The sequence below is a fragment of the Diorhabda sublineata genome, chromosome 4, assembly GCF_026230105.1.
Source record: "Diorhabda sublineata isolate icDioSubl1.1 chromosome 4, icDioSubl1.1, whole genome shotgun sequence".
In the NCBI taxonomy this organism is placed as follows: domain Eukaryota; kingdom Metazoa; phylum Arthropoda; class Insecta; order Coleoptera; family Chrysomelidae; genus Diorhabda; species Diorhabda sublineata.
The window spans coordinates 31,142,863-31,245,075 of record NC_079477.1 but is presented as its reverse complement, the minus strand read 5'-3'; the positions used below and the strand labels follow the sequence as shown (position 1 = coordinate 31,245,075).

Below are 102,213 nucleotides of genomic sequence, written 5' to 3'. Positions count from 1 at the left end.
GTAAATCAGTCCATTCATGAGGATTCGAAAGCGGTCAAGAACTATGAATAAGCAAAGATCATCACATCAAATTTTGCTTGGAGATGTATAACTTCAAGTATGTATGTACAAAACTCACTTAGTATAAAAATTAAAATATCAGTATGTTGCAAAACAATGGATTTAACGAACACTCGTTCAACATTGTTTTGTTTTCAGATGAAATTCTTTTTCGCCTCAATGGATACGTTAATACGCAAAACTGCTACTACTGGGATGTGAAACATCTGAAAGACAAGGCAAATTCAGATTCTACTCTTCCGTTTTCTAAGGAGAACCATTTCTTGTGTGGAAAATATACTAGTACAAAATAAAGTACAAAAATAAAATTTGATACAATTTACTCAATATTTTAACAACAAATCTAAAATATAATTGAATTTTTTAAAGAAATTTATTCAATTGTGTTTTTGAATGAAATCTTTTATATCATTTTTCGACACTCAGTGCCTTGGCATTTTCCCAGATTTTCAATAATCGATAAATAGTGTTGTTTTGTTCCACTGTTCAATTCATTTGCCATATTTTTCAACTCAAATGGATCCTCTGTTAAATCGTATGCTTCGATGAAATGCTAAAAATTATGATGATAATTAATTAAAAAAACGATCTAACTCTATTTGAAAAAATGTGTTTTAAATGGTTATTTCAAACATTTTGTCAACCAAATTTTAAAAATTTTTCGTTCATATCTTTGATAATTAACAAAATAATGTAAATCAACAGATACATGTTAAAAACAAAACAAAATAACATATCGTTACTGCTGGAACTGTTTGATGATGACACCGTTGGTAGCGGTTTTGCAGAATTAAATATAAATGAATAACATAACTATAACATTTTGACAAATACCCAGCTATCTAATTCAGGATAGATAGAGTACTTCAAGTTACCCACGAAAAGTGCGTGACTATTTAATTGGAAAATTTTCTCATTGTTGAATAAACAATACGAAGAAGTGCATTTGGTCACTATACAAATTCTTTGTATTTTGTTTTAATGGAACCACATTAAAAGCAAAGTATTGAAAATTATCTAGTTCAATGTATGGAGATTGTTGGAAGTTCACTACTAATACTCGTATATTAGGTTTTGGATAGGAATCGATTCAATTGATTCCTTTTTGAGAAATTTCAACAGTGATAACATGCAACAACAGAATTTTTCAAAATAAAGTTTAGCAAAGTCCTTCTTAACAAGTATGGCTTAACATCTATTCCTATTTGAGATAATTTTAGAAGTTCATGAGGGTTATGATTTTTGCCTTAAATTATGTCTACCAAAGCTGATTTGTTTCAGAATTTTCTCCTCAAAATATTTTCCGGGTAGTTCTAGCTTCTAGTTTTTTTCTAGCCATCTTATTTATTTGCATCTATCTTTCTATATATATTTATATATATATATATATATATATATATATATATATATATATATATATATATATTGAATATAAAGTCTTTGGCAAGCTATATTATGTGCGGAAACGTGGCAAGGAAACACTAAAGTGGATGTTGCGATTCAACATACTGTAAATACCATAATCGTTAAGACTTTCACAATTTTATGAATTTTCAGACAATGACAAATTTCGAATGTCCTTTGTACCTTTAAACCCCTAATAAATAACTCTCTCTCTCCTCAAGAGACCAATCGTTAAATTTCTAAAGTGTCACTAATAACTTTCTCTCAAATAAACACAAAAGCAATTACTATTGAAAACTTTTGAAAACCTTCATTATTCTTTTACAAACTATTCCAAGTCCATCTGGTTAACCCTTATACAAACAAAAGAGAAATTTCAAAAAATCTGTTTGAAAAATATAGATTCTTTTTATTGCTTCACGGCAAAATATTACCACGATATTGGAATACTTTTAACCCCCATTTTAGCCCATATAAATAAAATTTAACATTCATGCACGAGACAGTAAGAGAGCAGAAAGTAACACAGTACATAACAGTGAGAAATAAGAATCCACAGTAAACAGAAACTAAACATACAGTGCGCGTTAAAACTAACGAACTATATCTAAATCAACTTAACGATTCTCTCCCACTTATCAACTCATAAAAAATCTTAACCTTACAAACGGGCAAAATTACGATTTACCTGAATAATCAAAATATCTCTCGCGTTACGACGCAACATAAAACGTGCAATTTTCTGTTACTTCGTTCAAGAATAACCGGAAAAATATACATATAAACTTCGCTATCTTTTGTAACCAACTATATATCACTGTGGACATTCTTGTTGATTTATCTTGTTGCTTATTTTGTACATCGATTTACGTGTAATATTGTCGTATTTAAGTGTTTTTATTAAACGTTACTTAAAATTACGACTGGTCCTTCATTCCGCAACCTCGTTGAAGAAAACAACACATCTACTTAGGTGCTGTAGTGAACGACAAACACGACAGTCCACTTCATCCAACTAGTTCATTACAATCCCCCAAGAGTGGACTAACTTTAAAATATTTTCCGAGCTATCGAATACTTATGTATTCATCGTCTGGGAAATAGTGGATCAAGATTTCCGGTGATTTTGATATTATTAAAGCTTGTATTTGAAATTTTTTTAAGTTCATGGAATTCAAAATTCAATATTCAAATTGACTTTGATAGAAATATCAATATAAATATTGACGTTTCGATTAATTTTAAGTCTTCATCAAAATATTTTAATATATCAAAAGGTCTAAATAAGAAATGAATGGAATTTATATAAACTTTTCAATTTCTTATTTCGTAGACCTCCTCTGTTATAAAATTAGTTCTTTTTCATAATTTTTAGAAGATAGTTAAAATTTTTGATGTTGCTTTTAGTCTTTATCAAATATTGAAACATCAAAAATTTTATCTATTTTCCAAAAATTATAAAAAAGAATTATATACATATATATATATATATATATATATATATATATATATATATATATATATACTTGTCATATGCCCATCCACCTGTAAGCACAGAATTATTTGCGAATTTTCAAGGTATTTTGCAAATTCTCGAAATCTTCAAATCAAAAATTACCTCATCGTCCTTGAAACTACAAAATTTGAATCCTTGAGACTCTGTCAGTTCAACTACACAAGTGTATGTATTATTTCTTGCGTCATTACATTTACACCAGTACTCCGGAGAACATCCCTAAAAATATAAAATATATACGGTAAAGCGGTCTACAAAATACGGAATATTTGGTGGTGGGTCTATGCCCAGCATTCCAGGAAATGCTGAATAAAATCTTTTTGCATATATTTACCTTTGTATGGAGTTTTGTGGAGTATTCGGTTTTATATATGGAGCACGGTTACTACATATTTTTGAATATTTGTGTGATTCTAGTATGAATTGATGTTCGAAAATAATATTACACAGATCATTCATTTATTTAGAAATAGTAACAAACAAAAAACAACTGCTAATAATCGAAATGTTAATCAACTCATTAAGGAAATAGCAACATTTTCCTTCTTATTTTTTCTCACCCATGCAATTGAATGAAACGATGAAATGTGAAATGTGTTTATCGATATTTGGATCATAATTATGACCAACTCCAAGTGTACATTAGTATGTTGTAGAGTTCCTTTTTTAGAGACACGTCGATAATCATAACATAATTCTATGTTATTCTGTACCCTTCAATTTGGAAATCTTCCTTGTTTATTTGAGAACCTTTCTAGAGTTTGAAAACCTGTCATGAAACAGTTTTTAGAATTTAGTTGTAGCTTCAGTCATAATCAACAACACAATAACAAATTACCCATATTTCTACAAATATAAATACCATTAAACAAAGTGATCACTTGAAATTCTAATGACAAAATGACCAGTGCTAGAAATCTGCATGGAAAGAGACTATAATCTAGGATTTTTGTGGTCATCTTCAAATAACAAAGGCATCAGTATACATATACCTTAATAAAGGTATATGTAATTTTGAGATTTCATTTCATTACATCCTAGAATTACAAAATGAGCCTAATAAATAATAAAAATATAAAATACAGTACCGAAATAACTACAACAGATTAATATTCTTCATTGTTATTTCCCGTTTTTGAAAAGTGGGAAGGAAATTTCAATGAGTAAATCCGACACTACAGATTCCATTGTTTGGTGATACCCTGCTCGTGCATAAAGCTTTTTTCTTAATAAGTAACCAAAGTCAAGTTACTTCACTATAATTTTTCTTTGTGTCTTCAATTTCATGTTTGAGGATTGAAAGCGAAATATAATGAGATGTGAAGCAAGCAGGTGAGAAATGGTGTTATGAAATCCCTCAGGACGAATTATGAAATACAAAAAGATGATAAATAACTGAAAAAAAGAAAGATGGAAAACAATTGTAGAATGTATTAATCCTCGTTTAAATTATATTATATGAAAACCCCCTTAGGAAATGGATGGAATAGAATTATAGCTTTATAATGAGTATTACCAATTTTTCTTATACTTCATAAAATCCGAACTGATTTTGATTAACCTCACAAAATTGATTTATATCAACACTGTTGTAACAAGATATATTTCTGGTGCTCTCCACATGGATCTAACGCAAATAATTGTTACATGGTACCGATTAATTTCATCAACTTATATAATGGTATCAAATCAAAATAGATTATTGAATACATATTCATTTCTCTCAATTGCATTTGTCAAATCAATCATATATCAAAATCACATACTTACACTTAAATTTGAATCATTCCAAGGACATCTATCATCATGTCTCGGAGTTGCCAGTCCCGTATATTCAATGAGTATAGTTTTATTGAAAGGACCAGATTGTTCTTCGAACAATTGTTTTTTGAAACTTGTTCCATCTATATAAGATGGTACATCGATATTCGCCAAATCTATTATAGTAGGAGCAATATCCACGGCAGATATTGGGAACGTTTCTAATGACTTGGCGGGTATATTGGGTCCACTTATGATGAAAGGTACTCGAATGTCTGTTTCATAGGGCAGTCTTTTGTCCACTGCTTGACTGAATTGTCCTAAAATTAACTAGAATAAAATAAACTGGTGATTCAGACAATAAAATAGTAATAACGTTGAATATTCTGTCGATCAATGATGCTAAAGAGGTTGTAGGAAAGAATAGAAATAATAGCGGTATATGAAAATGAATTATGATTCTGGAAATACCAAAATAATACTTACTCAAACTGATTATACAATGTAAAATATTATATATGTTTCAATAGAACTTTTTTATTCGGTCATATTTTGTCGCTATAATTGCTGTTATTTGTTATTGTTAGTTATTATACTGTTAATTATTGTAAAATTTGAACAGTTGATTGAAACAAAATTCCACTACATAATAATTCCATTGGTTTTCAAATATGTACAATATTTGCTTTGGATTTATGAACAAAAAATGTATACATGTATTTCCTCTACTTAATGATATAAAGAAATGTATCGAACCAAGTACAACCCAATCGCCAAACTTACAGATAAAATTTTTGTAGATCAAAACACGACGGTAAATTTAAACCTAAGAAACTTTTAGGAGTTGACCAGGAAGATGACATTTTATTGCAAGTTTTTAATAATCCTGGAAGAAATACTCGTCGCTTATCAGCAATGACTGGAGTAAGTCACTTTCCAATTTTTTTAGTACTTAAAAAAGAAAATCCACCACATCCCCAGTAGATGATAAATAAAAAATATATGTTGTAATTTTGACGAAAGTATTCTTTTCACTTTAGTATGTGGCAAAGTTTCAAGAAACAACCTATGATATATTGGTGGATGCTGTTACATTTAAACTTAGATGTCTGGGAGTTTAATTGAATTGAACCATTTAAACCACTTTGGGAATCACTAGTCTGGAATAATTTCCACTTAGACATATAACTGATAAGAGGTTCATGCAAATTGGAGTGCCATAAAGATATGCGTGAGAGTTTTGATTATTGGACTTGAATGCTAAAACACCCCGTAAGTATTGCGCTGAATTTGTATGGTATTCGTTAGTTGATTCATCAAATATTTGGTTAAACTCGGTATATTAAAAAAAAATTAAGTGAGTGTTTTCTAGAAGTCAAGATTGACATTCAAGCATAAACATCAAGTAGGTATTTACGAATGACTTACAAAAAGAAAATGTTTTTCCTTAAATAATATTAAGATTGATTTCTCAACTCTATCAGCTGCTTTCTCCATAGAAAAATGCTCAGCATAATGACAAAAGTATACATCTAAATGAGAAACTAGAAACATATGACTCTTTACCTATGTGGAATCCATGATCTGACGTGAAGATAATATAAGTATCCTTCAATAAATCCAATATTTCCAGTTTGGAAACGAGACCTTTTACTAATTCATCAACAGATAACAATGATTCCAATCTGTGCTGTTGTGCCTTATCAAGTACATCTACATCATCTGGTAAATATTCTGGAGGCATCCGTATCAACCAGTGTTTCTAAAAATAGGGTCATCAAATATTATATGTGAATAATTGTTACACGAACATCAAGGGTGTTAACCTAATACTCTATTTTCATCAAATGTATTTATAGAAAAATATAACTCAACATGAATTCTAGTAAACATGGTCAAAAGCCTTTTTCAATTTCAATAATTTAACGTGCTTTGACAGCGCTAACCATTGGCGCATGAAAAAAAAATATGAAAATTACATGAAGTGTTACAATATATTATATTTTGTGGTGAACTTTCCCATCTATACGAAAAACACAGTGAGTTCAATAAAATGTCTTAATATTTTCAGATAAAAAAATTGTGAGGCCTTCGACTCTGATTCTTCTCCATAAATGATTAATCCAAGATGAGGAAAATTGAATTTCATGAAACTGAAATTTAGTTCAGTTACATGAAATAGAGAAAATAAATATGCATGAAATCAAACAAGGTTCTAAGGATTATAATTTTTCATCAATCAATTTCTAATCTTTTGTTTGAAAAAAATTGCCTTATCACAATTATTTTCTTCTCATACGTACGTCTAGTCCTGAATGATTGAAAGATGGACTTCTAACAGCTTTAGTTCCCGCATACTTATCTTTATGTCGTTCTGCAGGTGTGAAAGGAGAATGCGGAGCTGGTGGTGCTATAACCATAAAAAATGGCCTATCGGTTGCCCTCTGTTCCAAAAATTTGATAGAGTGCTCTGCTAAATCGTCTGTTAAGTATTTGTCATTATAATGATGTTCTGTTCCATTAATTGATAACGTATAATCATAATAGACTGAGCTTCCTTTCAAACCTACCCACCACTCAAATCCTTCTGGAACACGTTTGGTACCTCCGACTTCTTCAGACCCATACTGAAAGTGTTATATGAGTACAAAATTACCAAATAATTAAGATGCGGACCATACAAAAATCAGTATTTCAATTATTATGGTTATTGTTGAATAATCAGGAGAAACTTCAATGTAGACAATATTATAAAATAGTTTAGAAGAAAACAAACTTACTGTAATTATGGACGAGAATCAGTTTCCTTGGAATGCATATTATGAATCCTGATTCAACAATTATCTTCTTCATTATTTTTTATCCAATTTAAAATTTACAACAAATTAAACGCATTATTAATCCAGCATATTGTTGATGATAAAAATTGGAAAGGTATGATCATTCTCAATTATTTTTCATAGGATCATTGAAAAATAAAATCTGACAGAAATAAGATTAGAGTCTTGAAAAAACCAAATGAAACAGAATTCATTTCTTCAATTGTAATTTATATTCTCCAATTAGGGGATACGCCATACGATTATTGAAGACATCAATCAACAACCTAACGATTTAGTGAACAAAGAAAAATTTTTAGGAATATTTCATCCGAATTATCAAGACAACCATTCCAACGCTTTATTTCCAACATTGGACTGAGGGCCAGTCTAAAAAATATGGATGGTGTAGAGAATCGGCCAGAATTGTTTTTAAACTAATACTCTGCATCAATGGTTTCAACATCTGGGAAATAACAAAGATCAATTCCGGAAAAATAATTTCCAACATAGAGCTTTACATTTCACACAGATAGCATAGGTCATCTTATACTGAGACAGTAAATTTAGTAAACAATCAATAGGAAAGTGAAGCAGAAGCTTCATTGATACCCTGATTTTTTCAAAAATTGGCTCTATCTTGATAGAAACCGACTTTCATTATTGCAGAAATGACTCATTTGCAATACAAACATAACTTGTATATGTCCAGAGGAATCGTTATCACCATGAAGGTAATTGAAGAGAGACATTTCCTTCTTAAAATTTCAATAAAAAGCCTTCAAAAATTCAAATGAACATTGTGAACCATCAGATAATTACTAGTATACATTAGACTACCTAAATGTGGTACAATTCATGACATACTTTTTCGTCACATGCTCTTTGGAGCCAATAAGTCTTCAGAATAAAAAAATATTCATTCATGCTTTCACAGCTTTCAGATATCCACTTTAACATACTATGAAGCAATGGCTACTACTTAAAATCATTATTTGAGAAGTAATCTATAAACTGTTTTCACTCGACTTATTTTAAACATGGACATAAATATATCCATTAACGCAACAAAAGCTATTAAAATATTCAGATTCACACTGCAGTAATGAGCAATCAGTGTAAAATTATGCACCATTCTGAATCACTACTAGAAACTCACGAGATGTTATTAAGAAAATTGATATAATTTACCATATTCAAATATTTTCCAGAATAGTATGTAACGTAGTTTTTATTCCTATTGAGAATAGCGGCGATATTATTAGGCTCATGATTTTCCTGCCATATGTGACTTGAACAGTTTCCGTTTACAGAATTATTTACAACTCCAGTGTTGTGCGCGAATTTTCCTGTCAATATGGTACTTCTACTTGGACAACAGATAGGGGTATTCGCAAACTAAAAATCAATGATAAAATAATTATTTTTATATTTTCATATCATATGATCAGATAAATATCCGAAACGTGGCTTTAATATTCAGTTTATAGTTCTCTCATGAAAACGTGCACATATTTCGTTAAGTAATAAACATATTTCACAGATTTGAGGAATAAATATGTGACTTGTAAGCCAGATGCAGTTCTGTAAAATTATTCAGTGCAATTTAATATTATCAACATACTCGTCGATTTTGTGGAAAGAATTTCATAATCTCAGAATACTCTTTATCAATTTGCTAGACAACGAAGATAATTGGACAGTGAAGTATTATCAGAATTGAGAAAAAAAGTTTAGAGCGTACATCTGTCCTATTTACATAATCAGGTGGGAACAACAAAAGTTATGAAAATACTCAAAGACATTTGTGAAGTTTGGTTAATCAAGAGTTCCTTGATTTTGGCAATCGATTGAGAAATTTTGAATATGGTATAAATTCCGAAATTCGCAAGTTTCTTATTTGAAATAATGTCACTTAAGTTATCCCATGCTTTTACTTTTATTTAATTCCAAATTGCTCATCATATCATATTCACTTTTATATGGATTCCTCGTGAAAATAGACTCACAAAAAAGATAGTTTCTAATCTGACAGATGGTTTATGTATTCAAGCCACATAGATCTAACTTTTTTCCATCATTCGATTTTTATCCCCCACTTGTTGGATTTCTATTCAAATAAGCAATAATTTGAGTTATTCCCTGCTAGGCTGACAACCAAAATAACAATTTTTAGTATTTGTTATTATTTGTATGATCGCGAATGGATAAGATTACCTTTGACTTTTGAACTGGAGAAGATCTGGGGTGAGTAAATTTCTCTTCGTCGCCGATTGTTTTTAAATTCACAGAGTACTAATCAAAACCCGATTTCAAAGATATCTTTGGCTAAATTGTACAGCTCTAGCTTAGCTCACCTCATAGAAGCTATCCTTTTCACTATGACACTACCTGACGCGCGTTTCGATAACCATTTTTTGGTGTAGTGGAAGTGGGAACGATGTATTCGGTATGCCCAACTTGTATGAGCATCATTGAACCATTACTTCTAGTTTTGATGCAAAGTACACAAAATACATAGAGGACTGTCGTAATTGCCGTAAATTTTTAGTGCGATTATATCAATATCAATATATTTAAATCAAATTTAAGGGACAAAAGTTATGTATGTACTTACAGCATTTTGAAACGTTTTTCCATTATTTCCTAATAAGTTAACGGTATTTTCCATCGCACTCTAGAAAAAACTTCATGTATTAATCAAATGTAGACATTGTTAAATAATGTTTACCATTGAGTCTAACAATAAATCTTGATCATCTGTTAGAATTAGTACAAAGTTTGGATCGCCATAAAAACATTGGTACAGTGTGGCTAGTATAAGTGTACGGAACAACAGAAATGTCATTTCCTACAAAAATAAATTAATTTATGGTAACAATATTGAAAAATATAATTAAAATATATTCCATAGCAAACTGATGTGTATATCTATAGATCAATAACTCACTGGACACAGACTCATATATATTTATATAATACTCAATTTGGAGCTCGATGGAATATAAAATGTTGATCATTTGCGGCTAATATTCTCAATCTCTTCCCAATCCAATTTTTTAAAAGATTCCCTCATTTGTCAGTTAACATATAAGAGCAAAGTTAACAAATGCATATTTAGTTCGAAACTGGAATAGAATATTTGCATCGGTAATGGTGAAGATATGGTGTTTTTTAATGTATAGTGTATTCGCCAAAATTCATTCAAAATGTGTATCTAGAGAATCTTCAATGTGCATCACAGTGTCGAAGTTATCAAATGTCAATGAATCAATTTTATATTTATATTTAGTATTCTATCGCTTTTTTCTCCATAGTTATGTCGTTTCTCTCATATGATCAAGTGTTAGTAGCGGTTGATATTTGAACTTTACTTTTACAGTTGATAACTTGGTAATAAATATTAACTTCATTGGTGATTCATTTGAAAATATTGCTCGTTGAAATAGTTGACGGTTTCATGCAGCATGATAAAAATTCTCTCTAGGTCTTAGTTATTGAATATAGAAATAGTTTAACAGGTTTAATATCATTTATTTTAGATATCGGTTCTGAACAGAAATATCATTTAGGCTAAATAGAGAAGAGGAGTTCGCTATTGGGTTTTCCACAGTAAATTGAGAATCCATTATTTTCGTTAGGGTCAAGGTCAGGGCGACGCTGCGTTCGCTAATGTCAGGCAAATGGCATCCATATGTTATTTATCAAAAGCATCTCACAAGTAATGAGTTTTAAAAGTTTAATAGTTTAATAGTTGTAGAATAATTGGATGTTGTTATAATAATTAAAAAATGCAAAATACATACAAATACAAATACATACAAATACATACATACATACAAAAATACATCATTGTTTATAGTGCCAAAGGTAAGCTAAATTAACAGAAATCTGAATGAGCGAAGTAATATGACACAAAAACACTTAAATCATTATTATTATTATTATTCATAAAAATCATCAACTATTCGAAGAATAACTTTTTGTTATTGTTTTTAGTTTTTTAAAATCAGAATTACCAAGTTGATAAATCATTTTCTAATATTTATTGTTTTATTTTTCTTTTTAATATCCTACTTCTCCTCAAATACAGCCGGATAGAGTAACACATAATATTTATGTATTGTTTCTACGCATCAATAGAAAAAATCATTTATTACAGTATATTATTTTATTACAATTAGTACGCTTAGTAAAATTTTCATTTTCAATGATAATAATGTTTTGTATTAGCAGTGTATAAATAATTATTGTTTGATTAAACCCACATGCTAATTCAAAGATACAGTATCCCAACATTCGAACACTTACTTTGCCCTTTTTATTCTTATGAAGGATAAAACAGTAACAAAATTTTTTCTTAATTTGTTGGTTGCACTAGAAATACTATTTACTTGTGATTTTTGTATATAAGTATGTGAGGAGGATGTAGTAGCTTAAAAGATGGAGAGCGTCACCTTTCCGCCATGTTAGTACGAATTTTATTCACTTTATTTATGATACACAGATACCAATTTGCGAGGGGATGTTGGAAGGCCGAGCAACCGTGATAGCTTCGTCGGGAATCAACCCACGTGGTATCACACACTCGAAATTTCAAACAGCACTAAAAGAGGTAGCATTTTGAAAAAGATTATCTTTCCTCCATCGGAAAATCGGTATAAAATTAATTGCTATATAATTTATGATGGATTTATTCCGTTGTCGGAAAGTTTTTGCGCTTGCTGAGAATATCTATAAAAGATGAATAGTTTCTGTCTAGTGAGGAAGTGAGAAATTCACAAGAACAGATAACTGAAATCATACTTAGTTTCCTCTTATCAAAAAATGGAATTATATTCGTCTACTCACTGTGTATCAAAAATGATCGGAAACAAATGAAAAATATCAATATAAAAATCCCTCTAAATATTAATATTGAGAACACTTTTATTAAACATATACTACAAACAAATTCCCCAAGATCATAGGCAACGTTTATATATGGACGAAGACTATCTAATCTTTTCTAAAATTTTGAATAACAGCTTCAAGTTGATTACATGAGAGAAATTCCTGAATAAGTTTGAATTGTTTTACACATTCAAAATGGAAAACTTCTATTTCTTTCGCTCACTTCTCTCACTAGATTCAGTATTGAACTTTTGTACAAAATAGAGTTTGTTGAGAATAAAATTATATAGGTTTTCAATGACGTAAATGAGTGAATAATTAATTCATCCATATTCCGTTTCTTAATGTTTGAATAGAAATAGTATAAAATTTTATCATTTTTATTCTGGAATATTGACAGAAAGATCACATTAAATATAATGTACCTCTAACAAAAATTTACTAAAGAGCTATGAGAAGTAAGTGCAATCAAAAGGTTATTCATATATTTTAAATATAATAGGTATCAGCCAGCATTTCAAGTTTTTTAAAATATTATCCATTAAGATCAATACATTTTTCGATGCATATGAACCAATTGTTGAAGCATTTCTTCCATTCCGAATGAGGTACCTCCATAACTTGTGATTTGAACGCGACAAATGCTTCATCAGCTTACCCTGATTTTTTCGAACACGTTTGCCAAACAAATGCAGGTATACCATTCATAATTGACCTTTCTACGTTGCTGTAATAGAACGGTGGCAACATGTCTAGTTATTCAAAAAAACAGGTGACCATTTGCTTTGAAGTGCTTTCTGCGCGAACTTTAATTGGATTTGGTTCGTCTGAAAAGACCTATACAGTCGATTGTTGTTTAGTTTCGGGTTCGTATACAGAGATTCATAATTCCTCGCTCGTCACGAACTTGGAAGCACCGCGATTGAATTGTTCCAGCATTCCTATGCACCAATCGATTGCCATATCAGTTTAAGCTTAGCTTCGATGTGTTCCAAGACAACATGCGATTTTGGATGACTTTCCTGTAGTAATGAGCGATCACGAATGATTTCGGAAACCCAGCGAAACTCGGTGGCTCGAGTCGAAGTGAGTTGATCGTCACACCGCTGTTGGTTTAATCCACATCGAAAGTCATAGAAAATCTTCGCACGAAACTATTGGCGATTTATTTCTGGTTTTTGACCAAGGTTAATGTTTGAAGTATAAGTAAACCCAAATACCACTCGTATGACAACACGTTCCGAGTACGATCATCATTAAAAATATTTTTATGATGGCGGCAATGTCAGATTTAACATATTCACATTAGTGTTGCCATATCTCAAAACTTAAGAAGCAACCCTCGTACGAGGGTCTTTTATTGGATATCGTATTCGCGTCTCATATCAAGGTCAGTTAATCTTCACTGTTTCACGTCTACGTCAATGTTGATTATATAGTTAAAGTTTCTCATTTGTTGCTATGTGAAGATCGCTTACTTGTTCAGTTTGAAAACGCAAAAAATGTTAGTCCTACTAAAATTCACGATAAAGCATATTCAAGTTTATGGTAAAGGTATAATGAATGATGGAAATGTGCGTAAATAGCATAATCTGTTATTATAGGAAGCTCAAATGCTCACGTCGAAGAATGATATGATCGGCGCTATTACATGGATAGAAACTTGACTAAAAATTTCGATTCCCGTGAATCCTCGAATTAGTTCCATTAGAATTGAATGATTCCGAAAATTTATCGATTGACAGCGCTAGGAACATGCTGATCAATTAAATAAAGCTAATAGCAACTGTTTAATTAGCCAGGCAACATCATTTTGTATCATCTAAAATGCTACGACTTGACAAACTTTTGAATGTTAATGGTGAAATGTTCATATTTTTTTGTCATACAATTGGTTGCTTCTAAATTTTCTCCTGTTCTACTACACAAAGGTTTTCGAAAAATAGCACTCGTATTAAATTCTGTAAAATAGTTAGCAAGTCACAAAAGTGGTATTAGAAATAAATAGCACTACATCATTCAATAACATATCTTAAGAATGTCAATGATCATAAAAGAAAATATTTATTCATAAGGGAGAAAAAAAGGGGGAAGCAAAAATCTATTATGATGCTATACAGTTTTAATCTATTGAGTTGCCTGTACATGAAATTATAATGCGGATATTTTTTCTCACGTTGAACCAAATATGTCACATCTCATATTATTTCAATTATACGGAATCTTATCTAATTCTTTTGCCATACTTTTGTCGTTTCTGTTAGCGTCATTACCCAATTACTTCGAATATTCAGCTTGAGGTGAAGATTTTCAGTTGAAACTCGCAATATTATCTAAAAAGGTTCAATTCAAAACATTTTTGATGGAATGTTATCTAATAGATAAAAGTAATTCACCTCGATAAATGAATAGATTTGGGAAATAGAAAAGTACCTTCTCGAAAAAGTGTGAGCTATTAAATATTTTTCCAATTAAGGCAAATGTTATCAAGACAGTTATCAACGAATTCCAAACTTAAAACTAATCATTTATTTATTATACAAAACACCAGTAAAAATGTTTCATTTTCAGCTCTCTTACATTATTGATTATAAACTACATTTGAAAATTTCGATTTATGTGTAAGTTATTTCCTTCAATAACTACTAGTCATTTGTTCTTCTTCTATTACTCGAAGAAATACATAGTTCAAGAAAAATAAATTGTAACAAACATTTGTGGATCTCATTCAACGCATCAATTGTCCAAATGAATAAAATATTTCGTTGATAAAGTATCGAATAAAAGGTTCATAGGGAGTTTAAAATATGTGCGTATATTATTGTAGACGATTTGAAAATATACAACTAGGCCGTGGTATACCAAATATGAACTGATAAACATTCTGGGAATTTTAAAAATTTTGAATTTTCATTACAAAGAGTCGAAATAACAAAGCGAATGTATCATGATCACCAAACCAATTCCGACCAAAATGAAAGCGAATCAATGATGTGTACGAATTTTGAGTTGGTAAATGCCGGAATTTGGCAAATCAAAAACATAAAAACACTTCAATGTTCCTTATAGTAAAGGTCGCCGCTTAATTTATTGCATATTGCATAAGGATTGATTGACGGTTGTCTTCGAGTCATATTTTAAAGTGGTTTCGAAACATTCAGTTCGAATATTTCTATACTTAATACACAATTATGAAGGTTCGCAAATCAAAATTTTCCAAGAAAAAAGCAATATTGTGTGTCAAGGAATTGAGGTACAATAATTAACAAACTGGGCGGATATAAATAGAACAGTAGCATATTTGAATAGAACAGAAATAAAAGAATGTTTAGGTTTCATGGAAAAGGTGAATTCAAATAAATGACGAATTCATTCAAGAAACAAACATATAAAGTATTAATGTGATGAAACGGGCGTGAGACAAATACCACCCCAATATTGACTCCCCTGTTTTTTAGTTTAATCTATAGAGTTCGATATTGATAGAACAGGAATTATTTTTATTATAATTTACATAGATTTGAAAAATAGCTGAATATTTTTGATGGATTGTTCGAACTCAATCATTGTTAAGATGATAGATCCAGTACATGTCAGGTTAAATTGAATTTCTTACTAAGGTGCTATTCAAAAGTACTTTCTCCATCTCTTGTCTTTGGAATGATTATACATGAATTAGTCAAATTTGAAAACAACATTAAGGGTTGAACAGTTTTCTACCAGTGATAATATATAATGTATTCGTTAAGTTTGATATCATATGGTCATATGGTCATTGTGATAAATACTTTCGAATGGAATATTACGAAAAAGATACTTTTATGCAGGAAGGTTAATGTATCACAGCATATTCTTGAGATGATACATATATCTTTCCTGAATAAGGTGTCCCGCGCAGATAACCAAGTGTTTCTTCTCGGATAGTTGATAAATTGCGAGAATAAATTTTGTTTTGTTTAGTATTAAGTATATTTTGATTATACGGAATTCTTATGCCATACTCGCCGTTTCTGGTAGTGTCTTTACCCAATTACTTCGAATATTCAGCTTGAGGTGAAGATTTTCAGTTGAAACCCTCAATATTATCTATACAGGTTCATCATAAAATTCAAAATATTTTTGATGGAATGTTATCTATCAGATAGAAGTAATTCACCTCGATCTATGGATAGATACTATTAAATAGGAAAGTACCTTCTCGAGAAGGTACTTTAAATATTTTTCCAATGAACTCGAATGTTATCATGGCAGTAATCAATGAGTTCCAAGTTCAAAAATGAACACTTATTTTATTTACACTGAAAATATTTAATTTTTGCTCGCTTACTTTATTGATTATAAACTACATTTGGAAATTTTGATACCTGTGAAACTTATTTCCTTGAATAGCAGTCGTTCGTTCATTTACTATCATTCCAACAAATATATATTTTCAAGAAAAATAAATTGTAGAAAACAGTTTTTTATCTGATTCATCGCATCATTTGACAAAATTAATAAGCCTTTTCGTTGAGATGTGTTCCAGATAAACTATTTGTTTAAGAATTTGAGAAAAATTCTAGAATACGTGCATAAGTTGTTGTAGATGACTTTTTGAAAAGAGGTGTAAGAATAATGTAACAAAATAAACAACTAGGCCGTAATATACCAAATACAAAATGATAAACATTCTGGGAATTTTAAAAATTTCAAATTATATTATTATATATGAATTAGTGAAATTTAGAAACATCAATAAGGATTGTACAGTTCTTTACCAGTAATAATAGATAACGTCTTTGTTAAATTTGGTGTCATATGGTTATTGTGATAAAAACTTTCGAGTGGAACCCTATAGCAAGGATACTTTTATCTAAGAAGGTCAATGTAGCACAGCATATTTTTGAGATGATACATATCTCTTTTCTGGATAAGTTATCTGCCGCCGAAAACCAAGGGTTTCTTCTCGGAGATTTGAGAAATTGCGAGTATAAATTTCGTTTTGACATCTAGCGGTTCTACCAAGGTTTGCGAGGTCGTCTTTTCTGTAATTTTCTTTAATATGAGAGTGTGCTAGGATCCAGCCATTTCTAATGTCTTTTCCTTGCTGATACAACTCATAAAGCAGTTTCCTAATGTTTCCCTAATGTGTCCCTAATTTAAGAATGGAGGGGCTTTTGAATTGGAGCTTGGACCAATAAAAAAGTTGCACCTAGCATCATAAACATAAAAATTGAGTTTTGAAACATTAATTTAAATATATGATTGCATTATGCTAGTTTCAAAAATCCCTGGGGACATTAATGTAATGCGGTATATGAAAAATACAAATGTTTAAGATTTGCGAAAAGCATATCCAAATTTCATGATTCTGTGTTTAAATACTGAAATTCTTCAATTGGTTTTCAAATTCAACATCTTCTTGAATATTATCAGCCTTACTAGGTCCTTGGCTACTAAATTGCAATATGCCAGTAGAATACAATCTAATAATATTCCCTGAAGCTCCTGCTTTTACTTCTTGGTGAATTAAAAGTCTGTTAAACGTATTTTCAAACTGACGTGCAGTAGGATTATCGTTGAATCCACCTCCACTTCTAATAGCACCAAAAAACAGTTCCAAGTGATCTTGCGAAAATTTATAAGCATGAACATATGCTTTATAAAAAGCAAAGACACTTTCTATGCATGCCAAATAACTTGTTTTTCTCCCAGAATCTAGAATGTGATGTCCATTATATTTTAATGATATATAATTTTTTATTTCATTCAATCTATTAAAAATAATGTTTCGTTGCTGGGATAAGTGGTTTTTTAAATGTATATTTTGTCAATCTATTACGAGAGTAAAAAATATCAAATAAATCATCAAAAATTCAAACAAATTCAGCTGCATTATGGAAATATGCATCAATTAGCATCGATTCATCAACTCTCAGACTTTTACTATGTCCGAAGACTGGAATTTTCTGGGAATATGAATATTAACCTCTTTCTTTTTAAATGGTAATGTGAATACACAGAATGTGATTCAAATCCTAACAGTTTCTCGAAAAGATGAATTTTTGAACAGGTATTCTGTATATGCGGAGATACTGCAAAAAGCAATACAACCGACCTTAACAACATTCCACTATTTCCGTAAAGTGAGACGATAGGCAGAGTTCATTGGTGAGCTTCACTTCTATTATCGGATTTGTTCTGTTGCTGTGAAAAGGTAAAATCTTCAATAAATAATTTCAAGAAACATCGCTCCATTTTAAGTTATGTCGCTTTTTATAGCTTCACATGTTAACATAATAAGTTTTTGTCTGTAATAATCAGGTAATTCATATTTATTCTGTCTTTTTTGATGCTTTCTTAGACAATCATCTTTGCAATAAAGAACTATTATACAACCCAGGTAAATGCTACACTTTCGAGTCCTTCCTGACTAAAAATTAACTTTTTTAGAAATATGCGTGATGATGCTGTAGCTATTTTACCTTCCAGCGAAATAATTCAAAACATACTACTCAGAAATTCGTTCAATATAAAGACAAATTTGAAATATCAATTTCAAAGCGTGCACAGATTATGTCAGTTGCAACTAGTGGATTGAACGAACACTTCTTCACGTTCAACAATGTTTTATTTTTAGATGAAGCTCATTTTCACCTTAATGGGCATGTAACGAAGAAAAACTGCCACTACTGAGGTGTGACACATCTAAAATACAAGACACATTCAGATCCTACTCTTTCGTGTTCTAAGGAGGACCAAATCGTGTTGTGAATATATAGTAAAGTACAAAAATATCATTTCATACATTTTATTAAATTAAATACAAAATATCTTGAATATAATTGAATATTTACATAATTGAATTTTTTACAAAAATGTATTTAATTGTATTATTTCATGAAACCTTTACATCATTTCTTTACATTCACTTCCTCTGCATTTTTGAAGATTTTCCAAAATCGATAAGTAGTGTTGTTTTCTTCCACTATTCAATTCATTTGCCACATTTTTCAATTCAAATGGATCCACTGTTAGATTGTATGCTTCCAAAAAGTTCTGAAAATTATGATACCAATTAAACCGATTAAAAAACGATCTAACTTTATTAAAAATTATGAATTTTGAAATATGAAAAATTTTGTTGACCTGACACTCAATCTAGAATGACAAAAATTATATTTTTGAGGTAGAGGTATTTTTTAAAATAAAGTTATGTTAAGTCCCTCGTAACAAGTATGGTTTAATCTTTATTCCTATTTTAGAAAATTTTGGGCATGCTTCTGCCATTCAGGGTTTTTTACTCGGTTTATGTTAGCAAACCAACACGATGAGACGGTCAACCATCATTGGTTAGCCCAACGATACATTACAATATCAATAATTACCTCTTCATCGTTAAATCTACAAAATTTGAAGTTCTGTGACTCTGTCAATTCAACCATACAAGTGAATGTATTATTTCTTGAGTCTTGACATTTACACCACTGGTCTGGAATACATTCCTAAAAATGTAAAAGATATACAGATAAAATATTGGATAGGATATTTGGTGAGTTCATAAAAACATTTCAAGAGCTATTCTGAATCTGTTTTTGTTTATGGATACAAGTATGGAACATGGTTACTACACACATTTGAATTTTTGTGTGATTCTAATATGAATTGATGTTTGAAAATAATTTTACATATATCACGGTATCTGTTTTTTAAGATCGCCTAAGGATTGCAATAATATAATAATATCCATATAATTCTGACCATTTCATGTAGGTTTTAGAATATGCGGGACCTGTTATATGTTTCCCAGTAACCCCTTCTCTTACGTTCGACAATTATTTTTCCTAAAAGTTTAAAAATTGACAAAATGTTTTTATGTTCATGGTTTACCAATATCAGGATTAATATTTTTCTAGATGAAACTATTTTTCTAATCCCTGTACTGTACTATATTTGTATATAATATTTTCTTAAATTAATCACCCATAAAGGTAATAAATTGCAGTAAATGTTTCCACTAAGTGTAAAGATGATTAGGGAATGATCAAAATTCATCTCCCATGCTTCTTCTATTAGTAAAAAGTTGACAGATATGTTTTGATTATAAAAAAAATAAAGTCTGGAATCTTGTTGGGATCGGTTGGCCAGTAGGTAGACTTTCCAGTAGTAATGTCAACAATCAGGAGTCTGGTGGTGAATTTTATATTTCAAAGGTAAAATTAGTGCTTGATACATATCAATCAATTCATACTCTATAAATCTTCCGTGGTAAGTATTATTGAATTGAATAAAAAAATGTCTTCAATGAGTTTCTAGATGGTTTAAATCGATCAAACACATTGTATTGCACAATCAGCCTTAATAGTAGACTACTTAATAGTATAGAAATCTAATTAGAAAAACACAATATTAAAGTCATGGTTTGGGTGCAAAAAATAGCACTTTAACTTTTATATATAAATACCAAAGGGCTTTCTATTGAAATTTACATTATTATCACCGTATTAGAAGACAAAAGTTCCTGAAGAGGCATTGGTAACATAGATTAACTTTCTTAATTGGCAATTTAAATGATGAAATAAAATTCGACAGGTACTATTTTTTGGTGATACCCTGTTCTAACTTTTCACTAAATAAGTAATCAAAGTCTACATCGCAATTTTTCTTTATATCATCAAGTTCTCGATGTATTCCAACCAAACTGATTGATGATTGAGAGTGGACTAAAGACGAAATATAAAGCAGGAAAGAAGTGTATGTTACTGAATGGAATTTCTTAGGGCGAAATAGGAAGCGGAAAGAGTTGGTAAATAACCGAAAGAAAAGAAATGAACATATAAAATAAATGCAACATGTGTTAATGTTAATTTAAAACATATAAGATAAGAATCTTTTTTAGGAAATGAATAGAATCGTGAACATCTTCTAAATTTCACGATCTTTTCTATTAAACCTTACAAAATGGACTCAAACCAATACTGTTATAGTTGATACATATTTGCTGCTCTCAGCTTAGATCCAGAGCAAATGATTGTTACATAAAACCAAATAATTCAACAAGCCTATGTGATAGTATCAAATCTAAATAAGTTATTAAATATTAAAATCACATACTTACAGTTAAATTTGGATCAGTCCATGCACATTTAGGATCTATTCTACGAGTATCCCCTTCGCCCCAATATTCAATGAGTATAGTTCTATTGAAGGAATCAGATGGTTCTGCGAACAATTGTGTTTTGAAACTTTTTCCATCTATGTAAGATGGTACATCGATATTAGCCAAATCTAATATAGTAGGAACAATATCCACCGCAGATATTGGGAAGGTTCCTGATGACTTGGCGGGTATTTTGGGTCCACTTACTATGAAAGGTACTCGAATATCGGTTTCATAGGGCTGTCTTTTATCCCATGGTTGACTGAATTGCCCTAAAATGAAGTAGAATGGAATAAACGGTGATTCAGATGATAAAATAGTGATAACGTTGAATATTCTGTTCACCAATGACACTTTAGCAATAATCCAAAAGAACAATTTATCTTCAAAAATAAAAATAAAAAAATCCACTATACCCATATGTTTGATTGTTTCGATAAATACACAGATTGTCTGCCAAGTAATCCAAAATTCAAAACATCAAAAATAAAAAAGTGGTAATAATAGCTATATATAGAAATATTTGATTTTGGTAATAAAAGATTAATAAGAGTAAAATCATATGAATTTCAACACACACACACACAACAAAACGTTCACGACACATACTTAAAACTTATTATGGCAAATCCACACTCGGACGCGAAATGCGGAAAAGATAACCAACAATCTACACTCGCAAGTTCGCGTCATGCTCACAGTATAGTTCGCGCTCTTGACGCGTATGCACGTCTTGAAATGTTCTTAATCAAAGTTTCTATGCTCGCTTTGGCAATTTATAATTATAACTGTCCATGACAATTGCTACTGAGAGACTGAGCAGCCCGCGAATGTGGAGTCTTGTCGAAGCCGCGAAGAATATATGAATCAAATCTACTCTCACTGTACCAAAGATGGTTTTTTGATGGGTTGGAACGAACCCATAAAATTCCATTACATAATAATTTCACTAATCTTAAAATGCAAAATGGATTTATGTACAAGAAAATTAAATCTATGCTGTCTCTACATAAAGATATCAAGAAATGTATCCAAGCAAAGTATTATTCTAACTTAACTAACAGAAAGAATTATTTTTGATTAAAAGATGATAATAAATTTGAACATAACAATAATATTAAGAATCAACTAGGAAGATAATACCGCCGTTTCGGGGAACAAAGACACAAACGTAATTTTGTTCAAATTTAACTTTATTGCAGAAAAATACTTGGAACACATATTCTTTTCTGGTCAATGTTTTTATTAAATCTATGACGTCACAACTGAAAACCAATGAGAATCATTTTTTTATGTAGTGCGATTATTATTTTTGCGATTTTAAATTAAATATTTAGATATTGGTTTTTTCAATTTTAATTAAATATTTTACTTTCTAACATTATTTCATATCAAGAACTTATGAAATAAACAAAAAATGATTACTTATAAAAAAATGCAAGTACCCTATTTGAGAAATAGTTTGAAAACTAAGCTACTCTTCAGTTTTTCTATTATTAAAAAAAGATAATCCACGATCTTACCACTAAGTGGATGATAAATAAAAAATATATGTCGTTATTTTAATAAAAACATGATACCACTTTAAAATTCAGTGCCCAATGTAACCAATAATATAAAAATGACTTACAAAAAGAAAAATTTTCCCCTGAAATAATATCTACATACAAAAAAACGGTTGTTTTTTCCATAGAATAAATTGAACATGAAAAATAGTCAGCCAAGGAATGGAAAAATGTAGTAGAAGAAAAAGTGTACTTCTAATTACAAAACGAGAGAAATATAACTTTTTACCTATATGAAATCCATGATCTGACGTAAAGATAATATAAGTATCCTTCAATAAATCCAACATTTCCAGTTTAGAAACGACGCCTTGTACTAATTCATCAACAGCCAACAATGATTCCAATCTGTGCTGTTGTACCTTGTCCAGTATATCAACATCATCCGGTAAATATTCTGGAGGCATCCGTATCAACCAGTGTTTCTAAAAATAGGTTTATCACATTTATTTATAAAAAAGACATAAGAATATTCAATTACATACATAGATAGATATTACAGAACTTTTCAAATATATTTTATTAAATTTTATGGTAAACATAGAAAACTTAGTGAGCTAAATAAATTGCCCCATTAAGGGTTTTGAATAGAAAAGAATAGTGTGATACTCTGTATGTATTATGTCTCAAAAATGACAAAAATTGAATTTCATTTCAGCATTCATACCAAGTAGAATCTTATAATAGTTATCATTACAAGAGAATTCAATCATTCAAACACAAAAAGCCACCTAAAATTCATTTTATTTGAAAATATCTGAAAGACATTAAAATAGGATTGAAGTTTCCTACGAAATTTTAATTTGGTTAAGATGCGGGAATTGAAGAGACCTCACTAAGCATTTTAATAAACTAAATAAAAAAAACTTCAAGAGCATGGACTAATTGTTTTAATGATGTTTCAAAATATCAAAATCTTTATAACGAAACTTGATATCTTTACCAAAATATTGGAAATTAAAGTCATGATATATTTTCCTCAATTACAATACATAGTTTTTTAAAACATACAAGAAAATGCAATAAACAATTATGATTATTTATTGCATTATAGGAAATAAAACAATCATTTGAGAACAATGGGGTTAACCAAATGTATGTGGCTACGTATCGATAATTTAAAGATAGAATTAGTTGAATTTCCAAACAGCATAGTATGGAAAACAAAATTTGAAGACTTGTATTTTGGAAGTAGAAGGGAAAATATCAGAAAGCAGCGCAGATAATATTGATACCACAGTAAAAATTGAAAATAGTATATCAAACATTTGGTAATTCATTAAACTAATGAACTCAAAATATGAACCAAATATTCAAAAGTTGACTGAAAATAAACAGCAACAAACTTCACATTAAATACTTCATAAGCAACTTTATTATTCATATACAAATTATATGTTTAGCTATTTATCATTAATAAATATTTATACAAAATATATATTGTATGTGATTTTCTTCAATCAAATACTTAGTGACCCACAAGCTAGATCTAAAAAAATTTTCTTCTTCTCAAGAAGATTCGCTATCACTGATATAATGAGTACTGATTTCAGGAAATCCTAGTTTTTTGTTACAATTTAAATTCAATTTTCCATTTTCCAATACAATAAAAATTATAATTTAATAATCTTTATGAATAATAATTTATTACATCAGTTTTGTATAACACACAATTTTTCTTATACTCACATCTGATCCTGAATGATTAAAAGATGGACTTCTAACAGCTTTAGTTCCCGCATACTTATTTTCATGTCGTTTGGCGGGTGTAAATGGAGCATGTGCAGCTGGTGGTGCTATAGTCATGAAGAACGGCCTATCAGTTGCTCTCTGTTCCAAAAATTTTATTGAGTATTCCGCCAAAGTGTCTGTTAGGTATTTGTCACTTGAAAAATATTCTGTTCCATTGATTGATAATGTGTAATTATAATAAACTGAGTTTCCTTTTAAACCTATCCACCAGTCATATCCTTCTGGAACATGTTCAATACCTCCAGCTTCTGCAAATCCATACTGAAAATATAATATGAATACAAATATACCAAATAATTAAGACGAGGAAAATTCAAAAATCCCCATTTTTATTAGCATGGTTATTGAAGAATAGTCAGGAAAAACGTCAATTAAGAACATAGTATAAAATGTTTTAGAAGGAAACCAAGTTTTTGTAGTGATAATTGGAGAGCAGTTTCCCTAGAGGAGATATAAAGATTCCTCATCCAAAAATTATCATCTCTCTATCATATATTATTTATTTATATATGTATAACCCAGTAATACTTGATTATAAAGGTTAGAAAGGAATTATGACGTTCAATTATTTTTCATAGGATCATTAAAAAATGAAATTATATGAAAGAACCAAAATAAAAGTCTCAAGGAAACATATCTGTATTAGTATTCATGGCTTAGATGTCTTCAATTATAATATATATTCTCCAATTGGAGGATAGACCATCGACATAGTTGTTAAAGACATCATGCTGTAAGACCTCGACTTGATAAACAAAAAACAAGTTTTGCAGGAAAATGTAATTTTATGTATCGATACAATCAGCTCTACAAACGCTTTTCCAACATTCGGGTATATGAGATAAATGCCTTATCTGATTTCCTTCCTCATAGTATTTTTTTAAGTATGAAAACAGCTTCATTGAATTTGGTCACTTTAAACTCTGTATAGTAGTCAATGATGGTGGATTTTCCTGGTTAAAAGTCACCATAATTCTTTCCAAGCCAATGCTTCTCCTCAATGGTTTGAACTTCTAGCTAACAAAGATCACTACTAACAACTTCTTACATAGACCTTCACATAGGCACACATTAAATTCAGTAAAAAATTAACTTGTATATAGGTGCATGCCTCGTGTTAGTAGCTTGTGATATTTGTACATTGTTCATATAAACAGGAGAGCACTAGTCTTTTATTAGAATGAAGGTCACTTCTGTCTACAAAATTCTGGAAACTGTAACTGGATTTTCATTGCTTGCTAATATGAATGTGTCGTCAGCGAAGGTGCCCATGATGGTTTTATTATTTGTTGGTAGATCTGCCGTGTATAATACATATAATAATGATTCCTAAGACAATTCCCTGTGGTACGCCTGCTTCTATTGGACGATTAGTGCTTTCATTAATTATCTATCGCTTAGGTAAGATTTTAAAAATATATTGAGGAACCATGATCACCGTGAATTTTATTAAAGACAAAGATTTCTTTGTTTGTGTTTTAATAAAAAGCATTAACAAAAAGAAAAATATACATAATGACCATCAGAGAGTTATAATTTTTGGTACTATCAGATCATTTTTGTGTTTAGAGCACGTGGTACAATTCTTGACCTCCTTTATCATTAAATATATTTTGGAGCCAATAAGTCTTCAAGACTTAAAAAAATTACTCATGTTTTAATTATATTAAAATATGTTGTTTAATATACTATGAAGGAATATATTTGATTTGACTTGTCTTATTTTAAACGTGGACATAAATATATCAATTAACTCAACAAAAACTATTAAAATATTGAGTATTATTTATATGCATAATCACATTGTAATATTAAGTAGTCAGGACAAAATTATTCACCCTTCTGCATCACTCTCGAAGTGATCTAATTAGGAAAATTGATATAATTTACCCCATTCATATATTTTCCAGAATAGAATGTAACATAGTTTTTGTTCCTCTTGAGAATAGCAGAGACACTATTGGGTTCGTGTTTTTCTTGCCACATTGGACTTGAACAGTTTCCACTTATAGAATTATTTACAACTCCAGTGTTGTGTGCGAATTTTCCTGTCAATATTGTACTTCTACTTGGGCAGCAGATAGGAGTATTCACAAACTGAAAATCAATGATAAAATTGTGGTTTTTATATTTTGATGTCATATATTTAATAAATTTTACATGGTTGAGGTATAAGCATTCTGTAAAAAATCTGCGACATGCAAGCCAAATGTTCTGTTTTCTATTTAGTAAAATTTTAGATAGTCATCGATTTGCTGGCAAAAGTTAAACAGAGCTTCAGAATCTGGAAATATTCTGTTAGAATATTTTGGCCAACAGCAAAGACAATTGGAAAGCGAATTACTATCAGAATTGAGAAAAAGGTTGAGATGTAGATCTGCCCTATTTACATAATCAAATGAAATCATAAGTCATAATAATACTCAAAGACAAATGAGAAGTTTGCTAAATCAAGAACTTCATAAAATCCTTGATTTTTGGAATGGTTTGAGAACTTCTGGATGTTTATCAAATTTGGACCAATTTAAAGCTTATTATAAATTCTAAAATCCACAAGTACCACATTTGATAAGATACCACTCAACTTATCTAATGTTTTTACTTTTATTTACTTCCAAATAGTTGTTTCTAATAAAATTAGTTTTATATGAAGTGCTCATCAAAATAATGTCATAAATTTTTATTGGAAGATAAGCAAATATATGTTGATCTAAGGTATCAAAAGATCTAGAGATACTGTGATACTGTTATTATGAATATGATTGAAAAATATTGGTGAAAGTCAATTTTGATACACGAAAATACATATTCTAAATAAAATTATTTCCAATTTTATATTTAGTAATATACCACTTCATTTGAACCATATCTATTCAATATCAAAGTAGGTATCAAACTTGGCAGAAGGTTTATGTACTCAAAATACATACATCTAATTCATTTCGATTCAATTTTAATCTCTCATTTTTCTCTATTCTACTCACCATAGACCTGGAACTGTTACATTCACAATACTGCTAATTAAATAATCTGCCAATATAAGAATGCACTTTATTTTATTCCTCAATGTAGCTCTGAATCCCTTTTTTTTTGAGTACTTTGTCATACACTCCAATTAATAATAATGCCTTAATTTTCTGTGTATAAGAAGGCTCATTGCAAAGAAATTTATCTTAATGTTTATAAATTCTTAAATGCTCATGTTAAAAAATTAAGAAGTACTATACTCATCTCTGAATAAAAAATTCAAAACTCCTTTTAATCTCAATATCATGCACTACCTCTTTTTTGTTAAGCTTTTGATATGAACAATTATTACCCTTAGGTAGGCCAAAGTCACAGGTGAATTATTTTATTCAGAAAATGTAGTTTTTAATTTTCGTCCATATTTATGAGGAAAATTAATTACATTAGATTACTCTACATGTTTTAAATCTGCACTAGATATTTTTAAATAAAAGTTTACATTCAATAAGTAAAATTTTGGGAGAATTATATTGTAATTTGAGGAAGGGAAACTGAAATAATAATAAAAACATAACCAGAAACCATATATAACCATAAGGTTATAATAATCCAGTCTGGATTATAAGTTACAATTTTGATTCTTCTTCATTATGCTCAAAAAAACGAACTTCCATTTGCACACTTTCTGAAACTCATATAGCTATTCCATTTTATTAACAAATGTTGATACACCCTTTTAAATGGGAATTTTGTTCATTATAATGTGCAGTAAAATGATTAATTCAGTGATATCTGGTGTTAAGAATTTTTATCTGCACAATTTTCATAGTTATAATTGGAACATTACTTCCATTATTAACGTAAACTACATTAAATATAAAGAGGAATTTAAGAATCTAATTGATACCACTTTTATCGTAATTGCCAACTTTCTATTGTGAATATATCGATAGCTTTGAATAAAATTTTAGGGACAAAAGTTAATATTTTTAACTGTGATGTCAAACATATGTACTTACAGCATTTTTAAAGGTTTTGCCATTATTTCCCAATAAGTTGATGGTATTCTCCATGGCAATCTGGAAACAGTTTATGTAATAATCCAATGTATACATTGTCAAATAATGTTTACCATTGAGTTTAACAATAAATCTTGATCATCTGTCAAAACTAGTACAAAATTTGGATCGCCATAAAAACATTGATACAATGTAGCTAGTATAAATATTCGAAACCACAAATATGTCATTTTCTATAAAAAAAAAATAAATTTATGATAACAATATTAAAAAATATAAAAAAAAATCTATATCACACTGATGTGTATATCTATAGATCAATAACTGACTGGGTACATACTCATATATTTTTATATAATACTTGATTAGGTGCCTGATGGGATAGAAAATGTTGATCATTCATCCTAATCTCCAGTAAATCCAAATATTTTTATAAATTCCCTAAGTCATATATTTCCTTAAGTACTTAGTATTAGACTTAGAAAAGCAAAGTTGAATGTATATTAAGTTTAATTTTAAACTGTGGGGCTTTTTACCAGTATATTTTCCAAACTCCATTAAAGGTGCTTATCTAGGATATCTTCAATGTACATCGCCACAAGCAAGTTATTAAATTTCAATGAATCAATTTTATACATAGCGTTCAATTGCTTTTCTCTCCATAACTCTATTATTTGGATATTCTCTCATATTATCAACTGTTTGTAAAGCTTGAGTTTAGATCATAACTTAGATCATAACTAATTCTAACTTAGTAATAAATAAGAATTCGTTGTAGTGATTAATTTGACAATATTGCTCGTTGAAATAATTTCTTGCAGCATGCTAACAATTCTTTGTAGATCTGAGATATTAATTAAGAAATCAGTTTACCAGGAGTAAGTTAATTTATTCTAGATATAGTTTATGAACAGAAAAATTTCTCATTTTTAACAATAAGGTTATATTACTTTGAGCTGTCAGTCCCTTTAACTAATCGCCGGTGAAACAAATCATTTTTCTTCTTTTCCTTACTCCGACCGAATATTCATCCATGACAATAAATTTCCTATTTATTTATTTCTTTTGTTTGTTCTAGAATTTTTAAGAATTTCTTTTTGGGTATATCATCGAGTTTGTTTTGCGGAGTAAGTTAGTTAATAATAAATAGTCTCTTCATTTGTTTGTTGTTATAGAAATAATGTTTTCTTGTGATTTATCTACATAAGTATGTAAGGAAAAATGTAGTAACTTGGAAGATGAGGAGCGTCACTCTTCTACCATGAAGACAAACAGATATTTATTTGAGTGTGGATGTGTGAAGGCGGAGCAATCATGGTAGCTTTTTTGGAAATAAATCCAGGCAGTATTACTAATTCGAAATTTCAAACAATACTAAAAGCGACGCCATTTTGAAGAGAATGAATGTCTTTCGTGCTATTCGTTCCCATCAATTACTTTAAATATAATAATCCTTTACACTTAAAAATGGTTGCTATCGAATCTATGGTGGATTTGTCGTCGGAAAGCCTTTCAATTGAACTACTTAAAAATCTCAATAGAAGATGGAATACATTCTATTCTTATTGTCCTTTATCATTCACATTCTATATCAAACATGATTTATTAGGTATAGTAGTTTCCATTTAGTGAGAAAGTTGAAAATCACAAGAACTAATGTCATACTTAGTTTAATCTAATCACAAAAAGAAATTATATTCGTCTACTCACTGTATAATAAAAATTATCTTACACAATTTGCAAATAATAATTGAGAAATTACTCCAAATATTGAAGTTGAGAACACTTTTATTTAATATACACCATAAACAAGTTCCCCAAGACAGTATACAACGTTTATATACGGACGAAAATTATCTAATCTTTTCTAAATTTTGGATTAATAACTTCAGGTTCGTTAAGTCAGTAAAGTGTATAAATAAACCTATTACACTGATAAAAGTAAAAAATCCCATTCCCATTTATATAACCACAATGAAAGAAGTCAATATGATTAAAATTTGGATACCTCCTTGGACTGAGATCTGGTTACCTGCAAGGACAAGAATTGTCAAGACATCATTATATTTTGCCTTCTAGCGAGATATTTCTAGTTCTCTTCGAAAATGGCGGCTTAACATTATGCAATACAATGTGCAGTAACAATCATCAACCTATCCATCAGGCTCCAAAAGCTAAATCATTGTTGGTAGTTATTTCCTGACTACTTTTTTCTTGTTCATTCCACTTACTTTTTATATTTTCATTTTTAAGTCGATCACAAAATATTAAATAAAATTAGACGTTAGGAAATTGTTCAAAATACCCCCACCCATACCCATGAAATCTTTTGACTTTGAAAAGACAAGAGGTTTCGGTCAGGAGTCAGATTTTTTGGCACTAACTTTGCACAGACTTTTGTCATGTGTAATTCCTCTTGTAAAATTTTTCTAACCGTTTCTTTATCGGCATTTATAGCCTCGGCAACATCCGGATGCTCATCCGACGATCTGTACGCACAATTTGGTTAAGTCTGGTCACTGTTTCCAGAGTTGAAACAGTTACAGGACGACCTGGGCGCTGGTTAACTTCAGTACTCTCTCGACCATCACTAAGCGCTTTCAGCACTCAAAAACACGCGCACGAGATAGACAATTGTCCCCATAGGCCTCTTGCAACAATTTATAGCACTAAATTGGAGTTTTTCCAATTCTTAAAGGAACTTTTTGTTCTAGCTACAAAAACACGTTTAGGAAATAACGGAAATTGAAAATATAAAGAAAATCCTGCCAGAAACACTAAAAAAACTAAACACCAACAAACACCTTTACAGGTTGTATTGTTGTTTACCTCTATAGAATCAAAATTTAGCGCCATCTAGTGACACGTAATTTTCGACAATAGTTATGAATTTTGAACATATCAGACACGTGGATATTTTTTTTGCTCCCTTATCTCACTAGAATCGATATCGAACTTTTATATAAAATAAAGTTTGTTGAGAATTTCTGGCTCGATAAATTTCTCATCTCTTTTCTTAGCTTAAATTAAAAGGAATGTCAATAAGATTTGGGCGGGACAGTTTCTTATCAATTTGAACTATAACTATCGGGTTAAATAAAAATAATATCAAATTTTATAGTATTTAATCTGAAATATTGATAACAATATCACATTAAATATAATATACCTATAATGAAAATTTGCTAAAAAGCTATTTATGTAAAAATGGCAGTGCATCACACATTTAAGAATATGTCTTATATGTAATACTCCTTTATGGTGCCGACAATATTCTTTACCTCTCTCGTTCGAGACACTTTATCTATAGTGCGCATGCTTGAGAATGCGCTAAACAGAGCTGGAACCTCGGAGGATAGAGAAATCGTTGCTATTCTGTCTTTCTAAGTCAGAACAGCTTAAACTTATAGAAACTGTCCAAATAGAAGTATAACATATATGGAAAATGTATTCTATGAAAAGTAGGTACAATCAAGAGGTTATTCATATATCTTATATATAAAAGGTTTCATCCAACATTTCACGAATAATTGGTTCTAAGATAATTCAAAATATTTCTTAATACGAAGATCATTTATGATGTAAGACGCGATTGCATATCGTATTCGGATATCATACCAAGGTCAGCCTACCTAACCTAACCAAGGTCAGTCTTCAATGTTTCACGTCTATGTCGATGTTGGTTATATGGTTAAACTACTTCGTAGCCGTAGCTATGTTTCACCGGAAGTATATTTAAGTTTATGGTGAAGATATAATGAATGATAAAAATTTAAAAGTAAGAGCAAATACTCAAGTCGAAGAATGATTTTTACCGGTTTTTTCGCGTTTTATAGATGGCGTTTACCTACAAACTTCGGCTTAAACTTTACCGGTAGTCAGGGGATAGTTTAAAATTCAGTTTAACATGAAACGGAGTATCCGAACCTAACTTTTGCAGATTCCTCACATTTTTACCACATTATAAATGCTTTTGGTAAAATTATTGAATTAAGCACATTATATTTTAAGAACTCGGCGATGATGATGAAGAAATTGTCGATATTGTCGACGCGCTCAAAAAAAAAGTTATTCGTCCTAGAGCAAATATTCCCACTTATTTTTTAAATTTGTTTCGCTTCTATCGAAACATTTGTTTGTGTGTTTGCAAATTGTTCTTTATTCATGTTTGTCTATATAACTTTATATTGCCACGCTAGTGATAACTGGCAGAAAAATGTGCATAACTTTGAAATCTTGTTTATTATTGGTTCAAACTATAGTTTAAACCTTAATTTAATCTCCAGTTTTACACTAGGTTGTAAAATTGGTCCTTATTACTTCACTGGAATAATTGAACTAATAGTTAAGCATAAATGTTTAGGCAACATAGTTTTTAATCATTTGATCCAAAATATGATGCAACGTCTTGATAAATGTTAGAATATTAATTGTGACTAAATATAGAAGAGAAAATTTTTCATATTTGTGTTCTTCGTAGAATTCATTCCAGTTAAATTTTCTCAAGCACGTTTACAAAATGGTTTTTGAAAAATGACCTTCGTAATAAGTTCTGTAAAATATTTCACAAGCCAAAATGGTGGCGTTATAAATATATAAAAATGATAAGCTACATCATCCAATATGAATGAACGCATCATTTATAAAGGATAAAAAAAGGAAAAAACAATGATCTGTTGTGATGTGAAACAGTATTTAGATTTTTAAATTCATTCTCTGTCTATATAATTATCGGAAGAAGATTATGTCTTTCCTCCATTTTCTTTCACTTTGAACAAAAGATATCAGTCACCATATAGCATCTTCCATATTATTTAAATTATACAGAATATTATCAAAGTATTGTTATCCAATTATTTAGAATATTCAGCTTGAGTTAAAGGTGTTTTGTTGAAGCCCACAATTTTGTCTAAACGGATTTATCGTAATATCCAAAACATCTTTAAAGAATTATTATCTATCAGATAAAAGTAGTTCACCTTGATATAGAAATAAATATCATCAAATAGAAAAGTACTCTCTCGAGAAAGTGTGCAAATGTTACCAATCAATGAGTTCCAAGTTCAAAATTAAGCACTAGAAATATTTTATTTCTGCTCGCTTAGATTATTGATTTTAAACTACCTTTGGGGATTTTGATTGCTGTAAAACTTTCTCGAATATCAGTCGTTTGCTGAACTAATGTTTACGAAATCAACTAAAATTAGTAGAACAAGAATACGTAGTATTTTAAATAAAACGTTAATGAAGAAAATGAAGAATACAAATTTTATTAGAAAGAGTCGAAATTATTTATTTACAGAGAATATGTATTCGATCAGTGATCCAATTCCAACAACAATCGAAACTAATGTATTATGTGTACAAAGGTAGGGAGATGAGGCCGAGTTGTGGTAAATCAACAACATAAAAATGCTCGAATGTTTCTTCGTCTTCGCTTATTTTTTTGCATATTGCACAAGGATTTGTTGATGATAGCTTTCTGGTATACGATTCGTATTTGAAGAATAGTTTAGAAACATTTCGAACCAACTTCTTCAGATTTAACACTAGATAAAGTCGTCAACTTTAATAATGACAGAAAATATATGAAAAAAACCTGACAATCAAAGTTGGGTTCACAAAATAAATCTAGTTTGAATTATGAAAGTTCGCAAATTTCTCTCTTTGAACCATTCTTCGAATTCACATACATGCATTTTTCATATATGTTCTTATCTATATACGAATTGCAATTACGAAATGATTTCCGATTGATTTTAGTCAGAATTATAAATTCAGTCGAGATAATAAAACGTTTTCCTTAGAAAAATTTTAAGCGAGAGTGTCTTTGCGACGTCAAAGCTTAATTGATTATAATTATTATTAACCCCAAATCTTATACTTTTTCATACTTACTAGATTTGACATGGAATTTCGATAATAGAGATCAAAGTACAAAAAGTAACTGAAGCAAAATAACATACTTTAAAACTGACACTATTCTAATTCAATTTAGTTTATTTTATTTCTAGTTCTATAAAACATTTAATGTTCGCAAAATTTGCGTTTTCAATTCCACAATTTTCAGAAAAAATTTAAAACATGCAACTAAATTTAAACCAACGAGAATGTCACTACTAATTTTTCTCTTCATTCTCGACTACATTAGTATTAACTATTTTCATCCAAATCGGTTGAAAAATTCTTCTTCGAAATATAAATTCGATCTTATGGTTTTCTACTTTATAAAGGTTATTAATTCTTGATTATCTTTTAGTCTAGGCTACCAAGGTTTTTACCTTCGATTTCCATGAACCCTTATGTGTTTTTTCCCTGCGGGTGAGTTCTACCAACTAGGGGTAAAAATAACTGCGGATATCGACAGAGGTCCAAATTTTAAACAAAAATAGTTCGTAGCATAGTTTTTTTGAACATTCAATAGTTTTTGGGTTATACGCGATGGAAAATTTATTTTTCTCGAAATAAACCACGTTTTTAATAGATTTTTCATGAATAACTCAAATACTTATAAAAAAAATGAAGAGTTTGGTGCTTTTTAATTGGTTGTAGGCCTAATAATGATTTCTGAATGTTTGAACGATTCAGAAAGCAAAATTTGGAAAAAAATATATATAGATATATATTTGTGATCCTGATATTTTTGTTTTGTATAGCGTAGGTGTGAATGCCGATGATTAAAAAGCACTATCTAAATAAATAATTGATTTCAAAAAACAGTACATCGATTGAAAATCTTACGATTATTTGATAAACAAACTACTATTGGAACGAAGAATCCAGGTAACAATGAATGGGAAAATACGGATATAAGTCGAAATAATTTGGAAATAATTGAATTGAATTGAAAATAACTAGAATTAGTTTCAAAATGAGAGAAATTTATTATAAAGTAGCGCCACTGCCATTGCCGTGACAGTTTATGCTCATGGCAGCAGTTACATCTCCACCTTTGAATTTTCCAGCCAAAATTATAACCTCAACAAGACTGTTTATCATTGTCTTGAATTTATAAAATTTGCGTACCCATAATTCTTCTTCGAAATGTAAATGCACCACTCATAAACCTTCGTTGGCCCACGCACAAGAACTTTGCTTAATATCATCATATGATCAAATGCATAGTTTAGGAATCCATAAAGAACATACAGGCAAACATTCTTTTTTATATTTATAGATAGTGGATTGACCCAGGATGCAGTAGATTTCCCAAATAATAATGATAAAGATTGAGAAATTTCAACAACTTCGGTTTTGTCAATGCAGTCCTACTCAATAACATCTAACATAAAAGTGATTTAACAGCAAAGAAATTACAAAAATACGATCTTTGGTTCCCTTTGCAATTTCTTCTGAATACTTTATATCACAGAAATGTTTTATTGTTAATTTTAATCCTACAAGCCACATCAAATTTACCATTGATTTTCGAAGCCACTTTACAAAAGCTTTTTTGGAATTTTAAATCGAATAATACACGTATACTACATAGTATTTTCTTATGTTTCAATTGTGTTAATAATCTATTTTCGCTCATTTCTTTACATCAATTTATATAAAGTAAAGTATATATATATATATATATATATATATATATATATATATATATATATATATATATATATATACTTATATAAATTTCTAATGTACACCTACAATATTTCTTTTTAAATATCAACAGTATTTTTGTACCGATAAAAGTATAAATCCAGGTTTCTTGTTTTAGGAACAGTTTTGGCTGTTATGACTTTCCCCACCTGGTATCTTTGTTAAGAATTCCAAAAATTCAAAATTTTTGCGATTTTATACAAATAAAAAGGTGATTATTTCCTTGGAATAGGTACTTAAGTAACTTTTCTCTTCAAAAGCCAAAAGCTGATGCAATTTTTTTTTTAAGTAAATGTATGAAGAATTAGTTTTCAAGTCTATTTCATATATTTTTGTCCAAATTTTTCGTAGTCTCAACAGCGATAGAAATGTTGTGAAATGTATATTATAAAAACTGTCCCTAGAACAAAAATTTGTATTATAATCTAATGAGAATCAACCAATAAAACAATGCTCCATAAAAGTTGAAAACCTTAGGTTTGCTCATTTTATTTGTTAATTTTATTTATTTTTAGATAGATTACAATTGAAAAGATTTACTTTCTATTTTTTGTGATAAATTTATGTTGTAAAATAAAGTAACGATCAAATTAGTTTGATACCAGCCATCACATCTTGTTTCTTTTTTAATAAGAAAGTTAACGGAACGACACTAAAAACGTATAAAAGAGTAGAAAGAAAACAAGAATCAATGTGAGGTATATCAATTAACTGTTTTATTGAATTTTCACCGACTCTATTCAAGGTCAAACGTAAACTCTGGGCCGAATTTAAGGGAGAGTAACCGAGGCTATAGCATCGGGATTTCCACAAAAAAGAAACCTCATAATTGATACTTGAAACGTGAAAAAGTATCTTAATTTATCGATTTATTGGTGAAAACAGCTTCCGTTCGTTACCACTAAAATTTAAAATAATTCTCGTTTCATATTCTATTTATATATTTTTGTTAAAATCTAAGAAAATAAACGTTATTTCACAATAAATTTTGCTTGAATGAAAATAAAAAGAGAATTGTTCAGTTTATTTGGAAAATTCTTTGGTAGTGAGGGGGAGAGCCACCATTTCTTTGTTGCCTCAACGTCTCCAGACCTCTATAATAGTATATAAAACTCAAGCTATCATATACACTGAGACCCAACGGATTTATTATGCTCCTTTTTGATGTTGCATTGGGGATGTTCAGTGTTTATAGCTGATCTATTAATCCTGCTTCTTCCAGAAAATTCAGGGTAAGGGATGCTAAAAATATTCGTGCTCTATTTCATATGAGGTTTCGTACTTTTAATACTTAATTTTGAGGCAAATTTTTTCGGTATTTCAATAGAAGGCGTGTCCTACTGTCTGATTATTTTTTCTCTAAATATTCTCAGTACCGTTTTCGAAGATGTTTCCAGAATATATAGAGATAAAAAGCATTTAGAATATAATAGAATATATTTAGAATAATTTCTAGTGCCAATAGCACCGAATGTACATATACAGGGCATACTTTGCACCAAATCCAGCAATACGCAACTTGATCTTTTCCTGTTAAATGGGAATGATTGTTTTTTCTTATCTTTGGAATGTTCTTCGTTAAATTCGAAAATTTGCGCTTATTATTATTAAAATATCCACTGTCCGCCTATGAAGAAATGAGACGATTTGAAAGATTCACTTCACATCAATTATCCAATAAAATAGGAAAGCATTAACAAAACGAAGCTGTAACATATACTTTAAAGAATGACAAGAACCACAAAACAATAGTAAGAAACAAAAACAAAATTAAAAAGAACGCACCTGAAATTTTCAAAATAAGTCGTAGCTTAAGTAATTTCGAAATTCGGTTATTTTTCATAATTATTGAGCATTCAATTCAATTGATTCTCATTGTTATAATCCTAGAATTAGAATTTCTCATATATAAATTCGTAAAAGAATCTCAAAACATTATTGAAATTTCGTTGAATATCTTCATTTTCAATGCCAAATAATGATTTAACTAATTTCTTACATCGTTAATCTATGTCAACTATTTCTAGTTTGCTTTAATACATGCTCGATGTCTATGCATTCTAGAACTGCAGCGCCTACAGAACTTCTTCTGATGCTCATTGGTGACATAATCGTCCATTTATTTGTCCTAGGATCATATTGTTCTACTGCATTAAGACTGGAAGAACCGTCGTTGCCTCCTAGAGCGTATATGAAACCATCTATAGCAACCACTTCATGAGTAGATCTAAAGAAGGTTATAATTAGTTCAAAAGACATATAACATCATCACATTCCCAAATTACTTTGAAACTACAGAGCTAGATATTGTATAGTGATTTGGTATCTTCCGGGATTCCAGAATGATTGTTTATACAAGTGTGAAGTAAGGAAAAAGCTTTTGATATACGGGTGCATTTATTAAGTATATATAGAAGAAGATATGAGGTAATTAAATGTTGTTTTATTTTTTATTTTTTAAAAATCACATCATCTAAATGACGGCCCTCTCGAAAACGGCACTTCTCTAAATGCGAACGCACATTTGTGAAAACTCTTGTCAATAAATTCGGGGTGATTGCTGCCATTTCCTGACGGATATTTTCCTTTAGCTGACTAATGTCCCTTGTTCATATAGACTCTATGTTTGAGGTATCCCCACAAAATAAATCGTCAGGGCTACGTGGGGGATGAGGGATATCACCTCTTGTGGAAATTGGTCTTGTAGGAAACATCTGTCTCACAATCGCCATAGACATGTCGCTCAGTCTTCTTGAAACCAAATTCTCGTAATCGCTATTTTTGATCTCGCAAGTTCTACAGTTAAATATCCTCTAATATCACAAAATAGCGGTCGATGTAAAGGGTGATGTTTCGTCCTCGTGAATCTGCAAAGAAAGTGCCAATAATTCCTTTGCTTCAGATTGCTGCACATACAGTTATTTTCGAACTATGCAGTGGTTTTTGATGTTTCAGTTACAGATTTTCTTCGGTTCAATAACGTCAATTTGGTCGGTTTACAAACCCATTTAAATGAAAATGAGCCTCATCTGAAAAAAGGATGTTCTCAAAAGTGTAAAATCGACTAATCATTTCTTCAGCAAATGACAATCTTTCAAATTCAGTGTTAACTGAATTGCAGCATAAAATTCAACTTCAAAATTCACTATAAACTTCGTCGCGACAAGTTTAAAGCCGCTGATCGCTTTCGAGTAGACAAATGAGGATTTTCTCGTACTGACTCCCTCACTCTAACAATAGTGTTTGTGGTCCTAGACGTTCTTGGGCGACCTTTTGCTGGTGGTTTAAACGTGAAACTGGTCTCTTCAAAACGCTTTCAAAACGAAAAATTAATTTGAGGTAAAGCACTACGTAGTAAATAATAATTGAAAATTAAAATTACGAACAGAAAAAGCACATTATTTGGAATCTATGCAATTAAGAAAGTCTCTATAGATGTTTGATTAATCTTTTTACCAAGATGCAATCAGAGGCTTCCAATTATATCAATAAGATGTGCAGCAATAATCCAAGCAAAGAAAGGTAATAATTTATGTTAACAAATCTTTCCGTTTCGTCTATCTGGTATTTTTATGTCGGAATACAAAAATTTTGATATTATTTATATTAATATTTAATGAGCTTCCTAACATTTATCTTATATACTTTTCTTTATTTTACAAAATATGAGTAAATTTTAAACTTCTGTCTAGTAATATGTGGTCCAATTACCTTCGACTATTCATAGAAGTGATGGGTTCCCAGGCATTCCTTCTCAAATTAAAACGTTCACCGCTTGCCATACACATCGTACCATCATTTCCTCCAATACAATACAACTGACCATTCAAAGCAGCTACGCCGCAACTACTTCTTCTTGAAGTCATAGAGGGTACGGACTGCCAAGTACCTTCTCTTGGATCAAATCTACGTAATTAAAATTGGATTAGATGACCAAACAAGGAGGTAATATTAGGATCATGACTTACTTCTCGACAGATGCTTGATAGTTAGTCGAATCAAATCCACCTAATGCATAAATGCAGTTTTCTGGAAAATAAAAACCCAACAGATTGTATCAAATGTTACTGAAGTTTAGTTACCTACCAACAACGGCTATTCGACAGTAGCGTCTTCTTGTATTCATAGCGGGACAACTACACCATATTCCTGTTAAAGAATCGAACCTTTCCATTGAACTGAGACAAGAAGCACCGTCGTAACCACCGCAAACGTAAATTAGACCATCTAATGAACAAATTCCTGTAATAGAATAAAAGTCATATTCATTATGTATGTTATCGGAAACGTATGTAATCCGTCATTGTATACAATTCCTAGGAAATATGTAATTCCTAAAATCGCACGGAAATGGGTAATCACGCATCGCGCCTATGAAAGAGCGATTTTATAGTATTTTAGCGTTATTAAGAACGTTAACAAAGCTAAGAACACTGCTTATATTGAAGATGAACGTTATAGAGTTAATTTAGGTTACGTTGGGCTTACCCTGCAAAAATAAATACCTATATTAGTCCCAGAGCTGGCTACAAAAAACAGGGTCGATAAGGTGCGCGCCATTTCAGCTTGTAAACTGGCGGTTCCCACTTAATACATCACCGAACGCCACTTCTTAAGGTCAGCACAGGTCGGATATGAAAATGCCAGCCGGTTTTCCCGGACGAAAAAATTGGCTGAAAAACCTCATAACGGGCGCGCGTGAAACCTTTAGTAACGTGGGGTTCAAACCTCAAATAAGAGCGGTGTAATAGTGCAAGAAGTTTTGCAGGCCGGAAAACCCTCGTAAGAAGTGATCGAAAGTGTCGAAAAACTCATCTGAAAAACCTCATAACGGGCGCACGCGAAACCTTTTGTAACGTGCAGTTTAAGCCTCAAATAAGAGCGGTGTAATAGTGCAAGAAGTTTTGCAGGCCGGAAAACCCTCGTAAGAAATGATCGAAATTTTTTTCGGGGGTTTTCCGGCCCGCAAAACTTCTTGCGCTATCACACCGCTCTTAGTTGAGACCCAAAAAACCTAATAAAAAAGTTTCGCGCGCGCACGTTATGAGGTTTTTCATATGAGTTTTCCGACACTTTCGATCACTTCTTACGAGGGTTTTCCGGCCTGCAAAACTTCTTGCACTATTACACCGCTCTTATTTGAGGCTTAAACTGCACGTTACAAAAGGTTTCGCGCGCGCCCGTTATGAGGTTTTTCAGATGAGTTTTCCGACACTTTCGATCACTTCTTACGAGGGTTTTCCGGCCTGCAAAACTTCTTGCGCTATTACACCGCTCTTATTTGAGGTTTGAACCCCACGTTACTAAAGGTTTCACGCGCGCCCGTTATGAAGTTTTTCAGCCAATTTTTTCGTCCGGGAAAACCGGCTGGCATTTTCATATCCGACCTGTGCTGACCTTAAGAAGTGGCGTTCGGTGATGTATTAAGTGGGAACCGCCAGTTTACAAGCTGAAATGGCGCGCACCTTATCGACCCTGTTTTTTGTAGCCAGCTCCCCGTCTATATGGACTGACTCGTTTACATTTTGACTTTATTATATTTTACGATATGATTGTTACGTTGTTGTCTTAACGAGTGCTTTAATAGAAATTATTATTCTCATTTTAACAAAGTGTTTTATTACAGAGGGCATTATTTCTATACATTTCCTAATACGTATAATACAATATTGGAATTATATACAAATCCTAGGAATTTTTTGTGCACATTTCCAAGGACATTTATATAGTAAATAATTTTTGAAACAATATTTTATACATTTCCTAAATATCTTCGCAATTATATAAGTTTCCTAGGATTTGTATACAATTCCTAGATTTCATACATTTCCGGTAACATATATATCTATTTTAAATTATATATTGAAGTCATAACTATCAAAAACTAAGCTTGAATCGAAGATTTTCACCATCCTTACACTCATGTCACAATTGTACTTTGCAATAAGCTTGTCACATGAATTTAGAAACAGTTTTTGTTCATTATATAATACGCCAAAAAAAATTAAACATCCTAGCTACTTTGAAACTGGTGCAATTAGTTTAAGATTATTGATGTTTCAAAAAGCAATTTTTAATTCTAACAATTTAACCATAGAGACTTTGACTTCTAATCCACATGACTATTTCACTATAGTATAACACATGTGTGTATGTGAAAACATCATCGCATAGTTGGGCAGTATAGTACAGGGCCAGATTAAGCTAGGGGCTTGGGGGGCTATAGCCCCGGGCCCCAGGTCCAAGAGGGCCACATCATTTGGAAATCATTCTGTATTTTTTGATGTGTTGATACCACAAATCTAACGTATTGATATTATTTTGTGAATTTTTCCGGGTTTTCGAATTCCTTAAGGGGCCCCGTTATTATTTTAGCCCCGGGCCTTATAAATCTTAATCCGGCCCTGGTATAGTATGTTGAAATTTGTTCACAAAGTTCGAAAAAGTTGACATAATTTTTGGTAGTTCTAGTTTCATAAGTAGAGTGAAATATCTCATGCTAAATACTTGAATGATTTAAAGGAACCTTTTTTACTTCAGGATAATGCATCCAACCTTTTAATGTAAGTGAATTGAGGGGAAGAAAAGTGATCCGATTCCGTATTTGCGTTTTATTTTCACAGTGTAAGACAATGATTAAAATATCTAATATTCCTTTCTCTCTTTCTTTTATATACCATCGGTGAGTGAATCACGTAAAACCTACAAGAGTTTTTACACAGTTCATGATATAGAGAAAATGTATACGTTTTTGCTGAAAATAAATTGTTATAGTAATTTCCTGACTGAAATACCCTTGAAGCTTACCTAAACAGGATCGCTTTGTTCCCATTGGAGTAATTGGAGACCAACTATTACTTAAGGGATTGTAACATTCTGCTGTTGCCATATCTGATGCCCCGTCGTATCTATAATTTATTAAAAACAAATTTATTATGTAAGCGATATGAACAACAAACAAATAATTATAAATACATTTTCTCGGGGTCGATAGAATATAGAAGATATAGTCAATGATAACAGAAAAAATTAAGTTATGCTATCTGAATGTGATATTATGGCCGGAAATAAATTCCCCTCACATGTGAACTCAATCATATGATGCAACAGCACTTAATGGAATAGCTACTTCGCTCAAAAAAATAAATGATCGTAGCTACTATGATTTACAAAACATACTGGTACATCTAGTTCTAAGATTATTGACGTTTCAAAAAGCAATTAGATCATTTTTAATTTTGACACTTTTATCGCTTTGAATATCGAAATACTCACCCTCCGACAACGTAAAGTAGTCGTCTTAAACCAGTTACACCTGATCTAGATCGTCGCCATTGCATCGGAGCTATTGTTGACCAAGAATCAGATTTTGGATTATAAACTTCACATTCAGAATGTATTGCGAATAATGATCCTCCACCTATAAAATTCGACATGCAAAACAAAATGTTTCAATAGTCCTAAATCACAAACGTGAAAAAGAGGAGTGTCTTTATATATTATGAAGTATGTTCATGTGTTAAGAATGACCAGGTTGAGTTGGTTTCACCAAATTGTATGTAGAACGGATCAAGATGAAAGTTATAAAATTATTTTGGATAAAGGTTTCAATACATCCTCATTGCATTATTTAATTACAATACGAACACGAAAGCAAAGATGTCTTAAGCTAAGATTCTTCGTTACTCAAAAAATTAAAATTATTATTAGGTTGATAGTTGAGCCTAGGTTACATCGAATACCTACAATGTAAACCATCAGAATAATTATTTCTCTTGAAAAAGGAAGTTCCTTTGGATTGTTATAAATATTACAGGATTGTAAATTCAGACAAATTCATTCTTATTATATACACATATATTATGACCTAAAGTGACGGGTTTACATTAAATATACGAACATTTTCCATTCTTTTCCATTTCTTGCAAACATTTTTATCTCTCTCCACGATTGACCTCTGACTTGTAGAATTCCATCCAATACTGTAATTGATTTTTGTCTTTGTCTTCCTTTTGTCTATTAATTTGAATTTTTACTCTATATATTTTTACTTGTCCATCATTTTCCATTCTTTGACTACGTTCAGCTTGATTGTCGTTGTTGCCCCCCTGTCATTCTCGTAATTTTGATTTTGTCATTTCTATTCACTTCTGATGTTTGTATGAGGTATTTCTTTTCTGCTAATTGTGTTCTGCTCGATAAATAGTGTAATATACTTTCATCTCTGTTTGGAGATAGATTCGTCATAGTATAGTTTAATGGTTTTTTCAATTCTATCATTTATGTCAGCATCTTATTTTCTTACTTCTTGAAACAGAATTCCCAAATTTTGCGCTTCTTTACTAGTTTCATTGGAACGCTGGGTACTTCATTTATCTATTGATATTTTGACCAGTATTTTAGTTTTGTTTATTTGTTATTGTTTAACTCAAACTCCAGCTTAGTTTTTCATATATTTTTTCGTAATAATTCTTATTACTACAGTAACCACTATTTAGACTCTGTCTTGATTCTCATATCAATAACTTTTCTTTCATTTCCCATTCATTTTTTTTAAATGTGGTCCATATATCCGTTAATAAATGTTAATGTTAGTTTTTTCTCCTTGTCTCAATTCTACATTTGTCTTATTTAAAGTTATACGGTATTATAAAATTCTTGTTTACTTCATATTTTGTATAATTTTCATAATTTTATTCTTCATTCTTTTCCCATTCTCCCCATTTCTATGTGAGGAGGAATGAAATGCTTTCTTAAGTTTTACGAGTATGATTCTTTTATTTTTAATTTTATTGTCTTTTTCTCTCCTATTGTTAAAATATCATTTTGAGAGCTTCATTCTGGTCTAAGTCAATTTCTTTCGACAAGTTATTTATAATTTGCTCATACATTTCACATTTGTTTTCAGTAGAGTCATTCGGGCAGTTTTTGGCCTTTTTTTCTGCTATAAAATAATTATTTTCTTTATTTTTATTATGAGAACCTTTATATGATAATTTTTAAGCTGATTATCTCACTTATAGGTACGAATCCATATCTGCAAATACTCAAATTGGAAAGCTAATCAAACTTTTTAACAATCGCTTTAGTTGACTAATAATTTGATGTTTCCTGAAGTATTACTCATAAACTATATCTTACCTATTGCAAAGAGATATGGTTGAGCCCCGTTAGGTTTTCTTTCCAAAGTTCTAGAGCTAGATAGAACACACCTTCGTTCCGGCGCTAGATGATATCTCATAGCTTCTAAAAGTAGTTCTCTACAGTCGTTGTTGTCTCTTATCAATTTTTCGTTGTCCACTCTAGTCATAAGAAATTCCCTATTCACCAATGGTAATCTCACGTGCTGCATTAACTAAACAGAAAATTTAGAAATCTACAAATTGAAGCAAAATGATTTATTGACGTAATTAGTCAAATACTACTAAATAGAGATATACCAAGTGTTTCTAATGAGCTATGACACTTCCTAATATTTAGAACATTGAACGTACACCAATGAAATGGTGACTCAAATAGTTTTAAATAAGAGCTTACGAGTGTAAGCTCTTCATTCACATCTCTCGTTTACATTGTTGACAGAACTCTATAAATATTAATAATTAAAAAATCCATACTCATGTAGAACAGAGTATAAAAAAATTTAACATACGAGTCTGGAATATTATAAAATGAAGTAGGCAAATCAACATTTAAAATAATCATACTCACCCTGGATATATATTTACTCCTCTCTGCCAGATCATGCTTCACCCAATTTAAAACAGCAGTGAAAACATTCTCTTCGGAAGAGATATTCAGTTGACTATTAGAAATTAATTCGTTAACCTGAAATTTATTTAACATTGGTTGATGTAACTCAAGTTCATTTAATTACACCTAACTTATCAAATTATTTTCAAGATAGATAAGACATAAACAATGTCGAAAGCCGCATATTGGTCGTAAAATTGCAAAACGTCAAGGTCCTGTTGGTAATTATTTTTAGCTTGGGGATTTATATAACTTTATCTCTGATTAAATATAACAACCTCACAGTTTTGGATAATACGCCGTATTACGCTTAGAAACTTAAAAAGGAAGTCTAGAAGAGCAGAATTAAATCTGGATAATGTTTGAAAAAGATCTACTCGTAGTTCGGAGAAATAATGTCAAATAAGTAGTTTTCGAATATTGTAAAAAATATAAGTCTAATTACAATTCATACCTGGAGCTCGAAATTAAACTTTTCTCTTTGTTTCGTAGCCAAAAAAATATAAAAAAATAATGGGAATATTGAAGAAATTATGTAAATTAATTATCATGAAACAGATTTGGAAATATTTTTAGAATAATGAAGAAATTATGGAAATTGTCGAGAAGAAAGTCATGAGAGCATTGGAAAGATATTAAAAATATGTGAAAATTATCTGAAGTATCAATTGAGAAGACTCTGAAAAAATATGAGAATTTCGAGGAAAATATGAGGAAAATTATAAAAACATTGAGGAAATATGATGTAAATCATGTCAAGGTTATAGCAATTATGAGAAGATTTTGCAAATAATGAGTTTTCACAATATGGGAACCATTGTAACAATTTTATGTAAATTGTGGAAAAATTATCAAAAAATCATGGAAAAATTATAAAAAATGATGAGGAATTGTCAAAAATAGAAAAAACAATGGGAACATTATGATGAATTCTTAAAAATATGAAAAAATTATAAAAATATGATAATTAGAGCAAAATCATGGAAATCAAAAAAATTCTGGGATATATACGAAAATACCAAGAAAATTGAAAAAGAAAGTAATAGAATAAATATGAAAATTTTGAAAAAATAATTAATTTACGGGTATTATAAGACATTTATGAATTTTTCTGGAAAACGGTCTTTTAAATAAAAATAATATAGTATTACCAGAAATTTTGAAATATACAATAATTGTAAGAAAGTTATTCGGAATGCAAAAAACTGATTTATTATAAAATAAGACTTTCAATAGAAATAAAATGTCAAACATTTCTAACACAAAAAATATAATTTTACTATACTTTTACCTCTTCGAATGGAAGCAGCAGAAATTCTTCTGTACCAACTACCTGCTGAAAATTCTGTAACGCATATACATGCGATTTTAAATGTAGTTCCTTACAAGAATGTGTATCTGAAAAATGCACACATATTCACTAACAAATTTTCAGTTCAGTCTGGTTTTCAAGTCATATTAATACATATTAGGGATTTGACATTATATCTATCTCGTTGAATGTACACTAATAGTTTGCATCAACATGAATATCTATTACCTCAATATATTATTAACTTTTTCTTGTAAACTTTATTGGATCAGCAGTTCAGTAGTATTCATGCAATGAGAAACTACATAAAATGGATGCTATACCTAGCAGAGATTCTAAATGGACACAAAAGAAAAAAAAAATGTTTGAAATAATTCAAATATAAAGGAGCAATATGAAACTCAAATTATGGATAAGATATGAGAGGGTGAAATGAAAATAGAAATAAAAAAGAAGAAAAAGACATCACAAACTTTATTGGAACAAGGTTCTACATATATAGCTCCAGGAATGGAATCCTTACAAGATTAAACAAAATAACCGTTCAATATACACAAAACGGTTCTCCTGGCATTCCAGTCAATAATATAAACAGAGAAGAAAAGACTATAGAAAAACAAGAAATTAACGCAAATTGCATAAAGCATTGATTAGTGATATGAACCATTGAGTCAAAACCGTCACAGAAACCAAGTCATCTATCTTAAAGCAAAAGCACGAGAGACGAGAAATCTTATGCGAGCGGCAAAAGAAATATACAAATTCACAAAACCAATTCAATCTAATATTACAAGGTGTATTAAAAAAACTTAAAACAAAGAAGAATTGAGAATTGAAGATAGTTACACAGATCTAGTATAGATTTAATAAATTTGTACTCACCTGCAAAACTTCTGATTCCTAAACAATTTGTGGGATGCAACTGTCGTAGTAAAAATCTGCAACATGCTTCTCTGACTTCTTGCATTTGAAGTAAGCTGCTTGCTGGCAACAATACTTGAACATTATCTGGTGTTACAGTTATCTGGCCCGTATAAGCGTATTCTATCAGGAGAGAAATTGCTGTTGAGTCCAAATCGTGGATCTCAATTTCTGATAGAAGATGTTCTTTCATATCTACTGAATTTTGAAAACGTATTTAAATTGTATAAAATATTGAAATTCACTGGTTTATTCATAAAGAAAAAAATTAAGCCAAATCCTATGAAGCATTACTACATTTTTCTACTCGCATCATTACTGTGCTATTGTGAAAAAAGTCCTTTCTACGTTAAACTGAAAGTAATAAGCAGAGTAGTATTGTTAACCACAACATAATTTATCTCAAAGCTTAGTTAACATCTCTTGGTCATTTTGTATAATTACTCCAGGACTGGATAGTCAAATTGGTGTCCTTTTTCGCCCAATAAGATGATGATCACAATAGTTTTGGAGTAATCTTCATTTATTATAAAGGAGAAAGATAATAATTGCATAGCTTCATCACTGCAATACGCTTGCTTAGAAAGCATTCAGATTTAGTACCTCATTCGCCATATCCATCTCATCTGGTTTACTTTCACATTCTCTATTCCCAAACTCACAAATTGGATTGTTGAGATCGACTTCAGTCAAATGAAGAGTGTGAACAGTTAAGAGGAGATTATGATAATAATTGAAATATGTTGCTTGCAGTAAAGTAACTGAATGATCACTCTTTGGTTTAACCACCTGCGTACAAGAATTGTTATTATCAATTATGTAGGTATCTCATATTTTTTCTGGAATTTTGTAGACAAAACTAATCAATAATTTTGATTCGAACTATTCCTGTTATATTGATTAAATAGATATAGAGAATCTTAATATAACGCTTAGAAAAGGAACATATTGTGACACGATTCTTGCATGGAGCATACCGTTACGTGAACTTGTCAAAAAATCAGATCTAGCTATGTAAATTCAAGTACACTCCTGTTGTAAAGTTTCCCTTGGACCTCAGAGGGTGCATCTAGACCATGCAGCGTGAAAAACTGTGAAATCAGGTATTCTTCTTGTGGATGTTGTAGGTTTTTTGCGTTGCTCCAGCTGTACCCGTCCTTCCTGTCTTCCGCCTATGCAATACAGCCCAACAGAGCTTTAGTTCGTGGAACAATTTTGTTTTATTCTATTCTCTTTTGAAACTACTACATACACGGTGAGCGAATGCTGCCCAAAGTGAAATCCCTCAAACATTAACTCAGCTGACCCTAGTAATACACAAGGAAAATATTCCTACAACAAGTAGACCACTTCCCATTCTGTTCCTGACCTCAATTGTAAAGTTTTGAGATTTGACTTGAGGAAGTAGTTGAGATGAAGTGGAACGTTCGCCTTCTTTAGCCGACCTTCAACTAATTTCAGCAAGTATAATGAGAAGATCACGTATGGTGATTCTACGGTTTGATTTTTATCTCCCTGATATATTTTCTAATTATTACATTTTATAAATAAGACCTAAAGTGCCAATCTTTACTCGACTCTTCATTAGATTGGATACAACACATGAAACTAACTTATTTCAATATCAAATTCCACTAATATCGCAAGAGCTAAATTTTTGGGTAAGGCAAGTCATTAATAATTAAGACTAGACTCTGTTATAATGTTTATAGTGAGCCTTGTATTGCATGAAATATAATTGTGACATATAACTCATACCTTTCATTTGTGAAGCAGGATAATTTCAGAATTAAAAAAATATCTTAACCAAACCAATGGGAATACTTAGTAAAATACTTAGATTAGGTTAAATGTAAAATGTCGGTTATTCGTTGGATTAGGTGTATTGTTTCTTTCATAATAACACAGTAGACTAAAGTCTATTTATAGAAAAAAAAAATAGTAAACCAAAACAATGATCACAAACGTGAATATTTCGGGTGAAACACGCGCTTAATTTTCTTAAACACGGATACAGCTGATAAAGTTGATGATTTTCACGGAAGCGCCATCAGAAGAATTGTATACAATTTTTTCTGTAAAAATGGGTTACCTACAGTGGACAAAATTCTGAGAGTAGTTAACGAAGATAAAGACTTGGCGGATTTCAAAAGATCAACATTTTATAATTTATTAAAAGAAATGGGATTTCAATGCAAAAAATGTGGAAAGAACAGTTCATTATTGGAAAAAGCAGAAATAATTGTGTAGAGGCGAGAATACCTTTCAAAAAATTGAGAAATTTTGTGAAGAAAATAGAAAAATTTACTATCTGGATGAAGCATAGGTAAACCCTGGACATACAAAAGATTAGGTTTGGGTGAACTCTTCCAAACTATCCTCAAGACAAGCATTTTTGAATGGACATTCCACAAGTTTCATTTTGATGGACATCTACTTATAGCACTATATCAAAGGCTATCGCCAAAACTATAAAACAGTGAATTTCCTTATCTTTATTTTCAATTTCTCACTTGATTGTTTAATTCTAAATAGAAGTTATTTTAGCTTCTTCCATTTTCAAAGCCATATTGTGAGTTCTCTAAAATTTCATTCAAATAAAAGCTTGTTTCTAAAAAGATTGCTTACTATTATTTATTATTGGGTTGACTTAGATAATGTCCATATTCATTACAATTAATTACAAATAAAATTAATAGCACATTTTATGTTTGATTGTATACGTACTTGGTTTTCTACCAGACGCTTTATGAGTATTTTAACCGAAAAAAACCAGAGACTATCACAAGTATATGGACGGGGTCTCTTCCGACAGTTGGTTTTCGAAAACTCTACCGAAGCTTCAAGAGAATTGTGTTGTCGTATTAGACAATGCTTTGTATTACACGAGGCAACTTGAAAAAATTCCAACAATGGTCAGAAGGAAAGCAGGTATTCAAAAATAGCTTACTTCCAAAAACATCGATTTTGATGAAACGATGGTAAGGCAGAGATTTTAGAAAGTGTCAAAGAGCATAAAAATAAGTATAATTCAAATATTATTGATGAAATTGTCATAAAACGAAATAAAACCATTTTACGATTACCGCCCTACCATTATGAACTCAATCCAATTGAGTTAATCAGGGCAGATGTGAAACAATATGTTGCAACAGAAAACAAAACATTTAAATTTTCTGACATTAAAAATATTTTTGACGAAGCTATTTAAAGAATTACACCTGATAAGTATAAAAAGTGTATTTAACATGTCGTTGAAAGAACAATGTGGAATATAGACAATGTAATTGATTTGCATGTTGAGCCCCTTATTATAAATGTTGGCGAGAGTGGAAACTCAATTTCATTTGATGGGGAATACGGTGGCATCTATTAATTACGTAAGCCATTTCCTTCTCCTCCCCCTCAGGCTAGATTTAGTGAGATTTGCTTGAACCACCCTCCTTTTATGTGATATTGACGCTAAAAATATTTCAAACTGAATTTATATTTATTATTCGAAAAAATAATAAATCGTTCAGGTATACTATTGTTAATTTATATAAATTGAATAAAATTCAAAGTAAAAACAGATAACAACAAAACTTTTTTAAAAATTTTACTCAATCCATGGAGACTCGTGTACTTTTTCGAGTGGAATAATTGGACACATATTATCTGGAATTTTTGGGAATGATGGAAGACAGTCGCGGGAAGGAAATGTCTACGTTTTTCTTCGTCTATTCATTCCAAACTTTAGCATGACGCTTGACTACACATATTGGTCTCTCACACTGATTTTAATGGCCATTTTTTTAGGTTGACGTGAAATTTTCTATTATACCGACCTCAGTTTAAATGAGGTTTGGTGAGATGTCATTGAGACCCTCCCTCTCATTCTGAGTTCACGTAATTAATGGATGCCCCCCCTAAGATGTGTTTGTTGAGGTAAAAAATGGAGAATTTATTTTAATGTTTCAATAAACATATTTTTAAATTCATGTATTCCATATTCTGGTCGTTCACGTTTACATTTTGTATTTTTGTAATAATAATTGTGTATAATTATTTATAATTTAAATTACTAATTTGCCGAATGAAACCCCAAATTATTTCTTAAGTGCAGAACTGTTACATGCTCGGCTTTGGCGTTTTCAACTCCGATCACGAGAACTACGCGTGAGTATGTTTTAGTTTACTATTTTTCTTCGATATATAGACTTTGTATTGAAGCTTATGAAATTTATATTAGGTTTTGAAATTCTTATTACTATCATAGTTTTCATGTTTAAAATTTTGTTACATCAGATGATGATGAAGCTTATGCACGAATAAAATATGCACTAGTAGTTCTAAGTGACTCGAAACGTATTTAGTCTTAGGTACGATGAAGTAATTTAAATTTCAAAACCTCACAATGAATATCTACTTTTTTCTACTTACCATTAAACATTGCATAAAAATATGGACTAACTGATGCTAGAACGACCTTATGGGCTCTAAATTTTTCTAATCCTATTTTTAATGTAATATCACAAAGCTATAAAGAAAAAGTATATAAAAATGTACTCAATCAGGAGTTTTATAAGACAACATAATAAAAATTTACACCGAATTTTAATAATTTTTTAAATCCACAAATAAATTTGATTATACCCATATAAACTTGATCTATATATTTATATACAGTGTTCCAGAGAAAAACTTTATTATTATCAAATTCAGACAGTTCAAATGAGGGTGTTGGTGTAATGATAATAGTGAACAGTGTATTCAGTTTAGGTTTTTTACAAATTTTAGTTTTAAAAAAATTAACAAACTGGTTTCTAAAGTTAATCAAATTAAAAAGTAATTCATTTCGTACTGATACCAAGAATTATTTACTATTTCTTACTATTATGAACTCATTAGTATGTCCCTCAATTCAGTTTCAAGTTTTTCAAACTATAATTTATTTTTCAGTTCGATTGATCGAAAGAATATGATTTTTAAAAATCAAGTTGTTCTTTTCTTATACCTTCTAATTACTGTCGATGTCCAGCAATGACAATTTTTAATCGATAAATACTTCTATCAATTTAACGCCATCTTACAGCAGTGATAATTTATTATTTATTCACCCAGCCGATATTGTAGACTCCGTTTTTTAGGCCTCGTATCCGGATGGAAATAATTAAACCTGATGATCTTGATACGGACAATGGAGCATAATTTTCAAACTACTGGATTATCATAAGGTCTTGATAAGTATGCAAACTTTAAATTTATCTGATCATTAGAAATAAGTAATGATAAAAAAAATATAATCCAAGAAATCCATTACGTGGTATCCAGGATGTTTTCAAGTTGGGGAAAATCGAGTTCAAAGATTTCTTTAAACATAACAAACGTAACATAAAACATTTGAAAATATGAAAATCGCTCATGAGTATTCTATACTTTCTATTTATTGAAAAAAATTGATTAAAGAAAATTTGTACCAGTCAACTTGGTTTCTGACGGTGACATCTACTACATGAATGTGCATAAGAAACGTGAGCTCTCAGGAGCCCGAATATAGTAACGCAAAGAGAGTGATGGACACACCATTCGACTAAGAAGGTACGCTACAGTTATGCAGACCGACCGAGTGGCCATATTCACTGCGACCCAGCTGGCTGTACAAGATATCCGCATTACTGTGCTTATAGGAAGGTACAACTACAATAATAGCTCTCCAAAGAAGGACCACCCAATCAAAGCTTATTATGGAATGCTGCCAGTCACTGGTAAAACGTCAGTGAAGCTGTTTTAGACCTCTGTACATAGGAAAATGATATGTCGACAAGTAATCCAGGATTGTAGCCAGTAAGTCGCTGGCAGAACTCTACCTTGCAATGGGAATTCCGTACTCGTGGATGATTGAATACAAGTTGTGAGAAAAAGAAAAAAGAAAGGAGCAGGGATCCATTCAACCATTCATCCAATGGCCCCACCACTCCATAACGCCAGTCTCGTAATCACAACATATTCTTGTTTTTAGAAGGAAAATCGAATAACGAAAGCAAAGAGCATTTCGATGCTTTATATGATGAGTTTCTTTTTGGATGGCGATTATCTCAAATTGGCAGATCCTAGATTGAAGATACACGAGATAAATGAAGTAATAGGTATCTCAACACAACCCGTAGATTATTTTCTGCATGAAATTGCTAGTTCTTTCACTCCAAGCAACAAGTGCAACTGTAAGACCCCCTCAGAGGAGTATTAGAGGCTGTTTTTGTGTCGTTTTTAGCGACGAAACAAGGTTATACTGAAGGCGAAGACTGTGATAAGCTGTTTGTTAGAATTCAAAAGAGGTGATCTATATCGATTACGTGGAGAAGGACAGAACGGTGGAAGGGTTGTACTATGCCGATTCATTGGGCCGATTCGACGCCAAATTGAGGAAACAGCAGCCCCATTTGGTGCACCAATGTACACCTCCACACTCTCCATTATTATATTGATCGAATTTGGATACGAACTCATCCCCTGTTCATCATATTCTTCCAGGTTTGGATTTGTGCGACATTTTTGTTGCCAAACTTAAAAAGTCGATTACTGTGATGAAATTTTTGTCAATTAAGGAGTTCATTGACGTCACGGATGCTTAGGTACTTTGCACACCTCGAGAGAATGTATTTTTCAAATAGGTTAAAGAAGTTGTAGCATCGGTGGGTTGAGTGTATCGAAATAAGAAGAGGCTATATTGAAAAATATAAGGTCACTTTTGAAAACTTCCTTACATGATATATTAATGACGTTACATCAATATATCTGGTTTTGATATCAATCTAACGTTATTACGAATAAAAAACAGTTAATGCTGTAATATATTTCTTCTCACCACAGCACATATTTTTTTTTATTTTCTATTGTTCAATGAGATCGTTCTACAATTTTAACCTATTGCTTCATTACTTAACCCTTCACTCCACATAATTTTATGAATAAATATGCCCAATTAACTAATTATCTAAATTTTCTGTAGCCAAGTAACCAAATCAGAAGATCTGATTTAAACAAGAATATTATTTACTAGAGCATTTTATTGTATTTAAGATCGGCGTTGAACGCGATTACTTATTATATAAAATTATGTCGATTATCTCAATGTAATATTTTTTAGCAAATGACATCATTCCTGCCTCCATAGTATCATGCTCATTACTTCCACTCATTATTATATTATTGGCAGCCATCAGTGCAGAAAGGTCAAAGACTTCATTTAAATGTTTTTATTGATAGTTTTTACTATGACGTCAATGTATTTATCGCTAAATAGGAAAAATAAATTTATCAGATTATTACACTTTACCTACATTTTTGATTGAATATTTTTGGTAAGAACCCATAGATTAGATTATTGTTTTGTTTGTGATACAAAAATGATTCATACCATATTTAAAAGTAGAAGCAATTAATCAAACTTTTCTCGATAATCACTTATAAAAAGGAATCAATTTCTTATTACTGGCAAAGAAATGTTGATGCTTACTGAGTACCGCCACTTTATTGCTCTAGGGCATTAACGTTTGATTAACAAGCGTCTTCAGCAGCAATCACTCAGTAATAATTCAAATAACTTTCAATATTTCCAATCAAAGATTTAAAACTGTTTTGAATATTGAAAGAATAGTTTGACAAATGGTAACAAACGAAGATTAAGGAAAAGAGTACTAGTGATATTCCGAGTATACTGATAAAAAGTATTACAAGAGCGCTAACTTTGAATTTGGAGCCAGACAAATCGAAAATATTGCACAAAAAGGAAGATAAAACATCTTTCAAAATATTGAAACTTTGCAGCGAGTGTAGTTTAAATGAAACTTTGATATCTAATTGGAAATATCCAGGTAGCATCCTAGAGGCATGAAGAGGATGAATATTTCTTCGGCAAAGCATATTAAGGGAGAAACGTATGGTATTCTCGAATTTGCGAATTTTCTCACCCGAGCCGAGGATGGAAATCAACTTAAATTCTTACAGGGAAAAACTGCGCACCTTTGCCCCGTGTACAAGGGACCAAAAACATATGTTCATGAGTCAGCATCAATATTTGCAACGAATCACCTTTTATATTCAATATTGACTGAAAATAGGTATCTTGAATAAGTACTTTCAGTGTTGAAAAGACAAAACAGAAAACTGGAGCATTATAAGGGCAAAACAGTGATTTCAATGATATTCATTAGTTCAAAATTTACGAGCTGTTTTTAAGAAATCTGTTTTATCACACAATTGTTTTCACAAACTCTTCAATATTAGTTGTGAGCTAGATTATCATCATTTTCTCTGTTATAAGCTTGTTTAAGGTACCAGTAGTAGATGTAAGTTCCCAACGATCAGACGACTGATTCACTATAAAACATACATTTTAGTATATAAAACCGACTATCCTTATTATTACGTGGAGATGAATTTAATTTTTTCTTAAACTATTTTTAATCATGGAGTATGCAAATTTGGAAGACTGTTATCTACATCTTTTCAATTAGAGAGTTTTCAGAAATACATCAAGTACTTGAAACGAATATATTTTAGCAAGGTCTGGACCTCTGAAAATAGGTCAATCGTTATCTCGTAATACCGTTTTCAGTAGTGTTGTAGAGTTCCGATTAAATCAACATATTAGTTTAATAGTCCATTAATTTTTATGGCTGAGGCAAATTTCATTTCAATACAAAATTTTTTTTGCCTATAGAAAAATCCGCTTCCATTGCCATCGTTCGGCTTGAAAAAAATTTCAATTGGGCCTAATTTAATGTGCTATGGTGGAAACAGAGCTTTGGACAGCTCTATGAGAGGTAAATATTTCACATTTTTCTGTTCATGGTCTCACATATTCGCATGGTACATACTTTTTTATGATAATCGTTTCTTTTGTCCCGATGATATTCTCAGGAATGGATTATTTCTTGGTATTAGTGAGCTTTATTCGGAATGTGTTAATATGAACTCATATGAATAATACGTGATCCTTATTTCATATTCCGATTATTTCATTTTCTGAATCGACAATAAAGTTTATATTTTGTCTTGACCTACAGAACAATGATAATAAATTTGTTTTATTACAGGTTTCATTAGTCATATCTTAGTCAAAACCGTAGACTTTTCGTCAAACCTATAAGAGCCTAATAATGTCTGGAAATTGGACATCAGAATATCACACTTTGTTAAATTAAGTAGAATTGGAAATTATAACTGTAGTTTCATTTTTAATGCTTGAAATCCAAATATTTTGATCACTGAAATAAAGAATTATTTGAAGATATTCAATTACCTCTTTGTTCTCATTGGATCACCACAAAGCAAACTTGTTCAAACACTCACAATTTTCAAGAACATCACAAAACATTTCTGTTAAAGAGCAACATTGGAATTTATTTCAGCATTTGCTCAAATGTTTTGGTTAAACATAGGTTGAACCAGTTCTTCCGGGAAGAGACTGCATATAGACTATAACTATAATATTTCAAAAATTTTTCAAAACATTTTCAGCTTTTCGTATCGGTGTGATTGATATTTAATCTCCAAACCACACCAATAAAGACTCAGATTTAGCCACAGCTTTCATGTTATCATAGTTAAAAACCATTGTTGCAATTAAATAATGAGATATTCACTAAATAAACTTCACTATATATCGGTCATGCACAACAGCCATCTAATCTAGATTAAACTATCATCTGGATTGATCATATTGCATAATTAAAACTATAGTTTCATACTTACTTGACCGTGCTGCTTCATTTTATGTATATTCGTAAGGGCTTGGACACTATGTCCTGATGTTTTCAAGCAATAACCTTTCTGTGTAAAAAGAGGCGAGTCGCATAGTTCATTTGTGGGAGTTTGTGTTGCTGCCTCGAAAACTATATTACTCGATGCCTGTGGACTTTCTTCAGATGTATCGGGATCCATTTTATTCTAAATCTGAAAGTAGAAACATATGATAACAACTGGAAAAATCGAGATAGAATAATGTTGACTAATTTTTTAACATTATAAAGCAACAGGCCTTTTTTTGTATTCCTTGTACTCGGTACTTCACCAGTAAATATAACATCTTAAAAATACAAGAAAGATCATAACTTGATTAATATCTCATTACTAGTGAGTTAATGGACTTATTTTTATAATTTTACCCAAATTTTGTAATCAGGACGTATTTTGCTTTATCAATATCTGATTATCCTATTGTAAAATTTCATTGAAAATTTCTGTTGACGTAAAAAATTTCATACATAAACTATTTTCTTATAAATAATTCTATAACACATCATGTTTTATGATTAGTTGGGTTAGATTACCTAAAACTTACATGTAGGTCGAGAGAAAAATATGATTAATGTGGCCAGAATCGTAAGACACCAATATATTACTAGATACAAAATATGGTCTACAAACAATGAAAACAAAAAGCAGAACAAACCAAAATGATCCCACGGAACTCCCACTTTCACATTCTACACTAGCTTGTACGCTGGTCTGATTCTGAATCAGTTTAGGGACTGATCGAATGCACACTTTCAAAATTGTTGTCTGCGGTTAGTTCAGTTTAGTTTGAGAAAGAAAGAGAAAGTGCTTCTCCATCGGGAAAACACACATTATCGTACTTAGATGATCGTCACAGATCCAATTCACGAATTACACTTCTAAGTTATTGACCACCATCGAATTTCCGCAATCTAGCTACCAGCGATCTTTTCCCGTGAGGTTATCTTCAAGTTTCAATAAATAAAAGAGAGATTTTCACTAGATGAGGCCTAACACCTACGTAAACGCCATTTTGAAGTCAAACTATTATTTGGGTGCTGAAAAATAAAAATGATTATGGAAAAAATCGGCAAAAAAGTGTAAAGACTAAAAATAACTAGACATAATTATGGAAACAAATGTATGATTTCTTTGTTGAGTCGGAAACTTTTTAGATAATCATAGTTAGTATATTGACACGCAAGTTTTCAATGGTTCCTTGGAAAATGGAAATTTCTAAATTAAAACTTTGCCCAGTTCAGTTCCCAAACTCTGAACTATAGGATATTGGAGATTAATTTAGTCTAACTTGGATTGAGAAGCTTTATAGCGAATATCATTGAGTAACACTAAGTTTGAGTGAAAATAAGATAAATAGAAAACTTCTACTTAGATTACTCGGGCTATAAATTTGGACGAAATAATTGATTCAATACAAATGATTGAAGTATTCCTGTTAATCCTTTTTTTAAACATCATTGAAATATTACGCAACATGATCGATTTTCGTGACCCTATTTTTTGAGAATGAGTGAACTTTACTCAGACTAAATTAGAATACCAATATCGTCGGACGTTTTTAATTATCGTTCTCTTTTTATTGGTCAGTAAAAACCACGTTAATACTATACACAAACATCTATGTAAATCGATAAAAACTAGATTTCATGATCTAATATAAGGTTTATTGCGAATCTAATAGTAAATGTTTTATCATTCTTAGACATACTCAGTTTCTTTTTTATTTCATTTAATACGCCTATCGCAAAAATGATGGACTTATCCGCATAATTCTCTAGAAAGAATATAATGATCTTGAAAGGACAATCACGGGTGTTTGGAGTAAATCCATAGACCAAGAGTCAGGATACTTCTTAGATACCAGAATGTATGAATATATGTAAAATATTATTTAGTTGGTGTATTTAGAATGAATACAAGTCATGGGAGATATCCCTCCAATGTTGCCAATCTGGGTGTTATATAATCATTGTCGTGTAACAGCAATGATCTTGATGCAAGTTTTTGGTGTAGAAATTACACTTAGAAAACAATTTGCTACTGTAATTTTTCTAATAAAGCTACTTCCTACCTTCAAATCTCACTTTGAAGTACAGATATCTGTCAAACTGTTCATCATCATTCTCTGAAGAAAATAACTTGGTTATCTAAAGAATAGAATCATTAAAAACATCCTGTGTCCAAAAGACTCATTCTCAAACCATTTTATTTCATACACACACATTTCCTTACAACCTTATCAAGAATTCACATATAAATCATGTGATTATGTTCTTTAATAAGTTTATAAAAACGTCAACTTTGTTTTGTAGTGATTTCATGAAATGATGGTTGAATTAGTTTATGACTAAAAATGTAAATAACTGATGAATTGATATTATCTATCCCTCATAGTTTTTCCACTTTTTTATTTATCGATTGATTTTAAATCGCTATTCCCACAATAATTTTTGAATCTGTGGCTTTATATATTTTTTGTGTATTGGGTTTCGGCTGGAATATATAATAAAGGACTTAAGTGTGAATAAATACCAACTAAGTCTAAATTTTTCATTTTACGTGCTTTAACTATTTTTTCATTTATCAATGTGGAAAGTAATTTAGCCTACATTATGTCCAACAATCAAACTTCTTAAAAACGAAAACTAAGAGCTTCCGGTTTCATTATCTTTATTATCTATCAAGCTATAGGCAGTACCGCAATATTTGAGAATGTAAAGAGAACGAACAACCCCACTCCTTCTTCAAAAACACAACACACTTTCGATCAGAAAAGAAAGATTCCACAATTCCAAATGAGAATTGAATTGTTCGGAACTCAATTTTTAGACAATTATTGGTTTTCTAATTAACTCAAATATATTTTGTTATTTCTATATAAATTTTTCTAAGAAATCTTGCATAGTGTGTGGAACTTTCACAGTTTTCTCAACGTTTCAAAACTCCAATTCAAATTTAAATTGAAATCTAAAACACCAAAAAACAAAGGAAGTAATATTATGTATCAAGTGACTTATACTAATTGTGAAATTATCTACGTAGGGCAAACATCTCAGTATTTATAAAATAGACTAAAAGGTCATCAATACGATAACAAAAATAAAACTGCATTAACGAACCATGAAATAAACTAAAAAACATAAATTTAATTATAAAGATTCAAAATTCTTGGAACGGAAAAAATTTATAGCTCTATTTTGTAGCTTCTAATAAAAAAAAACCACAAATAATTTAATTAATTACTATTGTATATTTGAAATGTAAGGACTAAGGAAAAAATGAATTTCTATTTTGGTTTTATTCTTATTTTGATGTTCATGATGCAGATAATCTATTGATTGATATAAATACGCAAATTGTCAGTGTCAATATCATATTTTGATAAATAGTCAAATAAAAATCTTCTTCACAAGATTATTAAAAAAAAACTTCGAAAAAAATTTCGAAACAGATGAGACCTGAAATCAAGAACATTTGGAAGCATAATCTAAAATATTGAATTCGTAGGATCTATTTCTATTTTTGCTAAGTATACATGGTTATAATAATGTGATCCCTACATTCTAACTTCTTTGAATAAAGTATACTATCTTCAATTTTTTTTAACCGGAATATGCCAGCTGTAGTATAAAGCTTCAAAGATCTATCCATTCTATATCAAAGGAGGTGGTCTATATTATCAACTTCAATGTGGAAGTTGACATGAAAAAATTTGATTACCGAAATTCACTGCAATACTATAAACTTCAGATTCAGATAAGTTGAACGCATTGGTTACTCTCATGTCCCAATCTAACTATTTGAAAAAGCCGTTTCGAGGTACTTCAGTACATTACGTCGATGATATGGTGGTACTAAATTGTTAAAATTGTATCTACATTACTTTGAGAGATACTAAATAATTATCGCCATTTAATCAATCGTCTATAAAACAGGAACTACAACTTGCTGTTCATTATCCTTTGTTGGAGGATGCCCTCAAATTCATGCAGTACATCCAATTTAATATCATCACTCAGTGCATTCACAACAGTTTTTTATATCTGACTAACTAATCTACTTGTCTCTAGGTATTTAAGAAACAAATTCGAGGAATTTTTATGGAATAGGCGCGCTACTTCCTGTGTTAATAGAGTTATTTATCGGTTTTTGTCCATACTCTTATTTTCATATTATTTTGTGTTTAGTTAAACATGTACCTTAGTGTTAATAAGCTCTCATTTTTAATATTTTAGTCTTATTACATTAGTACCTACATTAAACCAAATTATACCAATTCATTGATTCACTAATTTTTATTTTATGATGGTGTTTTGACGAAATAATGACATTTTTGAAGATTGACAACACTTGGGCTATGATGCAGCTGAAATGCATTACGATTTATTGCCTTATCCATAGTAGTCTCCTGTTCTGGCTCTCTACGATTATTATTTGTTCCCAACCTTAAAAACAGGCTTGTGGAAAACGACAGCAGAAAAATGATGAGGTAATAGCAGAGACAAACGAATATTTTGCCAAAATTTCCAAGTTGGATGGTGCAAAACAGTTGTGAAACTCGATGTCTAAGTGTGTAGTGTTGATAATGAAAATCGTTATATATAAATTAGTAAATTTTCCATTGAAAAGTCAAATTCCCATTAAACCGCTCTTGTAGATACTAACAATACAAAACCAAAATGATTTTATGAGTGATATCAGGTGGAATTATTGAAATAGTTGAATCGAGATCAATTAATTTTAATAATCATATATTAAAGACATAAAATTTATTTAATCTACACGAAGTGAATTTTATTCCATATAGACCCTAACAATATTCCATTCACTCGGAAAATATTAAACATGAAAATTCAAGTTCACTATTAAGAAGACGCAAAAGGAAAATGGAAAAATCGAAGTTCCAACGCAAACGACTTTGTTTGATTTATTGTCACGAAAGGTCGATAACCTCTTTTTGTATTCCCTTCAAATACTGAGGAAAAAGTCGGATTATATTGAAAGATTATTTTATGGGTTTTGCTTAAGTTTCGCGTGGGAGATAGAAAAAACTTTCGCAGTTGAGATCCAGAAAGAAACTAATCGAATGAGGACTAAGTTTACGGATATTGAGAAAAATAGAAAGTTGCTGTGGGAATCGTTCTAAAGATCAGGTATATATATATAGAAAGAAAGAAGAATATATAAATTGATGTACTAGCATCTAATTAGAAAATCTATAATTCCCACATATTCAAAAGACAATATCTATACAAACAATGTGTTTATGAAATATTATTCGATGAAATTTTCATATTTTATCAATTAATAACATCAACCAAATAAACCTGCACATTGATTGAATACTGTTTACAGTACCACTACAGGTTTTACTTACCTAGTTATCACTGACAGAAGGTAAAGCGTGAAACTTTTTTGAAGGCGTAAAATTGGTTATCGAAACGCGGGTCAGACAGTCTAATTGTGAAAGTTGGTGCAATGGTAGAAGTGGATTCGATATGATCTCACCAACAGTTACATACTAGTTGAAAATCTTCTCTTAGTCAAAATAAATACATGTTACTGTTGTTATGATTCCAATTCTATAGATTTATTTTCATTTTCCCATAGAGAAGTAGAGAATTTACAAAGATAAAAAGAGTACTTAGGCTCAAACTGACTCGTCGGCTTTATAAGTGTTTTGCGGTTTTCGTGTTACATGTTGAACTTGTTTATTAGCCAAAAACTCGATGACAAGAAATAAATAATACCCGCAATTGTGCTAGCCTTTTTGCCCAATCACTACAGTCTAACACTATTTCTTCTCTGTCTCTTCTCCCAAATTAATTTCACTCACGCTAAATGTGAATACACTCACTTTGAAAACACTGCCCCCAACACGCCCAACCAACATCAGCCTTGCAAATGAAAGTTTTCCTTTCATTAGGCCATTCCACAAAAGTAAAACACATCCCTCCAAAGATTCCTCTATCCACCCATGACAATCTCAACAATAATCTCTCTCTTAATTATACTGAAAAGCGTGGTGGGGAGAATATATTTTAAGATTGCAGTGCATGATTTTGAGAATATATTCTTATTGAACCGGGTGCCTTGCAATTCAGCCATTATGCCAAGTCTCTACGAAGAACAATTCATTAGTTTTTCTACAGATTATGACGAGCTACTTCGTGTGCAAACCGGAAAAGATTACATATATCTCTCGTATTGGTTTCAATCTGCTTTTCTGCGCTTATTCCTAGGAAGTCCTCTCAAACATCCCAGAGAAGAGAGCAGTTGAACAATACATGGTTTGTCTACTCATCTCTACAACTTGGCCATTGAGCATCTAGTATAAGGCATATCTTGTTGACGTAGATAGAAGGTACTTTGTCAAATATCAGTGACCAGTAATTGACCCGATTATTAGCCTAGAAAGGGTTTTGGGTTTGTTGCATGGCGGTGATCTCCAGCCACTTGTACAGTTGACTCTTCCGCCCAGAAGTATATTTATGAAACCATTGGGTACATGATTGAGGAGGCCGGTAGCGTACTTGTGATACTTGTGACTTCACCAATTGATTTTTCTTTTCATTCTCTTGAACACCAGGCAAATTTGACATAGTTATTAGTTGACATTTTCTCTTTCTGTTCAATACAGTCTCAAACCTTCCTAGACCCGAGTCATGTCGGTTGTTGAACAAGATGTAAATTATTTTGTTCCTGTGTTATCGGTTGTTTATGTTTCCAGCGCTGGCTGTATATAAATCTGCTTGAAATATTGTAGTTGAGAAACCGAGCATTGGATTTTCCTTCGTTTTTGTCCCATAGTTAAAACATGCTGCTCCTTCTCCTGTAACTTGGATACAAATCTACTTCTAACTCAATAAGATTAAACCGAGAATCGAAAACATCTCTTATGAGTTATAGTACATTATAATGTTCAATATCTTCTTTTTTTATACAAGTTTTAGTAGAGACGCTCCCGCAATTTACAACGAAAAGGATCACTAGATTCAACTTTTCTATGAGCTCAATAAAGTTTCTTACTGCTCAGATTTATTTTATCCCTTTCTTATTCCAAATGTAAATATTTTAGGTTGCTGTTTAAAGTCAACAAAATATTTCTTAGTCCACAATATTACTCTTTGGGCCCTTAATCACGGATTATTTCATAATTAATTTACAAAGAGACCACAGAAGATCTGTAACTAATACCTCTAGATACGTTTGGGTTTTGTGTATAATTATAAAAAGTTTGTCATATTGATGCATATGATGGAAGTATTTCTTATGCTTTTAAAAATTCATGCTGATTTTTGTAATTGTATTAAGGAGTATTTTGTATATGTATTAATAAGCGTGAATATGAGAATAATATTGTTAGAGACGATAATAATTCTAATAGTACCTTGTGATTTTTCGAATGAAAGATTATTCGAAAATTAACACAAAATTTCAGTTATTTACACTATTTTCATTTATATGTTAATAATATCAAACCTCAAGTAAATTGGACAAATATTCAATTCAGTGAAACCATGTTACTGATAGAATATATTTTATAGAATAAAGGACCAAAAGATCCTAGTTTATCCCCTTATTGAAGTCAGAACAATCCATTTGGAATGGGTTGGGGTTTTCTGAAACCAAAATAAATTCGCATCCCTCTTGCAGTTATATGTTTGTAAATGTATGGCTCGATTCAATTTCCAAATGTATCAGCAAATTGTAGTTGTTTATATTAGCAAATGTTGTCAAAAAAATTGAAAATAACTCAATAGATCCCAAATGTGGTTTTTGATAACGTAAGCTAATTTGAATTTGGTTTTTACAATGAATTGTACAGTGCAATTTAAAATAAAAAAAAATCCAGGACAAGATAGTTACTCTCAAATTAAATGTATGTTTTTATGGTATTTTTAACACTAATATATTTGAATGGAATCCAATTGAAAATTGCTGTCAATATGTTAGGGTAAAGAAAACTTGGTTACACCATTATACCAAGTCAAAACAGGATTTCATCCGAGGAATATGTTTCCAAGATAGAAGAAATAGTATACTGATTTGCTTACATGATATTACTACCGAACTTTGCCATATTTACATGATTTGACTATCCGCGATTACTTTGTGTTATGAAACTTGGTGGAAAGCGATTTTAAACAAATGAAAAAGTGGTACTAAAGTTTGCATAAGTAAAAAAGAGATTATATTCAAAGTTAAATTATGTTGGTTGAAGTTGAGTTCAACACTTTGTAATTACAGACCTAATTTACTTTTATCCAAAAGTTTTTTCCAGTAGAGCTAATTCATAGCCATTTCAAAAATCATATCTCTAGTCTTTTTAGCGAGGTCAGGTTTTTAGTATTTAATCCCTGTATAACTGTAGATGTGTCTAAACGAAAGGAATTTTTGCCATTATTAGTACAAAATTAATTAAATCAACCTGAAAGTACTTTTTGCAATACAAATCCCTCATTCTGATACACCAAAAGCAAAAGGAATAATAATCTATTCTAAAAATGAAGATATTCTTTATACTCAACACTTGGACTCATCAATCCTTACATCTGGTAGTCACCAAATAGAAATAACTTTTTGCAAGTATCAGGATATCAACATATTAAATATTCACAAACATCCGTCAACAAATATGGACTCATACACTGGTCATACATCAATACAAACATTGTTAAATCACGATAAAGTCATACAGATTTTAATCAAGATCTCTCAACAACCACCGAATTCAAAAATTTTTTGGAAGCAACTTATGGAATAGATTTAGGATCTTCATGAGAAGCTACAACAAACGCTAACACAACAATCGATGGAGTCTTTGTAAAATTAAGTGATTACATAATTGAAACTTCTTATTTATGAATAAAGTTATTCATTTCGTGAAGTTAAGAGATTCTCAAATCCTTGTGTATAATGTCCTAGTGAGTGTATAATAAAATAACATTCTGTTGAAGCATTTATGGGAGTTTTATCGGAAACTATGTTCCTTGCTTCGCTGTAATTTTGTTTATGAGGAAAATTTATCGTCAAATTCCAATATTATCGATATTTTCAATGGATCAAAATTAAAATTAACAAATCAAACATATTAATCGGTTAATAAATATCTGTTTCCATATTCGGTAGGGTTTTCCCCATTCACACGACTTATTCTACGATGGATTTCTGCAGCACTATGGCATCCAGCTTGTAGAAAACGATTCACACTTCACAATTGACACTTGGCGGAAGCATCAATAATGGCGGACATGTTTACATGGCTGTAGCACAACGCCGACTGACGCCTGAATGTGAACAATGGCGGAGTGTGTAGTGCGAGAGGTTCGTAGTCGCTTACAGCGTATGCCTGCTTTCTTCTGCATCTGCACGGAGCGATCGGTGGTTGAAAAAAAACGGAACAGTTTTTGTGGACGCTCTGTACATATATATTGATATGAGGTTATCATATATTTCAGAATAGTTAAAAAAATTACCTGATAGCACTAGTCTTTCTAAATATAATATGAATATAATAGTTTTTGACTAGAGTTAAAAATATGCGAATGATGAAAAAAAGGAAATGCGGAAGAACTGCCGAACCTGCAAACTTTTATTATATCACGCTTCAAGTTATTTACTGAAAACAAAAAGGTCAATGCTACTGGCATGAACGTATTTTATAACACTCAATCATTTTACAAATAAAACACGAGGGCTATTCAAATAGTGAACAATATGTTTTGGAATAAAAACTGACGTACAAAAAAAATAGTTACCTACATTTGAAAGAGTGAAGGAAAATTTCCTACGTAGTCAATAAACTTATTTAAGCATTTGCATAATAGTAGACAAAATTGTAAATATCCGCGTCATAGACATCTGCCTCTTGAGATGTACGCCAAGCAGATTTCTGTCTTCGTGGAAACAAGTGAATGTTGGGTTAGGTAGGTACAAGATCAATATTAATGACAGATGAAGATAAAATCTTCCATTTCCATGAATTTAGAAATTATGAGTACGGTTTCCCGATTGAAATATGTTGCACAAAGTTTGCTAGTTTATTTTGTCGATATGAGAAAATAAGTGTTAACTTTGTCTTGAAATCCACATCTAGTTACTAGTTTCGATTCCAACCACTTATAAATTACCATGTCTGTTGTAAAGTCTAGAAATTTGAAAGCTGCCTCTATTATCTCATATTTAAGTCTTTAAGCAATTCAAATCATAAAATGTGTAGTAGCATATATTTTGTTGGACAGTATGAAACTACAACTTCGTGAAACTTGGAAACTTTCTGTTCAATTTGTTCTATCATTGAAGTTCTGAACGTTTAAATTTGGGACATTTGAACATAAATCGATAATCATGAGTATTTTGTTGAAGATTATCTCTCCAGAATGCAGAAAAATGAACTCAAATCGATTATCATATTATATATTTTGTTAAAAATTGAAAAAAGTTATTCAGAAGAAAATCGTAATTCAATATTTTTAATCAATACCAGAATTAGTTACAAGGTGGAATTTATAGAACCGTCGGTGATGATCATACTTAATAGACTATTACCCTCATACCAACACTAACAGTTACATTGTATCACACGTGTTTCGATAACCAAGATATCGACTTCAGATACCGACGGTTTACGAACAGTTTACCTTCGGTCTCTGAAGCAGTAAAGTAAGTAGATTGGAAATAATAATTTACTTAGATAGGTACCTAGATCCATATCAAATAAATTTTCCAAAATTAATACAACTCTAATGACACCGTTTCTCATTTGAAACGTTCGTTATACCACTTACGGGGTCTTTAAAATCAATTCATAACTTTCAATTACCTTGTCATCATAATTTACAAACATCCAAGCAGTATTCGTTTCTAAAAACAGATGAAATTGAGAACCCTAAGTATGAAACATATCTATGATTAAAAGAGGGTTGCTCGAAAGTGAATATAATTAAGTACAGTCATGAAGACTGTCATGATATATTGTAATCTAATATATTTTTTGTCTCTTGTTAAAAATTGCGTGATGTATCGATTAAATCTAAATTGTTTCACATGTTAGTCACCCTAAGGAAAGTGATATGTTTACAGCGTGTTTAGGCAGTATTTTCCATCCTTCCCTCGGTAATTCATCAAAGGTCATCCATTTCAATGATTAATTCTGAACTGTTTATAAAGAAATCATTTAGTGTGTTCTCCAGCACTGCCTTTTCAGGTAGTCTATAGTTTTTCTTTTATTAGAAAATTGAAAACCCTTAGTACTGGAGGAAACAAGTTAGTTTAGATAAGGTTATTAATTTAAAATAATACAGCATCGACATAATGTACTTCTATGGCTCAATATGAGGACAAATTCGAATATTGTGAAAAAACCTATGCATTTTTAGATTGAGTTGTAGGCAATAATTTTATTAGTCCAGTCATTTTGGACATTTTAAACAGCAATCTGCGCAAAACTTCCTAATGAGCTGAATTTTTGTATATACCTTCAACATGCTTTTATATTGAAGATGTGAAAAATCGATATCGTGCCGGCTAAAAAAGTTATAAAAGTCAAAAAGTCACAAAAATCAGTTTTTCGAAAGTACCTTGCTTGGAAGTCAATAGCGGTTATTATAAAAATTGTCTACAACTGTCTACAAAAAATGTATTTAGTATTTTTCTGTAAAATCAACCGTTTTTAGAGTACAGCGCTGAGAAAGCGACTAGACTCACACGGTATTTTATACCGTACACTAAGACGTAAACTGCTTTTTCGTGTACTTATCTTTTAGAGTTTTAGGAACTTAGTAAAATCTAGTATAATTTACCCAAATGACCCTCACTGGCAGATTTTTTTATGTAAAAAGCAAGCACAAGTGGTAAACCCTAATAGAATTCAGCTAATTAGGATTTTTTCCGTAGATAAAACCTAATTGACTGGACTATATTGAATATCAAAAAACGATTATGGACTATGGAAATATAATTCCGTTCGACATAATTTATGAATAAGAATAAATAATACTGAATACATCAGATGTTGATAGCCATAAAATATTTTCAATATTCGCTATCAGAAGTCTGGATGTAAATGTAAAGAGTTGTCAAAAAGCTAATTTTCTATTACAGATTTTGATACAAAAATGTCAGTTTGACAATATTATGTGACCAAAAATTTCGATGTAATTTTCTTCTGTTTATGAATACTGGATATGATTCAATGATAATAATTATGCAACTTGGTTCGTTACTATAATACCTTCAGGAAGATATTGCAATACAAAAATCTACGGTTTGCTAATCGTGTAAATATTCAGGAATATGTCACATATAAAACAGTTTCGAACAATTCCAGTAACTATCATAACAATTTAATTTTACTCGTCAACATAAATCTCAAAAGTGTAAAATTATTCCACGGAAAATTGATTTTCGCTTGTACTCAGAAACGATTTGCATGCATGACAGTCGCAAGTCTCAAGGACCAAAAAGTAAAAAGCACAACGATGAATCTTTCCGCTCTCAGACTTTGTTTGAATTTTATAAATATCTAAGTATATAACTATACCGCACAATACCCTTTGTTTTCCATATAACATCGTCGCCTGCAAAATTATATTTGGAAAATGAATTTTGTCAAAAATTATTAATCCTACATCAAGTTCTATGGTTTGTTATACAGGGCTATATGACTGATTACTTGTGTTTCAAGTGTTTTATATAAAATCAGTTCTCCGAATATATTGTATATATTGGACTAATATAATCAAACATACGATTTTTTAAATGGAAAGTCCTATAATTGATCCAAATTTTGTTTTCTACATGCAAAATTGAACCAGCTTTGAACCTAGGTTCTGCTGTTCTTGAGATATTGATTTTTTTGTGGAAATGGGGAATTGGTTCATAAGGTTGAATCCAATGAGTTCAATTAATTTAGAGATTTCAGAATGTTTACCACAGAGATTTAAAACACCTAGAGCTCTTGATCGTAATATTTGTTGTTTCATTAGTTCATAATAGAGTATTCAAATATTAATGGTCACTTTGGGCAAATGCAAACGTCAATAACCTTATTACTTAAAATTCAAAGCACCCTATGTTTGTTCTCTATACCTATCTCTTACCATACTGGAGTTATCAATACTTCATTAAAATCCATTAAGTATCAGTACCAATAATAATGACGCATTAAAACCAAATTCTGCTTAAAAATAGTTTATTGAAGTTTACTCAGACTTCTACATTGAAATGAAAAATTAAATTATTTCACAAATATTTTTTAAGTGTCCTATATATAGGACACCGGTACCATGGAATGTAAAATACAGAAAATTATTTTGTGTGATACCTTATCTAATTGTTTCTGCGTTGAATCCAGTGATTTTTTCGTCAGAAACTACTGCTGCTCCATACGCTTTCCGTTTTATATCATTGCAGTGGAATTTCAAAACTGCTATTCTGAAGTCCTAACAACTTATTGATTGTTATCCGTGCAAAGTTTTATATAATATTTATTCATTGGTAACGGTCATTTCTTTTATATGAATTGATATTGTACTATTTTTATCCTTGGATCTAAATTGTGTATTTTCTCACTAAGCCCTCTTTATTATTAACTCTTCTCATATGCTGGTTTTAAGAGTTGATGAGATTTGGTTGAGTCACATTTATTTTTTCTTTGTTGTCGTTGTTCTAACGACTAGCTCGTACCAGAGGTTTTTTTGATTACAATTTTAAATTAATTCACTTTCATTGAGTATTTATATTTCCTAAATAATTTATCATCGGTAGTGATTCTGATTAAAATTTATTTATTATTGGACGCTATCGAAATGTCATTATAATGATAATAAATATAATTAGCATTACAACTCATTATTTCTAATATCAATATTTAAGCACGCGTATGAAAGATTTCCTTTATTTCTTTACTAGTATATAAAATGAGTTCGGTGAGATTTGTATAAAAAAAACGGAAGAGTAACTGAATTGCTTTAAAACGGATATAGCCAGACATGTCCAAGATAGTTAACAAAGATTATTATTATAGTGAAAATATTGGGTTATACTTCTATAGGAACCTACAAAAAGGGAATTATCGCAAATAATAATATTGAACGTCATCATCAATGAAAATTGAAGGATATAAATATAACAATAAGGCAAAAATGTAGAAGAAGAATAAAAATAACAAGTAAAAAATTATAGTTTTATGTAAAATAGGAAATTATCAACGAAAAAGATTTTGTCGATTGTATATCCGGAACTTCTAAAGCTACAATCAAGAAATTTGAACATTAAAACGTGAATTCCCAATAAAAAATGGTTTTTAGATCTTTTACTCTTAAACGTCTTAAATATTTGATGGAAATTTGCAAGTTTTTCAAATGTAATTTATCAGTTCTCTATCGGTGTTTATGATCGATACTTTACAATACTATTTCATCAACACGCCAAGAAAGGACGTTTCTGCCATTTTTCTGAGTACGTAGTCATTCCAATAAATGTATTATTAGTAACAACCATAAAATTTACACAAATGCTTCTTGAATGAAGTGAAGTGAAAGGATTTTAAAAATTTATGCTAGAGTGTGGCAAGAGTTGAGCCGACGATCCTTACCTTACCTTATCGATTTCAGATACTCAGTTTTTAGTCTATTGAAATGTTACAATTTGAGGGCCAAACTGAACTATTTTTAGGTCAATACAATCTTAACCCCAAGTTTGTGGGGTTGCCGCTCTTGTCCCCTGGCCGCCATCTTGGGAAAAGTGGTTAAAAAATATTTTTTTTGCGATATCTCAGAAACTATGAATCTTACAAAAAATTTATGTAGACATGTTTTGTAGCAAATTGTTTTGCGTAAAATTATGCTTATGCGACTTTTTGTCATAAATCCAAAATTTGATAAGTTATGAGCAAATTATGAATTAAATTTTTGCGTAATAACTTTTTTTATTGATTCTACCAAAACATTATGTCAGAACAATTGTATAGAAGATCTCTCCACGAAGATTTTCCTTTTTTTCGAATTTTTTCGAATTTCATTCATTTAAAACGCTGTTACAGCGCACCAATGTTGACCGGGTTCGTCAATGCTAATGACAACCCGGTCAAAGCAACATTTCTATCCTACTTAAATTTTTTTTTATTGGAAATCTATTTTTGATAATTTTTTTGCAAGCCCTACAATTTCACTTATTTATTACTGACTCTTTTCCCTAATACAGAGCTTAAAAAATTATTGTTTCTTACAATAATTCTTAAGAGGAGTTAAGTCAAATATTTTCTTTTTAAAACCTTTAAAGGGCGTACATCTGACCACTTTTATAGCCCTTCAGGCCTTACGTATGGAGATTTAATAGCGGAAAATTTACTGTTTCTCTATGCTTTTCTAGGATGTGACAAAACATCAGCTTCCTGTAATTTGGACAAGCTAAAATTCATTAAAATTCTGGAAAAGCATCCTGAGTTAGCTGGTGATACAGCGCTATTCCTGAATGAGAAAGTAGATCCTTCTTTGCTCAGTCTCGGTGGCGAACGTTTTTTCGTTTTTTTATACGGTGGCGTTAATGACGATTCTCTAGACACTATGAAATACAAACAATTCTTGAAGACAGTATCAAAAAATTCATTTAGTCTAACATCGCTTCCTCCAACACAGGATATAGCCTATTTTCACAGTATCCGAGTATATTTCCGTATATATGTCTTTACAAATTTTTGTAAGTTTGATGGTTTTTAAGATATCGGGAAAAACGTGTTTTCACCACTTTTTCCAAGATGGCGAGTTAAGCTTGTATTGACCCTACATGTTCCATAGCTCATGTAACATTTCAATGGACTATTTGAATCTTTATCAAAATTATTAGTTACTTGAGTATATTATTCTAAACTATAAATGAATAGACAAGAATACTTATCAGTAATTTTGATATTATCTTCAAGGATTATATAAAAGTTCGGGACCAAAGCCGCAAGCAAAAGCTAGTATTTTCCTATATTTTCAATTGCTAGAGCACAATGTAAGTGAAATATAATTGTAATAATGATTAGTGTGGAATCAATATCAGGTGTACCCATTATGCAGCTAAATGAAATGGTAACTATTATTAACTTTTTCAAAACACGAAATACTCCGAATCAATACAACGAATCTTTCGGTGTATTTCGAAAGAGAAAAATGAATTATTATTTTTATTATATAGCACTAAAAAAATTTGAGATACCCAACGGCCTGTTAAGTTCTTCGTCAAACATTTTTTCTATTCCGTTAATTATTATGACGCTATAGTACATTTACTTTACTTTTTTGTACAGCCGTTCTAATAGTTTAAAATAATAAAATCTGATTGAGAAAACGATTCTTTTTTATATCACAAACATTTTATTTATTTTTTTTTGTGTGAAGTGCTCACAAAATTATTATTTCAAAGATTTGTTAATATAATACATTTATTTAATTCTGAGAAGCAAACGATTTGAATACTTTTTTTTTCGTGATAATTTTTATTTCGTGTTTCTCTGAGGAACATAAATAATACAATACGGAATATGGCTATGGAGCAAGGAAACTAGCGCTACTACAGAAAAAGTACGCAAACACCAAGGTTAACGTCAGCTGTCTAGCTTGAAGAGTATTCGAATACGATGTCTACCGTGACAAACCAGTATAGCCGTGGACCAAGTATAGAGGCTGTTTTTTGTCTTGCCGTAAAAAACTATAGTCGTGAAAACAGAGCAACATATTGTTGTGAAATTTCAAATGAAACTCAAAAAGCTGCAACTGAAAGTTATGATTTATAAATATATAGATAATACCATAAAAACTTATTCGTATAACAGAGCATCCCTTTACCCAGATCTATCAACTATTTCCCTCTCAGTGTTTCCATCCGTATTCTTGATTTCCATTTTGTTTTTCATAGCTCTGCAGCAGCTAGAACTAGATCACAATTACATCATCATCATCATTGGTTACAATAAACCCTAGACTAGAAGTTTACAAGTTGTTTTTACTCATTGACTGCCGTGTATTTTGTTCCTTCCCTCACTGAATATATTATCGTTGAGACTTGGTTTTCGACAATTTTTATTTGGAGGAACGTAGTCAGGATTAGGTTTCTTTTATTTAAGAACTTTAATTTTTTAGGAGGTTTATGCAGGTTTCGCACCTTTTGTTTATTTGTAAATTTCGTTCCGTTAAACAGCTGGTAGTTCCAATTCAATATTAATTCATTACCTCATCTGAATACCTATTACAGAGACCAAATACCACACAGGATATTTCTTGGAAATGGGTGAGCAAATGTAAGAAATAAAATATGTAGGTAGAAAAACTATCTAGAATTTTTGTTGTCGAAGCATTTCAGAGCGTTGAAGAATGTATTATTAACAAATTCAGATAAACTAGTTGAACAATAATGATAATTGAATATAATACAAATTTTGAAGCATATTGAGTTATGATATACACTATAGTATTGAATCTAAATCATTGTCTTTCAACAAATGATTTATAAAATCGAGATCAAGTAAACTATCAACAATATTGAAATATTTTTTTACAATTTGTATATTTTCAAAAGTATAAACTGACGATATTTCAAGAAATACCACAAAACAACATGCAAACATCGCGAAACCATAGCACAACAATTAATTCATTAAGTTTGTAATTTAAAACATGGTTTTCGTAAAAATAAAAATCTTATCCCATATCCCACGAAAACATCAGTGTTTTAAAAGTGTGGAGCAATATATTATTGATAAATTTTGTGAAAAATCTAATGCTAATGATAAGAACTCATAATAAATTAAAATTATTCGATAATTTTGAGGCATTTTTTCTTTCAAAAACTATGACAAAACATACAAACGTCGTAAGAACAATAAAAGAATTATCAATTTATTTAAAGTTATGTATGAATAGTAATTTGAAATATACTCTTATTGATGAAAAAAACCTTAAAACACCTTACCAAAATATCACTTTTCCTTTATCTGTCTTTTGAAAGTCCCACTTAGAACAGTTAATAAAACCAAGTAGCACTCTCCCCGAAAAACAGCTGAACGTCAACTAAGGAACAGGATGAATTTTGGAGTTGGAATATGTACGCATGTTATTTCCCAGAGAAGGATTATTCGTGGCAGACGCATGGAAAGCGTTTAATACACAAATAATGGCACTTATTCAATGCAGCAATAAAGTTCATACATATTTTGTTTACAGCTGCTCTCGTCAACGCTCTGCAATTGGGTAACAGATCCGTACTCGTCGTGAAAAATGATTGTTCTCACATGTTTATTGTTTATTTTCAAATTTTTCTGAGTAACAAATATCACATGCAGTCGACTCAATATTGAAATATTAATGATATTCTAGATTCAAATTTAACCACGGAATATGTAGTACAAACGCAAAACATCAATTAATATATAATTAACGTTTTTCGTATCGTAAAAAACGTACAATTAAATTTAGTACTTCGTAGAGTGGAATCAACCTGAGTTCGCGAAATAATTTTCGTTAGCAAAGTAAGCACTTTGTTTTGTACGCTTTAGAAACTGCTGACTCACTACTAGCCTTTCGAGCGGATTTATTTGGTGTTTGAATGAAAAATTATTGGTCTTCCACGACTTTCTTTACTTTTGGTTGTTTAGTAGTTCTTCCTTCACAAATGCATCCGGTACGGATGTTCTTATAGCCTGGAGGATTCACAATCGAACTTAATTCGACTTTGTTAAGTATGAAACATCAAAAACTAACTCTCTGTTCTCGACTCGTTCTCATTTTTACTAGTATCATCTTCATTAACATCAACAATCTTAGCTGTTCCTGTTTCCTTTAGTGTTTTCAATAAAGTTTAATGTAAATAATATTATGAAAAGCTGAAATCTCACTATTGAATTTTAAACATAGATATCCAATTTTTTATTTTCTTTATTTTGTTCGAGTTTAGTATATTTTCTTTGATCGTATCGAAGTCACGCGGTATGGACTATAGCTCATGTAAGAAATAGTGAATGAGAGGTTTCAGAAATAATTACAAAATTCAGTTTGGTTCGCATTATTTTTTAGAAGGGATGAAAAGGTTGAAAAGGACTTTTTTAACTATAACAAGCATTACTTGGAATACTTTGGCATGTCTTGCACTGAATTCAACATCTCCAATATTTGATTTTTTTTTGTTTATATAGAATCAGAAGCCCTAGATGTCCGGAATGATTCAAGAATTTGACTAATGTTAAATTGGAGTGAATTAATGATTTTACACTTTAAATAATTTACACAAGTTCGTACCATTAATATTGTTTATATTTGATATATGTATAAAGATATTATATATTATACAGGGAAGTTCTTATTGCATCAGTTTTAACTACCTATTTTATGTTTGTATATAATTTATTCAGAGTATTATTTAACTCAGTTGTTTTTCCAGGGACACTCTATAATGTATGTATGTATGTAGGTATTGGGGTATCATATACACTACGACCCAAAGGATCTATCGTGTGCCTATTTCTTGTTGACATTACGGGGAACCTAGTGTTTACAGCTGATCTGTCAATCCCACTCTTTTTAGAAAGTTCAAAATGTCCAGATGTCAGAAATCTTCGTCTTCTATTTCATTCGTTCCCAGGTGTGGTGCTCTGGAATTCCGTAGTGTTTCACACATCGAGAGAATGTGGATAGAGGTTTCGTCCTCTGCACGCCGCATTATTTGCTAAGTCTAGTGTCTTTAAGTGGCTATTGAGGTGATAGTGCCCGATAGGACTCCTATTAGTATCTGTAGATTGTTCTTACTCATGTTGATACATCCAGCAGATCTTCTCTGGTTATACTTTCCCAGGAGACTGTGTGCGCCTGTCTCAGCCCCTATAGGTTGTCCCAATTATTGGGTTTGCTCGTATCTACCTTAATTCCCAATAATTTTTCTATTGTTCTGTAGCTGATACTACAGGATTCAGGTCCCATGAAGGGCTTGTCGGTCCCCGCTCCGGTGTGTCCCGGAATCCATTATTGCGTAACTTCATTTTTCTTGCCTAACTCATGTAATTTTTCTACGTAATCCAAAAGGAATACTGTTTAAAGCTGCAAGTCTGCGTGACTATCGAATAGGATGAAGATCTTCTGTGTGCGATAATTCCTCTCTAAATTGAACTGGGCACAACATTTTTCAATTGCATAAATTACTGCTTGAAACAGCTTGGTGTGTTGCCTAGGCTTTCAGAGGGTTTGGTTCTGAGCCCGTACACTCCTATTCGAGTTCTCTCTGCTGTTTTAGATCCGTTCGTATACTATTTAATAACATTTTTGTTCATTTATTGTATAGTGTTATGATCCCACTTACATCATCCTGAGACATGTCCCACGTCATTGTTTAGGGACGGTTTTTCTTTGGTGGTTCCATCTCTGAATATTCTAAGTGATGTTTTTTGCCTCACTTTCCAGTACTATGTGGAGAGGTGGGAAATTTAGAATCACTTCTAGTGCAGCCTTAGCATGCTTCCATGGTACCGGTGGCACATATGCAAGCCAGTGTTTCTACATTCGAGAGATTGTTCCTCGTGGTATTCAGACTAGGTCTTGTACCCCAAACCATTGTCCTATATGTGATAATTGACACTCAATCCTGCTTACCCCGTTATTTTGAAAATCATTTCCTCATTTGCTAGTTTTGTTAGTTGTTTTGGTGGTATACAGTATGCGTATACTGACCGATTCGTACAAGCACTTCCGTTTTTGGTAACCACATCATAAATGATTTTGTATTCAAATTTCAACAGCTTTGCAGATTGGTCTTGAGGTTATACTTATATTCAAACGGACATTTTTTTAAGAACAATCTTCTAAAAATCTTAATTTCGCTTTTGAACCAACAACCCTTTAAATTTAATGAGAGAATTCATTATATGTTACTTTACAATGTTAATTTCTAAGTTAAAAATCAATTACGAAGAAAAATAAGTTTTAAGCCCCTTTTTTTAGCTTGTCAAAATAGTTGAATACAGTTCTGTATAAGATAATATAAGCTTTCTGACCTCGCTTTTCATATGATATATGATAACAGGAATTTTCTTCATAATTCAGACGTCGGAAAATAATATGTATGCTGTGAAAAACACTGTGACTCAAATAATATGTAAATCAAATGTCACTGAGTTTCGTAACTAGAAAACGAAGTCTGATTCAGATTTTATAGTCATAGCTTTTAACGCGCGTGTATAAAAGATTGCATACCTAAAGAGTAACAGAATTGATTTTACAATGAAAAAACTATCAGTCAAATTGGTAACCAAGGAACAGTATAAGAAGATGTGAAATTAACACTAGAGATTTATTTGGTTCTTTATTTACTCTTTTTTTATGCAATAATATATTATGTTTCATTATAATAGTAAGTCTTATATCCGTTATAAACAGATTTTCTCTAAATTTCGCTCATCACAATCAATAAAGGAATAAATAAAACAAAAATATGGAAATATGAAGAAAATTCCTCACTTAAATAATCAGAGGACTGTATGTGTGACATTGTCAAATTTAGATAAGCAAAACTGCTTGACATATAGCAAGATAACGTACAATTTAATGCAAAAGGCAATAGATCTTGATCAAAAGCCTGCGTATAAGAAGCACAACTGATCGATTTACACTAATGTATATGTTACGTCCCAAGCCCGATCTTGTACGGAGTCGAGCTTCGTACAAATTCATTGTACGAAGTCGACTCTGTACAACGCTGGTTGTACGGAGTCGGAGCATCGATACTCACTCGGTAATGAGCGCGTTATTTCGAAGTAGTACACGCAACCTAACCTAACCTAACCTAACCTAACCTAACAATAGATGGTAGCCAACTAGCCGGAGAACATACTTTCAATCACAATAACTAAGTTTGTGTTTACTAACATCTTAATAGCGCGCTCATTGCCGAGTGAGTATCGATGCTCCGACTCCGTACAACCAGCGTTGTACAGAGTCGACTTCGTACAATCATCTCTGTCCGAAGACCACCAATCTCCGCTTCGTACAAAATGGCTTGTACAGATCGGACTTCGTACAAATTCATTGTACGAAGCTCGACTCCGTACAAGATCGGGCTTGGGACGTAACAAATACAATTTCAAACTAGGTATAGGAAGAAAAATGATTAGCTTTGATCAACCAACCAAATGTCAGTAAGATCAGCTGATTTGTTGATGTACCTTGGTAAATCTGTCTCTTAACTAACTCAATTACTTTGTGGTAAATCTAGCTTTGTTCTTTCATGATTTTGTTACTACCATTTATTTACTTCATTCTTAAGTTTCAAGGATTAGCTATTTGGAAAAAAAAACAGAAGAAATAAGGGTTGATTTTAATTGGTAGCAGCCAGCAACAATTTGTTATGATTATCTTAAAAAAAAAGAGTTAATTGATAAAGTAAAAATAAAATAAAAAAATGGGTAATTCTTGCAGTTAATTTAGTTCTGTTAATAGACAGCTATGTCTATTAAAACATTCTAAGCTTCTATGAGGGATGCATTACATTAATATTTTTGCAATGTACAACTGTATAACAACAAAAAGGCACAAAAACACTCGCCCAAAATAGTGATAATAAATCATTAAGAGAACCTGAACAATGTGATGTACCTACCAATATTAACTTCGTCAGTTTTATGCCAAATGTTCCAACATGATGTCTACTTTTGCTGCCAGATCCATATAGGGCTTTGAACATTAATTAGAAAATTGATTTAACCTTTGGTCAATCGTGTGAATAGGTGGTTTGTCTTTTGTTGGTGGGTTGAATTTTACTGTGAAAATTGTAAATAATATTTTCCACTCAATAAAGGGTATTAGAGAACACAAACAATTTACATTCATCTCCAAATAAAAACACCAAATTCAATTTAATAAGACTAGTGTTTGAAATTTATCTGGAAATTTTTAACGTATTCACACTCGAAATACATAGAATTTTTTTGAGAATACAGTTATTTAACGGTTTTCTTTGACAAGGAGTGTAGCGGTACTATGTTTACCAGTTTCGATTTACACAAAGTTTCAAAAACAACTAGAGGTCACTGTTTCCAATTATCTTATCTAAATAGAACTTAGTATGCAAAAAAATTAGGTTTCATAATTACGTGCTACAAAAATTGTTTTGAATGTATATTGAAGAGAATCAGTTACATTCAGTTATATAAACAAAGTAGCGGAGAAAATTTAAAAATAAGGCACGTAAGGCCACTGACGTTAGAATTAGTTGCCCAAAACATTTAATTTCATTTTAATTCATCCTTGATTAAATTAAATATTAAACTTTTTATATTCAGGATACAATGGAATATTAATAAAAAAGGAATAGTTGGTTTTATTAGTACTTTGAAAAAATCAATGGAACGTTAATTATTTCTACTCTTTATTTTCTAAACAGTGATGAAGTTTTTCTCTCAACTTCTGTTTGAAACTCTTTATTCTCCTCGTTAACGGTTTCATGTCTTTAGGCAGTGCCTTACAAACAATTGGAATTTGTGATGGATGATGAGGATGGAATCGCAATGGAAAGCAGGGAAAACTTATTTTGAATAGCATGTTCCAGAAGATGAGTTTGCCGATAAAGTTTTCATTCTTTCAAGGAAAAATGCATTGTCGTACAAATTGACACTCTGTGTTCATAAAACAAATAAAAGAAATGTAAATCTTAGAAGGCTTACATTAAAAGGGAAAGAAACATTGGCTTATAATGAATATTTTCTCCATTATTTCCAATAATTTTATATAACCTTCACACAAAACTTACGTAAAACGTAAAACTTATGTAGATAGAAAAAGCTTTTGAGTGTTCTTTGTTGGATGACGTGTCCAAGTTACTTAGAATTTCGAAGTAGTACTCCAGCAACTTCCAATTGCTCAACTATACTATTTTCTTGTTTTCTACAAGTACGTATAGGCCTACAAGTACGTATATATAAAGGTGATTTCATTTTCTGTTTCAACTGGTATGTTTCAACTACTATCTGAAAGACTTGTTTGGATGTATGGACGTGTTGCTCCTGTGTTAACTTTATAATTCTTCATTTAATGCATTTAATACAAGAAAATATCAAAATTCTGAACGCAAGCAACATATATTAGATTTCAAAACATTATTTAATTTTAAGAAAAAGAGTGTGGTATGATTCATTGTCAAATTTTGTGGCGCAGATCTAAATAAGCTTCATCTCTTAAGATAGAATGAACTATTGAGTGTTCTTTGTAGGATGGCTTGTCCAATACTGTTATTAGGGACCAGCCAATTTCAGTTGCTCAACTATATTATTGTTTCTTTTTTTCTACAAGTAAGTTTATGGGTTTGAAAGCGTTTTCGTTCATTTACTACTATCTGAAAGACTTGTTTGCATGATCTATGGTCGTGTTGCACTGTGTTGTATTTATTATTCTCAATTTGAAGCATTCTAGTATAAGAAAATATCAAAATTCGAAACTTAAGTCACGTAAATCGGAGTTAAAAGCGTTATTTAGATTTAGGAAGAGTGGTAAGATTAACTAACCAATTTCTTGACGCAGTCCATAAAAAGCTTCAACTCTCACGATAGAATAAGAAGTATTATTGTTAGTAACCAGCAACTGTTGATCAACTTTGAAGTATATAAATCACACTGTTAGTGAAGGTGAGTTTCACGTGTCCGTGGGGAAAGCCAAATATACCGCTTTAGAAATTTAAATTGAATTTTGATGCTGAAATGCCTAAACGGAACTGTAAGATCAATTGTGACTTATAGAAATCGTTTAAGTTTCAGATTCATCCTCAAACTCATTAAACAAGCTTTTTAATAACACTGCGTCAGGTAAAAGTGAAGTGGAATTAGCGGTAGACAAACGAGCCCTAGCTTTTCATACACTAAATAATAAAGTTTTCGTTCAATTGTAACTCTAAGTTGATTCAAAATATGATACACCCAAAATTTTCTTGTTCGTGTACAATTTCCTTTTTGGACCAAAGCTCGGGTTGGTGTCCCGCTTTGGTGTTTCAAATTATAGTCACTTTATTAGTAGGTATGTGATATCCAAAGAACAGTGTCACAATTTTGAAAAGCAAAAAGTCTCAAATATAATTTTTACTGATAGAAACAAACATAATTTTTGCAATTCGTTGAAATTCCTCATGAATACAATTTTTCAATTCCTAAATATCAATAGGTCGATTGGCGTATACTTTTGAATTAAAATAAATCTAGTGGAGTTAGTTGTGGTCGGTCAAGTAGCCGTCTTGATGGTACCAATTGATTATTAGTAGAGTATTTAACATTGCCGTCTATGCAAGTAAGTTAATAATACTATTACTAAGAATTCTCCTTCAGACATTAACTTTTTGAAAGAACAAGGTATGGGCTTCCAGACAAGTTACACTTTGATGTGTCACGGAATTTTTTGCCTTAACATTTCTCACCAAAATATGAAGTTTTGAACACAGATAGCCGCATTCTATATACCTAATATCACTATCACTGCACTATATGAATCAGTATCTGAATTTCCGAACTGTTTTACAGAATTATTGAATAATTCGATCTCTAACTGTCTATTGAATCGTTGACACCGTTGAATAATGTGATTTCTAACTGATTCTTGAATCGTTGAATTATTATATTTCCAACTCTATCTATTCATGTGCATTTTAAAGACGATATCTGGGAAAAAAATTTTCACGGATGACATTTATATCAAGAGTGGTTACAGTTTTTAGTTCGTAATGAATAAAATTCACGAATTTTCTGTAAGTAAAACGAACCTATTGTGAAAAAATCTACTCACCAGTACCTGTATTATATTAATCCAAATTAGAATTAGAGCTACTGGAATAATTCTGAAGGGTTCATGGGGATATCCGTCAACCAAACGCACGCTACAAAATACTTTTATATATTATGATGAGTAATGTATTGACGATCAGAATAAGCAGACGAACCATTGGAATCACATAAGTCTATATAAGTATATATTCATTTAGAAGAAAAGAAAGAAGAGAAGTCATACCATAATAATATTTCATTTCCAAATTAAGCAAGAGACTGGTATCGGTACTGATCATAATTGAAATTTCAATAAAACTTGTTAACCATTCAATTAATTGTAGCTTTCAGCAAAGTAAATGTGAGTGACAGAAGTGTTTCTAGAATCTTCCTTTCGGAAACCGAAATAAATCAAAGAATGGTGGGACGTTGGAGGAGAGAATACTGAGAAACGTCTTTGAAGAAATAGAAACAAATGAGGAGATGAACAAACTAGGAGCTGTAGAATCTAGGAATACCCCAAAGAGGGATTCATATAAATGGTAAACTTCTTGATAGAATTATGAAAAAAATGGGTTTAGAAAGAAATATTTTATTTGAAAAAAATAATGGTGAACATTTGATTTTAAAGCTTTTTCGTTTTATTGGGTCTTATCCTCTGGGTTATGAAAATTGTATAAATACTTATTTTTAAATTAACTTCACAAATATTCCAATTAAACCTCTGAGTAAATATTATTTGTAATGAAAATACGCAAAATAACAATAATATATGTGATCTATCAATATTTTTGATAATACAGTTTGTATATATAGATGCCGTAATCACCAAATTAGAAGCTACAATTTATCATGTAGAATATGGTGATTCATTCCACTCAAAGAATGAAAAGGGGATTGTAAAGTTAAATCGTTTCCATGCATATCGATATTTGATTGTAATTTGTCAGTTCATTACGTACTTCGTCCAAACATATTTTGAGGTTACTGTAACTAGTTTACTTCTAAATTTTTTATTATTATATTTTTTTGCGACTTAAGATGAAATAGCCAACTGAATATAGAAGACATATCAACTGCGATTAAAATTAATTACAATCAATCCAACTGCATTAGACATTCATCCAGGAACTCACTAACATTCTTAACTAATGTTGGTCGACCTTCCAAGAACATTTGTAGCTTGTTGAAAAAATTATCAGAGCAGCTGATGTTTGGGTCCTTCAAATCCTGTCTGTTGAGCGAAAAGCCCTCTGATTCATCATAATCAACGCACCATACAGAACATTTTTTTGAATACTAGAGACGAAGAATGGGTATTAATTGTCAAAGGTCTCTCCAAATGAGTTACCACTGCCAAACAGGGTACACATCCTAAAAGGGTACTTCCGTGGATTTAGCAGAGTATGCAAGAAATTAAGTATACAAAATACCTTAATAAGGTATTAATGCAGCTTTCCATTAGAAGTCATCCGGCGTTTGTTACTATAAAAAGCGTTATTATGCAACACAATATAAGATCGCACTGTGCCAGACAAACCTTGAAATGTACTGACTTATCTGATAGATTTGGCCGAAATTCACCTGGCGTTGAAAATTTGCACATCGATGACAGAATTTGGTTTTTTGTTCGTTTATTGATCAAATAAAGAATAATGTTAAAAATTAAACTTCATATTATAAGTTCCATAAATGATTTTAATAAAAATTAATAGTTGTTTTATTGCAGTATTATTGATGGGAGCTATTTTACTTTTTGGTGACATCTGAGCTCCGGTGATGTTAATTCGTCTTTGAAAAACTATTTTATCCAGCATTCTCCTGGCTATCATTTTCCTGAGGTCGAAAATTCCTATATATGGTTTCCCAATTAAATATATAAATCATTACATTCAACATTCATGGGAATATTAATATTATTCGGACATTAATCCTTGAAAATTTATTTTGGTTTGTAATTCATTCACATCTATTATCTTCTTCAAATACGAGTTTTAAAATAATCCAATTTATCTAATTTTTCCTATTACCACAATGTAAATTATATATATCGAGTGACGAAGTTGAATTGGCGAGAAAGAAAAATCGATAGAAGTCTTATTTAAATTTTTATTAAAAAATAGATTCTGTATAAACTTTAAACATAGTCAACAAGTATCCTTAGAGCTAAGTTACAATAAATAAACTTTACATAATACATAAATTACCAGTCCACAAAATTACATCATCGAAATACAATTATTTAATTTTTGAAATAAATTATCTCGAAACAAATTTGAATTTAAAAGTATCTTTTTTAAGGGCAAGGGAGCCAATAGGAACTTTATAAATTTCATTTTCTACTGCTTTAATCGTGAAGTGTTGCAAAAAAGAACCAACAACTCCAAATGATATTAATTGAACCATCCTATAACCTAAGCAGCTCCTTCTTCCTCCTCCAAATGGTAAAAAGTATTCAGGTTTGAATATACTACCATTCCTTAAAAACCTTTCGGGCATGAATTTCTTGGGTGATTCCCATAATTCTTCGGACATATTGAGTTCATAGTTATTCAAAAAAAGTACGGATCCTTTCTCAATCCTATAGCCTGGAAAAAGTAAAAATCAAATATAAGTATGTAAGTCAGTAATTAGATATATAGCATGAAATATATCTTAAAGATAATCTCTCTTAATAATCAAACAACGTGATACTCACCATTAATAGAACTATCTTTGTTAGCCACCCTTGGCACAATTGGTGATGCTATCAGTCTAATGGCTTCAAATATAACGGCTTCAGTATACGGCATGCAATTTCTATCCCCGATTGTAACGTTTCTGTCACGACCAATATTCTGATCTATCTCTTGTTGTATTTTCATTTGAACTTCTGGCTCATTTACTAGGAATCCAAAAACTTTCATTAAAAAGTTACCAACGGCTGAATGTCCCCCAATAATATCTTCGAGTGCAAAAAGAGCGGTTTCCCAATCAAAATCCGCCCCATCTGTTTTTACGTATTTTATTAAACTCTCAACATAGTCAGTAGCATCTGAGCTCGTATCAAATTCCTCATAACGCTTTTCTATAATTTCACGTTCAACAAAAGATCTTATCTCGTGTGTTATGATCTTCATTCTGTTCAAATTCTTCCTTAAAAGTGGATTCAGAAATGGTAGAAAATCAGCAGCGTACCCCTGGTTAACTTCATAAAATATTTCATCAAAGTTTTCTACCAGCTGTACAAATTTTTTATCTTCAATATCGAACTTTTTTGAACAAAAGTAACTCAAAAATATATTGGCACAATTTTTTAATATGATTTGTTTCAAGTCAGTAGTAGTATCGGGTATGATTTGAGAAATCATGTTTTCAGTTTCGGTAGCTATGAGCTTTTCGAGACTGAAGAAGGTGTTTGTGAAAGATCTTGGAAAAGTATGAGTTTTCAGCATATCTCTTCTTGCTTTTTGGATATCTGACCAATCACAAAATGCCAAAGCTGTAACAAAAATTCCCTATCAATATGATTGTAATACAATTTAAAAGATTTAATTGAAACTACTGTCCCGTGAGAATGAAGGTACGTGTCCATCTGAAACATCGAGTCGCAGATGTATAAGGGGCAGAGAACTATCTCGGAGACAAGTGCGGAGAGTTCTCCGAGAGCGAAGCGATTTTGTTCTTTAAAATGAAAGATAAAAGAGAGTGGATGGACTATGAAGTCAAGTTGATTCGTATTTAGGATGAGCATGAGTTTGTATGGAATGTCTAGCATATAATGTATAAAAATCGCGATAAAAAATGCTAAAGTTCAACGAAATCATCATAACAACAGCAATATCAAACATTGTGAGTACATATTGTCTTATGAGAATACTTCAACTCTTTCGGGCCTAGTGCCTCCGCTAATGAAAGCAAATGCCTCTAGTTAATCCATTTATATGAATAGAACACTTTATGATAAATTTCTTTTCGGGACAGTCTAAGGTGGACATTAAATAACCGAGATTTCGAGACTGCAATGAATGTTGAGTCTCCGGAAGCGGTCTCTAGATCGAAAGTGATCGCAGATGGACCATAGTTTGCGCTAGACTCAAGATTTAGTCTCAGGTGGACACTTGAAGTATCAATCAATCAATATAATTTGATTATAGAGTTAAAAGTTTCAGTATGAAACTTTTACAAACTTAGCCGTAGTACTATAGATTCAATGAACTTGGATATTTGGCAAGAGATCAAGGAGAGAATATAACGAGAGAAGTTGATAAATTACATGAAATGTGAGCCATGTTTTGCCACAAAGAGGAGTTAAAAGTTGAGTAAGAAAAATGTTATAACATAGAACAGAAGTTCAAATTTACATTCATAAAAATGAATAGGACATAATCAAAAATAATATTAGTCGGGCACAAAAAATAAAAAAGAAATACTTAGAATATAGTTAGTTAGAGAGTTTTGAATGGTTTGGGACAAAAAAAAAACAAATTTGAAAGAAGGTGGAATGATCGTATATAAAACAACAATATTTAGACCAGTTTCCACGCGTGGTAGATAAATTGGGGTATTAGCAAACTCAAGAATGACATTCATGAAGCGAATATTAAGTACTTACGCAGAGTTGAAGATGTCACCAGTCAAAGTGAGTGAGTGAAAGGAAAATACAATTTATAAGATTTCTAAAGAAAACAGAATTACATCGATAGAAGCTAAGATGATAAAAAGTGAAAGGAGCTTTTCTATGGATGAAAAAATACAGTAGACATCCCATAAAGTGTACATAAGAGCTTATAATGTTAAAAAGTCGATAGAAGTGAGTTTTGAGTCAATTTTCAGGGAGGAAAATGTTGAAAGTTGCTGAAATATCAAATTTTTTATGAGCTAGAAGTTACTTGGAACCATTTGGATGATCCAATCAGTACATCTCTAAACCAGGATATACAAAATTGCTTGGAATAATACATATTAAGACAGCGCAACCGACTTTTCACATTTCTGTGTCTAAATAAAATATGGAATTATTGACCTGATAATAAAATCACTTAAATACTAAAGGCTAGACAACACAATTAACGGTATTATTTATAGAGTGTATAGAAGTTCAGACAAAATTTTATTAAATTTTGACAATTCAACTTCTATAAGTCATTTCATTAGACACAAAACAGCAACAAAATCTATCTTCATAAACAAAATTTTTAAAGTTATCACACTCATATCACAATAAACAATGTAATATTATAAACAATTTCCGTTAAGATCGTCAATGATATAGAACTAACTAGATAATTTACTCACAATTTTCTTTGTTTCCGTCAAAAAGTTGCTGGTATCTTTCGAAGGCAGGTCGTGAATCGAAATGATTTCCTTTAGTTACTAAACCTTCCCTAATATTTTTCTGTCCATTCACCACTACACACTTTACTTCTCCAAGTTTAAGGTTAACGATATCCCCGAATTTCTGTCCAATAGCACTGAACGCTTGATACGGAACTTCATACCCTCCAAGTAAGTGAAGATGTCCAATAATTGGTAATTTTCTTGGTGTCGGAGGTTCCATCAAACCGTCGTCTTCAATTTTGATATCTTCAGTTTTTCTTTTCTTATCATCGTAAATACTTTTCGTAATCATCACCAAAACCATTGTAACCAAAACCAAAAGGCAATTTGTGATAGTGAATGCGAGTGAAAAAATCATGTTAGTTTTTATGGTGTTATAGGAAGTGTAGATCTTGAAGGAGGGAGAGCAGCGGCTATAAAAACCCAGTCTGAGGATTTGAGAAACGGTGAACGCTTATATAGTAAGAAGATTTACATAATCGTTACATTATTCCGTAAATTTACATTTGTTAAAGCCCAATTTTAATGCACTCGGTTCTTTTATTGTGAGAATACGGCGTTATGATACGGTAAATAATAGAATTCCGTTGTTGGTATTGCAGTACTGAATATAATAAATGGAATATGTGAAATAAGTATTAATATTAATTTGAGGACGACATAATTAGGAATATTGAAGATTAATTTGATATTTCTTGACCTATTCATTCATCTGATGCCGTTTCACCAATATAAAAGTTGAGAATGAGTTTAAACATTTACAGTAATTGATGTATTAGTTTTTGAGAAAATATGCACAGTAAAGCAATCGAAATTCTCTATTTGGATTTATTATTTTACTTATAACATAATAATTTTTTTAAATCATCTGCTTGTTATACTAAATAGCCTTGTTTTCAATTTTTGCGCATCCTAATACTTGAGAATAATGAAATTATGATTCCACTTGAAGACATGAGTCGATGAAGGAGTCTTGAGATGTTAACAAATATGTGAGATGTGCCTTTTCAGAAAGAAGAAAAAACATGTATTAGATATAGAGTGACAAATAATAATTATGTCTATTGAAAATTGGAGAAAACTTACGTAAAACTAATCCTGAAATAAATTTTGGGTGCTTTTAGTAACAGATATGATGTTGAATGTCAGTGATTATCAATATTGCAACCGAACGCGTTTATGATATTTTGAGAGATGGGTTTCGCATTTGCTCAATGTTGATCAAAAGCTCCCTCTCATTAAAAATTTTCGATATCCAAGATAAAACTGTTCTTTGGCCAATGGTAAATGTGTTTGCGGCATTCCAGAAATATTGTTTTGTAACCTTACTTCCCCGGCTGGAGGCTATTTCTCAGGAAATGGTATTCGGCCTCATTTAAAGTATATGAATAACTGGTACTCAGATGGGTCCAAAGTTATAATCAAATTGAACGTCACCAGCTTTTTAACGAACGAAGTTAAAAGTAAATAACGAAAAAGTGAAAAAGCTTCAAACATCTCATGAATAAAATTAATAAAAACTAAACAAGCTATACCCGGACACGATTCTCGAAATTAATATTTATTGCTTTGAACAATAACAAAAAGCTAGACAAAAACTGAATTTATTATTAATAAGTAATAAATTCGCATCAACTGTGTATCCAAAAGATACGCCTAATTTTGTCGATATTATTTTCCAATAATATTATTAATCTTTTATTATTTTTATAGAAAAGTTATTTTTATATTTACTAATTATCATGGTTAATTATTAGAAACTCAAAGCCATCCGATTTATTCTTAGTGGAAATTAAAAAAAAATTTTTTTGAATACAGGAGATCGACAACAAATTAATTTCTTCAAAATCTTGAACTTGTAGTTAAAATAGAAGTGACAACTTAGCCAAATTATGTGAACAAAGAAATATTAAAAATATTTGTTGAAAAACGTAACAAGCTGAAAGGCATGTTACAACTTTTTGGATGATTTTACAAAATTGGATGGAATGAGTACCCAGATTTATAATTATGCTCAAAAATATAATTTCTTTGCAGTTGAGTATTTTTTTCCTTCAAATCGTCCTCGTATAACTGTTTTATCCAGCAAAGTAAATTCAGAAAATTGTTGGGTTTTATCCTGAATAGAAGACTTTCTCAATAAAATGAAAATCAGAGTTTTGAAAAACTAAAATATTAGAAATATGCAGTTAGCAAAAAACTAATTAGGTTATTTTCTATTATTCGGACGTCCTATATTTTCGATTGCAATTTTTTCATGAAACCAAATTATTTAAGATTTTGTTTTAAATTGTTTGAATAATTTATAAAAAATAGAGCTTAAACTTATAGGTAATTAAATGATCGTCTTATGCAGATTTGAATGTCAGTTTCTTTTATGACTATGCCAATATAACCAAAACTGATCAGTTAATTCTAAAAAATATGCCGACAGTTTTTTTCTACATAAAAAATGCCATGGCTACAAGTCTTTATCGATTTCCGAGTTTTTGGTTCTAGTTTAGACGGTCTCTTACTAATAAGATTCAACATCATGTGTAAATATTTCCGAAAATATCGAATGTGCTGAAATACTAACCATGCGATCATGCACCTAGATGGGGAATTATTGTTGAGATAACTATTCCTATCAAAAACATAAATGTGAAATGAGAGCCAAGTTCAATATTATGCTAATTGCGTTGGTTGTATACTTACGATAAAAGAAGTGAGTTCTAAATAGGTGCCAAGTTCAATGGTCACTCCTGAAATTTGTCTATAAAAACATAACTTCTAACTTAGGATAATATATTGTAGCCTGAGGTCCGATTTGGCTAGATCTCATACACGAATTATTATGTTCGGTGGTTGGTTTCTACCACCATATCAAATTTTCGGAATATTAAAATAATGAAACGACAAGTAACTAGCGAAGGCTACAATATAATTCGTATATGAAAACTAGCCAAGTCAGAACTTAGGCTACCATATATTATCCTAAGTTAGATGAAGAAATTATGTTTCATGTTGTCACTTTAAATTTCATTTCTTGTGTCGCTGAATTCAACAACCAATGCATATATCATAATATTGAACTTGGCTCTCATTTCACATCTATGTTTTTGATAGGATATCATCACTTTTTGCACATAATAGGTCAGATATCAGGAGACAACTGAACAAAAAGACGGCGCTCGTGCTTATGAGCCTATTATTTAATTATTTATCAGTATACTGATCTTATACTATTGATGTACGCTAAATAATGAATCAATAATTTGTACTAAATCCCAATCCCATAACGTAATAAATACAAAAGTCGACACGACAAGTTTGACACGCTCCCGCGTAAGTTAAGTTCCGTGGAAATGGACTTCAGCGCAAAATAGGCATATTCAACGATGTTAATTGTGGTTTTGTTTGGTACAAAAAATACTGCAATGTTTTTTATATAGTAAAACTTTTGCTTTAGGAACATTAAGACATAGAAGATTAGAATCGGACCATAATTCAAGGGGGAAACTAGAATCTTCTGCAGAAAGATATTTCTTCGAAAAGCAGAAGAAACAAAAGGGCCTAGTTCTAAGTCTCTCCCCATTACATTGCCTTGAAAGAAGATATCTTTGTATAAACCTTTACAAAGTGACTTCTGCTGGTGAGATGTGACTTAAATCATGCGAGAGGTGTTTCCTTGAAACCGCAGTACTACTACTCGAGGAGACTGTACGAAGTTTAATATCTAAATTACGGTTGTTTGTTATGACGCAAGGAAATAGAGAGATTGACAGGAAGCAATGAGAAATGGATAAAATATGAGAACGATAAATGCAAAACAATTGTCTTCGATGCGTAGTGAACTGAAAGACTAACATTCAGGATTTAATACCCATGAGAGGTGAGGCTGTAAATGATATAGTATGAAACGGTCCATTCCGTAGTATACTATTAACAATTGACCTCATGATAGAAGGATATCTTTGATGACTGAATTTTGTCATAAAATTTCAATTCACCCATTGCTTACTGCCATTTATCATTTGAAAGATTGAACCGTAGAAAAACATGAGAACTGCAGAATACTCCTTATGGTTATAAAAACCTACATGTAAGACTAGGAAGATACAGCACCGAGTATAAATTAAGCATATCGATGGTTAGACAGCAATGAAGCCCCATTACTTTTCAAATCAACTTATTTGAATACCTCTTATAAGCAATGGCTCAAGTAAAACATCAAAAAGGCTCAAGTCTCTACAACTCCATGAAACATCAAAATTTGATTTGATATTTTGATAGAGACTGAAGTGAGTCGAAACGTCAATTTTTATCATTTTTTCAGAAATTATTGAAAAAGCTAATTTTAAAATAAAAGAACATTTAATGCATGAATATATCAAAAGGTCTAAAAAATAAGAAATTAAAGAAGTATATACAATCAATAAGGCCTTAACCACATTTTGTGAATCATATAGCACAATCATAGGCAAAAAAATTATTTTTTAAATATAATTTTTCAATTTTTTTCCCATTCTTTTATTAATTCCAATTAGAATATGAATAATTAATTCACACAAAAATTTTTTTTGAGGGTTTTATATTTTTTTAATCGCTCTGTGTCATTTAGATCGTTACATAATCATGTTCAGCATTAATCACAATCCCTCTTACTTTCACTCAAATTCATGTCTCTGGGACAACCGTTATCCCATAATTTCGCTCTCAATTTATTAATCCACCGATTTTCAAAATACTTATGAAATTTAAATTTTGAGTGTTTTGGTTATATTTGAAATCGGTGCATTAATTGTACTCAAATAAAAATTGCTAAATAAAAATTTACATGTGTCGTAACATGTGAGTTATATTTCCATTTCAATTTTGTTTGAATGACTAAAAAATTTATTGTTATTACTTCATGAAGAAGCCACGCATGGCTGAGAGTAATAACAAGAATATGAAAGTGAATAGGATGGAATAATATCAGTTAATGGCACCTCAGGGAACAATATAATATAAAAACTATGAATAAAAAGCGCTCCCAAAATATCTAATCTAATCCTTCTGACTATAAGACTACAAATCATTTATGGATGTTTTTATTCTAAACTCCTCATTATATAGTAGATTAAAAAAAACGTTTAGTATAATTATATAACTGGTAACTTTATTATTGATACCACCATTTGTTACATCGACCCACGCCTATCAAGATTCTATTTGAAGCCAATAACCGCTTTTAGATAAATTGTTTCTACTTCAACCGATCCGATTTGGTATAGTGACATTCCACACTTCAACTACATTTCTTATCAATCATCCAACTACTTCACTTGACATTACTTCTTCGCCGCTTTCTTCTAGCTCTATTATAAAATTGGTTTCTTGTTTTGGTCTTTGTGTCTTTTTAAAAACAATCCACACTTTATACCAATATCTACCACGCCAGGTCTATTACGCATTTCTATATGCCATTCTATGAAGCAGTAAAATGTTATTGACAATGGAACACAGTTCAAGAACGTACTAAATTGTGGACGGAATTGAGGCCAAATCAATTTAGAGTATGTTAAGAAGTATATTTTGGTCTCCAGACCGTTACTCAAAGCTAGACGCATAGTAGCATGAAGGGTTTTGGTAGAGCTAGTTGCTCGAAACGGCTTGACGCTCAGAGGTACTCTGTCTTTTTCATGTTTCTATACTATTCTGTCAACATCTCCACATACGACTTAGAGGTATAATTGTCATTGAATACAGTTAACACTATGTTCAATTCCGTGATAGAACAAGTCAATCTACCAGAACATCTCTGTCAAAGTCGCTACATTCAACTAATTGTGAATTCAAATTCTAATCATTCTTTTTTCTTTCTGCTCATATAACTAAATTTATTTTATAATAACGTCCGTCCTTTTGACCTTCTGACGCGCTATAAAGACACATCATTACATATTGATTTATGGAGTGGGATGACATGTTAGTATTTTCATTCTTTTCTCAGCCTTTCATTGGTAATATTGGGTATATTCTTAAAAATATACGTTCTTATGACCTTTTTTTGTCTTTAGTGGAGATACTACTGACTTTGATTTAAGCATCCGGTGATTCAATTATAGTAGCAACAACAGGAAAACAGGATACACTTGCAAAAAGAAGAAAACAAAGATACAACGTTTGTTTACAGCGACTAGGAAAATTATGTCATTCATAAAAAACAACGCAATTCAAGAATTAAATAGGATTTGCTATAGATGTTTGTTTAATGTATATTTGAGATGGGTGTGTATCTTATCTAACGTCTAAATAAATTGATCAATAGTATTGGATAGAAAAAATATTTGAGTTCACGACAGCTGGCTACAGCTAGTTAATGGATATGATCATTCATTCCATGTCATGAAAACTATACCTCTTTACATTAAAAAGTACACAAAGGAAATTAGGGGGATTTCCCTGAAGTCCTGGCCTTACATAGAGATGGCGGTAGTTACTTGAAAAATATCAATGTATTAAAAAGTATACAATCTATGTCTACAGCATATGTTTCAAGTTTGAAGACGCCACGTTCTTTAGGGTTTGTTTGGCAGCCATCAATACTCGTAGTGAAAGCTTTCAATGAATTTGTAAACATGGAAAAAATACTTTTATTTAAAAGAACTAGGCTCAACCAATACAAAAAATGAAGTAGATTCTACTCTGGGTGATACTGCTTTTTCGTTATCAATTGTAATATATTGGATAGTAGAATTTAAACGAGACCGTACTATCTTCGAAGAAAACCATTACAGTGGTCGACTAAATGAGGTGGCGACTATAGAAATGTTGAAGAAAATTTATAAAGCGGTACTGGATGATTGTCGACAGGAAGTGCGCTAGCGAGCAGACGTAGTGTCATCTCAAAGAATGGGCGGTAAATCGCATATTAACTCAAAATTTAGATATGAGAAAGCTGTGTCCAAGATGGGTGCCGCGTTTACTCCTAATGGAACAAAAACAACATCGTGAAGGTGTTTCCATCAAATGTTTAGTAATATTTTACAGAAATAAAGCCGAATTTCTCGCCGTTTCATAACAATGGATGAGGCGTTGATCCATCACTTCACACCCGAAATAAAAGACAATGGAATGGAAACGGAGAACTGTTTCGAAAGAATGCAAAGACAGTTCCATCTGCAGGCAAGGTCATGGCGTCGATTTTTTTAGGAGGCGCGTGGGATAATTTTCATTGAAATATAATATTGATAATCTTGAAAAAGAAAAAACTATCAGCGACTAGTATTATGAGAACTTATTGCAACGTTTGAGCGAAGGAATCAAGCGAAATTAGCAGCTCACATATCCGTTATTGCAATGGCCAAAATTAATGGATTAAATTGCTACCTCATGAACCTCATTTGTCAAATTTAGTCCCACCGTATTATTTTGATGTCGCCAGTTAATGGCTATTTTGAGGAGCTTGACGATTCTTTTCGAACTTATTGAACATCGCTGGGAAAGGTGTATGGAGCTAGAAGGATATTACATAGAAAAATAATTTCTTTTTTAATTTTTGTATTTCTTTTTGTTGGGCCAAGTACTACCGGGTCCATCCTCGTATTGCGCAAGTAATAGAAATATTGCTATAACTCTGCTTATTCACGTACTGAATCAAAGCAAAATAGACTTCCTCGAAGGGCAAAATATTGAAAAAAACTCCAATATCAATTTGGGCTCTAGCCCATTTGCCGAATAGGCGTCGAACGCGATGGTCTAGTAACATCTGCCATAAAGAGAAAGATTCTCCAATGTTGCCTTGCAAAGTGCCAACAGCTTTTTCAATACTGTACTGTGTCTCACATTATCAGTAAGAGACGTCATCTGATCGAGTTTGACTAACAAAACCATTATTTGGATAACTAATTTGTAAGTGTTACGTTGCTCTTAGTCTATCCACATTGAAATTTGAAACTAAATTAAACTTAAAGCAACTATCAGCTGTTATATGGGTTATCAAATAAACTCAATCTTGCGAATCTCTGAAAAAGCACTTGGTATTTTACGTCCTTGATAAATAAAGTTTAATCAAACCAATTTTTTAAGTGAGTAAAAAGTACGTTTAAAGATTCTGTTACATAGATACATATCCAAATAATATCTGTCTGATGATAAATGTATTTTATTCGCGACTGTTGTATAATGTACCCATTATACATCTGCAAGCTAGACCTAATACCCATTAATCACGGCAGTGATTAATGAATCCATTAATCACTGTTGCCAGATGCTTTCTCGATTTAGCTTTATTATATTGTTTTGTTACAAGAAATCTGTTTTTATAATTTTATCATGTAAAACATTATTAAATATTTTTAATTCAGTTTTGTATACTGAAAAAGTAAATTTTCCTAGACCAGACTCGAAACCGAGACCTCCATTTTGAAGACTGCGTTGTCATCGGCATGTGTTTAACATATATCTGTTTCTTAATGTACCATGATTTATGAAACAATTCACCAATAGCTTCTTAAACAAAAAATAATTGTTCGTTCAGATTTCTCAATGTTTTAATTTTTTATCTAAAACTATGTTCAAAAACCAACCAACATTGATAGAGAAAATGAAAGTGACTTTTTTTTGACACCACTAGAAATTAGAGAAGTTGATGGACCTGGCTCATGAAGTTTATTGGCGGAAAAGTCAAGGAAAGTATATAATAAGCCATATGAATTTTGAAACGGTAACAGGGATTTTTAATATCTAGCTATTAAAAAATTTTTGTGTTGATAATCATGGAGAAATTACACGGTGATTATAATTTTTGATGACTATGTACTATGTTTAAATGAAGAATAATATATTGTATTGAATATTTGTTAGAATAGAATAATAGTGTTTCTAATAATGTAACAAAATATACATATAGTAGTCTTGGATAAAGTATAGTATCTAATTGTGTATAATGAGTTATTATTCACTGGATGATTTATGTTAATATCTCCTCGTGAATAATAACCTCTATTGTACAGTCGTGAATATTATAACTTTTTGTATATCTACAACTTATGACACTTTCTTTTCGGCCAATCGGCTTGACAGAAGTAGAGTGCCGCTCTATAATTCGATTTGTAAATAATTCAACTAATATTTTCAAATTTATTACAGTGATTCACGTTTATTAATAAGAACTATTAATTGCTTAGAAACAGGTGAATAATTAATATATAAATTAATAGGAGTATATAAAAATGACAGTTTTACAAAATTTTATTGTAGCTCCTAATTCTCAACAATCTTTATAATTATTTCTTATTAGAAGTGGAGTGAAAGCACTTTTTCTTTTTAATAAACCTCTGGAAAGTGTTGATAACTTATGATTATATTTTTTGCTGCAAAGTACATTCTATGAAAAATAACTTCTCTGCCTGATATGTTGATTCCTATTAAAAAATGAACAATCAATTGTAGAATTCCTTTGCTAAACACGATGTAAATATTAACAACATTTACCTAGTGGACATAAATGATCTATATCTTTACAAATATTGTAAAATATTCCCTAGAGAAGTTTATCGAATACATATTATATTTCGCATATCCGCTCATATAGTGTCCGTCATAAGTCAAAAAATATCTTTTATTATATGATCGATACTGAAAAAATTTTATCTCAAATAAGTTAGAATTAATTTCACACGTTTTTCATACGAGGTGCGATATATTATTTATTGAAGATTAAGTATTGTGGTTGGAGAATGTACATTCAATTCAGGAGATGTTCGTTTAGTTATATCTATAGTGAAAATATTTGGTTTATCTCGACAGGTACATCGTCGTATTTTGGTAAATTTGAAAGTCTGATTTTTACTGATAGACAGAAAAACAACAATGATGTAATTTAAGGAATATTATAGTCGTAAATCTAAGTGTTGTGCTATTTGAAGGTTGTGTGCTATTTTTGCTCTGAAATATAAATATATGAGGATTCCAGACAATCTCTCACCGAACCCATATTACAAATAACAAATAAAATATTTCTGTAAATTCTAAGTTACTGTTATTCCAGTTTCTTTTAATGGTCACTCTACACTATACAGTACAGACAAATTTCGATGTCGTTAGGATCCTAAACTTTGAATGCGCATAAAAGTCTGCGTATTCATCTAAGTTTGAAAACTAAAATTGCAGTTTTAAACAAAAACCAAAAATCTATTAATAATTTTAGCATAAAACGAATCTAGACAACTTTTGAACTTAAAACGTTGTTATAGCAAATTGGACTGGCTGTTAGAATCAAGTATAGTTTGTTGATGCTCATCAAACTTTAGTTTTTAGCATAAGTACAAATTCCTAAATATTCGATGTTTTTGATTAACTTAAAGTTATTCTGTGAAAAAATTATCAATAAGTATATAATTTAACATCATAACATATGACGATTACTTGTTGTAATACATAAATATAATGATTTTTAGAAGGATTGTTGATTTTTTGGAAAAACTCTTTTACATTATTTACCTGTGAATACAATTTTTGAAAGTAACAGATATATATATATATATATATATATATATATATATATTTATATATACATAAATTATAAATAAAATAAAGAATTAAATTATTTGGGTATCCATAACCTCTGTACAAATATTAAGTCTGTCATAATCATTTTATAAATAATAGTACGCGCATTGTTAAGAGTGGTAGATTTGATGATAATCTTTCTGAGTTAAAAGATGGACATTCTGCGATTGTTTATAGTTAATTTGCAATTGTAGTTGCTACATTTTGGTTCATGTTTCGCATCAAATTAGTCGCGTATGGCCTAGACGGAGTTAGAAGAGCCTCATCTCTGCGATTTTTCGGTAGTATAGACCATAGTTTTACTGAGTCTTTCACTTCACGACATTTATGTGGACGTTAACCTTTTATTCTCTCATTCTTTGAGCACTTTACGCTTTAGGATTGATTCAATATCAGCAGTAGTTAAAACGTTCACGTACTCCGCAAAATCACTATTTACAGCTTCCTAGCGGATATATATATATATATATATATATATATATATATATATATATATATATTATTTGATTTTTTGATTTAGATGTTCCATTTTAATTTTTTCGAAACAATAAATTTTTATATTCACCAATTTATTTAGTTGCTATGCTACTTCGAAAACTGAAATAAACAATACAGTTTAATAAATTTTAAATCCACAATAATTGTCATCGTTCATCGTGAAAACATATATACTAAATTATGAATTGCAGTTTAATTAATTTTTAATTCAACTATGTATACTTTCATTTACCCAAAAAAAAATATTCCATCTAAAAAAATTTGTAAATCCAAATTTTGTTTGTTTGTATTTGGTACCAATTTTAAAACGATACATTAATCATTATACAATCTTATTGTCATGATTAATTTATCTAGGCCGTAACATTAAATAAATCTTTGAGCATTATTAAACTTTGAAGTTTACTTATTCAACATACATTAATTCCAAAAAAATTATACATACTTTTGGAAGGAAGTTAAAAGATATATTGAATATCTATAATTTAAAAATTCATTTAAAATTCGTCTGGTCAAAAATAAATTCACATTTAAAATCCAAATTTACCGAAATCGACAAAGTAAGGTCAGCTGAAGGTGATTTATGAAACGTTGTTAGAAATTTGGACCAACGGTATCAAAATCATATGTTTTTTTCTGAATGACTGTTTTAATCAAATCCAACACGCGATCCGTTACTGTCACTTTATATACAGGCTACGGTTTAAATCATCCCGTCTATTTTCTGCTATACAAAGTGGTTTAGTGTCAGTCACGACTTTCAGAAATATTTTATAGAAAATGGAAAACGATGAACAGTTCAAACTTTTTAAAAATCAATTTTAGGAAAATACATTTCACATGAATATTTTACTAAACTCAAAACTCTGTTTACAATATTTTCCGATATTTCTTAATGCAAATCGTTTAGCATATGTGGCAACCAACGACTATAACTTTTTTTCACGTGAAGATTATCATGTAATTGTTAATGTTGTCTTAATGTGGTAGTTGCATCTTGGATCTTCTACGATCGTACTTCTCATGCTCACAATGTTTCCAACAGTAATAGAAGAACAGTTTTATCACCCAGATACAACAAACATATACTCAGTATATTCTAGGTGTACGTTTGACATATACATAGAATATAGTAAAATATATAAGGAGTATGTGTAATGTATATTAAACCTTCACTGTATCTTGCTTAGGTATATACACACAATATTATTTTTAAATAGTAGATACATCTCAGGAATAAACCTTAAGAGTACTTGAATATCCAGGGTTTATGATATCCATTCCTTCCTAACATCCCTCTTAAAAACGTATGACGTTCCATACATATACAAGTGTGCCTTATGTATAAGTACCAACCATATTCACCGTATACACTACCGGTCAAAAGTTTTAGCCCACCCTATAGTCTACGTGGTACAAAAATAAAAGCAAAACTATAGATTTTTATATTTATATTTTAAAGATCATATATAGATAAGAATAGGGTAATAATAAAACTAATCTGTGATTGTTATATATCGTAAAATCCCAAAAGTAACTTCCTACCCCCTTTACAAATCAAAACAGATGTATTTCAGGTAGGGAAGCTATAATCGGGATTTTTTAAAACAATGAGTACAGAAGATAAATAATATAAATAAAATGAAATAAAAAAGAATTAAACAACAACCTGTATACCATTTTTGGGGGCAGCAGAGGCATGTTGCTGATTTATTTCTCACCACCAAAAGGTGGCGTTTTTCAAATAATTCTCTAGCTCATCTTTTAAACTTGTTGAAAAAACTTCTTCAAGATTTTGTTTAGGACGTGTTGGACGA

The 102,213-nt window shown here is 30.9% G+C and overlaps 4 protein-coding genes across 11 annotated transcripts; all 4 read right to left on the bottom strand.

Annotated features, from left to right (window-relative positions):
- Window positions 1-363: 363 nt before the first annotated feature.
- On the bottom strand, window positions 364-12,519 carry LOC130442547 (N-acetylglucosamine-6-sulfatase-like). Its single transcript, XM_056776736.1, has 9 exons — window positions 12,412-12,519; window positions 10,292-10,411; window positions 10,178-10,237; window positions 8,752-8,958; window positions 7,045-7,368; window positions 6,308-6,503; window positions 4,751-5,061; window positions 3,083-3,199; window positions 364-613 (listed from the first exon to the last, which is right to left on the bottom strand). The coding sequence occupies exons 2-9, from the start codon at window positions 10,406-10,408 to the stop codon at window positions 464-466; spliced, it is 1,482 nt and encodes a 493-aa protein (XP_056632714.1). The 5' UTR covers window positions 10,409-10,411; window positions 12,412-12,519; the 3' UTR covers window positions 364-463.
- A 6,708-nt stretch (window positions 12,520-19,227) lies between these two features.
- LOC130443176 (N-acetylglucosamine-6-sulfatase-like) lies at window positions 19,228-30,771 on the bottom strand. 4 transcript variants are annotated; one of them, XM_056777681.1, is made up of 9 exons: window positions 30,628-30,771; window positions 29,009-29,128; window positions 28,896-28,955; window positions 26,800-27,006; window positions 24,847-25,170; window positions 23,387-23,582; window positions 21,551-21,864; window positions 19,821-19,937; window positions 19,228-19,491 (listed from the first exon to the last, which is right to left on the bottom strand). In XM_056777681.1, the coding sequence occupies exons 2-9, from the start codon at window positions 29,123-29,125 to the stop codon at window positions 19,342-19,344; spliced, it is 1,485 nt and encodes a 494-aa protein (XP_056633659.1). In that variant the 5' UTR covers window positions 29,126-29,128; window positions 30,628-30,771; the 3' UTR covers window positions 19,228-19,341. The 4 variants fall into 4 exon arrangements, with proteins under 4 accessions (XP_056633659.1, XP_056633662.1, XP_056633658.1 ...); XM_056777684.1 differs by having other exon boundaries at window positions 30,606-30,749; XM_056777680.1 differs by lacking the exon at window positions 30,628-30,771 and adding an exon at window positions 29,236-29,900.
- A 6,040-nt stretch (window positions 30,772-36,811) lies between these two features.
- Window positions 36,812-76,725, bottom strand: LOC130443145 (kelch-like protein 17). 5 transcript variants are annotated; one of them, XM_056777638.1, is made up of 14 exons: window positions 76,231-76,483; window positions 75,108-75,188; window positions 58,228-58,428; window positions 52,912-53,008; window positions 48,451-48,687; window positions 47,548-47,654; window positions 46,215-46,331; window positions 45,645-45,858; window positions 43,779-43,923; window positions 43,311-43,411; window positions 40,590-40,745; window positions 40,472-40,532; window positions 40,215-40,409; window positions 36,812-38,730 (listed from the first exon to the last, which is right to left on the bottom strand). In XM_056777638.1, exons 3-14 carry the CDS (start codon window positions 58,414-58,416, stop codon window positions 38,517-38,519), a joined length of 1,833 nt encoding a protein of 610 aa, XP_056633616.1. In that variant the 5' UTR covers window positions 58,417-58,428; window positions 75,108-75,188; window positions 76,231-76,483; the 3' UTR covers window positions 36,812-38,516. The 5 variants fall into 5 exon arrangements, with proteins under 5 accessions (XP_056633616.1, XP_056633615.1, XP_056633617.1 ...); XM_056777637.1 differs by lacking the exon at window positions 75,108-75,188 and having other exon boundaries at window positions 76,231-76,725; XM_056777639.1 differs by lacking the exon at window positions 75,108-75,188 and having other exon boundaries at window positions 48,451-48,684.
- A 9,574-nt stretch (window positions 76,726-86,299) lies between these two features.
- Window positions 86,300-89,663, bottom strand: LOC130443353 (cytochrome P450 307a1-like). Its single transcript, XM_056777925.1, has 3 exons — window positions 89,318-89,663; window positions 86,739-87,521; window positions 86,300-86,628 (listed from the first exon to the last, which is right to left on the bottom strand). Exons 1-3 carry the CDS (start codon window positions 89,661-89,663, stop codon window positions 86,300-86,302), a joined length of 1,458 nt encoding a protein of 485 aa, XP_056633903.1.
- Window positions 89,664-102,213: the final 12,550 nt, after the last annotated feature.

Bases quoted from the DNA above. Each gene is read 5' to 3' on its own strand.
- LOC130442547 (XM_056776736.1), bottom strand. From the start codon at position 10,408: ATGACATTTCTGTTGTTCCGTACACTTATACTAGCCACACTGTACCAA. The intron at 8,959-10,177 runs GTAAGTACATAC...ATTGATTTTTAG, and splicing joins GAAAAACGTTTCAAAATGCT to TTTGCGAATACCCCTATCTG. The intron at 7,369-8,751 runs GTAAATTATATC...TAACACTTTCAG, and splicing joins CTGGAAAATATTTGAATATG to TATGGGTCTGAAGAAGTCGG.
- LOC130443176 (XM_056777681.1), bottom strand. From the start codon at position 29,125: ATGACATATTTGTGGTTTCGAATATTTATACTAGCTACATTGTATCAA. The intron at 21,865-23,386 runs GTAAAAAGTTAT...ACTTCATTTTAG, and splicing joins AGATCATGGATTTCATATAG to GGCAATTCAGTCAACCATGG. The intron at 19,938-21,550 runs GTAAGTATGTGA...TTACATTTTTAG, and splicing joins GGACTGATCCAAATTTAACT to GAATGTATTCCAGACCAGTG.
- LOC130443145 (XM_056777637.1), bottom strand. From the start codon at position 58,416: ATGGATCCCGATACATCTGAAGAAAGTCCACAGGCATCGAGTAATATA. The intron at 45,859-46,214 runs GTGAGTATGATT...TTTTCTGTTTAG, and splicing joins GGAGTAAATATATATCCAGG to TTAATGCAGCACGTGAGATT. The intron at 43,412-43,778 runs GTGAGTATTTCG...AATAAATTATAG, and splicing joins CTACTTTACGTTGTCGGAGG to ATACGACGGGGCATCAGATA.
- LOC130443353 (XM_056777925.1), bottom strand. From the start codon at position 89,663: ATGGTTTTGGTGATGATTACGAAAAGTATTTACGATGATAAGAAAAGA. The intron at 87,522-89,317 runs GTGAGTAAATTA...TTTTTGTTACAG, and splicing joins TGACGGAAACAAAGAAAATT to CTTTGGCATTTTGTGATTGG. The intron at 86,629-86,738 runs GTGAGTATCACG...TACTTTTTCCAG, and splicing joins CAAAGATAGTTCTATTAATG to GCTATAGGATTGAGAAAGGA.